This window comes from Scyliorhinus canicula, chromosome 13 (assembly GCF_902713615.1).
Source record: "Scyliorhinus canicula chromosome 13, sScyCan1.1, whole genome shotgun sequence".
In the NCBI taxonomy this organism is placed as follows: Eukaryota; Metazoa; Chordata; class Chondrichthyes; order Carcharhiniformes; family Scyliorhinidae; genus Scyliorhinus; species Scyliorhinus canicula.
In genome coordinates, this window is record NC_052158.1 from 81,359,972 (window position 1) to 81,504,150 (window position 144,179).

General features: G+C 48.6%; 2 protein-coding genes across 7 annotated transcripts in view; both read left to right on the forward strand.

The window, feature by feature from the left end:
• The first annotated feature begins 27,025 nt into the window (after window positions 1–27,025).
• LOC119975406 (G-protein coupled receptor 35-like) lies at window positions 27,026–95,759 on the forward strand. 3 transcript variants are annotated; one of them, XM_038815019.1, is made up of 2 exons: window positions 27,026–27,229; window positions 94,606–95,759. In XM_038815019.1, exon 2 carries the CDS (start codon window positions 94,614–94,616, stop codon window positions 95,586–95,588), a length of 975 nt encoding a protein of 324 aa, XP_038670947.1. In that variant the 5' UTR covers window positions 27,026–27,229; window positions 94,606–94,613; the 3' UTR covers window positions 95,589–95,759. The 3 variants fall into 3 exon arrangements, with proteins under 3 accessions (XP_038670947.1, XP_038670946.1, XP_038670948.1); XM_038815018.1 differs by lacking the exon at window positions 27,026–27,229 and adding an exon at window positions 73,058–73,165; XM_038815020.1 differs by lacking the exon at window positions 27,026–27,229 and adding an exon at window positions 75,446–75,486.
• Window positions 95,760–141,588: 45,829 nt separating this feature from the next.
• LOC119976713 (G-protein coupled receptor 35-like) overlaps window positions 141,589–144,179 on the forward strand; it is a 20,586-nt gene continuing 17,995 nt past the window's right edge. For 2 of the 4 annotated variants that reach the window (XM_038817427.1, XM_038817429.1), the window contains exon 1: window positions 141,589–141,768. The gene's annotated coding sequence lies outside the window, so the exon portion shown is untranslated. The remainder of the gene's footprint in view (window positions 141,769–144,179) is intronic. The other 2 variants (XM_038817431.1, XM_038817428.1) reach the window with 2 other exon arrangements.

Here is a 144,179-nt window from a genome sequence, read left to right on the forward strand (position 1 = left end):
TTCCATGCCCCCAGTACTCTCTGGGTAAAGAACCTACCTCTGACATCCCCCCTATATCTTCCACCATTCATCCTAAATTTATGTCCCCTTGTAATGGTTTGATCCACCTGAGGAAAAAGTCTCTGACTGTCTACTCTATCTATTCCCCTGATCATTTTATAAACCTCTATCAAGTCGCCCCTCATCCTTGTCCGTTCTAATGAGAAAAGGCCTAGCACCCTCAACCTTTCCTCGTAAGACCTATTCTCCATTCCAGGCAACATCCTGGTAAATCTCCTTTGCACCTTTTCCAAAGCTTCCACATCCTTCCTAAATTGAGGCGACCAGAACTGCACACAGTACTCCAAATGTGGCCTTACCAAGGTTTTGTACAGCTGCATCATCACCTCACAGCTCTTAAATTCAATCCCTCTGCTAATGAACACGAGCACACCATAGGCCTTCTTCACAGATCTATCCACTTAAGTGGCAACTTTCAAAGATCTATGAACATAGACCCCAAGATCTTTCTGCTCCTCACATTGCCAAGAACCCTACCATTAACCCTGTATTCCGCATTCATATTTGTCCTTCCATAATGGACAACCTCACACTTTTCAGGGTTAAACTCTATCTGCCACTTCTCAGCTCAGCTCTGCATCCTATCAATGTCTCTTTGCAGCCGACAACAGCCCTCCTCACTATCCACAACTCCACCAATCTTCGCATTGTCTGCAAATTTACTGACCCAACCTTTAACTCCCTCATCCAAGTCATTAGTGAAAATCACAAACAGCAGAGGACCCAGAACTGATCCCTGTGGTATGTCACTGGTAACTGGGTTCCAGGCTGAATATTTGCCATCCACCGGTACTCTCTGACTTCTATCGGTTAGCCAGTTCGTTATCCAACTGGCCAAATATCCCACTATCCCATGCCTCCTTACTTTCTGCATAAGCCTACCATGGGGAACCTTATCAAATGCCTTACTAAAATCCATGTACACTACATCCACTGCTTTACCTTCATCCATGTGTTTGGTCACCTCCTCAAACAATTCAATAAGACTTGCGAGGGAAGACCTACCCCTCACAAATCCGTGCTGACTATCCCTAATCAAGCCTTGTCTTTCCAGATGCTCAGAAATCCTATCCCTCAGTACCCTTTCCATTACTTTGCCTACCACCGAAGTAAGACTAACTGGCCTGTAATTCCCAGGGTTATCCCTATTCCCTTTTTTGAACAGGGGCACGACATTCGCCACTCTCCAATCCCCTGGTACCACCCCTGTTGACAGTGAGGACGAAAAGATCATTGCTAACGGCTCTGCAATTTCATCTCTTGCTTCCCATAGAATCCTTGGATATATCCCGTCAGGCCTAGGGGACTTGTCTATCCTCAAGTTTTTCAAAATGCCCAACACATCTTCCTTCCTAACAAGTATCTCCTCGAGTTTACCAGTCTGTTTCACACTGTCCTCTCCAACAATATGGTCCCTCTCATTCATAAATACTAAAGAAAAGTACTCGTTCAAGACCTTTCCTACCTCTTCAGACTCAATACACAATCTCTCGCTACTGTCCTTGATGTGTCCCTCGCTCTGGTCATTCTCATATTTCTCACAGAGAATTTCTGTAAAAAGACATATTTTCTCAGCCTTTTGTCTTGCATTCTTTAGGACAATTTGTAAGAATACCAAATGTAAAGGGAACAACAATTTATTCCATATAAGCACAGAATGCTGATTTATTGGCAAGTTTCACTTGAGCATAAGGTGCAACAGTGGTTAGCACTGCTGCCTCACAGTGCCAGGGGCCCGGGTTTGATTGCAGTCTTGAGTGACTGTCTGTGTGTGGTTTGCACATTCTCCCCGTGTCTGCATAGGTTTCCTCCGGGTGCTCCGGTATCCTCCCACAGTCCAAAAATGTGTAGGTTAGGTGGATTTGCCATGCTAAGTTGCCCCTTGATATCCAAAGTTTAGGTGGGTTACGGGGTTGCAGGCCTAAGTGGGGTACTCTTTCAGAGGGTAAGTGCAGATGGGCCGAATGACCTCCTTCTGCACCGTAAGGATTCTATGAAAAGCTTCAATACTATGTTTTCAACAATACTAATTAAGACTTGATTACAAATGTACATTTATGTTGGAGTTGACAAGCTCTATCTTTACATTTAATTTATTCTTGAGATGGGAGCATCACTGCAAAGGTCAACATTTGTTGCTCATCCTGAATTGAGCTTGAGAAGATGGTGGTGAGCTACTTTCTTGAATCAATGCAGGCCACATTGTGGAAGTAATCCAACAGTGCTGTTAGAAAGGGCAATCCCAGATTCTGATGCAGCAAAAGTGAAGAACAGCAATATAATTTCAAGTCAGAGTGGTGTATAACTTGGAGGGGAATTTGCAGCTGGTGGTGTTCCCATGTCCCAGTGTTCTTAATCCTTCTCGATAACAATCACAGGTTTACGCAAGCCAAAATGGACGCCACCTTTAAAAGGTGGAGACAGGAAGGGGGGGGACACTGACAGTTAATGACTTCTACACAAACAGCAGACTGACAACACCAGAAGAACTGACGAAGATGTTCCAACTGGCCAGGGGGAATGAGCTAAGACACATGCAAGTCAAAAACTTCCTCTGAAGGGCAGCACGGTGGCACAGTGGTAGCACTGATACCCCCTGCCTGGTGGCGGGTCCCCACGCCAAATGTGTGTCCACCCCAACTGCCCACACCCCAACCTCCATCACCCCAACCCCCCTCACCCCACACCCCAACCCCCCATCACCCCGCACCCCAACCCACCTCACCCCACACCCCAACCCACCTCACCCCACACCCCAACCCCCCATCACCCCACACCCCAACCCCCATCACCCCACACCCCAACACACCTCACCCCACACCCCAACCCCCCATCACCCCACACCCCAACCCCCCTCACCCCACACCCCAACCCCCCTCACCCCACACCCCAACCCCCCTCACCCCACACCCCAACCCCCCTCACCCCACACCCCAACCCCCCATCACCCCACACCCCAACCCCCCTCAACCCACACCCCAACCCACCTCACCCCACACCCCAACCCCCATCACCCCACACCCCAACCCCCATCACCCCACACCCCAACCCCCATCACCCCGCACCCCAACCCCCCTCACCCCCTCACCCCACACCCCAACCCCCATCACCCCACACCCCAACCTCCATCACCCCACACCCCAACCCCCCTCACCCCACACCCCAACCCCCCTCACCCCACACCCCAACCCCCCATCACCCCATACCCCAACCCCGGGGTGTGTAATGATAGAGGTTAATGATATACATTAATCTTGGGAATACAACAAAATTAGAATGTGGTAACTGCCCCACGGTCCACGGAGGCTCACGTGATCGCACGTATCAGAAAGAAGGTACCCAATGACGGAGATGCACCAGAAATATATCTGAATGCCAGAGATAAATTTCTTATCACCACCTTTTACACAATTGTTGACAAACTTGAAACTGAGATGAAAAGAAGAGGAGAAATATACAAAGAAATAGCAGAGAGATTTTCTTTTCTAAGTGATGTGCCACATAATGTCACTTCGTCATCTACTAACATTGAAAGGTATTCTCAGTGCTGTCAAAAGCTGATTGATGCTTACCCAGAGGACTTCAACAGTAATTTCTCAGCTGAGCTTCAGCAGTTTCATTCATATGTGCGCCATAAGTCCAGTGCAACAAAAAATGTAAAAACAAGATTCAGTCATGCTGAACTTTATAAAATAATTGTAGAAGACAATATTGAGTGTGCCTTTCCAAATGTAGACATTGGCTTTCGTATATTTTTAACATTAATGGTCACAAATTGCTCAGCTGAGCGTTCATTTTCTCAGTTGAAGTATATTAAAAAGCCCATCAGAACAACTATGCAACAAGGCAGGCTGGATGCCTTATCTCTATTAAGTATAGAAGCAGATGTGTTACATAAGATTAGTTTTGAGGATCTGATCAAAGACTTTGCAATTAAAAAAAGTAGGAGAAAACTTTTCAAATATAAATAAAGTGGAGGTATACAAAAATAAACATTATTTTGCATCTTACTGTAAGTTTTGTTTAATTTCGATAAATAAAATTTTATTTTATGGTTAATTATTGTTTATATTTTGAATTACATATATATGGGGGCACCAAAATCTTTTAAGTGCTTAGGACCTCTAAGGGTCTTAATCCGGCCCTGCAACCCCCCATCACCCCACACCCCAACCCCCCTCACGCCAGTCCTCACCACGTCATGCCTCACCCTCATCCTGCTGTCTAACCATACGTGCTGTCTTGTGTCTTACAGGACCAGCCGGGGATGGGCCCGGCCCATCCGGGGCCTCCTGCCCCCAGCCAGTGCCAGAGCCGGTGCCCCCCAGAAAGCCGAGCACCGACGGGGAGAGCAGCCGGAACATCAGCCCTCTGCCCGAGACCCAGGACACCACGGGGTTCACGTCAGAGGAGGACACTGACTTTCCATCATAGCTGTCTCCAACACTGTCCACCATCTCAGAGACTATCACCTTGGTTGGGGAAATTAGTGAAGAGACTCCTGGGACACTATCTGGTGCGCACCACACAGTCGGTCCGGTACAGCAGGTGGAGGTAGCAGCAGCCGAGGGGCCGGACGGTTGGAGGGCAGCCCAGCCCCGGCAACCAGCTGCCGCCCAGATGGGTCCCAAGCTCCTGGACCATCCAGTTGCACCCACAGTGCAGATGCAGGCATGGACCCAGGGACTAGAGGAGGAGATGACCAAGGGACCAGAGGACTCCATCCACGTGCAGGAGCAGGGAGTGGTGCCAGTCATGCATGCCACCAAGGCCTAAACCACACAGGTGACATCCGTAGTGGAGGCAATGGGTGCTACGGTGTCGGACATGGGTCAACAGTTGCAAGGCCTGGGGTATTCTGTGCAGGCGGGGGCCGAGCCCCAGGACAGGCGTTCCCTCTCATAGGCAACCATGTGCCGGAGCCAGCTGGACACTGCAGCAGTGTTCCTCAGCGTGGCCCAGTCACAGCAGTCCATTGCTGAAAGCATCGGCGGCATTGCCCAGTTAATGTGCCATCAATGAACACAAGACGAGTAGTGAACGTAACTGAGGCTTTAAAAAACTAAACAGAAAGCCTCCTAGCCTCTGATCCTGAATTGGGGGCGGAGGCGGAGACCAGCTACCTTTATACCGAGCCTGAGGAGAGGCGGAGACATCAGGCAGTGGTTTATCACATTACATAGAACATAGAACATAGAATGATACAGCGCAGTAAAGGCCCTTCGGCCCACGATGTTGCACCGACATGGGAAGTCAAAACCTAAAGGCCATCTAACCTACACTATGCCATTATCATCCATATGCTTATCCAATAAACTTTTAAATGCCCTCAATGTTGGCGAGTTCACTACTGTTGCAGGTAGGGCATTCCACGGTCTCACCACTCTTTGCGTAAAAAACCTACCTCTGACGTCTGTCCTATATCTATAATACATATAATACAGTGGCAGTTTACCACAATACATATATTATATACTACAGTGGTTCGGAGCCAGCAGGGACCAGCCCAGGCATGTAACAATACAACAGTACAATACAATACAGTGGTTTACCACACCAGTGCTGGCCGGAATTACACAGACACAGAGAGAGGTGGCCCACTCACTGGCTGATGTGGCACAGACCCTCAGGGTGGTGGCACAGTCACAGACAGAGATGGCCTACTCCCTGTGCTCCATGGCCGTGAATGTTCAGATCATTGCCGTTACCAGAGCGGGCCTCCAGGACTGGCAGCGCTAGGTAGCGGGGGGGGGGCCTCGGGGGATGGCTCCGTACACCCCTATCCCATGGAGAAACTCGGGGGCAATCGGGCACCCCGAGGGAGGAGGCGGTGCTGGGGCCGTGCCGGTGACACCTGCAGGGGAGGTCCCGGAACACCGCAGCACCCAGGACTCCCCCCTCCTGTCCCTGGTGCATCTGTTGGGCAGCGGGCACATCAGTGTGGCATCACACCACCCGAGATGCCCGAGGAGCATGCGGGGCGCCCCAGGAGGCGTGCGGCAACGGGGACCCTCGTCGCAGGGCAGGAGTCGAAGCAGGCTGCCTCCTCTCCTGTTGTACCATCTGGGGAACCACAGAGGCGTAATGGTAGGACCCGTAAGGCCAGAAAGTTAGACACCAATTAAGTTGACACGGGTGCAGGGCACAGCTTAGATATAGGGGCTAGGGCACAGACTGGAAAGAATTGTTCACAATAAACTCATGTTCACACCGTTAAAATCAGCCTTGGTGCTCTGTCTGATGGGTGTGGGGGTGGGGCGGGCAGTGCTGGCCACTGAGAGTGAGGCCCAGTGGGTGGACCCCCTCCCCCCCCGCCCCGACAGTACCCATCACTCCGTCCCCAGCGATTCGATAGGACCGTGTGATGGACTGGCCAGCTCGCATGCAGGGATCACCCAGGTGGAAGATGTTACTGTGAGCATGGGTCAGACATTGTCTAGTGATGTGGAGCATGGAGCTCATCACAGAGCGGGCTGTCATCATCCTCCATCCCATGGACCAGATCCGCTGTCACTGCCAACCCCGTGCCCCGGCTCGTAGTGCCACGGGTATATAAAATGGAGGGGCGGTGTGCATGGGGGTAGTTTGGTGGCGTGGGAGTTGAGGATGGTCGGTGGTGAAGGGGTGTGGTATTGTTGTGTCCGTGCCCCTGCCCAGCAACTCTCCTCCCCCCTAGTTGGTGAAACATGTCTCGATTAATGTGTCCCATGCGCACTGGCCCTAGCGGTACCTTTGTATGGCCTCCCATGCCTAGCCAGCCCCCATTGTCCCCCTCCCCCTTATCCTCCTCGTCTGATGAGGCAGCCCCTTACTCCACATCCTCCTCCAGCAGATCACCCCTCTGCTACGCTATATTGTGGAGGACGCAGCAGGCCACACTGTGCGGCCGACTCTCCTGGCCTCGTACTGGACGTACTGTCCAGAGCGGTCCAGGCACCTGAAGTGCATCTTCAGGACCCCGAAGCACCTCTCGACCACACCCCTGGTCGCAACAATGGCATCATTGTAGCGAGTCTCCGCATCAGTCTGTGGGCTCCGTGAAGGCGTCATTAGCCATGACCGCAACGGGTAACCCCTGTCACCCTGCAACCAGCTCTGAACATGTTGGGGATCACGGATTGTGCCAATTGGAATGAGTCATGTACACTGCCCGGATATTGGGTGCAGACGTGCAGGATCCGCATCTGGTGGTCACAGACCACCTGAACGTTCATCGAGTGGTACCCCTTCTTATTCGTGAACAGCGGCCTGTTATCCACCGATGGCCGTAGGCGACATGCATCCCATCTATTACCCCCTGAACCCGGGGCATCCCGGAGATTGCGGCGAAGCCCACTGCCCAGGCAGCCTGGTGGGTGCAGTCCACAGGGTACTGGATGTACTGGTCCACAAAAACATACAGGGTGTCGGTCACTACACAGATGCACATGTGCACCGTCTCCTCCTCCTCCCCAGCCGGCCCTCCAGCCTGAGCGACTGTCACCTCCCCTCTGCAGTCCGCTCCTCTGCTGCAGCCTCCGCCACCACTCTGAGCCTCCCCCGCTCACGCTGCCACAGTGCTGCATGCAGGGCAATGGCCGACGCCACGGCGGCCAACATCACTGATTGATGACCGAATGCTATATTTATCTGCAGGGGGTGAGATGAAAACATGTCATCATGGAGAATACACCCGTGCCCAACCCGGTACCATGGGCTGCACGGTGGCCCCGGTTGGCAATGCGTGCCCCAACCCCGCATGCCCTCCGCACACCGGCCCCGATGTTGCCCCCAGCCCTGGCGCCCATCCCTGCTGTCAGGGATACTGTTTGATGGCACTGCCCTCGCTGGGGGCTGCCGTTATGTGGCCCTGGGTGGTCACTCCGGTGGGTGTCGCCGGTTGAGTATGATGGCCGGGAGGTTGTGGGGGGGGGACACCCAACCATCCGACCGTTTTCTCTGCTTCTACCCAAGGGCCAGGTGGGTGGCCAGCAAAATGGCCACCGTAATGGCGCTCGGTGTGTGGGCACCGCCCCGTCCTGTCAGTGGCTCCCCGGCTGCTCGGACTGTTCCCCCCCTTTCCCCTCTTCCCCCCCCTCCCCCCCCCCTCGGCCCTGGCAGTGTTCCCCAACCCGCCCACAGGAAGCACGGCTGGTGTCCGATCCGGGAGCCCGCAGTCCCCCCACGCCACCTCCTACCTCCTCTCCAAGCCGCCTGAGCCAGCACGCCAGCTTCGCCATTTTTTATAGGACATACACGCCGTCGGGAAATCGGCCCATGCGAGGTGTAGAATCGCTGAGGCCCCGGTGAATCAGTCGTCAGGTCAGATAATGAGATACATACTGTACTTCCGGGCAGCGCGGCAGGCGCTGCGATCGCGACGATTTGGTGCAAAACCGGCATCAAGCCCGATTTCGGCATCAGCGACGATTCTCCAGCCGACCGCATTTCGCGATTTTGACGTAATGTCACGGAAAATCCAGCCCCATGTTTTAAATCAGTCAACAAACAAGGCTATCTCACGCAGGTGACCTGTTATACGTCCAAATCTCTTTTCCAAATGAGGTGGGTGGTCAACAGCCTGAGATGCCTCAGCCTCCGCCTGGTGTGGGGAATGTGACGTGTTCACCAGATTGTGAGTCCAAGATTACTCGAGAACTAAGTTCCACTGAGATGTATATCTCTGCGCTGGTGGAGGATGTGGGTGAGCACTATGAGGGTCCGTCTATTTTGGTATCCATGAGCTCCCCCACTGTGCTGCTGTCGGAGCTGGAGTTGAGGACCTGGCACATTGCATTTCTGTTCGTATACAACTGTCGATCATAGAGCTTACCATGCGCAAAGTAAGGATATGTAGATCGACATGTAACTAAAGGGTTAATCACAACACCTATCTGTAACACGACCACTAGAGGGCATTACTGGATCCACTATATAACTGAGCTGCCAGAGGCTCCAGCTCTCGTTTCCATGCAGGAGTTACCAGATAGCAGCAGTGTAGCAGAGTGAGGTCACAGCCAGACACCAGGTGTAGCTTAGATGCAGTTTGTACAGTTATTTATTCTTACTTTATTGCTAGAGTTAGTTCAGTGGAGTGTCAAACTCATTTATTAGTTTATCGTTACTTACTAAATTCTTTCCGTTTACTTCGAAGACTCGAGTGTTCTTCAACATCATCTACAGTTAGTAACGACATATATTACTTAAACCCAGTAATGTAACACAAAGTAAGTGAGTTCCACTAGATTAAAAATATATTAGGACATAATTTACTGTAGCAGGGCATCTGATAGCGATTGCAGATAATTAAACTTGCCCTTGCAAGTTTTGTTCCATAGATTTTGAAAGTGAGCTGAAATTTTTGTGTGGGGGAAACAATGATGCTGGACCTGGGTGAACAGAGCAAATAACTGTGCATCCATTTAACCAATAAGGTTAATTGATTGTGAAATTAACAACTGAAGGGCAGGAATTATACTGAGGGTGGATGAATTGAATTACAGGTCACGTATGGAAAGAGAAAGAAAGGTTGGATTAAGCAGGGCGGAGGGAAGAGACACAAAGGAGAAGTTTTTTTAAATTACAAAATCAATCTTATATCTTTAAAATCTGCAACAATTAAGACCTGAAGAAATTAGATTCCATGTTAGTAATAATTTATTGACTAATAATAATAATCTTTATTAGTAGGCTTACATTAACACTGCCTATTCGGGTACACTGAGGGAGAATCAGAATGACCCAATTACCTAACAGCACGTCTTTTGGGACTTGTGGGAGGAAAACAGAGCACATGGATGAAACCCACACAGGCACAGGGAGAACGTGCAGACTCCGCACATACCTTGATCCAAGCCGGGAATCAAACCTGAGACCCTGGTGCTGTGAAGCAACAGTGCTAGCCACTGTGCTACGACGCCGCCCTAATTAGTTGACTCGTAGTGATTGACACCTATTAAGTAATAAAAAATGTTCTTACAATGGAGTGAACTTACAGTGGCCAATATAATTAGTATATATAGTGCAAATAAAGCAAATATATCCAACTCAATGTCCGACAGGGCAAAGAGTAAAAATATAATTTTTGCAAAGCTAATGGTGAAATGATGAAACTCAGAGAGCAACATGTATTTGTAATTTCATGATTAAGCATACACCTTGCCATGCCTAATGTTGTTGCGGCATTTGTGTAGAAATAATGTTGGGTGTTGAGAAATAATGTTGAGAGCTTCGCCATTATTTTGGCAGCAAGTTTTTCACCATTACGTTTTACTGCAAAAGACATTACACTTTAAATGTACCAACAATGGAGCCAGTCAAAAACATTTGATCCACGCATGCAGCCACCTTTCTTTTAAGCTCATGTCCTCTGACCGTCAATAACACCATAAAAGTACGTCATTAACTGTGAATAATGCCATTGACTAGGTAATTGCCCGTGGAATGATTTCAAAAGATAATCAAAAATGTGCAGAAAAAATACAACTTGCACTCATGAATTCATTGTGTGCTATCCAGCCGAAAAATGTATACCTGTCTGAATTTTTCCTACCTAGAGGCAACACAGCAGCAAACGTGATCAGCACTGTGGCTGCACAGCGCCATGGTCCCAGATTCGATTCCCTGCTGGATCACTGTCTGTGCGGAGCCTGCACGATCTCCCCATGTCTGCGTGGGTTTCCTCCAGGTGCTCCGGTTTCTACCCACAGTCCAACGACGGGCAGGTTAGGTGGATTAACCATGATAAATTGCCCTTCATGACCAAAAAAGGTTAGGAGGGGTTATTGGGTAACGTGGGTTACGATGGGCCGAATAGCCTCCTTCTGCACTTGTTCTACGTTCTATGTACGTAGGGTCACTGCACTTCAAAGATCATTGGCTCTGTGAAGCTATTAAAACATTTATGATTCAATGCGAGTCCAACCAGATGAAGTCGGTCATGCAACCAGTCGTGGCGGGGAGGTTGGGGGGGGGGGGGGGGGGGGGGGGGGCGTTGGAGGTACCATGATGAAAGTGAACTTAATATGTCTAGCTGGTAAACATCAAAGTGAGATCGCAAAATGTTACTTCCTTGTTAGTATATCCACAATTGAAGACATTTTTTAAAAAATGCACTTTAACTTGAGAGGGGTGATAACTTTGAATGTTGGTGCAAGACATGGAAATTATTGCTCAATGCCTGAAATAAACTTCACATCAAGTAAAACAAGTGTAATTATGCATGCATGTGCGTAATTATATAATTAATCTTTACACGGGAAAAAACACCTGTGTTATAATTCTTCTTTTTCCCGTGTAAAGATTAATTATATAATTACACACATGCATGCATAATTACACTTGTTTTACTTGATGTGAAGTTATTTCTGGCATTGAGCAATAATTTCCATGTCTTGCACCAACATTCAAAGTTACCACCCCTCTCAAGTTAAAGTGCATTTTTTAAAAAATGTCTTCAATTGTGGATGTACTAACAAGGAAGTAACATTTTGCAATCTCACTTTGGTGTTTACCAGCTAGACATATTAAATTCACTTTCATCATGGTACCTCCAAACCCCCCACCCCCCCTGCCACGACTGGTTGCATGGCGACTTCATCTGGTTGGACTGCATTGAATCATAAATGTTTTAATAGCTTCACAGAGCCAATGATCTTTGAAGTGCAGTGATCCTATGTACATAGAACATCGAACTAGTGCAGAAGGAGGCTATTCGGCCCATCGAGCCTGCACCGACCCACTTCCACCCTATCCACATAACCCAATAACCCCTCCTAACCCTTTTTGGTCACTAAGGGCAATTTATCAGAATGTGAAGAAAGTGATACAGACTCAAAACAGTAACTCTGTTTCTTTCTCCACAGATGCTGCCAGATCTGTCACTTTTTCCCTCAGAATTTTCTGTTTTATTGAGGAAAATACATCCTTCTCCCAAGCCAAAGTGGAGAGGTGGAAGTCACATGACTGAGCTGGGGACCAAGTGCAATGTGTCCAGGTTTGCGGCGACACTAAGATGAGTGGTAAAGCAAAAGGTGCAGAGGATACTGGAAGTCCGCAGAGGAAATTGGATAGTTTAAGTGAATGGGCTAGGGCCTGGCAGATAGAATACAATGTTGATAAATTTGAGGTTATCCATTTTGGTAGGAATAACAGCAAAAGGAATTATTATTTAAATGATAAAATATTAAAACATGTTGCTATGCAGAGGGGTGGTCCTCGTGCATGAGTCGCAAAAAGTTGGTTTACAGGTGCAGCAGGCGATTGAGAAGGCGAATGGAGTTTTCCTTCATTGCTAGAGGGATGGAGTTGAAGACTATCGAGTTTATGTTGCAACTGTATAAAGTGTTAGTGAGGCCACACCTGGAGTATTGTGTTCAGATTTGGTCTCCTTACCTGAGAAAGGACGTACTTGTGCTGGAGAGTGTGGAGGAGATTCCTGAGGTTAATCCCAGAGTTGAGAGGGTTGGATTACGGGGAGAGGTTTAATAGACTGGGACTGTACTTGTTGGAATTTAGAAGGATGCGGGAGGGGTTTTTATGGAAACATATAAAATTATGAAGGGAATAGATAGGATAGATGCGGGCAGGTTGTTTCCACTTACGGGTGAAAGCCAAACTAGGCGGCATAGCCTCAAAATAAGGGGAAGTAGATTTAGGACTGATTTTAGGAGGAACTTCTTCACTCAAAGGGTTGTGAATCTATGGAATTCCTTGCCCAGTGAAGCAGTTGAGGCTCCTTCATTGAATGCTTTCAAGATAAAGATAGATAGTTTTTTGAAGAAGAAAAGAATCAAGGGTTATGGTGTTCGGGCGGGAAAGTGGAGCTGAGTCCACAGAAGAACAGCCAAGATCTCATTGAATGGTGGAGCAGGCTCGAGGGGCCAGATGGCCTATTCCTGCTCCTAGTTCTAAAGTTCTTATGTTCTTAAATTCAGATTGCCACCTTCCATCTAGCGAGCAACAGCTCTGGACCAGAACTCTGGGTTTAAATGCCTGGCCACGTCTACACTGTTTCTGCTGGACCTTCTGAACTTCTGCACCGGCACTTACAAGACTAATTCATCTCTCCGTGTCCATTACAATTGTGAAAGTCATTGCTGCTCGAAAAGTATCCAGCATCAGACTTCAACCTGCCAGCTCTGTGAAAGTATACAGCTTTGGACATTGATTCTGGACAATGACCTCACATGAAATAATTATTGTTTATTCTGTGTTTGTTGCCCCGTGAACCCCTTTCTATCTCTAGTCCCCCTTCTTTTATTGTATGAGTGAAAAAGGAGGCTAGAGTTTGACCCTTCCTCTTACTCTGGAGTGATGTGAATAAACCACCTCTCCAAATTTATCCGATCTTGAGATTGCTGTGGGGTTGTTAATAGAAATTGGATCACACCAAAACTGAGAAGTTGGGATATTTAATCCGTTAGGGGATCAAGGGTTAGTGGGATAGGGCGGGAAAGTGAAGTTGAGGATTGATCAGATCAGCCATGATCTCGTATAATGACAGCAGACTCGATGGGCTGAGTGGCCTACTTCTGCTCCTACATCTTATGGTCTTAAATACGCCACCACTTATAAAGGGGGAAATCAAAATGAAAGCACCGTTCTGTTTATGGATGGGCAGTGAGAGGAGGGATCAGTGCTGTTTAAATTAATCCCCTCCTGTCCAAACACCCCTAAGCTCTGGAGTCCCCTCTCTAAACCTCTCTGCCTCCTTTAAGACACTCCTTAAAACCTACCTTTTGACCAAGATCTGTCCTATTGTCACCTTATATTGCTCTGTGACAAGTTTTGTTTGATGATGTTCCTGTGAACTCCCTTCCAACATTTTCCTACATCAAAATTGTTATATAATGCACTTTATTGTTGTTTGAAATAGTTAAATTACCATAGCCCCAAATCTAACTGCTACGGAGTGCCGACTGGGCAGCACGGTAGCCCAGTGGTTAGCACAATCGCTTCACAGCTCCAGGGTCCCAAGTTCGATTCCCGGCTTGGGTCACAGTCTGTGTGGAGTCTGCACGTTCTCCCCGTGTGTGCGTGGGTTTCCTCCGGGTGCTCCGGTTTCCTCCCACAGTCCAAAGATGTGCAGGTTAGGTGGATTGGCCATGCTAAACTGCCCTCGGTGTCCAAAATTGCCCTTAGTGTTGGGTGGGGTTACTGGGTTATGGGGATAGGGTGGAGGTGTGGGCTTGGGTAGGGTGCTCTTTCCAAGAGCCAGTGCAGACTCGCTGGGCCGAATGGCCTTCTTCTACACTGTAAATTCTATGATAAGCCAGCTTCTTCTTTGTGTGCAAAATGGTCTAAAGCAGCTAGGTGTTACTGTAGGAATTTGCTGTAAAGAGTACCAGTACTGTACTGATGATGGGCCTATCTCATTTTGCTGACCTGCATATGTATCTTGAAGGAAGAATCACCAGTGAGATTATTATAGACTTAAAACAGTAATAAAACTAATAAAACAGGAAAGAATATGGCCAGGGCGTAGTTTACAAAAGTTCTCGATGTGCTGCTACAATTGTTGGAGTGTTTTGAAATAGCCAGTTGGACAAATTAATGACTTCATTTTCTGACTAACCCCATGCATATGTTTAAGCATGAAAAATGTAGGTTTCTTCATCAAAGGACTTTTTAATTTTACAGCCTCTTGAAGGTATAATTAAATAATAAGGATGTGTGCTGGTGTCATTCAGCCTTCGACAGTTTTCTGATAATTTACCGGCCCTGACGACAATGCTTAAATATTATATCCTATAGACAGCCACCGCCTACTGCAGAAATTATCTGAAATTAATACTATTAAAAACCTTGAAAGACTGGCTATTTTCTTTTGCATTAATTAAATTAAATTTGTATTTATGCCCTGGAGCTCTCCTGACATATTACAATTTATATTCTAAAGGACTAACCTATTTACATCAGATAACTCTCCAATGAGGATGTGGTTTCTGTGCTTATCATCAGTTCCCACATTATTTATAAAGATGAAATAAAGATTGGGCGATCTTTATTTGCGTCAAAAATATTAAAAGGATAATTTTTTTTTTCAATTTGTGAGTTGAAACTTGAAGCAGGTTGAAGCTACTTTGAAAATGAATTACTTTGAAGAAGTGCAATATCCGCCTCATTAAAACTTTCCTCACTTTATTTCACCTTGAATTTCTTCTCCTTTGTATGGCCAGTATTCCTAACTGTTTTGTTTTTAAGCAATGCATATGTGCAAACTGTATTTGTTCAAATCATTTTTGCGATCTTCCTGTCTTATTAAAATAACTTTCCTACACTGTGGGTGGAAATTTCCACTGCGGAGACGAAAGGCGTAATTCTCCTGTCCCGCCAGCAGTGGGTTTGCTGGTGGGCGGAAGCGGAGAATCTAGTGGGAGCCAAGATGTCAGAAAGCCGCTGGTGTAAAATCATTTTGCAATTCTCCCAATGGTGGGTCAATGGCGGGTCATCTGGGGCGGGATTCTCCGCTAACCGGCTGGGCAGGCCACTCCGGCGTGGAAGGGCTTGGCACAACGCCAATCGGCGCCTGCACGAGTTGGCGCATGCGTGGGAGTGCCAGTGTGTGCTGGTGTCATCCCAGCGCATGCGCAGGGGGTTCTTCTCCGCACCGGCCATGGTAAAGGTTGACAGCGGCCGGTGTGGAGGGAAAGAGTACCCCCACGGCACAGGCCCACCCACAGATCGGTGCCCTGATAGCGAGCCAGGCCACCGTGGGGGCCCCCCGCGCCCTCCCGAGGACTCTGCAGGCCGCTTGTGGGGCCAGGTCCAGCCGATAAGGACCTGTTGTGATTTATGCCAGCGGGACCCGCTGAAAACGGGCGGCCACCTTTTATAGAACAGTACAGCACAGAACAGGCCCTTCGGCCCTCGATGTTGTGCCGAGCAACGATCACCCTACTCAAACCCACGTATCCACCCTATACCCATAATCCAACAAACCCCTCCCCCTTAACCTTACCTGGCCCATCGCAGGCCGGAGAATCACCGGGGGGGGGGGCGCTGCCAGCGGTCGCCGAATGGCGTGGCACGATTCCTGCCCCGCCAAAACCCTGGCGCCAGAGAATACCGCAGCCGGCGGGGGCGGGATTCATCACGCCCCCCCCCCCCCCCCCCCCGACGATTCACCGTCCCGGCGGGGGGGTCGGAGAGTCAAAGAACAAAGAAAGTACAGCACAGGAACAGGCCCTTCAGCCCTCCAAAGCTGTGCCAATCATCGTGCCCAAACTAAAAAAAAACCTGCCTTCTACCCTTACTCAGTCCGCATCCCTCTATTTCCTCCCTGTTCATGTATCCATCCAGATGCCTCTTAAATGTTGCAAATGTGCCGTCCTCTACCACATCCTCTGGCTGCGCGTTCCAGGCACCCACCACTCTCCGAATGAAAAACTTACCCTCTACATCTGACTTCAACTTTCCCCCTCTCACCTTGAGCCTGAGCCTCCTTGTAATTGACACTTCCACCCTTGGAAAAAGCCTCTGACGATCCACCCGGTCGATGCCTCTCATAATTTTGCAGTCCTCTATCAGGTCTCCCCTCAGCATCCGTCTTTCCAGTGAAAACAATCCTAGTTTATTCAATCTCTCCTCATATCCAACACCCTCGAGACCAGGCAACATCCTGGTGAACCTTCTTTGTTTCTCTCTCCAAAGCTTCCACATCCTTCTGATAATGTGGTGACCAGAACTGCTGCCTAACCAAAGTTTTGTGTGGCTGCAACATGATTTCCCAACTCTTATACTCCATGCCCCGGCTGATGACGGCAAGCATGAGAAATGCCTTCTCAATCGCCTTGGCCACCTGTGTTGCCACTTTTATGGAAATGTGGACCTGCACGCCCAGATCCCTCTGTATGTTAATTTTCCTCAGGGTTCTGCCATTTATAATATAATTCATACCTCGATTTGATCCTCCAAAATGCATCACCTTTCATTTGTTCGGATTAAACTCCATTTGCCATTTCTGTGCCCAAGTCTCCGAACTATCTATATCCTTTTGTAGCCTCTGACAATCCTCAGCACTATCAGCAACTCTGATAATCTTCGTGTCATCTGCAAACTTACTAATCAGACCACCCACATTTTCCTCCAGATCATTTTTTTACACTACAAACAACAGAGGTCACAGCACTGATCCCTGCGGAACACCACTAGCTACAGATCGCCATTCAGAATAACACCCTTCCACCGCTACTCTCTGTCTTTTACAACCAAGCCAGTTCTGTATCCATCTCGCCAGTCCACCCCGAATCCCATGTGAATTTAACTTTTGTACCAGTCTTCCATGTGGGACCTTGTCAAATGCCTTACTAAAGTCCATATAAACTACATCCACAGCCCTTCCCTCATCAGTTTTCTTTGTCACCTCTTCAAAACATTCAATCAAGTTGCTGAGACATGACCTCCCCCATACAAAACCGTGCTGCCTGTCACTAACTAGTCCATTTTCTTCCAAATGTGCATATATCCTGTCCCTCAGTATCTTTTCCAAAAGCTTCCCCACCACTGATGTCAGGCTCACCGGCCTATAATCTCTGCTTCCTTTCTTAAATAAAGGAATAGCATTGGCTATTCTCCAGTCCTCTGGAAGCTCGCCTGAGGTCAAAGACCATGTAAAGATATCTGTTAATGCTTCAGCTATTTCTCCCCTTGCCTCCTGCAGTTACCTGGGAAAGACGCCATCCGACCCCGAGGACTTGTCTACCTCAATGCAATTTAGGATACTCAACACTTCTTCCTTTGATATATTGATGTTTTTAAGAGAGTTCACACACCTATCCCTGACCTCAACATCTGTCATGTCCTCCTTCCTGCTGATTACTGATAAAAAGTACTCATTAAGGATTTCATCCACTTCCTGTTGTTCCATGCATAACCACCCTCCATTGTCCTCAAGTGGGCCTACTCTTTCTCTTGCTACCCTCTTGCACCTAATATATGCATAAAAAGCCTTGGGATTCTCCTTGACCATATTTGCTAAAGACATTTCATGGCTCATTTAAGCCCTCCTAATTCCACGTTTAAGTTCCTTCCTACTTTCACTGTACTCCACAAAGGTTTCATCAGTTTTTAGATGCCTAGACCGATCGTATGCTTCCTTTTGACTAACTTACAATTTCCCTTGTCGTCCAAGGTGCCCGAATCCAGCCATTTCCATCCTTAATTTTTTGCGGGGACATGCCTGTCCTGCACTTCAACTGGCCTTTAAAAGCCTCCCACATGTCGGATTTGCCCTCAAATAGCCGCTCCCAATCCACATTCCCCAGTTCCTGTCTAATTTAGATGTAATTAGCCCTTGCCCAATTAAGCACCCTCACCCACGGGCCACTCTTGTCCTTATCCATGACTGCTCAAAATCTTATGGAATCGAGGTCGCAAAGACCAAAATGCTCCCCCACTGAAACATCAATCACCTGGCCTGGCTCATTCCCCAATACCAAGTCCAGTATGGCCCCCTCCCTGGTTAGATTGTCAACATACTGTATAAATAAGCTCTCTTGGACACATCTAACAAATTGCTCTCCTTCCGAGCCCCTAACTGTAAGGGATTCCCAGTCAATGTGGGGGAAGTTAAAATCACCCATCACAACCCCCTGCTTTTTTGACATCTTTTCAATATCTGACTACACAACTGCTCCTCTGTCTCCTGCGGGCTGTTGGGAGGTCTATAGTACACTCCCAACATTATGACTTTGCCCTACTTATTCCTGAGCTCCACCCATAATGCCTCACTACAAGATCCCTCCAATGTGTCCTCCCTCAACACAACTGTGATCTGTTCCCTAATCAGCAATGCAACTCCCCCCACCTCTTTTGTTTCCCCTTTTGTCCCATTGAAAACAACGATATCCCAGAATGTTAAGCTGCCAGTTCTGTCCCTCCTTTAACCATGTCTCCGTAATTGCAATGACATCATAGTTCTATGTAGTGATCCAGACTCTCAGTTCGTCTGGATATAGATAACTGTTTTACCTGTTATAATCGAGAAGTCGATATAATATTGAGATTGACATATGAGCTCATTTGTGGGACGAAGTGCGGTTGAATGCGGCCAACGTGAAACACCCTGCCAGACTCGCCAAAAATGACATTAGAAATTGTTCTGCTAAATCACAGCGTATAATTCAGGATAGTATGACAGATACCCTGGAAAATTGGAGGATATCAGAGAAAGCCACATTGGATTTGTAAAGGGCAAGTCATGTCTGACAAATCTAATTGAATTTCTTACATTAACTCATGAACATATGGCGCGGGATTCTCCGTTCTTGAGACTAAATGTTCATGCCGGAGAAGGATTTGTGGAGTTCCACGACAGCAAAACTGGCGCCGAACCTGGATTGATTCAGCGACTGTGCAGGGGCTAGTGTTGCCAATCGGCACCGGAGACACCAATAATGTTGCCAATTAATAATGATGCTCTTTAGAGTCGCCAGGTATCAAATGATACCACCACAAGGCTTTATCGATCAAAGGACCACACAACCAGTTAGTCAGTTCAAGTTCAAAGATGGTTCATTTACACACAAGGATTACTTCGACATGCACCACAAAACACTACAAGTTGAACTGCACCTAACAACTACAATAATCTATACTTAACTTCAGGGCAACTGGCTCTTTGCAGATGGACAAGGCCTTTGTCCGAATCTTGCGTGGCTGGGTGGAAGAAGTGGCTCTGTTTCTGCTGGGCTCATCCGTCTGGTAGCGATCGTTGGTCTTGAACTTGTCTGTCTGGTTGTTATGCTGCATGTGTGTTGGTATAGGCCGGATCAAAGAGAGACTGAGCACATGGCTGTGTCTCTTCTTATCCCTCTGGGATTTCGCGCTCTTTGGGGCGGTCCTTAACTTGGACCCAATAATTCGACAGGCTTCGATCACTGCCTTCGATTTTGGCCAATAAAGGGGCGGGTGCCTTGATGGCTGGGCGTGTCCTTAGTGGTCATTGACCTTGGCTGTTTGGGCTCCCTGAGTAAATGGAGTGGCTCCGCTTAGTCTGTATCTGTAGCGGTTACCTGAGCACAGTCCTTTTGTTCTGGGGAAATGGGCCATTAGAACGCAAACGAGCGGGGGTTTCGATAGCGTCCAGCTATCTGGGTTGCACTATAAAATATTTCACTGTTCCGCACAATTGAATATCTAACTAACACTATCTAAGCTACTCTCATGCTGCTGGCAAATGTCAAAAAGAACTTCTGTACAATACAAGATTTCAAAACAGCAGCATCACATTCCTACTTAATCCATCAAAGTTTGTGAGGTATAAGGCCTTTATTTTTATCACCGATTAGTGTCTGTTGAGTTGGGTGAATTCCAAAGAAGGGGGCTCGAAGTGTATATATCGGGGAGCGGGAGGCTCTTTTTTGCCATTTGCGGAGTCTAAGTGTCTGCACGACACTGCAGATTATTGCAATTACCAGAAGGGCCTCTACTGTGTATGAAAGGGGGTACCATTTGGCAATGTTCTGCACCAAGTGGGTGTTTCAGTGTCTATCTCTATGTGTGGTGTGGTGTCCGAACTAGGGGTATCATGTTGTGTGGTGGTGTTCGGGGCTGGTGGTTCCTGCAGCTGGTGACACTTCCTGCACACTGAGTTACATTACGGACACCCAGGGGTGTCTAAAATGAAGATGCTAGCTCAAAGCTACGTTTGGTGGCCAGGTTTGGACACAGACATAGCAGCCTTGGTACTTCGGTGCCAGGACTGCCAACAGGGGCAAAGAGTGCCACCAGCGGCGCCATTGCACCCGTGGGAATGGCCAGGCAGACCGTGGACCCGCCTGCATATTGACCACGCCGGCCCTTTCATGGGCTCAATGTTTTTGGTGATAGTGGACGCCCACTCCAAATGGTTGGACGTCCACCGGGTAAACACGGCAAGCACAGCATCGACAATTGAAAAGCTCAGGGCCTCGTTTGCAACACGTGGACTTCCGGAGGTATTGGTGTCGGACAACGGAATGGCATTCACAAGTGGGGAATTTGGAAAATTCCTGAAGGAAAACGGAGTCCGTCACATCAAAATGGCCCCTTACCATCCAGCGACCAACGGCCTGGCAGAGAGAGCGGTCCAGACACTTAAAGCGGGACTCAAGAAGCAGCCGGCAGCGTCAATAGACACAAAGCTCTCCCGCTGGCTGTTTGATTACAGGACCACACCGCATTCCACAACGGGCATACCGCCAGCTGAACTCTTAATGGGAAGGCGGCTGCGAACGAGGCTGAGTCTCCTTTTCCCAAATTTAACGGAGAAAGTGGAGAAACAACAGGAGGCCCAATGCAGGGAGCATGATACTAGTCGGCAGCAGAGACATTTCCAGGTGGGGGCACCGGTTTGGGTCAAGAATTATGGGAATGGACCAACGTGGGTCGAAGGCACGGTAGAGTCCCAAACAGGGCCCATATCCTATGAGGTTTCAATAGGGGGTAAGGTGCTGAAGAAACACCTAGACCAAATAAGGGCAGCGGAACCACACCTGGAGGCAGGCGAAGCAGGACCGCTTCAAGCATGGGATAGCCCAGACGGAAAGGATACCCATAACCCAGCCCCGAGCAATTTCTCCAGACCCCTTCATCCAGTCATCAGAGTCGGAGATGGACACACTCGACGAGGCCGCCGCGACACCTCTCCCCGAGGAGGAGGAAGAACAACTTCCAAGGAGGTCGTCAAGGAAAAGACGGGCACCTATAAGGTACACCCCGCCCACTTCGGAGAACGACCCGGCGGACGACACAGAGGTGACAGACCCAGACATGAGGAGCAGGAAGAAGCTCAGAGGAATGCCAGCTGGCAGGAATTCCTCGGACCTTGGGGGGGAGGGGTGTAATGAACTCCAATTGGCTTTATTGGTTGGCCAATTGAAGTATGAGCTCCCTCAATGATAGCTCATTGAGGGGGCCCATATAATCACCTGTGTAGGCTTTGTGAGCAGTCTTAAGTTGACTGGACTGCCAGCAGCACTGTTTGTAGCTGCTCCTGTAATATCGTTATTGTAAATAAATATTGGTGTGGTGACGGAACTCCTGCCTCCCGTGGATTACTACAGTCTCTGTTCAACTCAGACAGAGTCGACTGTAGACTGTATGCCTCTCACTCACTGTGCATTTAAAAAGCATGATGAGTCATGAGATAATTTAGGTTTCTGCTCCAGTAATGAACACTACTTGAAGCAACTACTTTCAGCTGAGTGACAGATCCCTGTTTAATAAGGTAGTCTAAACTGCTTGAAGGTTGTTAGTTCTGTGTCAGAGCTTAAATCTTAATCTATATTGAAACCTGAAAAAGATTTCCCAGAATTTACCACGTGAACATAATTCATTACTCACTCCGTCACCATCTCACTAAGGTATAATGTGCGCCCTATACTGACAGGGAAGACACGGACTGTAGCTGCTCTGAATGTGAGATTAGTCTCCTCCAATATCCCAATGTGGAAGCATCCATTAAACAGCAACAGCATTTGGACAATGAATGTGAGTTATATATAATGTTTGAGCCAGCCGAAGCAATCACTCATTCTCTCTTTCCTCCATTCCATGTACCAGCAAGAAGAGAGGTAAAACAGTTTCCTCCGCAAAATAAAGCCACAGCCTCCAGGCCACCTGGAGAAGCTGGTTCAGCACCTCCAGATCCATCACTGAATTCACTTGCAACTTCCACTGGTATCATCACACCCTTTGGTGGGTCATAGGTCTGTGCGGAGTCTGCACGTCCTCCCCGTGTGTGCGTGGGTTTCCTCCGGGTGCTCCGGTTTCCTCCCACAGTCCAAAGATGTGCGGGTTAGGTGGATTGGCCATGCTAAATTGCCCGTAGTGTCCTAATAGTAAGGTTAAGAGGGGGAGTTGTTGGGCTACGGGTATAGGGTGGATACGTGGGTTTGAGTAGGGTGATCATGGCTCGGCACAACATCAAGGGCCGAAGGGCTTGTTCTGTGCTGTACTGTTCTATGTTCTATGTTCTATGTTAGGCTTGGGTTCACACTCTGGTGATTCATGAGATGAAGTTGGATTCAAATATGATTTCTGACGCAGATCATTTGGGACAGTCAACCCTCCTTTATGCTGCCATGACATTTGGGAGAACAAAACTAATTTCCTGACAGCAGGAAACTGCTCAATTTTTGGGCGGGATTCTCTCAGCCCGGGGCCGGGCCAGAGAATCGCCACAACTGGTGTGAATCGCGCCACGCCGCGCCAATGCCGGGACGCGATTCGCTGCAGAGCAGAGAATCAGCACCATTGGCGCCAGTCAGAGCGTCCCCCCGGATCGCACAGACAACATTGCACAACTACATCCGTGCTGTTGTGGAGCCCCTTTATGCCCAGTGGCACAATATATCAGTTCAATGTGGACAGAGCCTACTAGGATGCCCAGGCAGCGGGATTCATTGCCATCACCAGGATGCCCCAGGTCCAGGGAGTGATCGATGGGATGGATGTCCCCCTACGAGTACGGCGCATGATGGGCAGGTCTTCACAAACCGAAAGGGGTTCCATTCGATGAATTTGCATCTGGTGTGTGACTTCGAGCTGCAGATCATGCACGTCTGCGCTGATACCTAGTCAGTGTGCAAGACGCCTTCATCCTGGCACACTGGATGTTCCCCGACACCTTTGAGGCACACGCCTTGGTGAGGGGTTGGTTCTTGGGCGACAGGGGTTATCTGCTGAAGTCATTGCTGATGATACCAATTGAAACACCAGAGCACCCGGAGGATATCCATGCAGACACGGGGAGAACGTGTATATTCCGCACAGACAGTGACCAATCCGGGAACCGATCTCGGGTCCCTGGCGCTGTGAAGCAACTGTGCTAAATTTTGTGAACAGATGTTTATTGTGAACATAACAAGTGAACATCTCTAAACTGCGACTGGAGCAAACTCCTGGGGCTCCCCCTCTATCTGACACTGCCAGTCCTGGAGGCATACTCCAGTCTCGACCATGGTCTCAATGCTCACGGCCATGGAACATAGGGATTGAGTCACCTCCCCCTGGGACTGTGCCACACCACTCAGGAAGTTTGTCACCTCCCTCTGCCACTGGGCCACCTCCCTCTAAGCTTGGCTCAGCTCAGCCTGTGCCCTGGCAATGCTGTCAACGACCTCAGCCTTTGTAACTGGGCCAAGCTCTGGAGCGCCGCTGCAATGTCCAGGTGGCTCTGGTACGTGGCTGCCTGTGACTTGGCCACCCTGTCATTTGCCTTGGCCACCACTCGCACAGTTTGCCCCAGGCCTTGGACATCCTGACCCATGGCCAACAACTTTGTCCCCATGGCCTCCACTGCGGATGCCAACTGTGCAGTGTTGGCCTGGGTGCTGGCACTGCCTCCTTCCCATGCAGGCGTTTGGACTCCTCCAACTGGACCTGCAGCCGCTGGATGATTGCTGGCACCCCCTCATGTAGTGTCTGGCTCTGTGTCTGCATCTTTATTATCAATGGGGCTACCCTTTCCAGAAACCCGAGACCACTCTGGACGGCAGCTGGGGTTGGTCCGCCATCCGATCTTGCGTCCCCTCGGGAGTTCCTGCCTCCATCTGATGGACCGCTGCAGGTGTGTGCTGCGCACCAGATAGTACTTCACTAAAGTGGCTAACCAAGGTGAGTGTCTCTGGGATGGTGGAGGGTGTTGGAGACAGCTGTGATGGAAATTCAGTATCTTGGGCTGGCGTTTGGGGCTTCTGCCGCTGTTCATTGCTGCCTAGTCGCTGGAATCTGCTTGGGGTTTGGGTCAGGGGCCGGGCTCACCAGAAGGACCCGCCTCATCGGCAGGTGATCCTGCAAGACAAATGACATGAAAATCGCTTATTGTCACAAGTAGGCTTCAAATAAAGTTACTGTGAAAAGCCCCTAGTCGTCACATTCCGGCGCCTGTTCGGAGAGGCTGGTACGGGGATTGAACCGTGCTGCTGGCCTGTCTTGGTCTACTTTAAAACCAGCTCTTTAGCCCTGTGCTAAACCAGCCCCATGACTGGTTGACACATGACGCATGATTGGATCGCGGGCTGGGATGGTGGGAGGAGTGGGAGAGGTGGTATGGTGTGGGGGTGGTGGGGTGGCATGGGAATGGTGTGGGGGCAACGGTATGTGGGGTCATACCACGTGTGCCATCGGGAAGCTGCAACACAGCGGAGGGCTCACTTGGTTGCTTGATGCCGACCTCTGCCTTGGCAACTGCCATCTCTTCGGGACCACCGATCAGGTCCAGTGCCTGCCGCTCTGCGATGGCAAAAGACCATAGGTTCGGCAAACCCCCTCCTGTCTTCTCGCTCCCTTGCGGTTATGCGCCGCCTTCTACTGGAGGGGGCGGGAGACACAAAGTGCGCAATGTTAGGCAGTCGGACACGTGCATCACAGAGGGTGGGCCGTTGATGGCTATTGTGTCCAGGGCTCTTGGCCATGGCAGGCAGTATGGCATGAGGGGCAGGGTGGAGTGCATGCACACTGCTGGCAGGCGGGGTTCGGTCACCCTCCGGGTGAGGGGGGTGGTGTTACAGGTGTGTGGAATGAAGGTTGGTACCAGGGGCTGCCTATTCACCATGGCCACCCTGAGGCGGTTGTGCAACTTTTTCTAACACTGTTAGCTCATCGTGGCATTGGGGCCCATGGTGCTCACAACGTCTGGCACCTGTGCCCAGGCCCGGTGTACAGTGGTGGGTGACAACCTCCTTCCCACCCCGGGGAACAGGGTGGCCTTCCTCTCCTCCATGGCGTCCAACAGGGTCTCAAGCTCTCCATTCGTGAACCGGGGTGCCGTTCTTCATGCTGCCATCTTCTTGGCTGGAAAGGGTGTGTGTAGGGAGTGTAGTATTGAAGGCATCCAGCAGCATGGTAAGCGCTGCTAGCACTCTAAATCCCCTGATAAACCTTGTCACACTGCTAGTGTGTTACCACACTAAATGGTGGGAGCACTGTTAAAATATGCCACTATATGCTCACCTTACATTTTGGCCAACTATACCTCTTTCAGCAGGCACATCAACGCCTCATAAATAGTACTTTCAGTAGCATCTGATTGGTCCCATTGAATACTAATGCAAAAACGTTAATATGCTAGTCAAAGTATGGAATAGTGGCACATCATAAAGTAAGCTTTGCTACATATGCTATTCTACATATCTGGAATCCACATGCTTGCACATCACTGAACAGTTAAAGAGAGAGCAAAAGATTGCTAAATAAATTAAGCTTAAGGAAGATAAACTGGTTTTGGGGAAGTAAAGATCAGCTTTGTAGTGTGTGAGTTCTGGTGCTTGGAGATTTCGCAAAGGCTCTAACATCAAAGAGACACAGCATGAAAATTATGCAGCCGGGCGAGGTACAATTGTACAATTTAGTTTGTGTTAACCATGCATGATTTTTGATTTGATTCCCATTTTGGATTATGGTAAAATGGAATGTTGATAATTCTTTGCTGTTTATTCATTGTATTCAGTTAATAAATGGAGGGAGAATATTGTGGCTATTACTTGCTGTACAAAGGAATAGCATCAATGACAAATGTGAACCTATCCTGCAGCTTGATTATTCTCATGTCCAAATTGAGGCTCAATGTTACAGATAAGGCATCAATCTGGAAGGAAAAAAGTTAAAGATGCTGCAAGAAAAAGCATAATCTCACAATAACTCGTAGTAGGTTATAAGAAGCTCGTAACAGCCTGGTGCATTTTCGGGAGTCAACCAAATAGGTGCGGTAGTATGTAATTAAATTTCAGCATTCATCTCTTAAGGCCCATAAAACCCCAAAATTTGTTGCACAAAGATTGAAAAGTTTATTATCTCTGAAACCAATTGTACCACTTCACGGACTTGAAATATTAACTCTATCTTGTCTCTCCACAGATGCTGCCAGACCTGATGAGTTTTTCTAAAATTTTCTGTTTTTGACGGGTGAAATTTCACTGCAAAATGATTGCCTCTTTCAAAATAAACGGAGCAATAAAGAAATTGGAACATGTGACAAATCATGATTCCTGAAATCTGGTAGACAAACCTTGAAACATCACATGGACTTTCTCACCATGAGTTCCAGGATGTATTCTTTTCAAACAAGCAAGAATTCATGCCATGTCTCGTTCTGGAAGTCAACTTGTATTTTTATTCAGTGGTATTTTACTTTTTGTCAAGTGGAAATCCATGATGATTACCATTTTCCAACCAAAGCTGCAAATGAAAGACGTTGAGCGGTATTGTAAGTTCTTTTACCAATATATTTAATCTTTTACCCCCCTTACTACAGGGCAGTACTACAGCATAGTGGGTAGCACTGTTGCTTCACAGCCCCAGGGACCCAGGTTCGATTTCTGGCTTGGGTCACTGTCTGTGCGGAGTCTGCACGTTCTCCCTGTGTTTGCGTGAGTTTCCTCCGGGTGCTCCGGTTTCCTCCCACAAGTCCCAAAAGACATGCAGTTAGGTAATTTGGACATTCTGAATTCTCCCTCAGTGTACCCGAACGGGCGCCGGAATGTGGTGACTAGGGGCTTTTCACAGTAACTTCATTGCAGTGTTAATGTAAGCCTACTTGTGACACTAATAAAGATTATTATTATTATTTTAAGCCTCAACTGCACAGCGAGTGGGTACAAAAGATATATCTGATTAGAAGTAGCTTCTGACTCATAGCAGCACGAGAGATTGGGAAACGCTTTGGGATTTAATCTTGGCTTTAAATAGCACTGGAAACTGGTCGTCCTGGGTTTTAAATTTATCAATATATACATCCAAATTGCTTTTAGCTTGCACACCATGAACCCTCATGATATCTTCTACTGTCTGAGCTGCCAGTACGCTCTAATGGGTGTAATGCAGTGAGCACCTGATTATGGTTCAAAATGAATGATTACAGCTGAGTTACACTAACCCAGAACGTGGCAGTGAATAAAGTGCGAGGTCAGGATCATGGAACTCCTTTCCTAACAGCACTGCAGGCAGGCCTATGTTAGATGAACTGCAACAATTCAAGACGGTAACTCACCACCACTATTACGATCCTGGACCAGATCCCGACTGTGGCTAGGATACTGAACAGAAAACCAATATCTTATTTTAATTTTTGTAAAACTGTGAGGAAAGAATACCTCGCTCCAGGAGTGATTTCACAAAGAAATAGGGTATGGTATATCGAAACAAACTTTATTACTAACACAGTATTAAAATATATTTCAAATCACACCAGAAAATATCTTACAATTACCCCTTAAACAATACTATATCAGTAAAATGAATACAATACCCTTAATTTCTATCTTTATTCCCACTCAAACAACAACAATCTCAGCTCAAAATCCACTATTAAACCATTGGCACACAGGAATATCTACTTTACAGAGATGTTCTTTGAGAGAGAGAGAGATCTCCTTTTTTTTAAAAATAATTTTTATTGAAAATTTTGTATCTATATAACAACAACAAAAAGCAATAAAATACCAACAATAACAATAACAGTCATAACCATTCACCCAACCTCAATGAACAACAAAACATAATAACAACAAATTAAATTAACACTATATTAAGTTAAATAACCATAGAAAAAATAGAAAAAATAAAGAACACCCTCCTTCCCCCTTCCCTCCCCTCCCGCCCCCTCCCCCTCCCTCCCCCCTCCTCACTCCCACCCCTCCCTCCCTCCTCCCCCCTACCTCCCCTTCCTCCCCCTCCCTCCCCCTCCCTCCTCCCTCCCCCTCCTCACATCCCTCCCCTACCTCCCCTTCCTCCCCCTCCCTCCCCCCTCCCTCCCCCTCCATCCCTCCCCCTCCTCACTCCCTCCCCTCCCTCCCTCCTCCCCCCCCCCCACCTCCCCTTCCTCCCTCCATCCTCCCCCTTACCTCCCCTTCCTCCCTCCCTCCTCCCCTCCCTCCCCCACCCGCCCTCCCTCCCCCCCACCTCCCCTTACTCCATCCCTCCCCTCCCCTCCACTCCCCTCCTCTCCCCCCCCCTCCCCTCCCTCCCCCTCCCCTCCCTCCCCCTCCCCCCTCTCCTCCCTGCCCTCCCCCCCCTTCCCCCCTCCCCCCTCCCCCCCCTCCCCTCCCCCCTCCCTCCCCTCCCCTCTCCCCCTCCCTCCTCCCCCCCCCTCCCCCTCCCTCCCCTCCCCCTCCCCCTCCCCCTCCCTCCCCTCCCCTCTCCCCCTCCCCTCCCTCCCCTCCCCTCCCCCCACCCTCCCTCCCCCCTCCCCCCTCCCCTCCCCCTTCCCTCCCCCCTCCCCCCTCCCTCCCCCCTCCCCTCCCCCCTCCCCTCCCCCCTCCCCCCTCCCCTCCCCCCCTCCCCCTCCCCTCCCCGCCTCCCCTCCCCCCTCCCTCCCATCCCCTCCCCCTCCCCCTCCCCCTCCCCCCTCCCCCTCCCCCTCCCCCCCTCCCCTCCCCCCCTCCCCTCCCCCCTCCCCCTCCCCCCTCCCCCCTCCCCCTCCCCTCCCCCTCCCCTCCTCCCCTCCCCTCCCCCCCCTCCCCCCCCTCCCCCCCCCTCCCCTCCCCCCCCTCCCCTCCCCCCCCTCCCCTCCCCCCCCCTCCCCTCCCCCCCCTCCCCCCTCCCCCCTCCCCTCCCCCTCCCCCCCCCCCTCCCCCCTCCCCTCCCCTCCCCCCCCTCCCCTCCCCCCCCCTCCCCTCCCCCCCCTCCCCTCCCCTCCCCCCTCCCCTCCCCTCCCCTCCCCTCCCCCCTCCCCTCCCCCCCCATCCCCTCCCCCCCCTCCCCCTCCCCTCCCCTCCCCCCCCTCCCCTCCCCTCCCCTCCCCCCCTCCCCTCCCCTCCCCTCCCCTCCACCCCCGGTTGCTGTTGCTATTGACCAAGATACCTAGCCTTGAGTCAGAAAGTCCAGAAAAGGCTGCCACCGTTTATAGAACCCTTGTACTGATCCTCTCAGGGCAAATTTGACCCTCTCCAATTTTATAAATCCCACCATGTCATTGACCCAGGTCTCCACACTTGGGGGCCTCGCATCCTTCCACTGCAGCAAGATCCTCCGCCGGGCTACTAGGGACACAAAGGCCAAAACACCGGCCTCTTTCGCCTCCTGCTCCCGGCTCCGCCGCAACTCCAAAGAGATCTCTTGACACTCCTTTAAGGAAAAGATCTGACTGCTGTCAGACCCATGCAGAAATTCTGGCTGTATTTCTTCAGAAACTGATTCTCAGCTTGTTTCATCTCCCCTTGTTCTCAGACAAGGTGGAACTGCTTTAAAGACAGTTAATCTCTGAACAAAACTGCCTTGAGAGCATGTTGTTTGACTTCTGGTCACAACTTCATTCAACTTACAACTGAATGTTTTATGCAAAATGCATTCATTCCGCCCAGCAATGACATCATCTCACCAAGAAATCTAATTAACTCCACAGGGAATCCCCTTATACAAAACAAGATTTCATTAGCCCCAGCCTTTTGCTTGAAACATTTGCTTGTAATTGTTTAATTGCCCCCCTCGCTCCCAAAATATATTTGCCTTTCAAACTAGGATTTATTTTAAAACGTGATTGTAACAGTCTCACACACACACACATTCAGCCAGGCTTTTAACCTTTACTGCACAAAGTAACTATAATACAATACATCTCAAATGCCTACATTCACCACACCACCTTCTGCAGGACACTTAGGGACGGGCAACAAATGCTGGCCTTGCCAATGAGGCTCATAGACAAAGGAATTGTTAAAAAAGATACAAAGGCAATTTTCAGCTCACGTCAGTCATCAACAAAAACAGCAGCGCGGGTGAAAACCCCATGAAAATCGGAAATCACGATTCTCCCTGGTGAGATTCCATATTCCATATTCTGATTTTTCACACCTCTCACTGGTGACGTAATTAGGTTCACACCCAAACATGGCGGGTACTTCATTTAAATACATTTTCATATATTTACCGAGTCCCCGCCACATTATCCCCCCCCCCCCCCACTCAATATTCAAACTACGCCGATGTGATCCATTGGTTGTAGAATTGCTTAACTCTGTCTATCACTTGCTGCTTATGCTGTTTGGCAAGCAAGTGGTCCTCCTTTGTATCTTCACCAGGTTGATACCTCATTGTTACGTCTGCCTGGTGTTGGTCCTGGCATGCCCTCCTGCACTTTCATTGAACCAGCTTATCCTCAATGTGAAGACAGGACTTGGTCTCCACAAGTACCACGCGGTGGTCATTCTTATTGATACTGTCATGAACAGAAGTATCTATGGCAGGCAGGTTTGGTGAGGATGCAGTCAACTATGTTTTCATTCTTACTGGTACCCTCACCAGCTGCCTCAGACCCAGCCTAACAGCTATGACCTTTAGGACCCAGCCAGCTCGGTCTGTGTATTACCAATACACCATTCTGAGTGATGGACATTGAGAATGTTCTGCACCCTTCCCACCCTCAGTGCATCTTCCAAGTGGTGTTCAACACAGAGAAGTACTGATTCATCAGCTGAAAGGGGGGGAGCACATGATATTCAGCAGGAAGTTTCCTTGCCCGTATTAGACTGAAGCCAAGATACTTTATGGGGTCGAGAGTCGATGTTGAGGACTCCCTCCTGATTGCATACTATTGTGCAGCCACCTCTGGGTCTGTCCTGACGGTGGGTATGCGAATGTGAGGCAGCTCTCCCAATTTTGACACAAACCCACAGATGTTAGTGAGAATGACTTTGCAGCGTTGACAAGGCTGGCTTTGTCATTGTTATTTCCGGTACCTTGGTCGATGTCGGGTGGTCCGTCCAGTTTCATCTCTTTTTGTTGTCTTCCTAGCAGTTGGATACAGCAGAGTGGCTTGTTGGAACTGTGGGTCTGGAGTCACATGTAGGCCAGACCTGGTACGGATGGCAGATTTCCTTCCCTGCAGGATATTAGTGAATCAGATGGGTTTTTTATGACAATTGACAATGGTATCATTGTCATAATTAGACATTTAATTCCAGATTTTTTAATTAAAACTTAAATATCACCACCTGTCTTGGTGGGACTTGAACCCAGGTCTCCAAAGTGTTATGTGGGACTCTGGATTACAAGTCAAGTGACAATGCTACTACTCCAACATCAGCTTCTCACATCAGGGGGCTTGTGCCAATATTGGGAGAGTTTTCCCAGGCTAGTCAAGCAACTTCCTGACAGAGTCATACTCACAAAATCAGACACAATTGGCACTATCCCTGGGTCTGTCCTGTCCCATCAGCAAGGCACACCCATCAGAGATGGAGGAATAGTGAGGAGGTATACAGAGGAGGGAGGTGCCCTGGGAGTCCTCAACATTGACAGTGAACCTCATGTAGTCTCATAGCATCAGGTCAAACGGCGTGCGGCCGTACTCCTAGAGTACGCAGGTTTGGAGGGCCAAAGCATCGCAAAAGCGGCGCCAACCCCCCCCCCCCCCCGCAATTTCGGCGGTAACGTGGATTCCCCGGCCAATCGCCGAACACGATTTTGGCGTTAGAGACCAGGGAATCCCACCCGAGGTGCCAATTTGGTGAACCTACAACACAAAACTACTTTCATGCCAAACAGTAGATGCAGCATGTGATTGATAGCTAAGCAATCACAAAACCAACAAATCAGATCTAAGCTCTACAGTCCTGCCACATCCAGCCAGGAATGGTGATGAGCAATTAAACAACCAACGGGAAGAGGAGATTCCACAAATAACCCCTTCCTTAATAATGGGAGAGTTCTACACACCTGCACGAGATCAAGCCCGAAGCATTTTCAACCATTTTCAGCCAATTGTATCAGGTGGATGATCCATCCCAGTCTTCTGAAGTTCAGATCATCACAGATGCCAGTCCTCATCCAATTCGATACACTCGACCTAATGTAAAACAGCTGAAGGCACTGATACCACAAAGACAATGGTCAGGATTCTCTCAGCCTGGGCCGGGACGGAGAATTGGTGGGACGGGCGCGAATCACGCGACGCTGCACTGACGCCGGTCCGCCGATTGTCGGGAGAATTGGCACCATTGGCACCGGCGAGGTCAGCGATTCTCTGCCCGGGATGGGCCGAGCGGGCGCGCAAAAAATCCGAGTCCCACCGGTGCCGTCCACATGTGCTCTTGCCTTTGCTGTGGCTTGGCCCGCAATTGGGGCCTACCGACCGGCGGGCCGGCCTTTAGGGCTGGGGGCCTCTTTTGCTCCACGCAGGCCCCTGAAGCCCTACAACACCATGTTGCGTCGGGGCTGGCGTGGAGAAGGAAGCCACTACGCATGCATGCATTGGCGCCGGTCCCACTGAGCATGCGCAGACCTGTGGCGCCCATCTGATGCCGGGATCGGCAGCAGGAGCGGCATGGGTCGCTCCTGTGCCGTGCTGGCCCCCTGTAGGGGTCAGAATCGCTGCTCCTGAGGGCATGTTGAAGCCATCGTGAAACGCGACGGCGTTTACGACGGCGTCAACACTTAGCCTCAGGATCTGAGAATCCCGCCCAGTGAGTCCAGACAATATTCTGGCAATAGCACTGAAGACCTGTGCTCCGAAGCTAGCTGTGCCCCTAACCAAGCCTTTTCAGTTAGATATAACACTGAAATCTACCCGGCAATATCAAAAATTGCCCAGGTATATTCTGTACAAAATAAGAAGGACAAATCATACCCAGCCAATCACCACCCCTTCGGTCTACTCTTGATCATCAAAAAAGTGATAGAAGATATTACCGACAGTGCTATCAAATGATACTTACTCAACAATAACCTGCTCATTGACGCTCTGTTTGGGTTCCATCAGCGCCACTCAGCTTCTGATTTTATTACAACCTTGGTCTAAACATAGACTAAAGAGCTGAACACTGCTGACTCACAGCGCCAGGGATCTGGGTTCAATTCCAACCTTGGGTCACAATCTGTGTCGGGTTTGCAGATTCCGTGTCTGCGTGGGTTTCCTCTGGGTGCTCCGGTTTCCTCCCACAGTGCAAAGACATGTGGTTTAAGTGGATTAGCCATGCTAAATTGCCCCTTAGTGTCCAAAGGCTGCCGAAGTTGTCCAAAGGTTAGGTGGAGGTACAGGGATCTAACGGGGGAGTGAGTCCAGGTACAGACTCAATTATCCAAATTGCCTCCTTCTGCACTGTGGAGATTCTATGAATTCAAGAGGTGCGGCTGGAGTGACTTCCCTCAACATCAAGGCAACATTTGACTGAGTCTGACATCAAGGAGCCCTAGCAAAACTGGTCAGTAAGATTCAGGGGGAAAACTATCCACTGGTTGGAGTCATACCTAGCACAATGGGAATGGTTGCGATTGTTGGAGGTCAATCATCTCAGTTCTGTGATATTATGCAGGCATTCCTCAGGGAACTAGGCTCAATCATCTACAGCTGCATCATCATTAACCTTCCCTCCATCATAATGTCAGAAGTGGGGATGTTTGCTGATGATTGCACAATGCTCAGCATCATTCGTGACTCCTCAAGTACTGAATCTGTCCCTGGCCACCTGCAGAAAGACATTGACAACATTCAGGCTTGGTCGAATAACTGGCAAGTAACATTTGCACCACAAAGGTGACAGTTTATTACCCTCTCCCATGAGAGAAAATCTAACCATCTCCCCTTGACATTCAATGGCATTACCATCAATGAATCCCCCTCTATCGATAGCCTGGGAGTTACCATTGCTCAGAAATTGAACTGGACCAGCCGTATGCGTACAATGGCTACAAAAACAGTAGTTACCCATGTCCTTATCACCTCAATGGCTCTTAATGAAGATTAAGTTTCCTGGTTAACGAAAAAAATAAAGCTAATTGAAGTTCCCATTTTTGCTTTCTATTCTTGTGTTGTCCATCAACCATGTAATATGCCAAATATTTTTTTAATTACCACCTTCTCTGGAAGACCAAATTTGATTCATTCTACACAACCATTGTACTTTGCCAACCTGGAGTATATTTTCAAGTTTACACGCACACAACAAGTTGAAAATCTACCCCATTCCTTGCCATGTTTTAATTGGAATTTGGAGGAGTGGGCACCGATACCCGCACACTCTTTGTCTTTCCGCCGCCCCTCTGTATCACTTCACGGGGCGGCTGAGGGGCATCCCGGCCCGTGCATGCGCGGGTTTCGCGCAAATGCGCGATGACGTCATCCGCGCATGCGCGGGTTGGAGTCTTCCAATCCGCGCATGCGCGGCTGACATCATATGACGCGTCAGCCGGCGCAAACTCTGGCAAGCGGGCTTAACGAAATTCGTTAAGCCCGCGCTGCCGGAGTTCACGGCCGCGGCATGCTAGCCCCGACCAGGGACCAGAATCGGTTCCCGGTCGGGGAGGGGGGGGCTGGCGTCAAACCCGCCCGGATTTGGCGCCAGCCTTACGATTTCTCCCAGAACCTACCCGGCAGGGCGGGGGGTCCTGGCGCCAAGGAGTGGCGTGAACCACTCCTGTGTCAGGCCGCCCCAAAGGTGCGGAATTCCCCACATTTCAGGGGCTAGGACGCCCTGGAGTTGTTTGCGCCCCACCGGCTGGCGGGAAAGGGGCATGGTGCCACGCCAACCGGCGCCGAAGGGCCTCTGCCGGCCAGCGCGAGTTGCGCATGAGTGAGAGTGCCAGCATGTGTTGGCGCATCCTCACGCATGCACAGAGGGCTCCATTTCCGCACCGGCAATGGCGGACTGCTGCAGCCGCCGGTGCAGAACAATAGAGTGCCCCCACGGCACAGGCCCGCCCACGGATCGGTGGGCCCCGATCACGGGCCAGGCCACCATGGGGGCACCTCCTGGGGCCAGATCCCCCCGTGGCCCCCCAAGAACCCCGGAGGCCGCCCGCGCCACCAGGTCCCGCCGGCGAGGGACCTACTCCAATTTACGCCAGCGGGACTGGCAAAAAATGGGCGGGACTTCGGCCCATCGTGGTCCGAAGAATTCGGGCAGTCCCGGGGCCCATTGAGTCACGCTGGTCCCCGCCATTCTCCGAGGCGGCCGGCGCAATTTACGCCGGGCTTATTTTTGGGGGGGCCGGAGAATTTGGAGGACGGTGGGGGCGGTATTCGGCCGACCCCCGGTGATTCTCCGACCCGGCGGGGGGTCGGAGAGTCCCACCCATGCTGTCTAGGTGGATTGACCATGATTACATTGCTACTTAGTGTCCAAAGATGTGCAGATTAGGTAGAGTTGTGGGTATAGGGCTGGTGAGTGGGCCCAGGTAGGGACTCCATCAGAAAGTTGACGGAAACTTGATGGGCTGAATAGTCCCTTTCTCCACTGTAGGGTTTCTATAATTCTAGTGATGGTGTGAGTTAAATGTATCAGATGATAGATGACGTCTGTGTTTACAATAAAGCTATTCTCTTTGTGATCTTAAATCATCTGAAAGTATATCACGTACAATATAGCAAGGCTTCTGAATTTATTACTTTGGCACTGGCAGATGTAGTTGGGGCAAATTCAGAAACAACAATAAAATGCTCTCCATCCTTATCAAAGATCCTCAGAGTATATAGATATCCTGACCTGAATTCTAATACTGATATCAACTTTCATTGAAGGTGGCATCACTGCCCACATACAAATCTTTTGAAGAAATCAAAATGTCATGGAAATATTTAGTCAATACCCAAAGTCAATATTCGGCATTTCTCATGACTCCACGTTGAGTTCGGCAACTTTAGAGGCTGACCTTTTTCCTCCCAACATAAACCCTCCTTTCTTCTTATTTTTTAATGTTCCACACATGTATTAACTCAGTACAAAACACCCCCTCCCCCTCTCACACCAGGCCATCTGTGATTTTTGTTCTTAAAGTTGCTACTTTTTGGTGCACCGTTCTCCCTTCCTTCAGTTCTGATGAGGAGTCTATGGGTGTTATTCAGCGGTCTCATCGCACCTGACTTGGTGTCGAGGGGAGGTCATTGAATCTCACGAGAGGCCACTCATGCTATTTACGACTCTCAAAACATCTCGTGAGATTCCTTTAAATTTTGCAAGACGGGCAGCATGGTGGCGCAGTGGGTTAGCCCTGCAGCCTCACGGCGCTGAGGTCCCAGGTTCGATCCCGGCTCTGGGTCACAGTCCGTGTGGAGTTTGCACATTCTCCCCGTGTTTGCGTGGGTTTCGCCCCCACAACCCAAAGATGTGCAAGGTAGGTGGATTGGCCGTGCTAAATTGTCCCTTAATTGGAAAACTTTAATTGGGTACTCTATATTTATTTTTTTTAAATAAAATAAAAAATTTGCAAGAATTAGACACCCTCTTGTCGCGGCGGAGCAGAGGAGGAGGTACCCTGGATCCGGCCGCAGGAAACCAGGTGCCATCGTCCAGCGTTCGTGGGCGGAGGTGGGCGAAGCCATCAGCACCGTCGGGCTGGTTGCCAGCACAGGTGACCAGTGCAGGAAGGAGCTTCATGACCTACTCAGGGAAGCCAGGGTGAGTACCCAGCTCTGTGCCCCTGGCACCAACTCCCCTACCCCCCACACATGTGATACCCCCCTCCCCCAGGGGGACAGTCCAAACCCGTTCTGACCCACATGGCTGCACCCACCCATGCCAACCGCAGTGGCCGTGTGCCATGTGCATCAATGCCATCATAGACCCAACCGCTGGGCTGCATGCACCCCCCCCACCACCCCCCCCCCCAACCCCACCCCCCCCCCCCCCCCCCAGGAGACGTCTGCCCTCAACCACAGGGAGCGGGAGAAAACTGGAGGGGAAGCACCTGAATTGCGTCCCCTCACCGTACACGAGCAGAGGACACTGGACATCGTTGGCGGGCCCAAGGAGTGGGATGGTGCCGCTGCCGAGATCGGAGGCGCGCCACCAAATGAGAACCCCCTGCCTGGCCGCGGCTCCTCACAACACATTCGTGCCAACATCCTCCACCATCGCAAAGAGTATCACCTTGGTTCAGCTCTTTAGTGATGAGGCTCCTGGAAGACTTGCTGGCGTGCATCACACAGTTGGAGAATGGGTCCTGGAGCTGCCAGCCACGTTGGGAGCGAAACCCGGGTGGTGGACTTTCTGGGGAAGGCAAGGATACATTCATGGGGGGTTTCGTTAGTCGCGGTGCACAGGAGCGACCGACTGGAGTGAATTGCGTCCGGGAGGACCTGCTGCCAGCGGGAGGCCGGGAGATTTCTGGACCGTAGGGCCAGCTGGACAGCCCTCCAGCCCGTCCCATTCTCCTGCTCCACCTACCCGTTTCCCCTGGGATTGTAGCTGGTCGTCCTGCTCGAGGCAATGCCCCTCTTGAGCAGGGACTGGCGCAGCTCATCGCTCATAAATGAGGATCCCCGGTCGCTGTGGATGTCGGCGGGGAAACCGAACAGAGCGAAGATGGTGTTGAAGGCTTTGATAGCGGTGGCAGACGTCATATCAGGGCATGGGGCGGCGAAGGGGAATTTGGGAATACTCGTCGACCACATTAAGAAAGTACATGTTGCGGTCGGTGGACGGGAGGGGTTCAAAGGGGCGGGAAAAGAATGCCACGGGCCTGCCTGCCTGCCTGGTTGAGGGTGGCGGCCAGTGCGACGTCTGATGCATCGCTCTCGACTTGGAAGGGGAGCGTCTCATCGACCACGTGCATCGCGGCCTTGGCGATGTTGGCCTTGATACGGTTGAAGGCCTGGTGAGCCTCGACCGTCAGTGGGAAAGCGGCAGATTGAATGAGTGGGTGGGCCTTGTCAGCATAGTTTGGGACCCACTGGGCATAGTACGAAAAGACCCCAGGCATCGTTTGAGGACCTTGGGGCAGTGGGGGAGGGGGAGTTCCATGAGGGGGCGCATGCGGTCGGGGTCGGGCCCTAGAACTCCGTTCTGAACCACATAACCAAGGATGGATAATCGGTTCATGCTAAACACACACTTCTCCTTGTTGTAATTTAGGTTGAGGAGAGTGGCGCTGTGGAGAAATTTGGAAAGGTTAGCGTTGTTGTCCTGCCGGCCGTGGCCGCAAATGTTGACGTTGTCCAGGTACGGGAAAGTGGCCCGCAGCCCGTGCCGGTCAACCATTCGGTCCATCTCCCGTCGGAAGACCGAGACCCCGTTGGTGACGCCGAAGAGAACCCTAAGGAAATGGTAAAAGCGGCCATCTGCTTCAAACACAGTGTATGGGCGGTCCGCCTTATGGATGGGGAGCTGGTGGTAGGCAGAATTCAGGTCCACTGTCGAGAAGACCCGGTACTGTGCAATCTGATTGACCATATCAGATATACGTGAGAAGGGGGTACGCGTCGAGCTGTGTGTACCGATTGATGGTCTGACTGTAGTCAACGAATATCCTGTTTTTCTACCCGGTTTTCACCACTACCACCTTGGGCTCTCCAGGGGCTATTGCTGGCCTCACTGCTGCCTTCCCGCAGCAGCCACTGGACCTCAGACCTGATGAAGGTCCTGTCCTGGGCACTGGACCGTCTGCTCCTGGTGGCGACGGGTTTGCAATCCAGGGTGAGGTTTGCAAACAGGGAAGGCGCGTCGTCCTTGAGGGTCGTGAGGCTGCAGACAGTAAGGGGTGGTAGGGGCCCGCCAAATTTCAGGGTGGAGCTAGCAGGCAGGGATCTACCCCCATACCTGTAGTACAGGGGCCTTACCGTAATACCAATATATACAATATAATACAACAGTGGTGTCTACCACACGGTGATAGATTGAACAAAATGAGTCAGGCTTAAAAATAACTGCACGTATGAGAAAGAGTCATAGTTCTGAGGTAAGCAAAGCCTGAAATTTCTGAACCAGTGTTAGAGCTGGCTGCTCCTTCATTAGGAATCGGAGCAATTCAAACGTGGATCAGGATTCCCAATGCATCCAGATGTATGGTTCCCTATCCTGCTTTGAAAGTCCGCCAACGGCTGATGCCATTTGTTCAAGTGGAGATTTTTAACAACTGATTCCCCTGCCCTCCTACCATTGTGATTCTACCATATCTCATTCAAGAATGAAAAACTAATCTAGAGGCCAAATGAAAAATAAAGAAGGGCTAAAAATGTCATGAGGCTCATTTGGCGGCCCAGAGATTGCCTAATTACCCCAGAAGTAATGGAATGGATGCAGGCGGCAGCTTAACTTCTTCTTTCCAGTTCATCTCCCCAATTGTCACAACCCAGCACTGCACAGGCTGTTGAATGGTTTCAGCATCAGCAAGGACCCAGTTTCATGCAAGGCTAGCACCTTTTTTAAAAATTGTGTTTGCTCACAGGATGTGGGTTGCGCTGGCTAGGCCATCAATTATTGCCCATCCCAATTGCCCTTGAGAAGGATGCCATGAGCTGTCTTGTTGGACCGATGCAGTCCATGTACTGTAGATACACCCATTGTGCTGTTAGGCAGGGAGTTCCAGCATTCTGACCCAGTGACAGTGAAGGAAAGACGACAAGTGTCAAGCCAGGGTGGTGTATGGCTTGGAGGGAAACCTGCAGGTGGTGTGTTACCATGCACCTTCTGCTCTTGCCCTACGTGGTTGAGGTCGCAGGCTTGGAAGGAGCTGTCAAAGGAGCCTTGGTGAGTTACTGCAGTGTATCTTGTAAAGCCAGAAATACATCTGTCAATGATGAGCTGCATTCTGGTTGTAGTAGATTCTGGAATTTGATGGGAGAAACTTTCTCAGCAGGAATAACGGGTGGCACGAGAAGGGTCTCCCTTGTTCTGAGATTCCAATGCCTGAATCTTTTGTGGAGGAGATGGATAAGAGAGAGGTCATCTTTTGTGTAGGAGGCCATCCAGAGAACTATTTAGAAAGCAACGGGAGTAGATTGCAGCAGCGAGCAATGCCCGAGGATCTTGCTAAAGTGCTGGTTGAGGTTCAATTACCTGACGTGGTCAAGTTTAGTGAACGCATATTCAAATGCCATCTCCTACCCACCATCAATGCAGCACATCCCCAACATTCATCTATCAGCAATCTCCAGCAGTTATGACTCATGCCTGATCTGCCTCACCACACCTTCACACACACACTACTGTTGCCACTGCCACTACCAGCCACATTTTGCAATTTTCATCAGCTTTCAGGCATTCAGCAATGACAGGCACATTGCAGCATATTCACTGACGCTCTTCCCATCTCACCTGCAGAATAAGGTGGCGCACAACAGGAGAGGGCAGTAAAAAAACTGGCAAGAGTCAGATAGGACTCCATGTTCTCATTCTCTTGGAGGAGACAGCTCTCAGCATTAATGGTGCGGCTGTCAATGCAGTGTGTTACAGAAACCTGTCCTGTAATGCATTTCTACGATTGGTGAGGCACTGCCTAGAGAGAGTGGCAATGGTGCTAGGAACATTTAACTCCTCTACTTACTTAGGAAAACAGCATTCATCATCCCATCACTGCCACTCCACCGGTACCGTTGTTGTTGCATCTTAGCCAGCCCTGGATGTTGCAACCCACGCTGACACAGTGCATTCCAATGCCAGAGACCCTTGAGGCTGTCTCACAAGGCCATCTGCAGCTTGCCACAGTGAAAATCGGCAGCTTTCCACTAGCCATGCTGCAGCCACTGGGGTAGGAGCACTGGGGCCGGTAACAGCATGAAGGCACACCCTAAGAAAATGCACAAGGATCATTCGATGACCTTATGGAATAATGGATTTATTGTTGAGTAAAGTTGTTTTGGAATGTTTGGTTTATGGTATCTTTTATCTCAGCATTGTGGCCAAGAGAATACTGGAATGTTGAGCGGCAGGGATGATTCAGGTTTGAACTTTCACCTTGGCAAGGAAACCGCGCTGTGGTTTCAGTCTTTAAAAACATTTCAGCTTGTCAATTTCACAGAATCATCAATCCACAGTGTGTGCTCTCGCCTTGTTGACGCTGGCAAGTTTCACACAGCTAAGAGCAGCCCGGTAGCACAGTTGTTAGCATGGTTGTTTCACAGCTCCAAGGTCCCAGGTTCAATTCCCGGCTTGGGTCACTGGCTGTGCGGAGTCTGCACCTTCTCCCCGTGTCTGTATGGGTTTCCTCTGGGTGCTCCGGGTTCCTCCCACAGTCCAATGATATCTCATAGAATTTACAGTGCAGAAGGAGGCCATTCAGCTCGCTGAATGTAAGAGCACCAGCTCTTGGAAAGAGCACCCTAGTGAAGCCCACACCTCCACCCTATCCCCGTAACCCTGGAACCCCTTCTAACCTAAGGGCAACTTAGCATGGCCTATCCACCTAACCTGCACATCTTTGGACTGTGGGAGGAAACGGGAGCACCAGGAGGAAACCCATGCAGACACGGGGAGAACATGCAGACTCCGCACAGACAGTGACCCATACAGGAATGGAACCTGGGACACTGGCGTTGTGAAGCCATTGTGCTAACCACTATGCTACAGTGCTGCCACAGATATGCAGGTGATGTGGATTGGCCATGCTAAATTTCCCTTAGTGTCCAAAAAAGGTTAGGTTGGCTTACTGGGTTATGGGATAGGATGGAGGTGTAGGGCTTAAGTGGGGTGCTCTTTCCAAGGATTGGTGCAGTCTCAATGGGCCGAATGGCCTCCTTCTGCACTGTAAATTCTATGATTCTATGATTGCATGCGCTGGCTGGTAAAGTCAGAATGCTGGGTTAATTCAGAATTAATTGGCTCTTTTCATATTCAAGTGAGAGACTCAACATCTCGATGGCAATTTCCCACATGTTTCCAAATGCAGGCCAGCTAAAAGAAGAAGTGGGTGGGATCATGTTGAGTTTCTGTTGGGGATTTAACTCAACCCGCCTACATTGGCGGCTGGTTAGAATTCTTACCTCAAAATCTGTTTCTCTCTCCACAGTTGATGCCTGAATTGTTGAGTGTTTGCCATGATTTCCCAATATCCACAGCCAGTAGGCAAGAGATTCCCCCCTCCCATATGCGAGAACTCAGTAAATCAATCCTAACCTGGCATTACAAATCCAATTGTAAAAGGGAATGATTCGCAATTTTAAGGGCTCCCATTTTATCTCAAAGCCATTGAGTTAGGATGAAAGCGAAAAACAACAGTAAGTACTAGAAAACGCCGAGTTCAAAGAAGAGTCATACGGGATTAGAAACATTAACTAGATTCCCCTTATTCCACAGCACATGTGACTCCTTCAAAGTACTGCAATAAATTGTTTAAAGCTGATTTTCCTTTCACAAGACCATGTGTGACTCTGCCTGACTGCCTTGAATTTTTCCCAAGTGCCCTGCTATAACATCTTCCCGATGACAGATGTCAGGCTAACTGGCCTACAGTTTCAAGCTTTCTCTCACCCTCCCATTTTGAATAAAGCAGGTGCATTAGCTATCTTCCATTTGAATGGAACGTTCCCCAAATCTAGAGAATTTTGGAAAATTAAAACTCTCATTGGCCACTTCTTTCAGGACCTTAGGGTGAAGACCGTCTGGACTAGGCTATTTGGCAGCCCGCAGACTCAACGATTTGCTCAGTACCACTTCCCTGGAGATCATAATTTTCCTGAGTTCCGCCCTCCCTTCCATTTTCTCATTTACAGCATTTTCAGGATTCTTTTAAATTCAATTTTACAGGGTGTGGATTCACTGGCGAGGCTACCATTGTTGCCCACCCCTAACTGCACTTGAGAAGGTGGTGGTGAGCTGCCGTCTTGAACCACAGTCCATGTGGTGTAGGTACAGCCATTGTGCTTTTAGGGAGGGAGCTCCTGGATTTTGACTTGGCGACAGAGACAGAACGATGATATATTTCCAAGTCAGGATGGTGAATGACTTGGAGGGGAACTTCCAAGTGGTGATGTTCCCAGGAATCTGCTGCCCTTGTCTTTCTTGATGGTAGTGGTTGTTGGTTTGGAAGGTGCTTCCTAAGGAGCCTTGGTGGGTTCCTGCAGTGCATCTTGTACTGCTGCTACTGTGCATCGGCGGTGCAGGAATATCTGTGCCAATCAAATGGGCTGCTTTGACCTGGATGATGTTGAGCTTCTTGAGTGTTGTTGGAGCTGCACTCATGCAGGCAAGTGGGGAGTATCCCATCACACTCCTGACTTCTGCCCTGTAGATGGTGGACAGACTTTGGGGAGGCAGGAGATGAGTTACTTACCGCTTGATTCCTAGTCTCTAACCTGCTCTAGTAGCCACAGTATTTATATGGCTACCCCAGTTCAGTTTCTGGTCAATGGTAACCCTGAGGATGTTGATTGTGGGGGATTCAGTGATCGTTAAGACAATGAATATCATGGGGCGATTGTTAGATTCTCTCTAATTGGAGATGGCCGTTGCCTGACGCTTGTGTGGCGCAAAAGTTACTTGTCATTTCTCAGCCCAGGCCTGGATATTGTCCCGGTCTTGCCTCATTTGCACGTGGACTTCAGTATCTGAGGAGTCGCGAATAGTGTTGATCATGCAAGCATCCCCACATCTGTCTATGTTGAAAGGAGCGTCATTGATGAAGCAGCTGAAGATGGATGGGCCAAGGATACTATCCTGAGAAACTCCTGCAGTGATGTCCTGGAGCTGAGATGATTGACCTCCAACAACCACAACCATCTTCCTTTGTGCTGGGTATGAATCCAAACAATGGAAAGTTTAGCTAGGGCTCGATGATGCCATACTTCGTTAAATGCTACCTTGATGTCAAGGGCAGTCACTCTCACCTCACCTCAGGCATTCAGCTCTTTTGTCCATGTTTGAACTAAGGCTGTAATGAGGTCAGGATATGAGTGACACGAACGGAACCCAAACTGAGCGTCAATGAGCCAGTTATTGCTAAGTAAATACTGATTGGTAATGCTATCCTTCCATCACTTTATTGATGATGGAGAGTCGACTGCGAGGGCGGTAATTGGCCAGGTTTGATTTGTCCTGCTTTTTGTGCACAGGACATACCTGGGCAATTTTCCACACTGGTTGGGAGATGCCAGTGTTGTAGCTGTACTGGAATAGCTTGGCCAAGGGCACGCCAAGTTCTGGAGCACAAGCGTTCAGTACTATTGCCGGAATATTGTCAGGGCCCGTAGCTTTTGCAGTATCCAGTGCCTTCAGCCTTCTCTTGGTATCATGTGGGGTGAATCAAATTGACTGAAGACTGGCATCTGTGATGCTGGGGATCTCCAGAGGAGACCGAGATGGATCATCCACTCGGCACTGCTGGCTAAAGGTATTGTAAATGCTTCAGCCTTGTCTTTTGCACAGATTCAGGATGAGATCAGTAATAGATCTCCTTGTGGGGTTTGGGGATTCCGTGTTTTCCTGGTAAGAGGCCCACCCAGCTGCGACTCATTAACTAACCCCTTTATATGACGGCCCAAATCTGGATTGGCTAATCTGGTTGCCCCAGGTTGGGGCTTGTTGTTGTACACCACAGTACTGTCATTATTTTTGAGTTACAAATAAACCTTTTAACCTTCAAGGCCGTGTTTCTTGGATTACTATAGGTTTCTTTACAAAGAGTACGTATCAGAAATATCTAACAATAGCTTTCAACATAGTATACAAATAACCTTTTCATTTTGTTTCAAAATTACGGGCGGGATTCTCCCATACCTGGCGAGGCAGAGGGCCCGGCGGGACGGAGTGGCGTGAACCACTCCAGCGCGGACCGCCCCAAAGGTGCGGAATCCTCCGCACATTCAGGGGCTATGCCGGCGCCTGAGTGGTTTGCGCCCCGCCGGCCAGCGTGGAAGGCCTTTGGCGCTGCGTCAGCTGGGGCCGAAGGGACTCCGCCGGCTGCCACGGTTCCGCGCACGCGCAGGAACGTCAGGGGCTGCTGTCACCATCCCCGCACATTCGCAGGGGGTGTTCACCTTTGCACCGGGCATCGCGTAGGCTTACACGGCCAGCGCGTAGGAAAAGAGTGCCCCCACGGCACAGGCCCGCCCGCGGATCGGTGGGCCTCGATCGCGGGCAAGGCCTCTGTGGGGGCACCCCTCCGGGCCAGATTGCCCCGCGCCCCCAGCCCCCAGGACCCTAGAGCCCGCCCGTGCTGCCAGGTCCCGCCAGTAAGGGACCAACTCTAATTTACGCCGGCTGGACCTGCATAGAACGAGCAGTGCCGGAGAATCCGGCGGCCGGCAGGGGCAGGATTCACGCCCCCCCCCCCCACCCAGCGATTCTCCGACCCGGCGGGGGGGTCGGAGAACCCCACCCTACATGTTTCATTTTATAAAGGCGCAAAGGCTTAATCAAAATCAAGGCCAGTACATATACCAAGTATGATGAGAAGAATTAAACATCTTAGAATTAGCACAGCTCAAAAAATGTTTATTTAAGTCTACAGCCCATTTTGTTTTCTTTTTATTAGCTGCTGGCCTTGATTTTAAAGCCCATTTTCCAAACTCAAACCTGATAAATTCTCGTTTTGATACATTAAGGCCAAAATTATCAAAATAGTTTCTTTGTGCATCAACAACCCATTTCTCCTCTGATCAATATCTCTCTCAGCCATTTCAAGGAGATGTTTTTAGTGTTCACACAAAAGGGCTTGGTGTTCCTGCCTGGCTTTGGACTCTGAATATCAACATCTCGTAGTTTCTCCTGATTCCATTCAAAATGGGTGATATTTAATTATCTTTGAGTACTGTCAGCCATTTGCTCACTTTGAAGTTTTTCTTTCTCTCAAATATTTTAAGTCTTCCATGTAATTCATGGACCACATAATTTCAATCTTCTATGAGTTTAAATGGTCTTGTGTGAATTATCTACTTGCCTGGATTCCTGCTGCTGCACTCTGTGCCTCAACACTGCAAGCACTTTGGTGTCTGCGGTCATTAACCTTTCCTTATCATTTTGTGACATCCGTCCTTTTCGATAGAAATGTTTACCTTGCAATTCTGTGTGCAACTCCATTGCTTCTGCATTGTCCATTACTGAAATGGAAACATCAGTACTCCTTCTCAGTGATCACTTCGCTAACCAGTATGATTGTCCACTGAAGAAATTCTCTGTTACTGGTCATGGCTTCTTGCATGGCTGATGAGCCTGGTCCTAGGGCTTTTCTGGGAGTTGGGATTAGTCCTTGGGCTTTACATCGCCGGTAATCCTTTCTCAGGTTCCTTTTCCTGGCCTCCTCTTGCTGTCGGGTGTCCCTGAAGAATTGTGCCCCGTCATTTAGGAGATTCCTCCAAGTAGGACTCTTCAGAGCAAGGATCCCCCAAGCATTGATATCGAAGTTGCATTTCTTGAGGTAAGCCATCAAAATATATTTGAAGCGCATCCTTTGTCCTCCTCTTATTCGGAACCTTCCTTGATCTGGGCAAAGAAGATTTGCTTAGTCAGTCGGGACTCTAACATCCTAAGGATGTTTCTTTACTCAGAGAGTAGTTCTTTACTCAGAGAGTAGTAGAGTAGTAGGGGTGTGGAACGCCCTGCCTGCAATAGTAGTAGACTCGCCAACTTTAAGGGTATTTAAGTGGTCACTGGATAGACATATGGATGAAAATGGAATAGTGTAGGTCAGATGGGCTTCAGATGGTTTCACAGGTCGGCGCAACATCGAGGGCCGAAGGGCCCGTACTGCGCTGTAGTGTTCTATGTTCTATGTTCTATGACATGGCCAGCCCAGCGGAGTTGGTTTTGAATGATCATTGTTATTTTGATCAGTTCTTTGATCAACTGAATCACAATTGGGCAAGGAGTTTTATTGATAGGAACAGTGGTGTCCCATCCCAGGTTGTAGAAAAACTATACTGCCTGCTTTAAAAGTGCCCAATATATAACATCTACATTGGTAATAGGTAATTTTGGAACAACTCCAACCACACAATCCCCGATCATTAGAGCACAGTTTAAATTGACTTTATGCATTGGGTAAGGCACGCCCTTCCCATGAACACCCTGGGCTGGATTCTACAATTTTGAGGCTTTGTCCCCATGCCGGCTTGGGAACGGTGGCGTTTTACGACAGAAAAAGTGGCATTAAATGGCCACTGATCCTCCGATTGGCTGGGGGCTAGCAGCAAAGCAGCATAGAGCACCCAGCTCTAGCTGCCGATACAGCCCGGAGAATTGCCGGGTCCGTGGCCACGCATGTGCATGGCAGCGTCCTGCAGAGGGCGTATTGTGCAACATGGCGCTGACCACTTGCGGACCCAGCCTGGAAAATAGTGCCCCTCCTTTGGCCGGCCTGCATGCCCCGGACAACCACCCCCACAGTGCCCCAAGCACCTGACAAAGTCCCCCCCTGCCTGCGGATCGGCGCTCCCCCGAATGTGGCGACACTGGACTCAGTCCGCAGCCGCCACGCCAAATTCCCGACGGCTGAGACCTCACCTGTACATAAGAACATAAGAACTAGGAGCAGGAATAGGCCATTAGGCCCCTCGAGCCTCCTCTGCCATTTAATTATATCATGGATCTTTTTGTGGACTGAGCTCCACTTACTCGCTCGCTCACCATAACCCTTAAATTCCTTCACTGTTCAAAAATAGACCATAAGACTATGAGACATAGGAGCAGAATTAGGCCACTCGGCCCATTGAGTCTGCTTCACCAATCAATCACAGCTGATATTTTCTCATCCCCATTCTCCTGCCATCTCCCCATAACCCCTGATCCCCTTATTAATCAAGAACCTATCTATCTCAATCTTAAAGACACAGTGATTTGGCCTCCACAGCCTTCTGCGGCAAAGAGTTCCACAGATTTAACACCTTCTGGCTGAAAGAATTCTTCCTCATCTCTTTTAAAGGATCGTCCCTTTAGTCTGAGATTGTGTCCTCTGGCTCTAGTTTTTCCTATAAGTGGGAACATCCTCTCCACGTCCACTCTATCCAGGCCTCACAGTATCCTGTCAAATTTCAATAAGATCCTCCCTCATCTTTCTAAACTCCAATGAGTACAGACCCAGAGTCTTCAACCGTTCCTCATACGACAAGTTCTTCATTCCAGGGATCATTCTTATTCACCTCCTCTGGACCTTTCCCAAAGCCAGCACATCCTTCCTTAGATACAGGGCCCAAAACTGCTCACAATACTCCAAATGGGGTCTGACCAGAAGTACATCCCTGGTCTTGTATTCTAGCCCTCTTGACATGAATACTAACATTGCACTTGCCTTCTTAACTGCCGACTGAACCTGCATATTAATCTTAAGAGAATCGTGAACAAGGACTCCCAAGTCCCTTTGTGCTTCTGATTTCCTAAGCATTTCCCCATTCAGAAAATAGTATGCCTAAATTCCTCCTTCCAAAGTGCATAACCTCACACTTTTTCACATTGTATTTCATTTGCCACTTCATTGCCCACTCTCATAGCTTGTCCAAATCCTTCTACAGCCCTCTTACTTCCTCAATACTACTTGTCCCTCTACAGATCTTTGTATCATCTGCAAACATAGCAACAGTGCCTTCAATTCCTTCTTCCAGGTCATTAATGTATATTGTGAAAAGTTGTGGTCCCAGCGCCGACCCCTGAGGCACACCACTAGTCACCAGCAGACATCCTGAAAAAGACCCCTTTTCCCCCACTCTCTGCCTTCTGCCAGTCAGCCAATCCTCTATCCATGCCAGGATCTCACCCTTAACACCATGGGCTTTTAACTTATTTAACAGTCTCCTATGTGACATCTTGTCAAAGATCTTCTGGAAATCTAAATAAATCATGTCCACTGGTTCTCCTTTGTCTAACTTCCTTGTTACCTCCTCAAAGAACTTCAACAGATTTGTCTGACACGACCTCCCTTTGACAAAGCCGTGCTGACTCAGTCCTATTTTACTATGCACTTCCAAGTGCTTCGCGATCTCATCTTTAATAACTGACTCTAAAATCTTACCAATGACCGAAGTCACACTAACCGGCCTATAATTTCCCGTCTTCTGCCTCCCTCTCTTCTTAAGGCAAAGATAGATACATTTGACGAGGGATGTCAAGGACAGCATAAAAGCTAAAGAAAAAGCATACAAAGTGGCGAGGATTAGTGGGAACCCAGAGGTTTGGGAACCCAGAGGTTGCCTTTGCATTAGCTACTTTCCAGTCCTCTGGGGCCCTTCCTGCCTCCAGTGATTCCTGAAAGATCATCACCAATGCCTCCACAATTTCCTCAGCTATCTCTTTTAGGACCCTGGAGTGTAGGCCATCCTGTCCAGGTGACTTATCCACCTTCACATCTTTCAGTTTCCCTGGAACCTTCTGCTTAATAATGGTCACTGCACTCACCTCTGCTTGCACTCATACTTCATCTTCTCTCCCCTTATTGCTTTTTTAGTTGACCTCTGCTTGCTTTTAAAGGCTTCCCAAACCTCTGGGTTCCCACTAATCCTCGCCACTTTGTATGCTTTTTCTTTAGCTTTTATGCTGTCCTTGACATCCCTCGTCAAATGTATCTATCTTTGCCTTAAAAACATCCAACGAGGTAGCCTCAATTGTTTCACTGGGCAGGGAATTCCACAGATTTACAATCCTTTCGGTGAAGAAGTTCCTCCTCAACTCAGACCTAAATATGCCCACCCTTATTTTGAGGCTATACCCCCGAGTTCTAGTTTCACCCGCTTCTATCTTAACTATTCCCTTTGTAATTTTATATGTTTCTGTCAGATCCCACCTCATTCTTCTAAATTTCCGTGAGTATAGTCCCAGTCTACTCAGTCTTTCCTCATAAGCCAATCCTCTCAACTCCGGAATCAACCTAGCCAGTGAGGTTACAAAGATTTCTGTCAAGGCCTCAGAAATTTCCTCCCTTGCCTCCCTCAGTATTCTGGGGTAGATCCCATCAGGCCCTGTGGACTTAGCTATCTTAATGTTTTTTAAGATGTTCAGCACCTCTCCTCTTTGATGTCAATGTGGCCCAGACTATCCACACACCCTTCCCCAGACTCATCATCCACCAAGTCCTTCTCTTTGGTGAATACTGATGCAAAGTACCTCGCCCATTTCCTCTGGCTCCACGCATAGATTCTCACCCCTATCCTTGAGTGGGCCTTCCCTTTCCCTGGCTATCTTCTTGCTCTTTATATACGTATAAAAAGCCATTGCACTTTCCTTAATCCTGTTTGCCAGTGACTTTTCGTGACCCTTTTTTGCCCTCCTGACTCCTTGCTTACCTTCCTATTCTCCTTATATTCCTCACGGGGTTTGTGTGTTCCTAGCCTTCCAGCCCTTTCAAATGCTTCCTTTTTCTTTTGGACTAGGCTCACGATATCTCTCGTTATCCAAAGTTCCCAAAATTGCCATACTTATCCTTCTTCCTCACAGAAACGTGCCGATCCTGAATTCCGACCAACTGACATTTGAAGCCTCGCCTATGCCAGATATTGATTTATCCTCAAACATCCGCCCCAAATCTAGATTCTTCAGTTCCTGCCTAATATTGTTATAATTCACTTTCCCCCATTTTAGCACCTTCATCCGAGGACTATTTTATCCAGCAGTACCTTCAAGCTTACTGAATTGTGATCACTGTTCCCAAAATGCTCCCCTACTGAAACTTCAATGAGCTGGCCAGGCTCATTCTCCAATACCAGGTCCAGTTGGTCCCTTTCCTAGTTGGACTATCTACATATTGTTTCAAGAAGTCCTCCTGGATGCTTCTTACAAACTCTGCCCTATCTAAGCTCTTAGAACTCAGTGAGTACCAGTCAATATAGGGGAAGGTAAAATCCCCCACCACAACAACCCTGTTGCTTTTACTACTTTCTAAAATCTGCTTACATATCTGCTCCTCTATTTACCATTGGCTGTTGGGAGGCCTGTAGTAAACTCCCAACATTGTGACTGTACCCTTCCTATTCCTGAACTCTACCCATATTGCCTCACTGCATGAGCCCTCAGAGGTGTCCTCCCACAGTACAGCTGTGATATTCTCCCTAACCGGTAATGCAACTCCCCACCCCTTTTACATCCCCCTCTATCCCACCTGAAACATCAAAATTCTGGAACGTTTAGGTGCCAATCCTATCCTTCCCTCAACCAAGTCTCTGTAATGGCAACAATATCAGAGTTCTAAGTACTAATCCAAGCCCTAAATTCATCTGTCTTACCTGTTATACGTTTCGCATTGAAACAAATGCACTTCAGACCACCAGCCCCACTGTGTTCAGAATCATCTCCCTGGCTGCTCTTCCTCTGAGTCTTATTGGCTCTATTCTCTCGTTCCCACCTTCTGATTTATTGCTCCAATTCCCAACCCACTGTGATCTGGTAATCCTCAGGTTAAATCACCACCAGTCAGCTCTCCCCCACAAAGGAAACTGATTATGGTGACTTTACTTTTACTTAGTTACCTTTAATGGCATCAGAAGGGTGACAATCTGATCCAAAGAGTAATGCAATAGATACGTAGCTTCGCATGGATCAGATAGTGAATGCTATTATTAAGGACTGTCATGTGGATCAATACAGACATCTCATCACATCTCTGACCTGGGACAATGTATGTAGATTGATGACGGTAGCCTATTTCAAAGGATTCAGAAGGGCAACTACCACCTCTTGGTTAAAATTGACAATTTTTCCGAATGGGGGTCAAGTAACAAAGATCAGGGGTGGGATTCTCCGAACCGCCTTGCCGAAATCGTGCTCTGCGCGGGGACGGAGAATGGGGTCCGCGATCGGGTCCGTACCAGGGACCGGAGAATCACCGCCAGTCGCGCGCGGTCGACGTGGTGCCAGTAGGGGGCCATTGAAAGAGGCCCCCGCAGCGACAACTGCTGATGTGGTTCACTCATGGTTCCACCTAGTGGGAGCTCGGAGTGGCGGCTGCGGACACGGTCCATGGCCGCCCTGGTGGGGGATGGGGGGATCCGTCACCGGGGAGGGGGGGGGGAGGGGGGGGCGGGGGAGGGCCTCCAGCCAGGCTCGCAATTGGGGGCTACCGATTGGCGGGCGCACGTGATCTAGGGGGGAGGGCTATATTTATGGGGCCAGGCCGCTGTGGGGGTCCGCCATGTTGCGTGGGGCCACCGCCACAGGCGGCCGCTGCGCGCATGCGCGGACCCATGGCTGGAAGTGCAGGGTCCCATATCGGCAGTCAGAGCGTCAAGGACTATTCCAAAGCCCTCCTAGCCCTCTTCAAAATGGAGAATCACTCTGGACTTTCTCCAAGAAAGTCCAGAGTGATTCGTGCCCGTTTACTCGTGGGCATGGGGACATAGCCCCATTTTCAGAGAATTACGCCCCAGAAATTGAAAATGGCCTTGACAGAAAAAGGATAAATTTGTTTATGTTAGAATAAAGAGGGAGAAAGAGGAAAATCATCTCCCTTTTCTACATTCACAAATTGCAGGCTGGGATCCAGCTGAGTCCTGCGATCCAGCAGACCTCCGACTGCTGTTTCGCCTGGGGGTTCCTGGCTCCACCAGATGTACATCTGCAGCAGTGTGGTGTTCACCAGATTGTGCCCCAGAAGCCTGTCCACTAACATTTCCCACAGAGGTGTGTGTATCTGCGCTGGTCGTTGGTGGAGGGTGGAGACAGCTGTGTTGTGAATGTTATGGTGGCATCCTCGGAGCTCTCCTCCAAGGTGGTCTCCTGGGAGGCTGAAGAGGGTGCCACCCTGGATGGACCGGCACCATCAGCTGGAGGACTTGCAGGAGAATGGGCATGTGGTCAGTGGAAGGGATGGGTTAGTCAGTAAAAACAACTCACATTTCACAGGTCCTTTGGGGGAGGCCCGGTGCATCTTCACCTCTGCAGCGTCCGTATTGGTGTTCGCCCTGACTTCAGCAACACGAGCAACCTCCAGTGCACGCTCCTCGAAGGTAGCGAGGATTCTTATGACCGGCATGCCACCACCAGTTTGGGCCCTCTCGCCACGTTTGTGGGAGAGCTTTTCCTGAGTAGACACAGAGCGGGCATCATTAGCCACACGCATGGTTCTGAGTGGTGGGATGGGGGTGTGTGATGGAAAGGTTGAAGGGTGAGGAAGTGGAGGAAGGGTTGAGGGGGTTGAAGGGAGAGGGTGGTAGACGATCCCATGGGGGCGCAAATGTTTCGGGGTGGGGGAGATGGTTGATGTCTACTCACTCATGCTGCCCAGTTTAGGTCTTTCACCTTCTTCTTGCACTGGAGGCCAGTCCTCCTGGTCACACTCCCTGAGCTCATTGCTGCCGCCACCTCGTCCCAGGCAGCACTGGGTGCTCTATAACTAACCTTCCTGGACCCTGAGGGAACAGGACATCCCTCCTGGCCTCCACTGTATCTAGCAGCATCCCCAGGTCAGAGTCCCTGAATCTTGGAGCTGGTCTCCTCAGCGCCATTGTTGAGAGCTGGCTGGGTTTGTGCTGCTGCAGCACTTAAGCTGCACTTGCCCTTTTTTCCCTTTTTGTGGGCAGTGGGGGGGTTGGCGAGCGCAGTGCCAGCAAATCAGCTGCCGAGCCTTCATTTGCGGCGAGGAGCCCATGAGGCCTTGTTTAGTGGACCAATTAACGTTGAATAGCTTTGCCGGCCACGCTGGGCCGAGCACTGGGCAGTTCACGGCAATTCCCCCTCATTACAACTCTTTCCGGAGAATCGCGCCCTTTGAATCATAAAATCCCCACATGCAGAAGGAGGCCATTCAGCCCATTGAGTCTTTGTCAACCCTCTTAAAGAGCACCCTACCCAGGCCCACTCCCTCACCCCAGCCCCGTAATCCCACAACTCCACCTAACCTGGTGGACGTTAAAAGGGGCTGGTTTAGCACAAGGCTAAATCGCTGGCTTTGAAAGCAGACTAAGGCAGACCAGCAGCAGGTTTCAATTCCCGTACCAGCCTGCCTGAACAGGCGGCGGAATGTGGCGACTAGGGGCTTTTCACAGTAACTTTGAAGCCTACTTGTGACAATAAGTGATTTTCATTTCATTCGTTTTCATTTTCAACCTGTTGGACACAAAGGGACAATTTAGCATGGCCAATCCACCTAACCTGCACATCATTCGACAGTGGGATGAAACCGGTGCACTCAGACGAAACCCACATAGACACGGGGAGAAAGTGGAAACAGCACACAGACTGTCACCCAAGATTGGAATTGAACACAGGTCCCTGGCGCTGTGTGTGCCACTGTGCCACCCAGGCCGCATGAATAATTCAGAGCCCACAAGTTGTGGAAAACCCCACAGTTAGAATTAGAATGTTCAAGGTTTTCTTAGCAATTTTCAGCTACATTACCAGCATTTGGAAAAGTATCCAAAGAAAGATCAAATTTTTAAAAAATATATAAATTTAGTTTACCCAATTCATTTTTTTTTTCATTTAAGGGGCAATTTAGCGTGGCCAATCAACTTAGCCTGCACATCTTTGGGTTGTGGGGGCAAAACCCATGCAAACACAGGGAGAAAATGCAAACTCTACACGGAAAGTGACCCAGAGCCGGGATCGAACCTGGGATCTCAGCACCGTGAGGCTGCAGGGCTAACCCACTGCGCCACCTTGCTGCCCTAAGAAAGATCAAAAATAATGTAATTTACTTGGCTTTCTGTGAGCATGTGCTATATTGATCATTTTATCTGTTTTGGATTGCGTTTAATTGAGGATAATCTGAACTAAATTCAGAGTTGGCTATCTTATTAACTTGTGAAAAACAGGCTTCTAGTGTGTTCACTGTGAAATTCTGAACATCGTAATTATGTGGAGTGTTGTACGTCCAGACAAGAGACAGTTACATACAAAAAAGTAAATGGAATATTTGACTGTTATTGAATAATGAATTAAAGTGGATAAGGAGTTAATATTGAGTGGAATTGATGTGTTTGCAGTTGTGTTGGATATTGAAGAGCACGAATGCCATTAAGTTTGAGGTAATTCTCCTTGTTTAATCATCTTGCTGTATTGGGAGTGCAATAACTATTAACAAATTGACAGAACCCTTTGATCTCGTAATGGCTGCAATTATGAGAAATTACCAAAAGAAAAGATTGATGCGTCAATAAAATTATAGTCAGCTCTGTACTGAATACGACATGCTTTAATAGTCATTAGTCTATTCGTGAAAAATGTCTTGCCTGAAAATATTTTGTTTTAATATCAATCAAATATTTATTGTATTGGGATCTTGGTTCACATTTCGATAACCCTTACTTCGGAGGACCAAAAATGGAGTTTAGCAAACAAATCTTGACTTTAAAATTCTCATTGATAGTTTCAAAATTCCTCCATGATCATGTCCCTCCCTATCTTTGTAATCTCATCCAGCCTTACAACACTTAAAATATCTCTGTGCTCCTCGAATTCTGGATTCTTGTGCATTCCCAGCTCTGAGCTGTAATGAAGGGGGTCAGGACATGGTGAAAGAAGGTTAAACTCACAGCAAGAGTTTAAAAATGATGTGGGGAATGACAAAGGAAATAGTAGGGTCTGCACAATTTCCAATTCTGCTGTTACTTTGAAAGGTAATTTTGTAGGGATTTCAGCCTGTGTGCAAGTGTTAATGAATGTGATGTTTTTGAGTGATGTGCATTTTGAAGTGCTTTGAACCGTGTGCATGTCCTTGGGCTTGCCAGCTGGGATTAGCACATAAGACTTGGCACCTTCTGAGTTTTTAAACCTATTATAGGCATCAATACTTTAATGGTGCATGAGAGCATGAATTATTGAGTATCTATATTTAAACTGGTTGTGCACTCAGAAATGTGAGATCCTTTGGAACAAGGCTCTGGGGAGTTACTTGAGTATCACAGAAAATAATATAAATCACAAACATGAAGACGAAAACATTCTTCTTCAGACCTTGAATGATTGATTTGAAATCAACTATTGTAGCTCCAGGTAGCCCACCAACCTTGCCAGCCTGGGAGGCAATTGCAGGGATGGTCAGTCCATCAAAACAGCCACTTGTGAAATGCTATCCAATGTGTGGAGAGGATGAATGATCACATCTGCTTCACCATTCAACCTTTAACTCACTCCAGTCTTGCACTTTCATGCACCCAATGGATTACACTGCTCAGGGGCCTCATTCAAAACCACCACTGATGATCTCATGGACACTTTACCATTACCAGCATCTCATCTATCATCGTGCACAAACTCCATCTTCAGCCTTTGTTAGAGATGTATGAGTCATGGGAACTCCCAGGGTACTGCCATTAACTGGCATGTCACTAAGAGACAGAAGGTATGTGGTGTGTCCCCTCGTCTGTGCCGTAATCCTCCTGAATTGTGTGGCTATCATTGTGACACACTATCTTCTCACTGTGCTTCTTTGATGGTATCTTCCCATGGAAACAGACCCTCATCCCTTTATTCAGGTTCTTGACCTTCCTATTCTTCATTAGCTGAGGAGCTCTCAGCCTCCTCCATGTCTTCCTCTAGCAAGATATACCCCCTTTGAAGCTGTGACATAGCTGTCATGAACCACATATGTACCTGAGTCACATGCTGAGCATGCAGTCAATCAATAGCATACTTAGTGCTCAGCTACACACCACAGTGATGATCATGCAGCACAAAGTTTGTGTACTGTCTGCATCATCGTAATCGGGTAATTGCACATTCGGGCAATTGATCACTCTGATGGGGACACCCTCTGTGGAGAGTACAGCATAACCCCTTTAAAGTAATCCGAAGTTTGGAAGCACATCTTCAAGATGCCAATGGTATGCTTAATGGCGGATCATGTTGCCTTATGCGCCATGTTGTATCCCTCCTCAGAGGACAACGCACAGGTGTCAATGGTTGAACCCCGATTTAGAATGGAGAATACCCGCCCACAATCTACCACCTCTTTTCAGAAGTACAGATGGGCACGTAATTGCCTTTCACTTATCCCAAATAGGAAAATCTTTTTCGATAGACGCTTGGTCAAGCGAGTCACCTCCATGGGATGGGTCTAACCTCCTCATCCTCTGGCATTGCTGGAGCTTCACCAGGCCATGGACCTGTGGCTGGACAGAATGCTCTCAAAGCTGCACTAGTTGCTGCCCAGCCCTCTTCTTTTACCTAAACACTGCCATCATGGCAGCATTGAGCACAGACTCCATTCTTTAATCCTTCTTTTCCCATATACAGAGGATTTTGATGATTGCCTCTCAATATAATTTGCTCTTGTGTTTTTAACGGAGGGTGATTTGAAACCCCTTCTGTTGCACCCCTAGAACCTCGAACTGCTCAAAGGGAATATCATTGCTCACGCCCACTCCACACGTTCTTTTTAATAACAAACTGCAGATTTTTAATAAAAGCAAACTTCTGCGGATACAGGGGGTTGGATTCTCCAATACTGGGGCTATGTCCCCACGCCAGCGTAATACGTAAAAACGCTGGCGTCTCACTCTTGACTTTTCTTTAAAAAGTCCTGAGCGATTCTCCTACCCTGCAGCTCTGGGTGTGGATACGGGGCCCGCATTTCCGGTCGGGAGTCCGCACATGCGCACGCCGGTGGCCTGCAGTGGCCGCGCCATGCGCGATGGCGGACTTGGACCGTCATCCAAAATGTAGACCCAACCGAGATCACGTGCTCCTGCAGATCCATGCCGGCCGATCGCTCCCACCCGCCCAGAGATTGATCCCCCCCCCCCCCCACCCCACCCCCCGCCTCCCCAAACAGCGCGCCCACGGACTGAGTCTGCAGCCACCATCCAAGGTTCCCGACGACCTATACGCGGTTAGAATTACGCCATCGGGACACGTCCAGTTTTGGAGAATTGCGGGGCGGAGGGGGGGGGGGGGGGGGGGCGATCTCTGTCAATGGTGTAGCCACCTGGGGTGACCACTGCCCAAACACAAAATGGAAGATTACAAGGAATGCAGGGGAAAATGGACAGGTTGTAAAAAGCAAGCAGCCTGCAGAGCGCTTGTATATTTGGACTGCTGCAGAAACCAGTTTTGGCTGTTGCCAAAACCAGACAACACTATGAAAAGAAACAGTTAGCATATTAATGAGGCGATACCGGGCGATCCCCAGGCACAAAAGAAACAAGTTAACACTAATCGATACATTCAATGGAAGGCCAGACTTTTTGGCGCCAAAGAAGCCCAAAACAATAAGTCCCAAGAACCGCCCCAGTGATCGAGACACTGCCCCGTTATTGGGGAATTCAAATCAATCGATTGGGAAGAGACCCAATCGATTGCGAGAGTATAGAAGGTCCGCCCAGGTGGGCGCAAGACCCTGAGAGGAGTATAAAACAGAGACCCAAACCCCAGCTCGCTCTCTCTGTCAGCCTCTCCTTGACCAGCCAGCCCTCCCAACAGAACACCGTTGCAGCAGAAGAACCTTGTGCAGGAGAGGTCTGGACAGAAGCCCCCAACAAGTAAGTCACAACACACGCTACGAGATAGACACTCCTGACCCCCTGTAGTCCATAACTACTGGAAGCCTGCGGACCCAGGACAAAGCTAGAAGCCGTTGTTCCCTGATCCGGCAGTCCCCTTATCCAGATAAGTATTTGGCCTATTAGTGGTAGGATTAGACTAGCCTTATTGTTTTATATGCATGATTAGTAGATTACTGTAATATAATAAACGTGTCTTGTTTGAACTTACTAATTGGTGTATGGATTTATTGCTTTGAACTTGTCCTTGAAACTTGTGGCGGTATCTTAACGATACCTGGTGACTCCAAAGCTAAGTAACGAAACAGAGCCAAATTGAGTGTTAAGCACACTCACCCAGAACGAGCAATAAAGGGCCCCTAGCTGTGCAGTGTAGATCGCGTGTGAGCGGTTCTCTGACCTTGTTTCCTCGAAAATGGCCATTCTCCGCCCCCGCGCCAAACGCGATTTTGGCGCAAGACAGCGGAGAATCCAGCCCAGGAAGTCTGAAATAAAAATTGAAAATGCTGGGTAAACTAAACAGGCCTGCTGGAATCTGTGAAGAGAATCAGATTCAACATTTCTGGTCGAAATGATCCTTCTACAGAACTGTAGATCTTTAAGCTCGCTCCAGTAAAATGTGCCATGGCATATGTTATCAGGAGAGATTTAATGTGTCTGCAGTATATTCAAGTTGGAAAAATGGGGCTGGCATCTGCGAACAGCTGGAGAATCACATCTCCCGACAGAATCAGGGGCGATGGCACTTTTATGGTGCTCCGCACCTCCGTATTGACGGCCTCTGGACATTGCCGGAGACCCACCCCCCAATGCTCCGCCTCCGACCGCTCGAGTTTCCGACGGCGTGGGACACGTGTGGTCTCATCCGTCGGGAACTCAGCGGTCTGGGGCGCGTCAGCCGGTCTTAGGGCGAGACTATTTTGCGATCCGTGAGCAGCCTCCGCCATGAAGCACGGCATCGCCACTGCAAGCCGCCGCCGTGCGCATGTGCCGCCACGGACCCGGCAATTCTCTGGGGTGTATCGGCAGCTATAGCCGGGTGCTCTACGCTGCTGTACTGCTAGCTCCCAGCAAAAACGGGGAATTGGTGGCAGTTTTGCACCAGTTTTCCTGGCACCGTTCCCACACCAGCATGGGGACATAGCCCCAGAATTGAAGAATCCAGCCCACGGTGTTCCGCTGCCAGGCTAAACGGCTAACATCTTGAACTGATTCACTCCAATTTTACTAATTTAATACATTTGGGTTAGATATGCCTATTTGAATTGTAAACGTATAATTTAACAATTGTAGTCTGCAAAGTTCTGGGGTAAGATTTCCTCTTTAGCATGATCCTCTGCCTTGACATTTCGCCCCTTTCCAAAACATTTACTTAAAATCCACCTTTTCAGGAATGCATGTTTAGAATGTGAAGGTGTGCACAATTCTCCTGCTCAAAATTTTCCAGATCTGAATTTTAACACCAGATACACAAAAAACAAATATCTTGCCCTCACAATTACCCGTCCAAAGTGAACGCAGTAATGTTGCAAATTAATGGTTAGTACCATAGGTAGACAATAACAACTTGGATCGATTTTAGTCATACAAGTCTACAAAAGATGTAACACCCAGATCATAAAAGCCAGGGTCTGCTCATCTAAGATGCCAGAGATAAAAGAGTCAGCGCAGTTGATATGATTTTATCAAAGATTAGTAACACCTGTTATCAGTTTGTCCAGTTAATCTATCTTAAGATAATGTGAATAACAAACCTGTAAATGTAGTACACTCTGAGCGGTAAAGAGATAAACATTTCATAAACACCTTTGACATTGCACGGCCTATGAGAATACTTTGAAGAGGAAGCGGTCAGCCTTGTTGGCAAACTGGTTAGCACATTTCGAACATTGCACTTCAAACGTACTTCATTGGCTGTACCGAACTTTGAAACATCCAGAGGTGGTATGAAATATAAATGCACGTTCTTTCTTCAAGCAGATCAATTTCCAGTCATGAAAAATGTGACATTTAATTTGTGATTATGGGGCAGATTTTTCTGAGGACTGATACCACTGTTATCAGCGTTGTTGAGCAGCGCAAATGAAAGAAACAATTCTGGGGTAAATTACATTTGCAATTGACTGAGCCATGCCGTATTTTCCTGAGGCTTTTGCACAGATGCGCCATTGGCCTCACTGAAAGCAGTTAGAAATTATTCATAGATCTCCATTATTTTAATTTTTTGGGGGTAAATTTAGAGTACCCAATTCATTTTTCCAATTAAGGGGCAATTTAACGTTGCTAATCCACCTAGCCTGCACATCTTTTGGGTTGTGGGTGCGAAACCCACGCAAACACGGGGAGAATGTGCAAACTCCACACCGACAGTGACCCAGAGCCGGGGTCGAACCTGGGACCTCGGCGCCGTGGGTTTGTAGTGCTACTAACTGCACCACCATGCTGCCCCATTAAAAGCGATAATGATCATTATTTTCTTGTCGAAGTTTGTTCTCGTGCTGCTGCTACTCAAGACTTTAATATCATGACACTGGTTATGCAGCTTTCAAAGAATTCTGCTTGAGGAAACTTTGAATGTCTCTGTGGAGTTTGGCTATGCGTCAACTCCTGGCCATGGATCCAAATTAGCAGGTAATTGGGAAACAAGCTCAAATATATGGATCTCCTTTTAAATCAATAAAAAACGTTGACTGGGGAAGTGAACTGAACACCCTGTGATTTGTGTTTATGTCTCCTGACTTCTGTGTGCAACACAATGTGCAATTACCCGATTACGGTGATGCAGAAAGTACACAACCTTTGTGCTACATGATCATCACTGTGGTGTGTAGCTGAGCACGAAGTATGCTATTGATTGACTGCATGCTCAGCAGGTGGCTCAGGTACATATGTGGTTCATCACAGCTAAAAGTCACAGCTCACTTGCACTTAAGGCAGCCAGTACATTTTTAAGGGTAGATGCGTACAGGCTGCAGTAGATAGCAAAGGTCTTACAGAGAAGGCTACTCATGGATCATCAGGCCACAGAGAGGACTCTCAATGTCTCTGACTAGGAAGCGGAGAAGATGATTCTCCGACCCCCCGCCGGGTTGGAGAATCCTTGGGGTGCGGTGCTGGTTTTCGGGTGGGGGCGGGGTTTATGCCACGCCGGACGGGGGCCGTTGCCAGCGCGCACCCCCCCCCCACCCCCCACCCCTACCCCCATTCTGCAATTTCCGGTTGGCCCGACTCCGGAGTGCTTTGTGTCGTTCTTGGCGCCGGCATCGGCCCATCCCGCCAATTGCGGGGGAATCCCACCCGGCATGTTTCCACAGGGGGAACCAGGAGGCGCGCAGTGTGAAGGGAAATCAGAGCAGGTAGCCATAGAGGCCAATGTAAGCAGACTAACCCAAAGAGGGGGTTGCAGTGCTGAAAAATGTTCAAAAACCTCACAAGGATAGTAAAGATTAGGGAGTGATTCTTCAAATATTATCTTCTACTCACCAAACGACCAACATCACACAACTCTTGATGCACATAACCCCATCCTACCAATCAAGACTTGTGCCTAACATTCACCTCATCCACACACCTATCAAAGGTGCCAGGCTCACACCCAAGTTGCACATGCTGTGCTATGACAGTCAGATTACCTACATTTATTATAACACGCTGCAGGGCACGGTTGCACATAACTGGGGGAAGCAGTAGACACCCAGGAAGAAGCAGGCACTGTTGTGTTTCCTCTACCCCACTGGAAGAGGCCATGCTTTGAATTATTGTCTGGCCGTGACTGAGGCCACCACAACAGATATTGCTGGAAATGTCCAAGAATAAGGTATGCTGCTGCCTTTTACACCAATTCACTACCTCACCCTAGATCTAGCATGGAGTGCAAGCTGCAGATGATGCAACCTCTTAAATTAAATCCCATCCTCTTCACAAACCCCAAGTCTCCCCTTCTGCACTTTGTACCTTCAGATACCCAAGCCCTCTGGGCTGATCGGCCCCTGCAGCCTCACCTTGAAAGCTGAGACTCCTAATGATGAAGCACTGTCATTTAATACACTCCCTGTAAGCATCTCAGATACTTGATCTGCACATTGTTTAAAGGGTAGAATGGAGATGGGATAAGTGTGTAGTGAGCTGGCATAATCGGGCTACAGCCAGTTAAGAAGGAAAGGATGGTGCATGTGTCAGTTCTCCAGTGGGTGAGATAAAAGATGAGTTCTGCTGCAGAGAACTCAGATGAGGATATCAATGTGAGGGGGTACAGGAAAAGACTGGTGCACATGCACACAGAGATGCCTGGTGCATCGGTAAACATGTCACAGAGCAAATTGTCACTTTCATGGAGAATGCAGGAGTCCATCTCAGGATAGAAGGCATTTGCCAACGTGATGCTCTGTGCTCACAGGCCAACTGCATATTACAGGAGTAGTTGCCCTTGTGACTTTAATACATCTCCCTGCTAATACGGGGTTCCCGCAGTCTCATGTGAGCAGGTGATGTCTCCCTGCACCGGTGGGAAGCCTGCTGCTCTGGCAAAGCGACCTACTTGCCCACTCCTCCACTTCCTCTGAGAGAAAACTATGAGATGCCTGGTGAAATGTGAGATGTTGACATCGTCACTGCTTCCAGCATGAAATAATCTGTTAGCCCTGAGGGCAACACTGGTCTTTACAGCCCCTGGCAACACTGTCCTCATCCTGCACTATGGTTGCACAGCTCAGAGACCTGGCCTCCTTAATGAATCATATTGCTTGAAACATTGCTCCTGGCTGAGGTGGGGATAGGGAACATGCTCCTTGAAGACAGTGGTTGGATCTGATGTTCTACTGAATATCTTTCTTCTTCTCCCTCAGCATCAGCTCCCCATCTCAGCTGCCTATGCTCCACCACCCCGTCATGCTGCAGCCCAAGATGGATTGCAACTATAGTGATAGACTTGGCTCCTCCAGCAATACAGCGCACAATACTTCCACTCACTGTTTGGCAGTGAAAGAAAGTCAAAAGCACCTCACCAAAAAGACCCACGCTGATGCCTTTGTGGTGAATGAAATTCACACGGTATTATAAGTTACCAATGTCACTCTGTTCCCATTGTATATATGTACCGATATTGTAAGTGCAGTTGCACTACCTGACCACCAGGGGGGAGTAGCTCTGGGAGTACTCGAGAGTTTGTACTGGGCTCCCCCCTAGGCTCCGCCCAGAACTCCTCCCTCTGGAGCTGCTGTATAAAGATCTGTGCCACAGGGCCAGCCAGCCAGTTCATCGAAAGTTCAACGGCTAACAGGCTGGCTCTGTTGTAAGTATATTAAAACCGCTATTCTCATCCTACAGGCACGTGTCCGTAGAATTAATGGTTCCATCAGCCTTAAATAGTGCTAATGACTGGCTGGTGAAAAGGAGTTGTTGGGGATAAGGGGGGGGGGGGGGGGGGCAGTATTTCCTCATTAGCTGAATTCATGTTCAGCTGGGAATGTTTACAACTGTGGGTCGACAGGACCTGCAAGGTGCAAAATGGCAGACCCAGTGGAAAATCATCATTGGACACTGAAGAGCATTTGATCTATTCACACTGCATTCTTCTGGTATATGCACGGTCTTCCCACGTTTGTATACATACAAGGGGACAAGCACTGGAAGTGGACAGAAGCTGATTATCTCAATTCTGACTTCTCCCAGGCTTCAGGAGAGCCAAGACCAGCAACGATATGAAGTCAAATTGTGCGGACAAACACTATTCTCCTAACCTATTCAAAAAAGGCGGCCCTCAAAGACACTGTAGCTATTTGTTCTGCAACCTTTTATGAATAAGGAGATGTGTGAAAATAAATGTTCACATAAATAAATAAAAGTTCCTGTTATAGATTTCAAAAACCTGTTAAGTAATTTCAATTTTGGTGCACATTCAATGTTAAAAACGCAATGCATGAACACATGTAATATATATCTATAGGAATCCAAATTAAACTCTTAAGAATAATATTGAATTATTTATCTCGTTCATATATTAGCCACATAAATTAATTGCATTTCGAATTATTTTTTCCTGAAGATGTGAGGCTGAAAATCAGAATTAGCAGTAATACTAATCTTTAAACTGTATGAATCTTTTAATCAGGGCTTAAATGTAATTTCCCTCTCACAGAGCTTGCATAGCAAGAAGCAATGAGTATGCTGAAAGAATCTCCCCTTAAAACCTTTTCTGCTGTTAAACACAGTTCCGCATATCATCCATAGCTTAACCTTTAATTTCCAAAATTCCCCCAAAAGACCATTGTCGCCAAAAGCAATCTTCTTCAATACAAGGATCTCTTAACATTCAGAGTCAAAAACTGAAATTCTTTCTCAACCAAATTCAGATGAGTTTGAAACTTGACAACAGAACAAGTAATAATGAAGGCCTAATTTTTAAAATTAGTCTCTCCTATTTTGAGTCAATCGGGTTCGATTTAATTAGATGTGCCTCACCTGCTATAGGGGGAAGCCAGTTGCCTGGTCAACTCCCTGACCCTCACTTGATGAGTCAAATGTGCCAATATGGTCAGTCCTGAATAGGGCTCACATAGGGGGATGTGCATGCGTGGATATCCCTGATTCTGAGAGGGCTGAGGGTCAGTGCATTGTCAGGACTCCTCATCGCAGGGCGGCACGGTGACGCAATGGTTAGCACTGTTGTCCTTCATAGCGAGAGGGTTTTAATATATGAATAGGGATGTTTTACTGCAATTCTGTAGGGCATTGGTGGGGCCACACCTGGAGACTGTGTGCAGTTTTGGTGAGGCCATACCTGGAGCAGTGTGTGTAGTTTTGATGTCCTTATCTGAGGTAGGATGCTCTTGTTATGGAAGAAGTGCAGGGAAGGTTTATCAGGCTGATTCCTGGGATGGCAGAACTTTCATATGAGGTGAGTTGGTTATGATTATATTCATTGGAGTTTGGAAGAATAGGAAGGGATCTCATAGAAACTTAGAAAACAGAAACAGGATTAGACAGGGTAGATTCAGACAGAATGTTCCCGATGGTGGGGGAATTCAGGACTAAGAGCCATAATTTGAGGATAAGTGGTAAAACTTTTAGGACTGAGATGAGGAGATATTTCCTGTGGAATTCACCAGCACAGAAAGTAGTTGAGGTCAAAATATTGTGTAATTTCAAGAAGGAATTAGATAGAGCTCTTGGGGCTAAAGGGATCAAGAGATGGGAATCAGGGTATTGAACTTGATCAGCCATGATCATAATGAATGGTGGAGCAGGCTCGAAGGGCTGAATGGCTTCCTCCTGTTTCTATTTTCTATGTATGCTTCTATGTATGAACCACCTGTGCCAGGTGATACCACTGCGGGCGCCACTCTCACAGTGTTGACATTGTTGCGTTGGAGTGACGGTACTATTTATTCGGTCAGAAGGCGATGGGGCTCCTTCAGTCAGCCTTGTTGCCTGAGGAAGGGTGTTGTCATCCCTTCCTGATGCTCACGACCCTGCCTTTGTAACTCCAACAGCTCTGTAATGACCGTACCCAGGAACACAGCATAGGCATGGGGCTCAGCAAAGTCCTGGGCCCTGGCATCCCTCCGAGTGCTGGATCCGTGGGGTGCCCATGACTCCGCCTGCTGTGGGCTATCAGGTGTGATGTTCTCACCAGTGAGCGACCCAGAAGCCTGACGACTACTTATTCCCAGCAAGGTGTGAGTATCTGCTGGTGGAGGGTGCGGGTATCAACTGTGACTCCTCTTCAATGCTAGTCTCCAAGATGTCTGCCTTGGAGTTGGTCAGGTCTATGCTATCTGTGGGGCATGAGAATGGTCGGCTGATTGACCTTCAATGTAAGGGAGATGAGATTAATGCAGGACACAGGAACAATTATTGGAGAACGACCACTGACGTGAAGCTTAAGCTACTTGGGACAAGTTCTGAGGAGGCATTTAAATGGTAACCCCCCCCCCCCCCCCCCCCCCCCCGATTACAGCCATTAGGTTATTGCGTGCTGAGCGGATCAGAGGCAGGCCGTCACAGACGTGGCATGAAACTCATGGAAAAAGAATTTGGTTGAAGGTATTGAATATATGGTGACTTTTCCCATCGATGGTGCCGGCGGGATTCTCTCAGCTGTCCTCGGCGGGACCGATACTTTGAAAATATATCGGAAGGTTCTGCCCACTGTGTTATTTTATCCTCGTTGCACTGTACCGACAAAAACATGACCATTTCTGATGATCTTCATCAAAAGATGTCTCCAGATTGTATCTCATTTGCAGCTTGTACATTTGCTGATCAAACTCAGAATGGCATTAACAGTCGCCGAGATAACAAAGTGTGAGATTGCCTATAAATAGTTGTTGGCACTATCAAATTGAAAGAGTTCAGCAACTTTTAACAACCACTGAACCACCAACCAAGTCACTTCAAGTCGTAGCCCAGCAGCTGTTTGATCTTCGGAACAGGCTTACATCTGTGCAATAGCCAGCACATTTTTAAAATGACTCAATAAACAAATTGTCTTGTTTACTTTGTCTCCATTTTATATCATGTTTTGGGGAAAACAACATTAATTTGTAACATTACTATTGAATTCAAAGATATTTTGCACCATCAGCAACAGGATTAGCACACGTTATCAATATCACTTGTGATTGATCATTATGTTCGCTGTGCTATATTCTAATCAGAAAAGAAGCAACACATTGGTCTGGATTTTGCTGTCTTGTGTGTGGCAAAGTGATAATGCTCGCAACTGACCTTGAAGAAGCTGCCCAGAAATATGAGTAATCTCTATGGGGTGGATTTTATTTTTCACAACAGTAATTTGATTTGGATCCAGCGACAGGATCCAGAAACAGGAATGTCATCAAGAAAGCTAAGCAGCCAGTCACACTGAAGAATTCTCACAGACAGAAAGCAGTAAGATTATCCTACCCGCATCCTAGTCATTCACAACGCACTAAATAAAGATTAAGACATTTAAAGTCCTAGGCGACTGTAGGTTGCTCTTCCCTTTGAGAGCTGACTGGTGGTGATTTAACATGAGGGTCGCCACACCTCAGCAAAGGGCAAGATCGAGAAGGTAGGGCCTTCATGAATAACCTCAGCCAGTACAGGAATTGAACGCGCACTGTTGGCAGTGCTCTGCATCATAAACCAGCTGCCCAGCCAAGTGAGCTTACTGATGCAATGATCAATTCCATAAAAGAGAGTCTAACCATCTGCACTTGACGTTCAATGGCATTGCCGTCACAGAATGCCAAACCATCAGCATCCTGGCGGCTTACCATTGAAGATAAACTTACCTGGACCAGCCATATAAATACTATGGTACAAGAACAGGTCAGATCTAGGAACTTTGTAGCAAGTAACTCAACTCCTAGCACGCCAAAGTCTATCCACCTTCTACAAGGCATGTCAGGAGTGTGATGGAATACAGTCCACTTGCCAAGATAAGTGCAGCTCCAACAGCATGCTTGGGGTGGGGAGCTGCCATGTGGGGGATTGGGGGGAGGCGGTGGGAGGGGAGGAGGCTGGGGCTGATTTGTGGTGTGGGGAGTTGCTGGCCGCGGGACTCCGTTATCAGGTCCCCTCTCAGGATGGCAGCGCGATAGCGGGATTCCCTTGGAATCCTTCGTATTCCATGCAATGCATAAATTTGCATGGTGTGGAACACTGAAATGCATCCAGCTTTACGACCGCAATGGGATTGTAAAGCTAATGCAATTCAGCTCCGGCAGGAGAACCTGCAGCTGGATTCTCGGTGGCGTGATCCTCCGTTTCGCCGGCAGTGCACTCACGCCTGCTGATTTCCCGATGTTGTTTAGGCCTTGCCGCAACCGCTAATCTGTGACTCTAGCTTGGTCTGATATTCTCTCTTGGCATCCCCGATGGCTTTGCGGAGGTTGTACCTGCATTTCTTGTGTAGGTCAGGGTGGCCTGACTTCAACGCCTCAGACCTGTCCTTCAGTAGGTCAATCTCGCGATTGAGCCATGATTTCCGATTGGGGAATGTACGTACTACTTTCTTTGGCACGCAGTCATCCACACATTTGCTGATGAAGCCTGCGACAGTGGTGGCATACTCATTTAACGTGGTCACTGAGTTCTTAAATATGAACCAGTCCACTGTCTCCAAGCAGTCATGTAAGAGCTCTTCTGCTTCCTCGGACCAGCATTGCACAACCTTCTTAGCTGGATTCTCCCGCTTGAGTTTCTGTTTGTATGCCGGGAGAAGGAGCTCCGTCTTATGGTATGATTTCCCAAAGTGCGGTCGGGGGATGGAACGGTAGGTGCTCTTGATTTTTGAGTAGCAGTGGCAAGAGTGCTGTCACCACTGGTGGGACTGGAGATGTGCTGGTGGAATTTTGGCAGTACACTCTTGAGGCTTGCCTTGTTGAAGTCCTTGGCCACGATGAACGGGTTGTTCTGTTTCATTGTTGTTTATAACTGTGTACAGTTCGTCCTTCTTCACTTCTGCCTATGGTGTGATGTAGGCTGCTGTGATAATGGCTGACATGAAATCACGTGGAAGATAATATTGGTGGCACTTCACGGTCAGGTATTCCAGGTGCGGGTAGCAGTAGGTCGCCAGGGTCGCCACATCCAAGCACCAGGAGAGGTTGATGAGGAGGCTAACCCCTCCACCCTTTGCTTTGCCTGATGATGTTGTGCGATCTGCCCAATGAATTGAGAAGCCTTCAGGTTGTATGGCACAGTCCGGTGAGACAGGGGTGAGCCGTGTCTCTGTGAAACAGAGCACACAGCAGTCTCTTACTTCCCTCTCAGAGGTAAGTCTGAGAAGGACATCCCGTACCCGACAAGTCTGGGACTGGTTGTCTGGTTGTCCTCTGACACAGCCATGCTGGGGGTGGTGGGAGAGGGTGGGGAGGGGGGGGGGGGGGGGGGGGGGTGGCTGCTGCATCCTCTGGGTATGCTCTTCCTTTTGTTTTCCTTTGTCCCTTGCAGTTCTCCCTTTTCCAACTGACCCTGCATTTTCCCTTGGTGCTTTTATCCTCCTTCCTGTCCTACCCCTCCCCTGCTCTCCCCCCACCCTTTCTCTTCCCCATTTCATGACCCGTCCTGTGCCCCCCCCCCCCCATCCCCTCCCCCCCCCCCCCCCACCCCCGTCCCCCACCCACCCCCCCCCCTTCCTTTACAGGCCTTGATGACGGTCTTGGATGTGAAGTCCGAGAACTTCACGACTTCTGGGTAGTTAGAGAAGTAATCGATGATGAGCACATAGTCACGACCATTGGCTTGAAAGAGGTCAATGCCCACCTTAGACTACGGGGAGGTCACAATCTTGTGCTGCTGAAGCATCTCCTTACCCTGTGCTGGCTGGAAGCGTTGACAGGTCGGACAGTTGAGGACCATGTTTGAGATGTCCTGATGGATCCCAGGCCAGTAAACAGCTTGTCTGGCTCTGCGCCGGCACTTCTCGACACCCAGATGCCCCTTGTGTATCTGCCTGAGCACCAAGCTCTGGAGACTGCGTGGAATGACGCTGCGATCCAGCTTTAGGAGGATGCCATCAACCACCGTGAGGTCGTCCTTCACATTAAAGAATTGGGGGCACTGCCCTTTCTGCCAGCCATCGGTGAGGTGGCGCATGACACGCTGCAGAAGCGGATTCTTGGCTGTCTCGTCGTGAATGCTTCTCATCCGACGCCGGAAGGTTGCTGGCCCACAACTGCACCAGTGCTTCGATCTGCTGAACGAATACCGGGGGGTCAGCAGGCAAGGTAATGGAGAGGGACAAGGCATCCGCAATGATGAGCACACAAGCTTCGAAGTCTGAGGTGTAGGAGAATGCGCTGCAGCCGGGGTGTCATTTCATTCAGACCCTTGTGATTGATGTGGACCAGAGGCCTGTGGTCCATTTCGACGGTGAACATCGGCAGACCGTACACATAATTGTGGAACTTGAGGATTCCAGTAAGCAGGCCCAGGCATTCCTTTTTGATCTGGGCATACCGCTGTACGGTGGGTGTCATCACCCATGATGCGTAGGCAACCGGAACCCAGGGGGAGGTGGCATCACGCTGGAGCAACACCGCGCCGATGCCGTCCTGGTTCGCATCTGTTGATATCTTGGTCTCTCTGTCAGGATCAAAGAAAGCCAACACAGGTGCACTGGTGAGCTTGGCTTTCTGCTCCAACCACTCTGCTTGATGAGCTGCCTGCCACTCAAAGGCAGTGGATTTCTTTACCAGGTGTCCGAGGGCAGTGGTGTTTGATGCTAGATTCAGAATAAGCGTGCATAGGAAGTTCACCATCCTTAGGAAGCGCAGCACCGCCTTCTTGTCTTCATGGGTCTTCATAGCTTCGATGGCCTTGACCTTGTCTGTGTCTGGGTGCACACCCTGCTGAGAGAGGTGTTCTTCAGGGTTAGTGGACCAAATGATAACGTCGTCCACATACACACGAACCCCTTCAATGTTCTCCATCACCTGCTCCATGATTCTATGGAATATCTCCGAGGCTGAAACAATGCCGAACGGCATACGATTGTAGCAGTACCTGCCAAACGGTGTGTTGAAGGTGCAGAGCCTTCTGCTGGACTCATCCAGCTGGATTTGCCAGAACCCGTGTGATGCATCTAACTTTGTGAAAAACCGGGCGTGCGCCATCTCACTTGTCAGTTCCTCCCGCTTCGGGATGGGGTAGTGCTCCCGCATGATATTCTGGTTTAGATCCTTGGGATCAATACAGATCCTTGGGATCAATGCGCAGCTCCCTGATGATTTATTTACACAGACCATCGAGCTGACCCAGTCAGTCGGTTCTGTGAGTTTGGAGATAATGCCCTGGTCCTGAAGATGCTTCAACTGTGCCTTCAGGTGCTCCTTCAGTGGAGCTGGAACCCGGCGTGGAGCATGGACCACAGGCGTGACATCAGGCCGCAGCAGGATCTTGTACCGATATGGCAGAGTGCCCATCCCGTCAAAGACATCCGGATATTGCGCGAGGATGTCATCAATACCGGCGTGAAGATCGACGTTGGGAGAGGTCATTGTGTAGACCCGTTGCACAAGGTTCAGGTGCTTGCATGCCTGTGCACCGAGCAGGGAGGCCCTGTCAGGCTTAACGATTTCAAACCTGAGCCTCGCATGACCACTTCTGTTAGAGACAAGCAGATGGCAAGATCTCGATGCTGTGATGGCGTTGCCATTACAGTCCAGGAGCTGGCAGGCTGCTGGAAGGAGCTTGGGTAGCTTTTTGACACGGTGGAAATCTGCCTGTGAAAGAAGATTGGCAGAAGCACCTGCGTCCAGCTTGAACTGGATAGAGCAGTGGTTCTGCCTGCTGATTGGTTATGTCCTGTTCCCTGTGCCCATTAGCTCCCTGTCTGTATCTCATTAAGTGCCTGTCAGCATATCATGACACCAGCTAGAAGGAAAAGGGCAGCTGATGCATGGGAACACCACCGATTGCAAGTTCCTGTCCAAGTCACACATCTTCCTGATTAGGAAATATATTGCCATTCCTTCACTGTCACTGGAATTTGCTTCCTGGTAGCACTGTTGCTATGCCTACTCCAGATGGAGCACAGTGGTTCAAGAAGGGAACTCACCACCATCTTCTCAAAAGGGCAATTAATGACATTGCCCACATGCCAAGAATGTTTTTCCTATTGGTAATGCAACCTTCCATGCCTAAATAGTTTTGTAAATACTTTTGACACTGCCTGTGGGTCTTTTCAAACAAGCATTCAGCCCGAAAGAGCCTAATGCATGTTTTAAGACCCAACCAAGAAACCCAACCAAGAAACCAAGATTGCCCTGAAGTTGCAGGCCTGCTGTATTTGTGGTTACCAGGTCCGAATGTGGCTAATCAGTTGTTTTCAAAGTGAAGGCTGTGCATGTGAAACCAGGATGAACATGACTGCTCCCATCAGCTCTACAAATCAAACCACACCCTGCTCCCACTTAACTTACTCCAACTCTCTCACTGAGAACAGGAAGTTCGTAAACATGCATGTTCAATGATTTCATAATAGATAAGGACTAACGGATGTGATTGTGATATTTATAAAAGCCAAACCAATTTTGGAGACATGTTACTATACATTTAGAATTCACTTCAGATGCATAACTCTGATATCTTGGAGAACAGAGAATCCTGAGCGTGTCGGTACAACGACCTTTTACGAGGTTCTTCAATCAACTGGTAAGAATTATAATACTGCTCATTGCTGTCATTTGTATGATTTGTTCTGTTGAAGGTAGCTGCTTGAATAACCATAATAACACAATAGCCCGGCGACGAATACTATTGGCATGGAGGGACTCAAAGCCCCCGATGACTGGGCTATGCCTTTCGGACATGTCGAGTTTTCTGGGTATGGAAAAAATTAAGATCGCCTTGAGGGGATCTGTACAGGGGTTCTCCCGAAGGTGGCAACCATTCATTGACTAAATCGGCCACTTTCTCACCCTGGACTCCCGGGTCCTCCGAAACCCCAAAAATTTCTACCCCTGGACCCATCACCACCCTTGTTTTTAGCACCCAGGATATGATCCCCACAAATCCCTCCCAGTACCCCCTAAGCATCGGACATGCCCAAAACATGTGTACGTGGTTCGCTGGTCCTCCTGTGCACCTAGCGCACTTGTCCTCTACCCCAAAGAGTTTGCTCATCCGAGCCACCGTCATGTGGGCCCGGTGAACGACCTTAAATTGAATCAGGCCGAGCCTGGCACATGTTGCGGTCGAGTTTACCCTACTCAGGGCTTCTGCCCACAGCCAGCGGCGTGCAGAGGTCTGGTGATGCCCGGGGCAAATCTTGATTGTATGCCCCAAAGACTCAAGTATAAGGCATAATATACTGAGAAATATTATGAGAAAGGAAAACATTTTGAATATATAAACACAGATGAAACATGAAATAAACACTTTATTCGATTTTAATATTAATCAATCAAATTTATTAAGTTCTTTTCCCCAAATGATACCTCCTGTCACAAAACACCTGAACTACTTCACTTTTTACATCAGCTGTGAGAAAATTTTTTTCAATGCTTATTAAAGCCAGGTTGGTCAGTCGCTCCTGTGACATAGAAGACCTCAGATATGTTTTTATTAATTTCAGTTTTGAAAATGACCTTTCACAGCTTGCGACTGAAAATGCAATTGTAAGCAGTAATCTGTATGAAACACACAGCATCGGAAAGACATCCCTCCCATACTGCAGTAAAGACTCCAGAGCATCTTTAGGGTCAGGGGGAACTCTATTCCCTCCAGCTCGAAGGAGCATCACAAAATCAATAATTTTGTCATATAACTGAATTGCAACCACATCATTGTCATAATAATTTGCAAAGTCTGAACATTCCTTTTTAATTTCTCTCTTTCTTGTTCATCTTCAATCACTACTGAATTCAAGTTCAGAAGAAAAGAAAATCGGTCACTGAGTCTTTGAAGACGGACACTGCGGTCTTCAATTTCAGTTTTTAATCTGTTCACAATCTCTACCATTACTCTATTCATTTCTTCTTGTGCCGTCAGTCCACTATCTCTTGCTGACTCTCCAGGCATTCTTCTTCTTCTCCTTGTTCGTGCAATTGGTATTCCCCAATTTTCACAATATTCATTGGCTAAATCTATTGCATTGTGGATAATTTCGTCATTCTTCAAATTCAAGATATGAATAAGTTCTCTCAGATCACAAGAAGCTTCATGGAACCCCATTTTCGGATCCTGCAACGTTTTGAGACTTTCTCCACTGATGATAAAACTGAGTACCAAAAATTTAATAAAGCTATAAACGGGAACTGTTGAATAGAGTTAAGTAGCGATCCTGCATCAGATTTAGTTTCCCTTGAAAATTCTCCTTCCAGCAGGTGTTGAAGGCTTGCAATAACGTTGTCACACTCTTCGTGGATTACTTGCACAGCATCATGGCTAGAACTCCATCTTGTGTCACACTGTCTTTTCACAGTCCGAGTGACAAATGATTTTAACACTTCCCAACGAGAAGTAGATGAAGAAAAAAAAGTAAAGAGTTTTTCTAGAATTCCAAAAAATGTAACAACAACAGGTTGCACCTCACTTGCATGGACACAGGCCAAATTGAGGCTGTGGTTCTCGCAGTTCACAAACACAGCTTTTGGGTTAACTTCAAGAATTTTTTGTTGAACACCTCCTCTCACTCCAACCATAACTGCTGCGTTATCATATGCTTGACCACGACAGTCATTCATGGAAATTTTGTCTTCTTACAATTTTTCCTGAATTTTATTTACCAGGCTGACTGCATCTTTCTTGTTGACTTGAAAAAATCCCAGAAATGTCTCCTTTATTTCTACTTTTCTGTTTTCATCAATATAAACGTAACGCAGAATTTCAGAAACCTGATCTTCATGGGCAATATCTGGAGTTGAATCTAGCATTATGCTAAAATATTTTGCGTCCTTAATTTCGGAAATTATATTTTTCTTGACAGTTTCACCAAGAAGATTGATTATTTCGTTTTGAATTCTGTTGGACAAGTAGGTGACACTTTTTGGTTTCTCTTTCCCTCTCTGCAAGTGTTTTGCTAAGATGTCATCATATTTGGCCAAAAGTCTGATTGTTGCTAGAAAGTTTCCTGTATTTTCACTGACTGTCTCCCCTGGCTCTGATAACCCAGGTATTCCTTCTCCTCGATGTCCACGATAGACCAGATTCTGTTTTGCCAGAAAGGATATAACCTCGACAATCCGTTCAGTTATAGCTTTCCATCTTTTCTTTTCAGCAGCCATTTGCTGTTGAAGTTCAGCATCTATCGTAGTTGAATGATGGAGTCGAACTACAAGGTTCAGGTATTCCCTCATGTGAGCTCTATGAGAAGGGCTTTTCTCATGGTCAGGTATTGTTGGATTTAATTTTCTCCAAGTGGAGAAACCGTCTTCCTTTCCAAAGTTTGACACAGATGACAAATGCTCCTTTGAAAACAAAAAGCAAACAAAACAGTAGCATGCTTTCCGATATGGAGAGTATAACAACCATTTTCTCTCCACAATTTCTTCATTTGTGGAAACTTTATCAAACCACTGTTTGGAAAATGATCTCCCATCCTTCTGAGCAAATGGACCACTTTTATTCTGATATCTTTCAGGGCCATGTTGTAATATTGTCATCTTCAAATGATCTGGAATCGGTTTCTTCAAACAGCCAAAATCGCTTCTTTGCAAAAATATGCAAATATCTTCTTTATTTTCTTCACATGGATCATCATCCTGACAACGAGACTGAGGAGAGAGAGTATTATGTTCTGACCGAGCTGAATCTGTATCAGAAAAATCCTTCTCTGCACCCACATCATCTTTTACTTCTCCAGGTTCTCCTACTTCTTCTTTACTTCTTTTTATCCATGCATCTAATGCCCCTCTTTGATGGGACTCTTCTTCGACTCTGGCTCTCTTTTTTTTCCTGTTCTGTGCTCCACTCGGTTGTACACGAAATACTCATAGAACATAGAACATAGAACAGTACAGCACAGAACAGGCCCTTCGGCCCTCAATGTTGTGCCGAGCCATGATCACCCTACTCAAACCCATGAATCCACCTTATATCCGTAACCCAACAACCCCCCCTTATACTTACTTTTATTAGGACACTACGGGCAATTTAGCATGGCCAATCCACCTAACCCGCACATCTTTGGACTGTGGGAGGAAACCGGAGCACCCGGAGGAAACCCACGCACACAGGGGGAGGACGTGCAGACTCCACACAGACAGTGACCCAGCCGGGAATCGAACCTGGGACCCTGGAGCTGTGAAGCATTTATGCTAACCACCATGCTACCCTGCTGCCCACTCCACGTACTCGTAACATTTCATTTTCTATCTCAAAAACCGTAAGACGCATGAGAAAATGGGAAGAAAATGGTAAACAATCGGTCAGTTGCAGACGGATAAACCATATTTCATTTCTTTGTTCCTTCGTATCAAATTATTTCACACTGATTCTCCACTGATAATTTTGTGCAATTTATATCATAGATTTGCAAATTAGTGGTATCTGTATTCGAATATTAGCATGTTAAGGAATAAATGTCTCCTATTCCGAGATTAAATGCCATAGCAGTCCTCTGATCATCCAGGCTTCACTCTTACTACATCCCACATAAATATTTCATTAAATATCGCCAAAAAACCTATAACAACCGTAGTTGCACCTGTTCTAGAGCTATTCACTGACCTGAGTAGGTAAAAGAACTAATCTAGATGCACAAAAAGCTGAAGAAAAGACGAGTTATGACTCGAGGAAACGCAGGAACGAACAGCCACGTCTGCTTGTTGCTTTTGATGGTTGCACCACGTACATCATCTGCATGCGTGTGGGGGGATGGGGAGAAGGACCATTTTCTCTAGACAGAAAGGGTACACCATGTTAAAGGAATAAAGGGCTAACAACTGCCTCTGCAGTGTGGTGAGCCTCCAAAAATTGATTTATCACCGCTGAAATTTTAAAATTACTATCTTATTTCCTTCTCTGGGGCAGCACGGTGGCCTAGTGGTTAGCACAACCGCCTCACGGAACTGAGGTCCCAGGTTCAATCCCGGCTCTGGGTCAATGTCCGTGTGGAGTTTGCACATTCTCCCCGTGTCTGCGTTGGTTTCGCCCCCACAACCCAAAAAATGTGCAGAGTAGGTGGATTGGCCACGCTAAATTGCCCCTTAATTGAAAAAAATAATTGGGTAATCTAAATTTTAAAAATAAAATATATATATTTTTTCCTTCTCTGATTGGATGCCCCCATCCAATGGATGCCCGGGGCCAATGCACCGTCGGCCCCCCCTCTGCACGCCACTGCCCACAAGCCGTCCTCCATTTCCCCGCCTAGCTCCTCCTCCCATTTGAGTTTCAGTTCCTCCGTCTGGGACTCTTCCCCCTTCATGAGCACCTTATAAATCATTGAGACTCTACACTCTCTTCCTTCCCCTCTAGAGACTATTCTGTCTTGGATCCTGTGGTGAATGTAATATATAGATATATATATGTTAATTCACACTGTCTTTGTAAGCACAGTAGCGCCATGCTACCACTAGGGGGGGGTAGCGCTGGGAGCCCTCAGGAACTTGTACTGGGCTCCACCCTTTGCTCCGCCCATGACTCCTCCCCCTAGTGCAGCTGTATAAATGCCCTTGTCCAGAGTCAGCCTGAGTTCACTACGAGTTCATCAACGGGTAACAGGCTGGCTCTGAAGTAAGTAGATTAAAGCCTAGATTCATATCGGAAACACGTGTCTGGTGAATTGATGGTTCCATCAATTTAATCGACTTGAGAACAGTAAAGATCAATTATGGAATTGGCCCTCAAGCCTGGACGCCTGGAACTCGACCCGCTGGATGCAGAGGCTAAAGAAATCTTCTCCCACTGGATCCGGTGCTTCAAGGCCTACCTGGCTGAAGCGAGCACAGCCAAAACGATGGAGGATCAGAAGCTAAGTCTACTGCACGCGAGGGTGAGCCACAGAATCTCTATGCAACTAAACTCGGCCAGTTCATATACTGCGGCGCTAGCAGTTCTCGATAAAATTTATGTAAGGCCCATTAATGAAGTTTACGCTCGCCTTGTGTTCATGACTCGCCGCCAGCGGCCTACAGAATCACTCGCCGAATTCCTAAGGGAACTCAATCATTTGTCCAATGACTGTAATTACCAAACGGTTACTGCGGCTCAACACAGGGAATTGGCGGTACGCGATGTTTTTGTAGCGGGCCTCAGGTCTAACTATGTGCGCCAACGACTGCTGGAAAAGGGGGCCCAGGACTTAGAAAAGACTGTGGAAGCTGCTACCACGATGGAGGTCTCCTTCCGCAGCCTTAACTCGTTCCCCGCGGACCCCGTGACCCAATCATGGGCCCCCGACCAGCGAATCCCCCAAGCCTGTGCTACGCGGCCGCCCAGCCACCATGCTGCCCCAGCCAGCCACTATGTTGTCCCAGCCAGCCACTATGCTGCTCCAGCCTGCCATTTCTGCGGCCAGAATCAGCACCCGCGGCAGCACTGCCCGGCCCGCAACGCGACCTGCAGCAGCTGTGGGCGAAAAGGCCATTACGCAGCGCCTCGAAAAAGGTGCCCCAGCTTCCAACTCCCCAGCGACTCGCAGTAATCGCTCCCCTCATTCACAGGCCCACGGGGCCCGAAATGCTGCGGCCTATGCCCCGACTCCTCCTCCTCCAGCCACGTGCGAGCCATGGGGGCCGCCATCCTGGAAAACCTCCACCACGCGGCCGGCCACGTGCAACTCATGGGGGCCACCATCTTGGACGCTATCTTCCTCGCCGCCCGCCACGTGCGACGGCCCACGGGCCCGATCGGCATCTCCGCGTTCAGACAACTTTGCGTAAGAATTCGAATTCGACTATGAACTCAGAGGGCAGTCATCACAGGGCCACTCCAGCACAGCTGATCGAGCCGCCGACTACCCGCAACTCACCCTGGACCAATCACGACCAAAGAATCTACGAAACTCGATGGCAGAGGTCCATATCAACGTGTACAAAACGCCATGCCTCTTCGACTCCGGGAGCACGGAGAGCTTCATAGATCCAGACCTGGTAAGACGCTGTTCGCTCCCCGTTTTCCCTGTGCAGCAAACTATCTCACTCGCTTCAGGCTCCCATTCGATCCAGATCCAAGGGCGCACCGTCGCGACACACAATCCGAGGCGCTAGCTACTCGAAATTTAAACTCTACGTGTTGCCCGAACTCTGCGCGCCACTCTTATTAGGCCTAGACTTCCAATGCAACCTCAAGAGCCTCACCCTCAGCTTCGGAGGGCCCCTGCCCCCACTCACGATCTGCAGCCTCGGTACGCTGCGAATCCCCCCCCTCCTCTCTTTGCCAATCTCACTAAGGACTGTAAGCCACTCGTAGCAGGCAGTATAGCCTGCAGGATAGGGTATTTGTCAGAGCAGAAGTCCGAAGGCTACTCAGTGAGGGGTTATAGAGGCCAGCAATAGTCCCTGGATAGCCCAGGTGGTGGTCGTTAAGACCGTGGAAAAATTCCGTATGGTGGTCGACTACAGTCAGACCATAAATAGATTTACGCTCCTCGACGTATCCCCTCCCCAGGATTGCAGACATGGTAAACCAGATCGCCCAGCTCTTTTCCACGGTGGATCTGAAGTCTGCATACCACCAGCTCCCAATCCGCATCAAGGAGGACATCGCCAAAGCCGCCATGCGGGCGGTGGATGAATCCACCCCATTCCAGGTAGAGAGCGACGCCTCAGAGGTAGCTCTTGCAGCCACGTTAAATCAGGCAGGTAGACCAGTTGCATTTTTCTCCCGTACCTTCTCCGCTTCAGAACTCCGACACTCTTCAGTCGAGAAAGAAGCACAAGCCATTGTGGAGGCTATCCGTCACTGGAGGCACTACCTCGCAGGTAGGCGGTTCACCCTCGTCACCGACCAAAGATAGGTTGCCTTCATGTTCGACAACTCGCAAAGGGGCAAAATAAAAAACGACAAAATTCTGAGGTGGAGGATCGAACTCTCCACCTACAATTACGATATCAAATATCGACCCGGGAAACTCAATGAGCCTCCGGATGCCCTATCCCGCGGGACATGCGCCAGCGCGCAGATCGACCGATTAAAAGTCATCCACAATGACCTCTGCCACCCGGGGGTCACCCGGCTCGCCCACTACATCAGGGCCCGAAACCTGCCTTTCTCCAACGAGGAGATAAAAGCTCCCGAATGTGCGGCTCACTCAGTCATTGCTGCTACCGGAAGTAAGAAAGGATCCTTTAAAAAGAACAACATGCTCGTTGATATATTACAGCTATTAAATTATACGTCAAGCTTTTGAAAGCCCCACCTATTTTTGTTTCATGTTTTCTCCCTTATTCTTTGACTCTCCTCATATCAGTGGCATACTATGAAAGAAAGGTAATGGGTGACTTGAGGGTTGGTCTCTGCAAGTGGCAGCCTTTGAGATGAAGGGTACAAGTCTTGAATCTAGGTCCAATACTATCATCTATTTTTCCAAAGCAATCTGAGAGACTCCAGTTGTATTCAATGGAAATAACTTTGGGCGAGATGTAAAATGATTGCTGGCCCATGAGCACAAAGAGGCAAAATAACCTCCTGTCTAACCTTGGAAATGGATGTCAATAGTTGTTCTAAATGAAGTATAATTTTTAAATTATTCTTATCACAGCCGTTGTTCTGCAATAAGAACATTTATGTAATCTGTAAGATTTTGGATTCTGGAGCCACAGATACACAAGATAGATGATGAGAAACTCAAAATAAAGCATAGAATAGACAGGAAGAGTATACAAGACGGTTTAAGTATAGTTCACTAATCCCGGAGGACAAGTGGCAGAGCAGCAATTTAGATATAACACATCAGCTGGGCAAACAGAGAAAGTACAACTCATGACAGCCGATGGCTGTTGCTTCTCAGGTTCCAAGCGAATAACAGCTTGATTAGTGTGAATCCCACTTCAGACACCAATTTGTAAGGTGGCTTCACTTAATTAATATCTATTCTACATGTCTTCAACTACAAACGAAGACTCATGCTCCTCCAATTTCAAGCCACTGATATGAAGCCCACCGTGACTTCAAGATGTCCCAATGCATGTCACAGCTAATGAAATACTTGTGAAATCTAGTCACTGTCATAATGTTATTGATGGCACTGTAGAGAGTTTAGATTTCCATTATGTTCAGTTAAAAAAAACATAAGATAAATTTCTAAAGGACCCCTTTTATGACTTTGTAATGTGCATTGCACTGCAAATTATTTCCTGTGATTTGCAATCTAGAGGGGGCCTCATAATGTTTACATTTTCTTCATTTTTAAACAATCCCAGTTGCTATCTTTGCATACCATGTGATAGTTAGTGATGAACCTAACTATGGTGGTGGGGGTGTCTGCCTCTTCTCTGACAAATTGATTCCCGGTCCATAATATTGACTCTTAAGTCTTTTTATAGTTTGTGTGGAGTTTGCACATTCTCCCCGTGTCTGCGTGGGTCTCAACCCAAAGATGTGCAGGGTAGGTGGATTGGCCATGCTAAATTGCTCAAAATGTTAGATGGGGGGGGGGGCACTGGATTTCTCGAATTAGGGTGTGGCATGGGCCTAGGTTGCATGCTCTTCAGTGTAGACTCGATGGGCTAAATGGCCCCCTTCAACACTGTAGGGATTCTATAATTCTTTGATTCTAATGACTGTGTTCAATGCATTCGGTTGATATTTCAGATTGTTCCAGTACTTAAGTCAGCTGCTATATTTCAGCCCACCTATCAATTAATGTAATGTATTACTCACTGAATATTAACGCTAACACCATGGGGTTCGCTCCCCATTCTGGCTGAGATAGACTTGGGGCCTGGCTCCTCACCCGACATATACTAAAAATTATACGTGCATGTTACCAGGTTCACTGACTAATTGCCAAGGACCTGCAATTGGCTGGGGAAATCAAGAAGAGGATACACCGAATATTTCCATTCATGAGTGCTCATTACATTTCACTGTAACTCATAATTCTCCCTCAACCTTCATTGCAAAAATAGACATTCTGGGCGGGATTCCCCCAATGGGCGGCTAAGTGCCGACGCCAGAATAAAAACGGGAGTGTTTTACTCCGGCGTCAGCGCCCATTCCGGGACCCCATTCTGCGGCCCACAGGGGGCTAGGACGGCGCTGGAATGGCCCACACCGCTCCAGCTGCCGATCCCGGCTTGAACCCGGCGCCGTGGGGACCGCGCATGCGCAGTTGGGCTGCCGCCAACTAGCGCATGCGCAGTGGCCACCTTCCCCGCGCCGGCCCCGACGCCAAATGATGCAGGACTACAGGAGCCGGCGCGGAGGAAAGGGGGCCGGGGGGCCGAGAGGCCGGCCCACTGATCGGGGTTGGACACCCCCACCCACCCTCCGACCCCACAGGCTCAGAGAATGTTAGAATGGCGCTGGCGGGTCTCAGCTTTTTGTTGACGGCCGCACGGCCCATCTGGCCCGGAGAATTGGCGCGCCGGCCCATGCCGGTCCTGACGCATGCACCGACCACGCCGGCCCCTATGGCGCCAATTCTCCGCACTGTTGAGAATCACGTCCCGACATAGAATTTACAGTGCAGAAGGAGGCCACTCGGCCCATCGAGTCTGCACCGGCTCTTGGAAAGAGCACCCTACCCAAGGTCAATACCCTATCCCCATAACCCAGTTACCCCAACCAACACTAAGGGCAATTTTGGACACTAAGGGCAATTTATCATGGCCAATCCACCTAACCTGCACATCTTTGGACTGTGGGAGGAAACCGGGGCACCCGGAAGAAACCCACGCACACACGGGGAGGATGTGCAGACTCTGCACAGACAGTGGCAGCAATTGTGCTATCCACAGTGCTACCGTACTGCCCCAACATCGGTGCGGCGTGGCTCTTTTCGCACGGCGCTGCACCGGTTCTCCGACCCGGTGAGGGGTCAGAGAATTCCGCCCTCTATGTCTGTCCTGAAGTCCATTCAGTGACTGGCATTCCTTTCTCACACTTTCTCACAGAAAAGTCTGCCTGTTTCATTTGTCAAACTGCCTAAAGCGCATTTTAACCTAATGATCCCGCAGTATTTTAATTCAACTACTTATATAATTCAATATAATATTAATTATTTAATCTATTAAATAATCAAAATATGTTTATGCTCATTAACAAGTGAAGAAACACTGGGTGATAAGAAAATGTCAGCTTTAACCGGAGTTGATTTTTTTTTTCTTCTCAGCTCTTGGGCACCGCTATCTAGTTAGAAAGGATTGACTTTGCATTCATGGGCAAAACAATGATTTCTCCCTGTGAATGAACTAATATCCCTGAGTACCACTCACACCAGAAGTATGCATCCTGCCACTGCAGATGGTGAAATTTTAATTCAATAAAAACAAATCTTGAATTAAAAGTCGATGATGACCATGAAACCATTATTGAACGTTATTGAACCCATCTTTAGGGAAGGATTCTGCCATCCTTACCTGGCCTGGACTTTATGTGACTCCAGATCCACAGCAATGCGGTTGACTCTTCACTGCTCTCAGGAATGGGCAATAAATGCTGACCCAGCCTGCAATGCCCACATCCCGAGAATGAATTAAAAAAAAACTAATTTTTAGCAGACCTGTCCTCCACTCCACCACTGCCTTTGTGGAGCCCTGGCAGCGATTGAACCTCACCTCAGTCTCTGCCCTTGAGTACCTGTGGTGTCATCAGCCACTTTTCCAATACCCCTTATCACCCGTCGAGGTGAGATGGAGCCGTGAACACTTTTGAGTTTCCCATAACGTAGGCTGTCGTGGGAGCTGCCCAGGTACATTGTACAAACTTGCCTTAGAGGTACAAACTCTTTTAATTCCAGATTTGTTTTTATTGAATTAAAATTTCACCATCTGCCGTGGCAGGATTGGAACTTGGACCCCCTCTGGGTCTCTGGCACACTAATCCAGTGGCAATAGCACTATGCCACCACCTCCCCCAGGTTCTGATGCCTGGATTATTCTGGGGATGCCCTGCAATATCCCTCAAACTGAGTGTTGCCCATCATCGTTGTCTGCTGTGCTCTGTCTCTATGGGGGACCCACCGGACAAGGTGGACACTGAGGCAGGTGCAGCAGCCTCAGTGGAGGAATCCAATAAAGACTCAGATGCAGAGCCCGGGCAGGCAAATGGTGTGGACGAAGAGGCTTAAATGAAGAATCTTCAGGGAGCAGGGGCACCAGGGAGACCTTGGGCGCAATTCTCCGCTCCCCACGCCGGGTGGGAGAATCACGGGAGGGCCCCCCTACTAATTTCACGACCCCCTGGTGCCCCCTGCGATTCTCCCACCCCCTGCTCGGAAGAATCACTGCTCACCGTTTTTCACGGCGACCGGCGATTCTCCGACCCGGATGGGTCGAGCAGCCTGCCGTTCGCGACCGTTTCACGACGGCGGCAACCACAAATGGTCGCTGCCATCGTGGAATCGCCGTGAGATGCCCGTTTTGGAGCTTGTAGGGGGCCTGGTGGGGAATGAACACCACGACTGTGCTCGGGAGGGGACAGGCCCGCGATTGGTGCCCACCGATCGTGGGGCCGGCGTCTCAATCGGATGCACTATTTCCCCTCTGCTGCCCTGCAAGATAAAGCCGCCACGTCTTCCGGGCGGCTGAGGGGAACGACGGCTACCGTGCACGCGTGGGTTCGAGCTGTCAGCCGTCGTGACGTCAGCCGCGCATGCGCGGGTTGGAGCCGGCCAACCTGCGCATGCGCAGCTGACGTCACATAGGCGCCGCCGTCGCGTCATTCTTGGCGCACCGCCTTGACGCAAGCGTCAAGGCCCGGTGACCGAGAATAACGGAGTGCCGCTCCTAGCCCCCCGGGTGGGGATGAATTCGGTGAGAGCAGCGGGCTCCGAGGCCGTGCTGTGGGCGCTGGCATCTTGCTTGCCTCAGAACCAATGGGCGCCACCATCTTGCCTGCCCCAGGACACATGCAGCCCGAGGGTGCCTGCCCCAGGACACGTGCGGCCCATGGGCGCCGCCATCCTAGCCGCCTCAGGACCCCTGCCTATCGGGCACCTCATTGGGCCGCTCATCGCCTGCAACCGCCGACGACCAGCCACGTCTCACCTCGCTTACGATCGACCAGTCTCGACCGCACAATCCCGTGACCGCTTCGACAAAGGTGAAGATCGGCGGGCCGAGATATCCTGCCTTCTGGACTCCGTGAGCACTGAGAGCTTCATCCACCCCGAAAAGGGAAGGTGCTGCTCCCTCGCGGTACACCCCGCGAAACAAAGAATCTCCCTGGCCTCCGGATCCCACTCCGTGGCGATCTGGGGGTACTGCATCGCCACCCTCACCGTCCAGGGCATAGAGTTCTGTGGCTTCCGGCTCTACATCCTCCCCAACCTCTGCGCTGCCTTGCTACTCGCCCTGGTCTTCTAGTGCAACCTCCAGAGCCTAACAATGAAACAATGCGGGCTCCTAGCACCCCTTACTGTTTGCGGCTTCACAACCCTTAAGGTCGAACCGCCTTCCCTTTTTTACAAACTTCACCTGGATTGAAAACCCGTCGCCACCAGGTGCAGATGGTACAATGCTCAGGACAGGACCTTCATCAGGTCTGAGGTCCAGCGGCTGCTGCGGGAAGGTATCACCGAGACCAGCAACGGCACCTGGAGACCCCAAGTGGTGAAAACCAGGGAGAAAAATAGGATGGTCATTGATTACAGTCAGACCATCAATTGGTACACACAGCTTTAAACGTACCGCCTCCCACGCATATCTGATATGGTCAATCAGATTGCACAGAACCGAGTCTTCTCGACAGTGGACCTGAAATCTGCCTACCACCAGCTCCCCATCCGTAAGGCGGATCGCCCATACACTGCGTTTGAAGCAGACGGCCGCCTTTACCATTTCCTTAGGGTTCCCTTCGGCATCACCAACGGGGTCTCGGTCTTCCAATGGGAGATGGACCGAATGGTTGACCGGTACGGACTGCGGGCCACCTACCCGTACCTGGACAATGTCACCATCTGCGGCCACGACCAGCAGGACCATGATGCTAACCTTTCCAAATTTCTCCACACCGCCACACTCCTCAACCTAACTTACAACAAGGAGAAGTGTGTGCTCAGCTCCCCCTCCCCCACTGCCCCAAGGCCCTCAAACGATGCCTGGGGTTCTTTTCGTATTATGCCCAGTGGGTCCCAAACTATGCGGATGAGACCCACCCACTCATTCAATCCACCGCTTTCCCACTGACGGCCGAGGCTCACCAGGCCTTCAACCGTGTCAAGGCCGACATCGCCAAGGCCGCGATGCACGTGGTCGACGAGACGCTCCCCTTCCAAACCGAGAGCGATGCATCAGACGTCGCTCTGGCCGCCATCCTCAACCAGGCAGGCAGGCCCGTGACATTCTTTTCCCGCACCCTCCATGCCTCCGAAATTTGGCACTCCTCCGTCGAAAAGGAGGCCCAAGCGATCATTGAAGCTGTGCGACATTGAAGGCACTACCTGGCCAGCAGGAGATTCACTCTCCTCACTGACCAACGGTCGGTTGTCTTCATGTTTAACAACACACAGCGGGGTAAGATCAAAACTGATAAAATCTTGAGGTGGAGGATCGAGCTCTCCACCTACAATTATGAGATTTTGTATCGCCTCGGTAAGCTCAACGAGCCCCCCGATGCCCTGTCCCGAGGTACATGTACCAGCGCACAAGTGGATCGACTCCGCCCCTGCACGTCGATCTCTGTCACCCAGGAGTCACCTGCTTTTACCACTTCATTAAGGCCCGCAATCTGCCCTACTCCATCGAGGAAGTCACGGGTATCACCAGAGAATGCCAGGTCTGTGCGGAGTGTAAACCGCACTTCTCCCGGCAAGACCGTGTGCGCCTGGTGAAGGCCTCCCGCCCCTTTGAACGGCTCAGCGTGGTCCTCAAAGGGCCCCTCCCCACCACCGACCGCAACACGCACTTTCTCAATGTGGTCGACGAGTATTCCCGATTCTCCTTTGCCGTCCCATGCCACAATATTATGTCTGCCACCGTCATCAAAGCCCTCAACACCATCTTCGCTCTGTTTGGTTTCCCCGCCTACGTCCACAGTGACCGGGGATGCTCATTTATGAGCGATGAGCTGCGTCAGTATCTGCTCAGCAAGGGCATCGCCTCCAGCAGGACGACCAGCTACAGCCCCAGGGGAAACGGGTAGGTGGAGCGGGAGAATGGGACTGTCTTGAGGGCCGTCCAGCTGGCCCAATGGCCCAGAAGTCTCTCGGCCTCCCGCTGGCAGGAGGTCCTCCCCAACGCACTTCATTCCATTCGGTCGCTTCTGTGCACTGTGACTAACGAAACCCCCCATTAACGTCTCTTTGCCTTCCCCAGGAAGCCCACCTTCCGGGTTTTTGCTCTCAACGTGGCTGGCAGCTCCAGGACCCATTATCCTCCGCAAGCACATGCGGCTCTGCAAGGCGGACCCGTTGGTTGAGAAGGTACAGCTACTCCAAGCAAACCCGCAGTACGCCTACGTAGCATACCCCGATGGCCGCCAAGGCACAGTCTCCCTCAGGGATCTGTCACCAGCTGGGTCCCCACACACACACACCCCCTCTAACCAGGCGCCACCCTCCCTTCCCCCGGCGCACCCCACCCCAGCCCCCGCTCCAGGAAATCCATCCTCCGCTTGCTCCCACCCGGGGATGAAGAGGATTTCGACACGCTCCCAGAGTCACCGAAGACCAAGGCGACACCTGAGTCGCCACCAACACTGCGGCGAGCTCAAGGACAGATTAAGGTGCCTGATCGTCTAAATTTGTAACCTTCTCTGTAATTTTTAAACCAATCTGTATGTATATAGTTTTCCACCACCCCACTGGACTCATTTTTAACAGGGGGTGAAGGTGATAATCTCCACTGTTGTATTGTATTTTGTCTATGGGTATTACGGTAAGGCCCCTGTACTACAGGTACGGGGGTAGATCCCTGCCTGCTGGCTCCACCCAGTAGGCGGAGTATAAATGTGTGTGCTCTCCGAACAACAGCCATTTCATCAGCTGCTGTAGGAGGCCACGCATCTCTGTGTAATAAAGCCTCGATTACATTCTACTCTCATCTCGTCGTAATTGATAGTGCCCCCTATCCAGCCCCATCGCTCCACTCCCCCCCCTCCCCCACCTTACCCCCCCCCCCCCCACAATACGGTATAAATCTGACCCATTTCCAGTTGTCTCTGGCTTTGACAAAGAGTCATACGGATTCAAAACATTAGTTCTCTTCTTTCTCCACAGATGCTGTCAGACCTGCTGAGATTGTCCAGTATTTTCAGGGTTTCTTTCAGATCCCAGCATGCGCAATTATTTGCTTATATCCAGATTCATGGTCTCCCATTCCTTGACTGTTATTGCACCACGAATCCCTTCAATATCCAGGAATTTTGATGCATTCATCTCTCAGTTTAGATGAGGGAATCAGGAGCTGAGGTATACAACTTAAATTAGTGAGAATTAAATTTAAAGCAATGTCAACAAGAACTTCATTAGATGAAGGTTCATGCTTCTAATGTTGAGAATTCTTTTGAATACAATAATGGAAGAGCAAAAATACTAAGCGAGAAAGACCAATGGAACAGTTCACATACTTAACTTTCCTTACGCCGTTAAAGGCAGTAGGGGCAGTAAGGACAGCACAGTGGCACAGTGGGTTAGCCTCACGGCGCCGAGGTCCCAGGTTCGATCCCGGCTCTGGGTCACTGTCTGTGTGGAGTTTGCGCATTCTCCCCGTGTTTGCGTAGGTTTCGCCCCCACAACCCAAAAGATGTGCAGGGTAGGTGGATTGGCCTTGCAAAATTGCCTCTTAATTGGAAAAAATAGAATTGGGTACTGTAAATTTATTTTTTTAAAGCCATAGGGGATTCAATCATAAGGGGAGTAGACAGGCATTTCTGTGGTCGAAAATGATACTCCCGAATGGTATGTTGCCTCCCGGATGCACGGGTCAGGGATGTCTCAGATCGGCTGCAGGACATACTGAAGGGGAAAAGTGAACAACCAGTTGTCGTGGTGCATATAGGCACCAACGATATAGGTAAAAAACGGGATGAGGTCCTACAATCAGAATTTAGAGAGTTAGGAGAGGGAAGTTAAAAAGTAGGACCTCAAAGGTAGTAACCTCAGGATTGCTACCAGTGCCACGAGACAGTCAGAGAAGAAATTCAAGAATAGTCAGAATGAATACGTGGCTTGAGAGATGGTGCAGGAGGGGGGGGTCAGATTTCTGGGACATTGGAACTGGTTCTGGGGGCGGTGGGACCATTACAAATCAGATGGTCTATACCTGGGCGGGACTGGAACCAATGTTCTAGGGGGTGCCTTTGCTAACACTGTTGGGGAGTTTATTAAACTAATGTGGCAGGGGGATGGGAGCCAGATTAGGAAGTTAGAGGTCAGTAAAGAGGCAAGCAACTAAAGCCAGTAAGGGACTAGATAATAAACTCAATGTGACTAAGGGGAAGAGTAGACAGGGAAGAGATGATGAATGCAAAGGGACAGTTGTTCTGAGGTGCATTTGTTTTAATGTGAGAAGTGCAGGTAAGGCAGATGAATTTAGGGCTTGGATTAGTACCTGGGAATATGATTGTTATATTGACTGGGAATATTGTTGATATTACTGAGACTTGGTTGAGGGAAGGGCAAGACTGGCAACTAAATATCTCAGGGTATAGATGCTTCAGGAGGGATAGAAAGGGAGGTAAAAGAGGTGGAGGAGCTGTGATTAAGGAGGGTATGATGGAGGTTTTGAGCACTGAGGCAATATGGGTCGAGCTAAGAAATGGGAAGGGTGCAGTAACATTGTTGGGACTCTACTACAGGCCTCCCAAAAGCGAGCGTGAAGTAGAGGTACAAATATGTAGACAGATTATAGAAAAATGTAGGAGCAATAGGGTGGTTGTGATGGGAGATTTTAACTTCCCCAACATTGAATGGGACTCATGTAGTGTTGGAGGCGTAGATGGAGCAGGGTTTGTAAGGAGCATCCAGGAGAGTTTTTTAGAGCAGTATGTAAATAGTCCAACTCGGGAAGGGGCTATACTGGACCTGGTATTGGGGAATGATCCCGGCCAGGTGGTTGATGTTTCAGTCGGTGATTACTTTGGGAATAACGATCACAATTCCGTAGGTTTTAGAATACTCATGGACAAAGACGAGAGTGGTCCTAAAGGAAGAGTGCTAAATTGGGGAAAGGCCAAGTATAACAAAATTCGGCAGGAGCTAGGGAATGTGGATTGGGAGCAGCTGTTTAAGGGTAAATCCACATTTGAAATGTGGGAGTCTTTTAAGGAAAGGTTGATTAGAGTGCAAGACAGACATGTTCCTGTGAAAATGAAAGATAGAAATGGCAAGATTAGGGAACCATGGATGACGGGTGGAATTGTGAGACTAGCTAAAATGAAAAAGGAAGCATACATAAGATCGAGGCGACTCAAAACTGATGAAGCTTTGGAGGAATATCGGGAAAGTAGGACAAATCTCAAACGCGCAATAAAGAGGTCATGAAATATCTTTGGCTAACAGGGTTAAAGAAAATCCCAAAGCCTTTTATTCGTATATAAGGAGCAAGAGGGTAACTAGAGAAAGGATTGGCCCACTCAAAGACAAAAGAGGAAATTTATGCGTGGAGTCAGAGGAAATGGGTGAGATTCTTAATGAGTACTTTGCATCGGTATTCACCAAGGAGAGGGACATGACGGATGTTGAGGCTAGGGATGGATGTTTAAATACTCTAGGTCAAGCCATCATAAGGAAGGGGACAGTCAGGGCCGGCTCAAGGTACCGGCAACTCGGGCAGTCGCCCGGGGCGCCATGTGCTAGGGGGCGCCATCAAGGAGTGCGGGTCCCGCGCGTGCGCAGTTGGGCCGGTGCCAACCAGTGCATGCACGGTGGCCGCCCTCCCTCAGGCCGCCCCGCACAAACATGGCGGATGGATCCAGGCTCGCCGGTGGTCACTCCAGCCCCCCCCCCTCGGGCCCCCTCCGCCCCCTCCGCACCCCCCCCGGCCTCGCCCCCCCTGGCCCCCCCCCCCCCCCGCCCCCCCCCGGCCCCGCCCCCCCAAGGTCGTCGAAGTTCAGCTTGCCTGGGGCGCCAGCAACCCTAGGGCCGGCGCTGGGGACACTTTTGGGTATTCTAAAAGGCAAGTCCCCAGGCCCAGATGGGATCTATCCCAGGTTACTGAGGGAAGTGAGGGACGAAATAGCTGGGGCCTTAACAGATATCTTTGCAGCATCCTTGAGCACGGGTGGGGTCCCGGAGGACTGGAGAATTGCTAATGTTGTCCCTTTGTTTAAGAAGGGCAGCACGGATAATCCAGGGAATTATAGACCTGTGAGCTTGACATCAGAGGTAGGCAAACGTTTGGAGAAGATACTGAGGGATAGGATCTATTCACATTTTGAAGAAAATAGACTTATCAGTGATAGGCAGCATGGTTTTGTGCAGGGAAGGTCATGTCTTACAAACCTAATAGAATTCTTTGAGAAAGTGACAAAGTTAATATGACATTGAATGGGATGTCATACACATGGACTTCAGTAAGGCGTTTGATAAAGTTTCCCATGGCAGGTTGATGGAAAAAGTGAAGTTGTATGGGGTTCAGGGTGTACTAGCTAGATGGATAAAGAACTGGCTGGGAAACAGGAGACAGAGAGTAGTGGTGGAAGGCAATGTCTCAAAATGGAGAAAGGTGACTTGTGGTGTTCTACAGGGATCCGTGCCCGGACCACTGTTGTTTGTGATATACATAAATGATCTGGAGGAAGGTATAGGTGGTCTGATTAGCAAGTTTGCAGATGATACTAAGATTGGTGGAGTTGCAGATAGCGAGGGGGACTGTCAGAGAATACAGCAAAATATAGATAGATTGGAGAGTTGGGCAGAGAAATGGCAGATGGAGTTCAATCCAGGCAAATGCGAGGTGATGCATTTTGGAAGATCTAATTCAAGAGTGGACTATACAGTCAATGGAAGAGTCCTGGGGAAAATTGATGTACAGAGAGATCTGGGAGTTCAGGTCCATTGTACCCTGAAGGTGGCAACGCAGGTCGATAGAGTGGTCAAGAAGGCATGCAGCATGCTTGCCTTCATCGGACAGGGTATTGAGTATAAGAGTCGGCAGGTCATGTTACAGTTGTATAGGACTTTGGTTAGGCCACATTTGGAATACTGCGTGCAGTTCTGGTCGCCACATTACCAGAAGGATGTAGATGCTTTAGAGAGGGTGCAGAGGAGGTTCACCAGGATGTTGCCTGGTATGGAGGGTGCTAGCTATGAAGAAAGGTTGAGTAGATTAGGATTGTTTTCGTTGGAAAGACGGAGGTTGAGGGGGGACCTGATTGAGGTCTACAAAGTTATGAGAGGTATGGACAGGGTGGACAGCAACAAACTTTTCCCAAGAGTGGGTGTGTCAATTACAAGGGGTCACGATTTCAAGGTGAGAGGGGGAAAGTTTAAGGGAGATGTGCGTGGAAAGTTTTTTACACAGAGGGTGGTGGGTGTCTGGAACGCTTTGCCAGCGGAGGTGGTAGAGGCGGGCACGATAGCATCATTTAAGAAGCATCTAGACCAGTGGTTCTCAACCGGGGTCCACATGGACCCTGGGGGTCCATGTAACATTACCGGGGGTCCACACAACAAAAATACCGAATTGGGGGTCCACGGTGATATTTTAGTGGTCCATAGAGCACTAGAGAGATTATAATCTATCTAATTTACCTTGAGGGCTGAAGGTGCATTTGCTGTGGCCCTAATTGTCCCACTAATCTCCCTTGGGATTCATAAACTTATGAGTGAAGAGAATATGCCTTGCTTTGCCTGGAACGCAGTTTTCATATGTTTAATAAAGTTCATAGTTCGATTCAAACTATTTTTCTTTCAGATTTTTCATCCTAAATCAAGTTATGAATAACATTTCTTTACAGGAGACCCTCATTGAATTACAAAGTGATGAAATATTGCGCGCAAAATTCAAAGATGGGAAGCATAATATATGGAAAACAAATGACACTGCTAAAAAGTACCCACTACTCTAGGATAAAGCACAGCTCTACATTATAGCTTTTCCATCATCTTACCTTGTTGAATCAGGATTTAGTCGTGTTTTTCACTTATTATCAAAAGCTCGTAATAGACTCGACATTGTGAAGATAGATCTTCGACTATCATTGACCTCGATGGAGCCGAATATAAAAAAACTCGCTGAGCAGCATCAACCACAGGGATCTCATTGAATAAATCTGCATTTTTTTCTTAATTACTCACTATGGGGGTCCACAAAAAAAAATTAAGAGGAAAAGGGGTCCATGGGTTAAAAAAGGTTGAGAACCACTGATCTAGACAGATATATGAACAGGCGGGGAACAGAGGGAAGTAGATCCTTGGAAAATAGGCGACAGGTTTAGAAAAAGGATCTGGATTGGCGCAGGCTGGGAGGGCCGATGGGCCTGGTCCTGTGCTGTAATTTTCTTTGTTCTTTGTTCTTTTGTTCTTTGCTCCAGTGGTGCAGCACGGTAGCACAAGTGGATAGCACTGTTGCTTCACAGCGCCAGGGTCCCCGGTTCGATTCCCCGCTGGGTCACTGTCTGGGCGGAGTTTGCACGTTCTCCCCGTGTGAGCGTGAGTTTCCTCTGGGTGCTCTGGTTTCCTCCCCCAGTCCAAAGACATGCAGGTTAGGTGGATTGGCCATGATATACTGCCCTCAGTGACCAAAAAATGTTAGGAGGGATTATTGGGCTAAGGGGATAGGGTGGAAGTGAGGGGTTAAATGGGTCGGTGCAGACTCGATGGGCCGAATGGCCTCCTTCTACACTGTATGTTCTAAGTTCTAGTGGAATCGACAGATGCAATGGAAGTAATATGAAACATGCAGTCAGTTCCTGATACAATGGAACTCCAGACATCCAAACTTGTTGCAGAGATAAGCTTTTATGATTGAAGAATCCGACTGTAGAATAATTATTGGGGAAAAATACCCCCGGTTGAAGAATTCTAGGTAAGCAGTTAGCCCTTTGACTGGAGATTCATGCTCACAATATATGCTAATTTATATGGTATTGATGTTTTACAGCTTAGCTGATGGGAGAGATGAGGTGCAATATTTCAAAGACTGGCGCAATGCTGTCCATAGTGATCGGGATGTCCACCCCAATCTTTCTACTGGGATTAACATTCAATGCAATGACTTTATGGATGTTCTGCTGGAAATTCAGGAAATGGACAGAAACCGTCATTTATGTGATAAATTTGGCTGTTTCAGACACCATGCTGCTTCTGTCTTTACCCTTCAAGATGTACAGCTACAAGCCTCGCGAAGAGCTTGCATCAAGCTTCTGTGCATTTATCGAGTGCCTGTATTTTGTGAACATGTACGTGAGCATCTACATCATTGTCTGCATCAGTATGGATCGATGCATTGCAATCAAGTACCCACTTAAAGCAAAAAGCTTCCGGTCACCAATGAAGGCTGCGATTGCATGTGGTGCAATTTGGACTTTCGTATGTCTAGTCGCAATTTCTCTGCAAATACAATTTGCCGCTGACAGTGTCAACGCTAAATCTTGCTTTCTGAAGCAGACTGATGAGCCCACTGACACCTGGATCATTATTATCATTGAACTATTTGGATTTATCATTCCTTTTATAATTTTGAGCTTTTGCTCTTTACAGATCATCATGACTCTCTGCAAAAAAAGCACAGAATCCCAGGGGAACTTTATTTTCAGCCGCAGCATCACAATTATCGCTACAAATCTAATCATCTTCATTCTTTGCTTCTTTCCTTTTCACGCAGCATTATTAATGCAGTTTCTGATGGACACGTTTCAGGTGAACTGTGCAATGCTGATGAATTCGCGCATGTTTGTTACTGTATCCACGTGTTTGGCTAATGTGAACTGTTGCCTGGATGGAATTATTTATTATTTTGCTTCCAAAGAGGTCCGTGCTTCTTTAACACAACATATTAGGAGGATATCTGGTAGAAAGAAACTAAGCCTTGGTGTCATAGAGGTTCAGAACACCCAAGATACACAGCAGTCAGACTACTTGTAGCTTATGTTAACAAAAATATTCATGGGAACGGAGGGACAGGAGTTAGCCATTTCGCCCCTCAACCTAGTTCTATCATTCAATTACATCATGGCAGTTTGGTATATTAAGCCGACTGACTGACCTCGGTTCCATCACCCTAATACGCTTGTCCAATAAATATTTCAATCGTTCTTTTTGCTTTATCTCAAATTACATTTTTTTTAAATAACTCTGGAGCTTATTGCAATAACAGCAAATGTAGTAGCCAATTCCATATCGTTATAAAATACATTGCAGCATATTTGCACCATCACAACAAGATCATGTGGCATAATGGATTATTTTCCTGAGAGCTGTGAACGAAAGGAATGTGCTGAGTGGCAGCACGGTAGCATGGTGGTTAGCATAAATGCTTCACAGCTCCAGGGCCCCAGGTTCGATTCCCGCCTGGGTCACTGTCTGTACGGAGTCTGCACGTCCTCCCCGTGTGTGCGTGGGTTTCCTCCGGGTGCTCCGGTTTCCTCCCACAGTCCAAAGATGTGCGGGTTAGGTGGATTGGCCATGCTAAATTGCCCGTAGTGTCCTAAAAAGTAAGGTTGGGGGGGTGGGGGGGTTGTTGGGTTACTGGTATAGGGTGGGTTTGAGTAGGGTGATTATTGCTCGGCACAACATCGAGGGCCGAAGGGCCTGTTCTGTGCTGTACTGTTCTATGTTCTATGTTCTATGTTGACTACGATCCCATTTAAACAGATTCTTTTTAAGAATGCTATATGCCAAAACATAATGGCCGAGATCTTGGGGCTGTTCACGCTGGCAGGATCTTGCTGTCCTGTCGAGGGCACGCCCCCGCCGTGGGTTTTCAGGCGGCATGGGATGAATCCATTGAGAAATCCCATTGCCAGCGGTGAGACCGGAAGAGCCTGCCACCGGCCAATGGTGGGCCACCTCGAAACATACCGCGAGGAGGCCAGAGTATTTTGCCCCATGTTTTGGAAATTGAAATTAATTGACAGCTCAGTTTGAAAGTGCCCTAATTGATTTAGTACGTGAAGAGAACAAAAAAGACAGTGATGGTGCCATTCATTCAATATGCATTTCCGCTTAATATAACATCTGATCTTTCCGAGATTTTGATGTAGCTCCTAATATTCTTGGTGCTCATTCAATCACAATTTGAGTGCCCCCTTTCAGTGCAGGCATTGATCATTTTCCGTGTCTAAGCTCGATATTCCTCCGGTCACCATTTCTGATTGCATTGCCAACGACGGTGGGCTAATGTCACAAGAATAACAATGGACACTTAGCTGTTGAAATCTCCCGGCAGAACATTGATAGAATGCATGAATATCATCAAAATTAAAGCACAGCAAAAACAGGTGAAACCATTTTCAATATTTCATACATTCTCCTGTGAGTAATTTGTCATAAGAGATGATATAAGTCAGCAAGTGACAGAGGTCATAATCTGATTGCAATAGTTTAAATTCATTCCTTTAAGAGGATAAGGGAGGGGGGGGGGGGCGGTCAAAAGTCCATTAACTTGCCCTCTAAATCTATTTCTGGTAGACAATGTTTATGGCCAGAAAATCTGGCAGAAGCCATTCCTGTTGATAACCAATTCCCCACTCCCGGCCTCCAGTTTTCTCATGCCTCTTGGCTCTTCCCATGGCTCCGACCACCGAGTCAATGCGGAGGTCCCTTCATTTACATATAGTATAATGAGGGCAGTGACTTTGCAGCTTACATCCTGTTTTATTACTCATAATAATTGATAGTAGATTACATCAAGACTTATAAACATCAGTTATTAACAGGATCAAGAAGGGGTTTTATAGACTGAAGAGCTCGATAGTTTCATCTACAGTTTATACAGTTGATTTTACAGTTTTTAAAAAATGTCTCATTTTGTGTATGAAGACCTGGACTGATTTTTCACTGCTTCTGGCAGGGTCAGATCACCAACAATTTTTAAACCTCCTCCCCATCCCCCCTCACCCTGCTTCACCCATTATCCAGAGTTCAGGCTTTTCAGGAACCAATATATGTGGGTTATTGTAGTTATGTGCAATGTCTCTTTAAGAATGGCAGCACGGTGGCACAGTGGTTGGCACTGCTGCGTCACAACTTCAGGGACCTGAGCTCGATTCCAGCCTTGGATCACCATCTGTGCGGAGTTTGAACTTTCTCCAGCAGCTGCATGGGTTTCCTCCGGGTGCTCCGGTTTCCTCCCACAGTCCAAAGATGTGCCGGTTAGGTGGATAGGCCATGCTAAGTTGCCCCTTAGTGGTCCAAAGATGTGTAGGTTAAGTGGGCTGCAGGGATGGGGAGGGTGGGCGGTAGGTAGGGTCCTCTCTCAGAGAGTCGCTGCAGACTCGATGGGCCAAATGGCCTCCTTCTGCACTTACGGAATTCTATGGATTTTATGGACATGCATAGTCATTGGCTACTTTGCAGCCTTTGGCCCTCAGTCTAGTACCAGCCTTTGCACAGTGAAGACCTATCTAATAAACCTCTATTGATATTGCATTATACTGTGAGGACAAAGATACAACAGATATGACATTCCCTGTGGACATGAGGAGGAGTAACAGCACAGAATGCAGCATAACAGTCAGGCAGTGCTAAGGAGATTGCACCTTCTCAGATACTATACTCCCCATAGGAACAGGAATAGGCTATCCAGTCTGCAAGCTTCCTCAACCAATTAATTAAATCATGGCTGGGCAACTATCTCAATTCCACTTTTCCACACTATCTACATATCCCTCCAAGTAATCCCTGCAAATCTGTTGATTTCTATCTTGAAAATGCTCAATGAATGAACTTCCACAGCCTCTGGGGTAGAAAATTCTAAAGATCTACCAGGCTTAGTAAAGAAATTCCTCCACATCTCAGTCTTAAATGACCTCACCCTTATTCTGAGTTTCCGCCCTGTGGTTTTAGTCTCACCAACCAGGGGAAACTTCTAATCCACTTCCACACTGTCACATGGTAAGAATTTATAAGTTTCAATGAGGTCACCCCTTATTTTTCGATACTCAAGGAAACACACTAAATTGCCCCTCAATTGGAAAAATAAATTAAAAACAAAATTTTTCTTTGAAGTCAAGGAAGAAGCTGGTGCCAGAGGAAAGGAAGGAAAAGTCTTGCGGGAAAAATCGCGAACTTGAAAATATCGAAACAGGGGTTGGGCAATTAGAATTTATTAGCTGACTCCCTAAAACTGGCAAATCTCCCCGCCACAAACAAGTCGCCAAACCATTCCCGGCCCTTCACTTCCCAAGCTTCAAATGTTAGGTCCAACCCAGACGGCAGGACAAGGTAATTGTTGCAAATAGGGGGCTAGTAAAGAAAGGGAATGGAGCTTAAAATGCTGTCCAAACTGTTTCAAAATCCTAAGAGAAGAGACGACAACTGTGTTTGAGGAAAATATAGGGGGAGAAAAAGGCAATGGTGCAGTAATGATGGCAAGAAAAGTAGAAGTAGAGCAGGACCGAGCCTCCATCTGTCCCTAAATAGATTCAGGATCATAAATCCACAGTAGCATTTTTTGAATGTTAGCAGCACAGTATTAGAACAAAAAATTGGGGAGGAACCTTTGTAGTAGAATGCTGCGGATTCTCGGATTCTTACCGGCCCAAATAAAAGAGGATATCAATTTATTGACCTTAATGAACAAGGACTTGGGGAGAAAAAGGGGAAGACACTGAAAGAAAAATAGAAACCTCAGAAGCACATTCATTTTAATAGTCTGAACCCTAACTGCCAAGGAGAGAGGAAGACTATTTGACCTCCTCAAATCTGCTTTTGATACCATTAACCAGAACTATGTAGTTCAATTTATGAAGTAAGGCCCAGTTGTGGACCACTCAGACCCCCAGATAGCGAAAATGTGTCATAGAAAGGATAACGTACCCAATTGGGCTCGCCTCCCAGGAGGGTTAACTAGGGAAAGATGCTGTCATCCGCATCGAGAGGCACCCGATGTTCCACCCGATCGCGACAAATACCCTTCCACTGACTTGAGGACCTCTGCGCTGTAGAGGGCTATTTTATTGCCAGAGCCAAGATAATTGGAGAAAGTGGGCAGCCCTGTTTAGTGCCCCTGTTCAAGGGAAAATAGAGTTCAGACCATTTCCACGATCACTGGCAGTAGGGGCATTATATAACAGGGGAATCCATGAAGCAAATTTATGACCAAAATTTTGAATCTCAAATAAATACTCCCACTCCACTCTGTTCAGATTCCTTTTCAGTATCCAGAGAAACTTTCAACCCCGGCTTGGACACTGGGGAGGGGGAAAGGGTAACATTTAACAGGCGACGTCATCCCTTTATAAAGCCTGTTTGATCCTCCAAAATTATACTTAGGAAGCACAGTTCCAACCACAGCGCCAACGTAGCGAGTAGCTTGACATCTGCATTCAAGAGCAGTATAATGTGGTACGAAACACACTATGTTGGGTCTTTGTCTTTCTTAAGAAGCAGGGAAATGGAGGCATGAATGAGAATTGGAGGCAGCTACCCCGGGGATAGCGAATCATTAAACATGTCCAATAACAATGGCACAAGCTGTCCTGAGAACTTCTTGTAAAATTCAATCGGAAAGCCATGCAAACCCGGGACCTTGCCAGCCTGCATCAACCCAATATATTTTAAAATCTCGACTGGGCATAGCAGGGAATCCAACCCATTGCTCAGAATCCACCTCAACCGTTGGGATGGACAGACCATCCAGAAAGTCGGACATGACCAATTTATCTGTGGGGGGGGGGTCCAATCTCTAAAGATCATGATAAAAGGATTTTAAAACCACATTGATCTAGGGAGGGGCAGAAATGAGGTTGCCGCCCAAATTAAGTATCTGAGTAATCTCCTGGGAGGCCACCTACCGATTGAGTTGGTGAGCCAGAAGACGACTGGCCTTCTCCCCATCCTTATAGAACGTGCCCCTGGAGGATTAGAACAGATGTACCGCCCTGACAATAGACAATGGGCAGGATTCTCCGGTCCACTAGCCGCATGTTCTCGGCCGCACGCCGTTCACTGGCGGCGAGATTGTCAATGGGATTTCCCATTGTAACCCCTCCACGCCGCTGCCGAGATCGCTGGTGGAGGTGCGCTGCCGGCGGAAAAATTGAATCGCAACGACTGGAGAATTCCGACCATAGCTCAAACTATGTAATTGTTTTCCTATTGGCAGTAGCTCCGGAGTTGGATCAAGCAGGTATTGGTGATTCACCTCTAGAATGGAATCCATCAGCCTCCGCTGCTCCAACATAGTGCCTTCAACACACATGCCCTGTTACAGATTTCTTCCCTCCCTTAAGAGCCTCCCACAACATGGAAGGTGAAATTGAATCAGGCCTATTAGATTTTACATAATCGTCCATGGCCGTGGACATAAGTTCACAAAATCTTTTACCAGCTAAGCGTGCAGTGTCTAAGCTCCAGGGTGGACGCTGCGTGGGGCCAGACTCTAGCAATAAATCAGTAAAGAGAAGAGCATGGTCAGAAATAGCAATTGCTGAGTACTCAGCCACCATCATCAAAAGGAGGAACCTGATCCAAAACAAAGAAGTCAATCCGAGAATATACGTGGCGGACGTGTGAAAAAAATGAGAAGTCCCTATCGTTCGGGTACAGAGAGCGTCATGGTGCCTGAACTGAGTCCATCCCGGATGGAACCAGGGATTTAGGCTTGGAACAATCTAATCTAGATCCGAAACACAATTCAGGTCCCCACCTAAAATGAACTGATGAGTCAAGATTAGGGAAGGAGGCCTGCAGTGAGTTAATAAAATTCACATCATGCCAGCTGGGGACGTAAATGGTGGCCATAACAACCGGGTTGCTCAACAGAGAATAACACAGAATAACGTATCGACCATTGGGTTCGGCTATAACCTTAGAGGAGGAAAACTGAACTCTCTTGTTAATTAAAATCGCTGTACCACTGGCCCTGCCATCAAAACAAGAATGGAAAGCTTTCCCCACCCACCCCTTGCGCAGCTGGTTTGGTCCCTGACCCAGAGGTGGAACTCCTGCAAAAAAAAACTTCTTGGGCAAATGCCCTCAACCTTTTCCCTGTTACCCATTTACCCTTTAATCCGGAGTCAGCCATTTTCGCCAAGCGAGATTAACCAACGGACATTGAAAGATTCACCCAAGGTGGTCACCAAACCAAGTCAAAAGACTGGACAAAGGCAAACCAACAGGCACCGTGGAAAAACTACCACCCCCCCCCCCCCCCCCCACCCCCGCCACGCCCCGCCAACACCATTGCCATTGAATGTGACCATGACCAAAAGCAAACAAGAGCAAGGCAAACAATCACCCTCCCTGAAACTAAAGCCGGCATTTCCAAAACAAATATCTCGGCTCATTTTCTGAAAAAACACTACAATGAGGTGCAGCAGACCCTCTGACACCAGTCCCATTAACTACCTAATCCCCGAGACTTCCGGTGGTGCCCATGGAGTGAGTGGTCGCACATTTGGTGGCTCCAGCTTAAAGTGGATTTTGTTTTCCTTTCCCACCCATATGCGGGTCCTTTTGAGGGTGAAAGGTGCGTGAGTGCTCGGGGAAGGTAGTGCTCCTCTGGTGAGTCTGGTGCATGGATCAGAACATGAGGTACTGCGAGAAAGAGAGAGCAGCTGGAGCAGGGCAGTTTTCGTGGTGTGCCACAGGTCAAGATGGCGAAGGGCAAGGGGCAGCACTGCCCGTCCAGTGGCCGAAGGAGCAGCTGGTGGAGTTTTTAAATCATAATTTCCAATGACAGAGGAAGGAGGCTTCGGAGGATCTAGCTAAGGTGGTGGAGCTACTTGGGGTGGCGATTGAGAAAGTGGGGCAGAGGCTGGAGGCTCAGGGCCTGGTGATTCAGAAGGTAGAGGTGGGGGAATATGGGGAGAAGATGGCTTCGCTGAAGGTGGCAGAGGCGGTCAGCGCCACCAACAACTCCATCCGGACTGCCCAGTGCCGTATAAACTGCACAACCTCCTCGGGGGGGGGGGGGGGGGGGGGGGGGGCAGAGTGAGTAGGCAACACTGTGCCCCCACCACACACCGTAGCCTTACCCACCTCCCCAAGGAGGGTGGCTGAAGCCCCACCCTGCAGCGCATGTCAGCACCCACACCGGCTGCCATGGTCATTTGCCCTGGCCACTGAGGCCACCAGCTACTCATCCCCTGGGCTGCATGCGTTGGACTGTCTGTCACTGTCGTTTTCTGCTTCCCCCACTCCCCTCACCCCGCGAGAAAGCCGCCCACAATGGCAGGAGCGGGGGAAAACTGGAGGGGAATCGCCAGACCTGCAGCCCTCACCTTGGCTGAGCAGAGGTCCCTGGACATGGTCAGTGGCCCAGGGAAAAGGGAAGTTGACGGGGTGGAGATCAGTCAAGGGCGAGGAAGTAAGACCCCGCTGAGTTGCGATTCCCCGTGACACGTGTTAACGACCCCTCAACATCACCCCTCCACCACCCTCACCCCCACACTACCCTCACCATCACCCCCATCCTCACCCACACACCAACCACACCCTCACACCCACCCTCACACCCACCCTCACACCCACGCTCACCGTCACGCTCACCTCCACGACCCCCACTCCCATCAGCCCACAGTCTACATATGCGTCTTGTCTTGTGTCTTGCAGGACCTGCTGGTGATGGGGCGGATCCTTCTGGTGTCCCCACCCACAGCCAGTGCACAGCCAGAGACCACCCCCCCCCCCCCCCCCCATGTGCCAAGCAGTGATGAGAAGAGCAGCATGGACGGCAGCCATATTCCTCTAACCCAAGTCACCCTGCAGCTCGGGTCCGAGGATGACGCAGGTTTTCCGTCACAGTTGTCTCCAACACCCTCCACCCGCTCGGCGCCATCGCGTAAAGGTTCAGGGTGACCGTCACCTTGACAGCCACTGGGAGTGGGTGTCCTCCCCTATTCCCCTGCAGTGCCATGTGCACCATGATCTGGCAGTTTTGTCGCACTGTCTCCCTGCTCAGCTGGAGTCTTCATGTCCTCAAATGACAGGGGCTGCCGGTACACACGAGGCTTCATGCAATGCCTCCTTTGAAGCACCTCATACTCAGCCTGTTGGGCAGCCTGCTCTCCATCCTTGTTCCACTTGGGGCAGGCTCCGCAACTGCAGCTTCCTCCTCCTCGAGCAGCGCCAGCTTGTATAGTCGCAGGGCATCCCCCAGGATTGCGGCATATAACAGAAAGGCCACCATGAATTCCAATATTCATTGTCTGCAGTGGATGAAAGGCTGACATTTTAGTATGGTGCATACTCCCGTGCTCCCCCATCTCCGCATCCCTGGCCCCGATGATGCCCGACACCATAGGGGCCACTGGCCCTGGCGCCTGTCCCTGCTGTCCTGGGGTATCATCAACTAGCTCTGCCCTTGCCAGCCGTATGCTCCACATCCCCTGTCCATCACCCCCGTAGGGTCTACACTGGCCATTGAAAAGCCCTCGAGAGCTGTAAAGGCAATGAAAAGTTGGTGACTCCATGCGGCAAGCCAATGACGCAAACGTAACCCTCTGTAGCGGGGTTATTCTGCTTGGTGTGGCTGAATAATTGGGGTTGTGTCCATGATTTGATGCTGGAGTGGAGATTCAGGAATCCAGGGGATTGTTTCATGGGATGAGAGTGAAACACTGGGGAGTGAGCAGTCATTGAAGCAGTCTAAGTTTGAGCGACTTATGGAAGGAATCGGGGGCTTGATCTGTGAAGATTATAAATGGAAATACTTCATTAGAGACAGAGATTGTGCAACTCTCAGTGAACACTTACATCAAGTACCTTGCCGGGAAACCCATGGGTCTTGTCTGCACCTGCCAATTATCGTGCAGTAGGTTGTGTTCAAAAATAATTGAACTGTTAATTCACACATACCGAATCTTGGAATGCAAGTTAGAAATTGTAAATTGTTTTACTTTTCTGACTTTGTCGAGCAATGTTTATTTCGTTTGTCAAAATCCATGGAAACACTTGGCTTTATTCTCTCTTGGCCAACAGCCGGGATTTCAAACATTGTCGACTTTAAGACAAAAAGTTACTGTTCCTTAGCCAGATTATAGCTTAAATTTGCCACACAGTGCAATTACCCAACACACCCCATTCACTTCAATACCTCTAATGTTCCTCATTTCCTAAGAACCAAGTCTGATCTGACAAAGTGTGGGTGGAGCAGTCTTTGCTAGGCTCCAAAACCCAAAGGGCATTGATTAAGAGCCTCTCAGTAATCAGAGTAGGTATCTGAGCATGTCTGTCTCCATCTCTGCTCAAACCACAGTGGGTGTGTTGCGTAAAAGTAGCAGCGGGAGGAAGAGTGTGGCTTTGCGGTTGCACAATGGCACATGTGGATTTCTGAGAACTTGCTGCTTTGATATGTTCCTATTTTTCATTTAGCTCATCCACATAACCCAAAGACATGCATGGTAGGTGGATTGGCCATGCCAAATTGCCCCTTCATTTAAACAAAAGTCTGCTTCCAACTCTGAAAACGTAAAGGAATTTGGACTGCCATACGGCAATAGTATCACGGCAACTCCCAAAAATCTTGCATATATCTGTATAAAGATCTCCTTGTGGTCACACAGCATAAGAGGCTGCTTATTGATTGATTGGAAGATTTTGCAGTTGACAACAGTGCGTGTTTGATCTGGAAGTACCCAATATTGTCACGTATATCTGTAGTCAATTGTGACCTGAGCCCACGGAAAGTTCAGCCAGGGCTAGAAAGCTGAGCAAATGTCCATTCAGCCTTCCATTATCAGAGGCAAAGTTGACACAACTGGCAGCCATGGCAAACATTCCATCACTCACCTGTATGAGGCAATTATGGGCAACTGACTGGAAGAGCTCGGGTATGACTGAAGTAGAGCTATGGAACGCTGAGGTGAGTGTTTGCTTTCATAACCACTAGTAAAAGGGAGCACCACAACCCACCACCTCTCTTGTGAAGCTACAGGTCTGTGACCAGCATGGTGCTGTTGCTGGTCATCTTGGTTCTTATTTGTGCTCCAAACTAACGAGCAATGAACGCCACCCAGCCTGACTTGATTCAGAGAAAGTCTGAAATTTAAGAAAAAACCTCACGAGAAAGTACTGTGACCAAACCTTTTAATAATGACAGGTAAGATAGCAGTTGTGAGTCCTGAATATTCCTTGACATATTTCTCCAAAATTGAAATGGTCCCTCAAATGCTACCATGTGCTTATACTGCTTTCACCGACAGGGTGTCCAGGAAACCCATGGAATCCACATTAACTCAAAAAGTGCACCAAGAAGTCACTAGTATAACATCAAGGCGCTCTAGCAAAACAGGAGCCATTGGGAGAAAAACCTCAGATGATTGGAGTCATACCTGGCACAAGGAAAGTTGCTTGTGGCGGTTGGAGGTCAGTCATCTCAGCTCCAGGACATCACTGCAGGAGTCCCTCAGAGTAATGTACTCAACCCAACCATCTTCAGCTAATTCATCAATGACCTTCCTTCCACCATAATTTCAGATGTGAAGGTCTTCACTATTGACTGCACAATGTTCACTACCATTTGTGACTCAGATACTGAAGCAGCCCATGTCCAAATGCAGCAAGGCCTGGACAATATCGAGGCTTGGGCTGACAACTGGCAAGTAACATTCATGCCACACAAGCGCCAGCAATGATCATCTCTGACAAGAGACAATCTAACCATCTCCCAGTCAATGGCATTGTCATAATATTCACTCATGTATATCATGAGATGCAGACAGGCAGTGATTGACACACAGGATAACCAATGAACACACACGTCACAGAACAACCAATCACCAGACAGGACACCACCACTATAAAGCCTTTAGGGCATTAAGACTCTCCCTCCCTCACAGGACACGGCTAAGGAGATAGTCACAGTGCACAAGCCAGTGAACATCATCACCATGTGGTAGAGAGCTAGCCTGGTCAAGCCAGGAGGAGGTTATAAGTTAGGTTAATAGAGTGTCAACCCACAACAGATTATATTCAGCAATCAATAAAACAGTGTTGGACCATCTCCTGTGTCGTAAGCCTGTTTCTCGTTTCACTGCATCCAGTTGCAGTCGATGTTAGACCAGCACAGATAACACATCATGGTACCAGGGAGCTATTAACTCTAATGAACCTACCTAGAGTGAGTCTGCAACGACCAGCACGCAGCCATCCAGCGGCATGGAAAAAATCCAACCTTCTCCACAACTCTGGATTTCCGGCAACCTCGGCGCCAACTGGAAAGTCTTCAAACAGAAGGTCCTCTTGTATATCGAGGCCTCCGACCTCGTGGCAGCATTGGATGTCCGAAAGATTGCGCTGTTCCTGTCGACTGCAGGGGATCACGCTATCCACATCCATAAGTTACTCACGTTTGCCGATGGCGAAGACAAGACGAAGTTCAAGACGGTTCTGCTGAAATTCGACAACCACTGCGACATTGAGGTGAATGAGAGCTTTGAACAGTTGATCTTCCAATAGAGGCTTCAGGGTAAGGATGAACTTTTTCAGTCTTTCTTGACCCAGCTCCGCATCCTAGCGCAGTCATATAATTATGACTCGGCAGCTGATTCCATGATCCGGGATCAGATCGTTTTCAGGGTCCAGTCCGACTCCCTGCGGGAGCAGCTCCTCAAAATCAAACAGTTGACCCTCTCCGTCGCCATTGAAACGTGCGTTGTCCATGAATCGTTACTCCCGCATCAGGGCGGCAGAAAATGCAAAACTAGCCTCCCACAAGGCAGAAAGAGTGCAGGCCATAGCAAAAATGCAAGGCCTCAGCATCAAGGAGAGTGGTCGTTTTGCACGCTTTTCCAGGCTCCCTACCCATGCGCGCCACGATTGGGTGGACGACAAGGCCGAAGACCCCGATGCACATGTGCGAACGTCAGCCGACCACACTGCGCATGCGCGATGGCGCATAGAACGCGCTGACGTTAGCGTCATGACATGTCCAAATTGTGGCTCCGCCCATTTAAAGCAGCAATGTCCAGCCAAAGGAAGGTGGTGTCTACATTGTGGAAAGCCTGGGCATTACGTGGCCTTATGCAGGTCTGCTCCACCGACCAACAGCCAGCGATCCCAGCTGCAGCACAGACGTGTCCGCTGCATACAACAAGGCATGCAGGATCCGGATCCCGACCGCCCAACGGACCCTGGTGCTGACTGCCTCGAGTCTCCATATCAGGTGGGCATAATCATCACGCACGAGCTGGCTTCCACCATGCCTGCAAACCGCCTTTCAATCCTCAGTGTGGATCCTGACGACGAGTGGTGTGCTGTCATCATGGTTAACCAGTCTCGCGTCCGATTTAAATTCGACACTGCCGCATCTGCAAACCTCATATCACAGTCGGACCTCAACAGCATCCGAGACCAACCTAGCATTCTTCCTCCAGCCTGCCAGCTCCTTGACTACAATGGCAATGCCATAGCTGCCAATGGATCGTGTCAGCTAGGTGTATCTCACAAGGCAATCAAAGCGACCTTACGATTCGAGATCGTCCGGCCTGACAAGGCATCCCTGCTCGGTGCTCGTGCATGGTAACTCCGAAATCTGGTCCAGCGTGTCCATGCCATGTCCTCGACACCGGAGACTGCCTCACCCAATGTAAATCTCCAGGCTGAGATAGACGACATTCTCACGCAATACCACAACGTGTTTGATGGAATGGGCACGCTCCCATATCGTTACAAGATATTGCTCAAACCGAATGCCATCCCAGTCATCCATGCACCATGCCGGGTGCCGGCTCCTCTCAAGGATCGTACAAAAACGCAGCTACGGAACTCCAAGACCAGGGTATCATCTCAAAGGTCAGGGAACCAACAGACTGGGTCAGCTCCATGGTCTGTGTCAAGAAGCCCTCTGGTGAACTCCGCATTTGCATTGATCCCAAAGACCTGAATCGCAACATAATGCGAGAGCACTACCCGATCCCAAAGCATGAAGAGTTAACCTGTGAGATGGCTCATGCCAAATTCTTTACCAAGCTGGACGCCTCCCGTGGGTTCTGGCAGATACAACTGGATGAGTCCAGTCGGAAGCTGTGCACGTTTAACACTCCGTTCAGCAGGTATTGCTACAACCGCATACCTTTTGGTTTCATATCAACTTCCGTAGTATTTCATCGCATAATGGAGCAAATGATGGAGGGCATCGAGGGGGTGCGAGTCTATGTGGACGACGTGATCATCTGGTCCACGATGCCCGAGGATCACATCGCTTGCCTCAAACAAGTTTTCCAGAGGATTCATGAAAATGGCCTCGAGCTCAACAGGGCCAAATGCTCATTTGGTAGGTCCGCTATCAAGTTTCTGGGTGACCACATTTCACAGCAGGGTGTGCAACCTGACGCTGACAAGGTGCTGACAATCAATGCCATGTAGACCCCAGAGGACAAAAACATGATCCTCCGCTTCCTCGGGATGGTGAATTTTCTCAGAAAATTCATTCCCAACATGGCATCCCACACCACAGCCCTCCGGCATCTCGTAAAAAAGTTGACAGTGTTCCAGTGGCTTTCCACACATCAAGCGGAGTGGCTTGAGCTGAAGGCGAAGCTCACCACAGCCGCAGTCCTGGCATTCTTTGACCCAACCAAGGATACCAAGATATCCACAGACGCAAGCCAGGACGGCATTGGGGCGGTGCTCCTCCAGCGAGACGACTCCTTGTCCTAGGCTCTGTGATATGCATCTCTGTAAATACACGTAGACTAAATAGACACAAGAGGGAGCACCAGAGACATGATACACAGACATTCAACCAATAGGTCAGTAAGACAGGACACGACCAATGGGCATTCATGATACACACAGAGGTGACACCACCACAGGAGGGCATTACACCAACCCATATATAAAGGACACAGCACACATGATCTTCCTCTTTCCAGTGGAGACACTCAGTGAGTAAACAGAATTGATTCAACACATCACACCCACCAAGTGGATTGTAGCAGACTGGTTCGTCAGTCTGAGTAGCTACAGCAGGATTAACAGGAGAGTCGAATCCAAGTAGGAGAATTGTTAACAGCTTAAATAAACGTGTTGAAGCTATCTCCAAGTCTGAACCTTCCTTTGTCAGAGTGCACATCAAGGAAGCAGCTTATGCTATGTCAAAAGCATAACAAAACAAGCTCCAGTGGCATACGCCTCCAGGGCCATGACTCCAACCGAACAACGGTATGCCTAGATCGAAAAGGAGTGCTTGGGTCTCTCGACGGGAATAGTCAAGTTTCATGACTATGTATACGGCCTGCCAAAGTTCATGGTGGAAACAGACCACAGGACTTTAGTCAACATAATCCAGAAGGATTTAAATGACATGACACCTCGACTGCAGCGAATTCTTCTTCGTCCCTGCCGATATGACTTTGAACTCGTCTACACACTGGGTAAGGAGCTGATCGTCGTGGATACCCAATCCCGTTCCATCACTTTAGTCATATCACATCCAGTCCCCATTACCCGCAATCAAACGGGGAGGCCGAGAAAGGGGTCCATATTGTCAAGCGGTTGCTGTGCAAGGCTGCAGACTCAGCCTCGGATTTCAACCTGACGCTATTGGCATATAGGGCAACCCCTCTGTCAACTGGTTTGTCTCCGGTGCAGTTGCTCATGAACCGCAACCTGAGGATGACTATACCAGCCATCCATGTTCCAGACCTTGACCACCTCACGGTGCTGCAGAAAGTGCAGCGATCCAGGGACCAACAAAAGATCACGTATGATGCTCATGCCACGGATCTGCCTGCGCTGGCTCCAGACGATGTTGTTCGCGTTCAGCAGCCTGAGGGAGGTTGGTCAGCCCCAGCTGTTGTCATCAGACAGGCTTCTCCCAGGTCTTTCGTTGTCCAAATGGCTGATGGCTCCATTTTACGGTGAAACAGGAGGGCGCTGCATAAAGTTCCCTGCCCATCATCCGACCGCACTTCTCCCTATGTCATTATGCCTGCTCCGGACGTCTTGCACCACGAGGCCACCGATCTGGCAGCGATCCCACCTGTCCACAAGGCCACCAAGATGGCAGCCATCCCGCCTGTCCAGGTGCCGGTGTCCCCCCCGCCACCTCTGAGGCGATCGACAAGAATTCGTCGCCCACCACAAAGACTGAATCTATAGAGGGGGCAGCAGGGTAGCATGGTGGTTAGCATAAATGCTTCACAGCTCCAGGGTCCCAGGTTCGATTCCCGGCTGGGTCACTGTCTGTGTGGAGTCTGCACGTCCTCCCCCTGTGTGCGTGGGTTTCCTCCGGGTGCTCCGGTTTCCTCCCACAGTCCAAAGATGTGCGGGTTAGGTGGATTGGCCATGCTAAATTGCCCGTAGTGTCCTAATAAAAGTAAGGTTAAGGGGGGGGTTGTTGGGTTACGGGTATAGGGTGGATATGTGGGTTTGAGTAGGGTGATCATGGCTCGGCACAACATTGAGGGCCGAAGGGCCTGTTCTGTGCTGTACTGTTCTATGTTCTATGTTCTATAGACTTAAATCTTGTAAATTTTGTTCAGTTTGCTCTGCACGATAGACACCTTCCCATGTACATATGTTCATTCATTCCCCACTTGTATATAGTTATGCATGTGTATACAGCCATGTTCCAAAATGTATTTTAAAAAGGGGGAGATGTCATAATATCCACTCATGTATATCATGAGATGCAGACACGCAGTGATTGACACACAGGATAACCAATGAACACACACGACACAGAACAACCAATCACCAAACAGGACACCACCACTGTAAAACGCACAGGTATAAAGACTCTCTCTCTCACAGGACACGGCTAGGGAGATAGTCACAGTGCATAGGCCAGTGAACATCATCACCATGTGGTAGAGAGCTAGTCTGGTGAAGCCAGTAGGAGGTTATCAGTTAGGTTAATATGAAAAATGAAAAATAAAAATTGCTTATTGTCACGGGTAGGCTTCAATGAAGTTACTGTGAAAAGCCCCTAGTCGCCACATTCCGGCACCTGTCCGGGTAGGCTGGTACAGGAATTTAACCGTGCTGCTGGCCTGCTTGGTCTGCTTTAAAAGCAAGCGATTTAGCTCAGTGAGCTAAACCAGCCCACAGTCAACCCACAGCAGATTATGTACTGCAATCAGCAGGTTCAATAAAACAGTGTTGGACCATCTCCTGTGTTGGAAGCCTCTTTCTCGTTTCACTGCATCCAGTTGCATTCAATGTTAGACCAACACAGATAACTCATCAGGCATTACCATTGATGAATCCCCCACTATCAACATCCTGGGGCTTACTTTTGGTCAGAAACTGAACTAGACGAGCCATATAAATACTGTGGCTACCAAGGCAGGTCACACGCTAGGAATCCTGTGGCAAGTAACTCACCTCCTGAATCCTCAAAGCCTGTCCACCATCTACAAGGCACAAGTCAGGAGTGTAATGGAATACCATGGATGTGTCTTCACCTCCTGCACTGCATCGGTTCAAGAAGACAGCTCACCACCAGCTTCTGAAGGACAATTAGGGATGGACAATTAATGTTTGCCCAGTCAGCGAAGCCCACATTCGGTAACTGAAGTTTAAAAATATGATAATTAACATATTGAAATTGACCGGCCTCCCTCTCCTGAGGGAGTTGCCTGCAAACCAACAAACACATGGATTGAAATATGGAAGTCAGCAAGTTGGAGCCAATTTTGTTGGTTTTAAACTCCAAACCCCCAACTTGATTCCTAACTGTATATGCTCCTGCAGATTAAAATTCAGCTTGTACAGGGTTCATGGAGCAGATGGGGGGGGGGGGGGGGGGGGGGGGGTTGGGGTGGATCCATGGAAATTTAGGCAGCCGAGGGCCAAGGAATTTTCTTTTTTTCTCCCACGTAAACAAGGTGTACTCTCGGATAGATTTCTTTGTTGTGGCAAGGGCCTGTTGGTGGGGGTGGTGGACACGGCGTATTCGGCGATTACGATCTCGGACCATGCTCCGCACTGGGTGGACCTGCAGGTCAGTATGGATAGCAAGCAGCTCCCGCAATGGAGGTTGGATGTAGGGCTGTTGGCTGACGAAGCGGTGTGTGAGAGGCTGAGGGAGTGCATGCTAAACTACCTGCAGGTAAACGATAGGGGGGAGGTCTCAGCACCGGTGGTCTGGGAAGCGCTGAAGGCAGTGGTGAGAGGAGAGCTGATCTCGATCCGGGCTCACAGGAACAGGACGGATAGGGTAGAAACGGACCGACTGGTGAAAGAGATTTTACGAGTTGATATGTGGAGGCTCCAGAGGCAGGGCTTTTAAGGGAACGCCGGAGGCTGCAGCAGAATTTGGTTTGTTAACGACCGGGAGGGCAATGGAACAGCTCAGAAAGGTGAAGGGGGTGATTTATGAGCACGGTGAGAAGGCCAGCAGGATGCTTACACAGCAGCTCTGAAAGCGCCGGGAGGAGGCTCTTTTTGGATGAGCTGACTTTCCCGAAGGTGGATGGGGAGCTGGTAGAAGGGCTGGGGGCCCCGATCGGGCTGGAGGAGGTAGTGGAGGGTTTGAAGGCCATGCAGCCGGGTAAGGCCCTGGGACCGGATGGGTGCCCAGTCGAGTTCTATAAAAAGTTCTCCGAAATATTGGGGCCGGTGCTGATGAAGGTCTTTAACGAGGCCAAGGAAAGAGGGATTCTGCCCCAGACAATGTCACAGGCCATGATCTCGCTCATTCTGAAAAGGGTCAAGGACCCGGAGCTGTGTGGGTATCACAGGCCGATTTCCTTGCTGAATGTAGATGCCAAACGTCTGGCCAAAATTCTGTCCTCTAGGATTGAGGACTGTGTACCGGAGTTATAGGGGAGGACCAGACAGGGGTCGTTAAGGGTAGACAGCTAGTGGCCAATGTAAGGAGGCTGCTAAACGTGATCATGATGCCCCCGGAAGGTAGGGAAGTTGAAGTGGTGGTTGCAATGGACGGGGAAAAAGCCTTTGACTGGGTCGAGTGGAATTACATGTGGGAGGTTCTGGAGCAGTTTGGGTTTGGAAGGAGCTTTGTTGACTGGGTTAGGTTGCTGTACCGGGCTCTGGTTGCTAGTGTACGAACGATCAGGACGACGTTGGACTATTTCAGGCTACACCAGGGGACGAGACAGGGATGCCTCCTCTCCCCACTGCTGTTTGCGCTGGCTATAGAGCCGCTGGCAATTGCTCTGAGGGCCTCAAGGGGCTGGAAGGGGTTAGTCCAGGGTGGGATGGAGCACAGAGTCTCGCTGTATGCGGATGACTTACTGTTGTATGTCTCAGACACAATGGAGGGGATGGAGGTGTTCTTGAAAATACAGAAAAATATGTCATTTGAAACATGGAAGTCTGGCAATATCTGGTTTGAGAGGATACAGGGAAAGATCCCACAAAAGTTTCATAGCAGCTTCAAAGAGCAGGGTTGTAAAATGCAGATTCTTGCTCACAAGCAGGTTTAGCAAACACAGGTTTCATGTGGTAAGCTAAAACAATGGCTCACACCTTCATGGAATGTAACTATCTCAGGAAGCATCTGGAAAAGCATGGATGAGAGTTTCAATTGCATTAAGTGACGAATGTTTAAAACAGGCAAGTCTTTCAAGTCGTAACCAAGTTAAATTTTAGCATACAGCTAAAAGCAAAGTTTCACACCTTAATTGAAATAAACTCTCTTAGTAAACAGCTGGAAAGGATGGAAGATGCTCAGTCGAATTTGGTGTCAATTTTAAAGTGTAAAATTCTACGAACATCAAGTCAATTAAAAGAAAATTGGAGACGACCTGTCTACGAGAAACATCATTTAAGTCAAAATCAAAGGCAAAGTTATGAGCTGGGGACAATTGAAAAATTAAGCGATTCGAAAGCACAGAAGTGGAGGTAACACCTATTGAAACCGGGGCATTTTGTAATCAGATCTGAGAGGTGACGTTGTGCGCAAAGTGAATAGTTGGTTGTATTTGGATGTTTACATCAAAGATACTTTTAACAATCAAAGGGAAATAAGTTAACTTACAATAAGGCTCTAAAAACTTAATAATTATTAGAAAGAGAATATAAACCCAGGGAGCAGAAGCAGAAGAGCAACAGCAACAGCAACAGCAACAGGAGAGAAGGGGAGGAGAACTCAGAGAGAGAGAGAGAGAGAGCTCGGTCATGGGAAAGACAAGGCAAGCAGCCGAGTTTAAACAGTTATACATCTAAGGAAGACTAGAATTTAAACAGCAGAGCCAGAGCCAGCTCTCACAGCTCGGTACATGGGAAGGACAGGACACAGCAACCGAGTTCACCAGTGAATACAACTCCAGAAGACCAGATTTAAAGAAGATTGAGTGTCGTGGGCCTGAAGGTCTGTACAACCAACCAGCAGCAGCCAGAAGCAAGATCTTTTTTCCTTTCTGTAAAGAAAGTGTTTGCAGCTTTTAAAAGAAAAAATATAATAATAAAAATAACTTAACCTGAAAAAGTGGTTATTAGCTTACTTCACTTCCTTAATAACGCAGGACCCAGGACATCGATGCTATTAAGGGGTAAGTAGGTAAAATTCTTCGGTGAAGGTATGGGTTATACCAGGGGATAACTTGAAAAGATAGTTTGACCTGAATAGCACCCACAGAAGCCTGCATCGGAGTCAGGGAGTGAGAATCCCTGTTCACCATTTAGAATATCAACCTTTTTTTTGGTATAGGGGGAATTCTAAGAATAGTGGTGAGTTTTAACTTCAGAGGAAATTATGGGAATCTTAGGGCAATTCGGCCGGTTTTCGGGGTATAAGCTTAATATGGGGAAGAGCGAGTTGTTTGTTGTTCAGGCGAGAGGTCAGGAGAGGCGACTGGAGGAACTGTCATTCAAAGTGGTGGGGGACAGTTTCAGGTACCTGGGTATCCAAGTGGCGAGGGATTGGGACAGGCTGCATCAATTGAACTTTGCCCGGTTGGTGGACCAGATGAAGGAGGATTTCCGGAGATGGGATGCATTCCCGTTGTCTCTGACGGATAGGGTGCAATCGGTAAAAATTATGGTCCTCCCGAGGTTCCTATTCGTCTTCCAATGCCTCCCGATTGTCATCCCGTGGTCCTTTTTTAAGCGGATCAATAAGATTATCATGGGCTTTGTGTTGGGGGGGCATGGCCCCACGGGTGAAGAGGGCAATGCTCAAGAGGAGTCGGGGGGATGGAGGGCTGGCGCTGCCAAATTTCAGCAATTATTACTGGGCGGCTAATATAGCCATGGTGAGGAGGTGGCTGATGGGGGGTGAACCTGCGTGGGTGCGCATGGAGGCGGCTTCTTGTAAGGGCACAAGTTTGGAGGCATTGGTAACAGCGCCCCTGCCGTTCCCGCCAGCACGGTACTCCACCAGTCTAGTGGTGGTGGCGGCCCTGGGAGTCTGGTGGCAGTGGAGGAGACATGTGGGAGCAGAGGGAGCATCGGTGTGGTCCCCAATCTGTGATAACCATCGGTTTGTCCCAGGGAGGATGGACAGGGGGTTTCGAATTTGGCGGAGAGCGGGGATTGAGAGGATGGGGGACTTGTTCTTGGAAGGCAGCTTCCCGAGTATGAGGGCGCTGGAGGAGAAGTTTGCATTGGCTGGGGGAAATGAATTCCGATATTTACAGGTACGGGACTTTCTGCGGAAGCAGGTACCAACCTTCCCACTCCTGCCGCTAAGGGGGATTCAGGATAAGGTGGTCTCTAGAGGATGGATAGGAGAGGGGAATGTCTTGGACATATATAAAGAGCTTATGGGTTCGGAGGAGACGCAGACCGAGGAGCTGAAGCGAAAGTGGGAGGAGGCGCTGGGGGAGAGATAGAAGAGGGCCTCTGGATGCGTTAGGAAGGGTCAATGCTACCACAACATGTGCCAGGCTCAGACTGATCCAATTTAAGGTTGTTCACCGGTGTTGCACGTTTTACTTGAGTGTATTACGCGTTTATTGGAGTGTATTAACACGCCTCCATTTAAAGGCCGTGTGCTTAACACTGCTACAGCTCTGTGTGTGTAATTTCAGCTCGGAGTCGCCAGGTGTCGTATATAAACACCTCACAAGTATCTCAAGGTCAGGTTCAAAGTAATAAAACTATACACCGATTAGTAAGTTCCAACGATCAATATTTATTATACAAATATAATAAATACACATGCACACGCTAAAGACTAGTACCTATTTCTACTACTAAACGACTAAATACTTATCTAAGTGGGAACCAGCAAGGTCAGGGGACAAGGCCTTTGTTCCTTTCTGGGCTGCACCTTCTGTTCGTTACTAGTCGAGTACTGTATAAGTTCACGTAGCGAGCGTCGTTTTGGGACTTACTGAACGATGGCTGGTGCTCAACGGCTGGTGATAGAAGACAGGATCTGGAGGCTGGAGTCGGAGTCAGGATACAACAGCAACGGAGTCAACAGCGGAGCCGGAGCAGAGCAGAGCAGGCCGGAGCAAGAACAGCAATGGAGCCGGAGCACAACACAGACAGAACCATGTGCGGGGTCTATCTTTATAGGGCCCCCAATGTCCGTGCCTTTTCGGGGCGGGCTTTACCTGCCATGTATCGATTGGATCATTTCCCAATCGATGTCTTACAAATCCCCCAATCTGAGGGTCTCTTCTCGATGGGTGGGGCGGTCTCTAGGGTCTTTTGTGATGGATACTTCTGGTGCCGTTTCGTCTGGGCGTCCACTTAAAGTATCCATTCAAAACCAAATGTTGCTATTGTGTGTGCCCAGATCTGGATTTCCTCATTACTATGCAAAGCGTTTTGCTATTTACACCTTTGGTTGAGATCTTCCACCTGGCCATAAACTAGTTTCGCTACGTGCAGAATGCTAATTAGCCTTTGCAGACTGCTTGTCCTGGCTAAACTGTTTTCTCCCTACAGTCTTAGCAGTTCTCCATTTTGTTAGCCCAGTGTCCATCTTAGGTGGCTACACCGGGCTCACATGACAGTAGCCCGGATGAGCAGATTCTTTGAAGTGGAAGATAGGTGCACGAAGTGTGTAGGGGGCCAGCGAACCATGTTCATATGTTCTGGGCATGTTCAACGCTGAGGAGATTTTGGCAGAGGTTTGCTGATGCCATGTCCACAGTATTAAATATGAAGGTGGCAATGAGTCTGGAGGTGGCGATTTTTGGGGTATCGCAGGACCTGGGAATCCAGGAGGAGAAAGAGGCGGACGTTCTGGCCTTTGCTTCCCTGATAGCCCGAAGGCACATATTGCTGGCATGGAGGGACTCAAAGCCCCCGAAATCGGAGACCTGGCTTTCAGACATGGCAGGCTTCCACTGCCTGAAGAAAATTAAGTTTGCCATGAGAGAGTCTCTGCAGGGGTTCACCCGGAGGTGGCAACCATTCGTTGACTTCCTCGCAGAGAACTAATCGTCAGCAGAAAGCGGGGGGATGGTCAGGTTAGCATAGGTCAGGGGGTAAGCAATGGCAAGACCTGTGGGAGAGGGAGGTGGAATTTTCACTATGTTTATATTTTTCTTGTTATCTATATTGTTGATTTTGTTGCTGTTAAAATGCTCAAGAAATACCTCAATAAACTGTTTATTAAAAAAAGATCAGCTTGTATTTTCCAAGGAATAAGTATCCTCTTCATTCTTCCTACCAAAATGACCAACCTCATGCTTAGCTATGCTGATGTGCGAATTACGCACCCATTCAAAAAGTTTATTATGTCTTTATCACAGTCCTCCTCCAAGTTTACCATGCCCCCAATTTGTTGAAAAGTTATTATCCTTGAAATGAGGTGGTAAGAGACGTGGCCTCCATCCACCTGTTCAGCTTTTGCTATTTAAGGAAAAGAAGGGAGTTTTACAGGAAATCTAAGCAGCAGTGAAAAAATACCACCAGAAACAGGTGAACTGGTGATAAATTCCATCGTTGTTCATGAGATTTTGCCACACCCAATAACTGTCCATTGAATTTCATAATAGTTTATTGGGATGCTCACATGTGTCGGGCCAGAGGCAGTGTCAGGATAATTCATTATTGTCGCTGAGATAATGATGCACTTTCAGAGACTTCATTCGTGAACAACAAAGGATTTATTTACAAGGATCTACAACAGCAGCATCATGTCTGCAGCTAGCTCAGGAACGCTTCTGCCTAAGAGAACTCCTCCCCCTGTGGTGATTCCCCATTCTGAGTCTGACTTGGTCACCCAGGCCAGGTGACGCTTACTCTGCTGTGTTGCACTTAAAAGGGCACTCACCACCTTATGCCACACAGATATAAACTGTTTTAGTTCTGCAATAATATGGAAATGAAATCTGGCCGTGTGCTTCCACGTGGATACTTTGGCATCATGATGTTTTATTTCCTGCCTTTGCTCATGGCAGTGGACACATTGGACATCTCCTGTCATCGCCAAGTTTTTAGCAGCTTGAGATTAACTTTGAAATCCTTTACACAGCAGTGAATAAGACTGCAAGGTTTGTTTCAAAAGGTCTCAGTCTCTTTATAGCAACTGCCCTCTGGCCATGAACTGAAAGGAAGGGCTGGGAAAAAATCTCCACATTAAAAGACACTTTATTTGTATTGACTGGAATGTCACTACTCACCTGGAATGTCACTATAATTTATGCATTAAAGCCCTAACGCGAGGCTCTATACACAGAAACCTCGACTCAGGGACGAGGGAGCGACAAATTAGGTCAAGCTGTTGCAATGAATGCAGCGAAGAATTCTATCACATTGATATATAACCTTGCAAATGTGAAAGCTGATAAGGTTTAGCTGATCATTTTTCAGTGTTTGAGCTGTAAATGCATGCAGCACAGAAGTAGGCTATTCAGCCCAAAATTCAGGTGCTTGCTCTTTGAGAGTTATAATCGATCAGTATCACTCACATGTTCTTTCCTCAGGGTCCAGTAAATGTCATTAACTCGGTGACTCACAGCAAGCTTCTTCCATTCTGCCTGGCCAGTATCTCAGAAATCTCCCTCCTACACACTACATATCTCTGAAATTGCTCTGATTCATTTGAGCGTTCTTATTCACCTTCCTGCCGTCTTCCACGTCATTCAAATCTGAAGGCACTCAAATGATTTTCACCCACTTAAAGGCCACTCACATGAGAGGAATAAAATCAGGATAATTGCCAAAGTCCTTCAGTTTAAAGGCCACCTGCCCAATTATTCTGAAATTATTTTTATATTAATTTAATTATTTTATTAATTTAGGGGATGTGGCCATCATATAGGGCGTCATAAAAAACATTTTAGAAAATGAGAAAGACTACACTCAAAAGAATTACATTCATGAGCACAAGAACTCCCACCAGATCAATTTTACTAAACAACCTTTTTTGAAAGAGAACTTTAAGCCACAAACAAGAAAAACATATTTGTTGTTTCTTTTGAATTTGGAGTAATGACGTTTGCTCCCATCTGGGCACATACATTAGATCAATGGGAGTATCTGGTATCTATAGCGACTGCACTCCAGTAACAGAATTGATTTAACATGGTTCTGCTCTTATTCTGATCAGCAGCAACAAGACATGACTTTCTGCAGTCGTTATTTTCCGCAAAGAATTCCCCATCTCGAGGGCTGAATAATACGCTGTGGTGCTACAGGCAGGTTCAACACCCAGAAGCCAGCAGCCTTCCAACATCTGGAGTCGCCGTCGGAACATATCCAATAACATTGATTGGGGCATATTAATTACCAGGGCGGATTTGAGGCCTTCATCCCACCCAATCACTGGTGAAGGGCAGGATGTCTGGCCTCCAAGGTATTTGGCCATGACCTGGAACAAGGTCACGGCCAGTAATTTAAAGGACCCCCTGGCACGAGGCAGTGTCAGAGGACCCAGCAAATTTCAACTGGGTCATTGCAGGATCATTTGGACTTCAGCTCTATTTCTAGGCTTCTAAGGTGAGTGCTTATTATTATCAGCTCTGCTGTCTTCAAACACTGACACTGGCCTGATGTGGCATGCCTTTTTTAACCTGAGCAAGTTTTCCGAAGCTTTGCACAGAGGAACTGTCTCGTTGTCCAGAGATGTCTGAGACATTGGAGCAAGGGGAGGGGCAGAGGTCGACAGCCAAATCAGCCCCCCCCCCCCCCCCCCCCCCACCCCACCTCGATTTAATGAGAACTCCCTCAGAGCCATCCCATATTCATCATCCAACCAAGATGAGCAGATGATGCCTACTGGGGAGGAAGGTGGGCCGGACAGGTGCTGCTGAGGAGGGGGTCACCAAGGAGGTCATTGGTGTTGGGCTTGTCAGGATCTCAATGCCAGAATGGTTTTCATGAGGGTGGTCAGGGTGAATGAGTGAATATGTGCAATCTTGTCACCCGTATAGGACAGAGGTGTAGTCATAGAATCCCTACAGTGCAGATTCGGGCCATCGGGTCTGCACCAACTCTCCAAACATTTACCGAGGCCCAACCCCCATCCCCGTAAACCCATGCACAAATCATAGCCAATCTACCAAACCTACGCATCTTTGGACTCTGGGAGGAAACCGGAGCACCCGGAGGAAACCCACACAGACACAGGGAGAAAGTGCAAACTCCACACAGTCACCCAAGGTCAGAATTGAACCCGGGTCCCTGGCGCTGTGAAGCAGCAGTGCTAACCACTGTGCCAACATGCCGCCTTCATCATCGTCTTCTTCTCCACAGTGCAGGTAGTCTGTCCCACACAGGCCACATTTCCCCTTTCTCTCAGATACTTGATAGCCCTGGGTGATGTCCAAGACCTAAATAGTGCACTCAGCAGAGAACTCAGCTACCGAGAAAAGGTTTCTAACTCGCATGATTTTGAAATGGAAGCTCTGCTCAATTAATCAAGCACTCTGATTAGGAATTCCTTCCCTAAACCTCTACACATCTAATCCTCCTTCATGACACTCCATGAAACCCATCTCATTGATTAAGCTTTTGGGCATGTGCTCTCATATAATTAACCAATTAATGGCCACTTCAGGACGCTAGAGTTTAACCTACTGCAGATGTTATCTGGCGAGACTGTCAATTTTAATCAATTTGTGGGATGAGGTGAGGCTTTCCTGCTGTTCAAGTACCTCAGTATTCAAGGTAGTCTTCCACTTCCCGCATTACCCCACTCATCCCATCACAGCGATAGACTCAGCCCTCAACCCCCTCAACGGGGCCTGCCAACCAAGCCCTGGCAAAACGCCTGACTTGCCAGTAAATATAGGTCCATGCCATCTCTTCTTCAGGAAGCACCTGTAATTCCAGCAGTTCCCACTGTTTCTGGTGATGATAACAGGACTACGGAGCTGCAGGTCTTCCGAGGTTAGCAGCTCTTGAAGATGGGCATCCTCACAGATGGCGGGGGTTGGAAGTCTCACCCTGAGCAAATGAAGGGCCTTCATAGGCCTTCATTGGCCTTCATTTTGCCCTTGCCAAGCAGGAGCAAAACCCATACACTTATTCAGTCAAATTCAGGGGCCCGTGCACTTATTTGGTCGAGCAATCTCCCAGGTGAAGGCCTGTCTTAGTTCCCCCCCTTAATGTATTTCTTGAGACTCCCTTCATAATTTGTCAATCTAAAATCAACTACAGCATTGTTTTCTGACCCCTTCCCCCTGTTTCTCCTATCTATAAGTATCTCTCTCCCTCAATCTTTCTGCGCACTGTGACTATCGACTCTAACTGTAGCTAATCATTCCTGGAACAGGTCGCTAGTCTGTCACCAGGGGCTCATAGCTGGAAGGGCATTGCACCACATCAAGCTTGGCACGCTCACACTCACACAGACAGACTATGGGGCAATTTATCACATCCAATCCACTTAACGTGTGGGCTGTGGGAGGAAACAAGAGCACGTGGCGAAATCCCACGCAGTTAGGGGAGAATGTGAAAATTCTGCACAGACAAGACTCCAGGCCGGAATCGAACCTATGTCCTTGGAGCTGTGAGGCTGCAGTGATAATCACTGCAGAACCATACCACCCATTTCTGAAAGTATAATGACTGGCATTCCATATTTATGATTAAGTTGATAGCAAGTGAGCAACCATTTAGAATGGATGTAACCGCTCTACAGTTGTAAGTGAGCAAACATTTTGTTATCTGCAAGGTGGGAACCCTGGTTAAGGAACACATCGGCCAGACTAGCCACGTATACTAAGAAAGCTTTAAGAATCTTAGAATCAACCACAATGTCCATAAGCTACCGGAAACAGTCAGCTCAAAAGCCCCGACTAGTAGTGGGTGGTGGGGTGCAAGGATCAAGTCTGATGGGCCGGGATTGGCTTCACCAAATTAAATTAAATTGGCTAGATATTTTCCAAATTAATGGAGGAGGTCTTCATGCTGTCTTAGAAAAGATGTGTTCGGCAAGGTATAGGGCCTTAAAACCAAGGATCTGGAAGCCACACCCAAGCAGGTTTCAGCGCTCGACCCATCCCCTATGCCTTAAATGAAAGGGTTGAATATGAACTAGGTATCATCAAACTTGCACAGTTTTCAGAGTGGTCGGCTCCAATCGTGCCAGTGGTGAAGCCAGATGGGGCCATTTGAATATGCGGAGACTACAAATTAACTGTGAATCAGGCAGCCAAATTGGACCTGTAACCAATAACAAGAATTGAAAATTTATACACTGAACTAGTATACACCAAACTTGATATGAGTCATGCGTACCAACTTAAAGTTGGACGAAACTTCCATGGAATTGTTTTGCCATAAACACCAACAATGGCACCAGTTACCCTTCGGTGACTCGTCTGCCTGTGCGATATTCCAGCGCACAATGGAATGTTTACTACTGGACCCACCCAAAGTGATTGTCTATCTCAGTGTTTTTCAAACTTTTTGCCCGGGTCCCATTTTTACTAACCGGTCAACCTTTGTGACCCATGCCGCCCGAACTTCATGACCCTCCATTTTCACTTACCTTTAATGTGACAGGTGAGCCTGCTTGGTCCTCATGATCTCACTTGCTTTGTCATCAATGTTACATTTCTGCTGAGAACTTCAGCTAATGATTTAAGATCTCACTGCATTGGCCGAAAGAAGTCAAGAAGTTTGTCCTCAAACTCACCATGCTTAGTCTTCAATTCCTTTGAAGTTTTGAGGGTTTTAATCGTTCATTTGCCAGTACTTTCCTGCATATAACACATATGACCTTTGCATCCTGATTTGCAGTGACACAATTAATAAACCCATACCTCAATAAATCATATTAATGCTGCTTTGTTCCTGTTTTCAACTTCTTCATCATGGGTTGCTCACCAGAGGCCCTGGAGCTCACAGCTGGCAGATGCAAAATGGAGGAATGTCCCTTGAGCCCAAAGGGTCAGTGTACCTGCTCCCTGCCGTGACCTCTGGAGAGAAGACTCCATCGATATTCAAATAGAATCTCCTCCTGTGCCAGTGGGCTGACATCAGGAGGAGGCGGCCTGCTTCGTTGGGCTCCAGGCCTGCACACTGCTGAGGGGAGACGATGCGCAGGTCAGCCAGCAGTATAAAAGCCGGTTGCGGCCATCAATTTTAAAAGCTGGTCGTGGCATTTGGCCACTTCATCCCGCGATTGGAAACTGATGGCCCCGCATCCCTCCTGACACCCGTCTGCAACCCGACCCTGAGTTTGAAAATGACTGATCTATCTAGATGATGTACTGATTAGAATCATAGAATTTACAGTGCAGAAGGAGGCCATTCAGCCCATCCAGTCTGCACGGCACTTTGAAAGAGCACCCTACTTAAGCCCACACCTCCATCCAATCCCTATAACCCAGTGACCCCACCTAACTTTTTGGACACTAAGGGGCAAATAAGCATGGCCAATCCACCTAACCTGCTCATTTTTGGACTGCAGAAGGAAACCAGAGCACCCGGAGGAAACCCACGCAGACACGGGGAGAACGTGCTAACACCACAAAGTCACCCGAGGTCGGAATTGAACCTGGGTCCCTGGAGCTGTGAGGCAGCACTGCAAGTCACTGTGGCACCGTGCCATTTTCAGGAGCATCCAAAGAGGAGCGCCTAGTGAATCTCGAAAGAGTCTTAAAAATGTTAAAGGTGGCTGAAAAGAAAAGAATGAATGTTCCAAACTCATGGAGTGATACACTTCGAATTCAAGGTGGATGCCAAAGAGATGCACCCTGGAGGTGCAGTTGGAGGAGTCCAATGCGTGCAGGAGCAGGAGATGGTGCCGACCATACGCACCACCCAGGCCAACACCTCACAGGTGGCATCTGCGGTGGAGGCCTTGAGGATGAAGGTTTTGGACATGGGTCAGGATGTCCAAGGCCTAGGGCACTCTGTTCGGACAGTGGCCTATCACAGGTAGCCATGTAACAGGGCCACTTCGAGATTACAGCGGCACTCCAGTCAATGGCCTAGTCACAGCAGGTCATGGCTGAGGGCATCAGCTGCGATGCCCGGGTGCTGGCCGACCTGGACAGACCCAGAGTCACTTACTGATGTGGCACAGACCCAGAAGGTGGTGGCACAGTTGCAGTGTGATGCGGCACAGTCCCAGAGGAACATGGTCCACTCCCTGTGCTCCATGGCCACAAGCATTGAGACCCTGCTCGGGGCGGACGGGGGTCTCCAGGACTGGCAGCATCAGGTGGCAAGGGAGCCTCAGGGCTAACTCCGCTCATACCCTCATCCAGCAGCCCGAGGGCCATCAGGCACCCCAAAGTGAGGAGGAGGTGATGGGACCCGTGCCAGTGACCCCCGCAGGGAATGTACCGGAAAAGCATAGTGCCTTGGACTCTGCATCTGAGTGCACCTGGTGGGGAGCGGGAAGAACAGGGCAGCACTATGCCATATGGGACACCCAAGCAGCAGCCAGGCCCATCAAGCTCCAGGAGCCCCAGAAGACGGCTGCAAAAGAGGACCCCGATCACAGGGTTGGAATGGCAGCAGGCCATCTCCACTCCTGATGTACAGTCTGGAGATGCACCTAGGTGTAGCGTTAAGGCCCGTAACACTAGTTAAGCCAGCATGGGTGCTGGGCACAGTATAACAATGTTGTAGTTTTCTGTGCTATGGCACAGCATTAATGGGGTCAGCCACGTTTCCCGATTTTGTGCCTTTTTCATTTGCCCTGGCCTCCTCATAGTCAAAGGATGCTTGTTCACTGGCTTTGCAAATCTTAATCGCGTCTTCCAGCGGTAAAATCAGTCAACTTAGCATTTTTTCACGCAAACGTTTGTCACATATCCCAAATACAACTTGATCACGAAGCATTGAATCGGCAGCGGAGGAAAATTACACAACTGCGCTTTTAACTTTAAAGCTGTAATTGAAAGTATCTACCGATTCCCCTTTTAGCTGCACATTTTCTGCCGCCTTTTTCTGAACATGTAGCGCTCATAGGTCCCATTCACCTGCTTCCTGCAGTGTGCATCAAACTTCTGTAGCACTGTTATATTTTGTTTTATCCTCATCAGCAGTAAATCCAAAGAAGTTATAAAGCTCTAATGCTTGCGTTGCCAAATTTAGAAGAAGTGTTATTTACCTCTGATCAGAAGCATTTTCGGAAGGCAGATAGGAAAACTTTAAACTACTGTTTAAAGAATAACATAGTTACCATTTGTCCTGAAGCAGTCAGGCTTCTTTTAACTCTCCACCTTACGATTTGTCTTCTGTGTAGATTTTCTGATCTGTGCAGCGGTGTGATTGTTTTCTTCAATCTTCTTAAAACTAACTTGCCTAATCTAATTGCTTATTAATTGTAGAATTAAACACCTGGTACCATGTGGTATTCTTAGTGTTGCTAAATTCAGGATGGTTGGCATAATGTTCACAAAGGCGACAAATAGCTTTAACTTGAACAAAGCTATAAATGTATTAACACTACTAATTTGGATTCGACATATCCTCCTAAATAATACACAGTTGATAATTAACATATAATCTACACTCATCTACAACTAATCTCTACATTATTATAAACTATGATCTGCTCTCACTCACACGATCTTTCCTTCAGTCTGCACTCTGGGTAACTCCTTCACTTCTCTCCCCACAAGGCTTAGCACCAATGTTTTATATACTTGTAACTCGAGCTCTCTCTAATGGCTGATCTAGATATTTCATTAACCCTTGCAGTTCTTACATTTATGGTAATACCACAGCTGCTGGGTGTTCGCCAACAACCCTTGGTTCTATGACTGCAATCAATGGGACTGTCCATTCCAGAAGCCCAAAACCTGACTGGATGGCAGTTAGTCTCTAGGTTGGCATGCCCGCCGATCATCAACCTCCTCGGGAGCTCCTAGCTCCACCTGCTGTACCGCTACATGTGTGTGCCTGAGGAGCATCTTCACTAAAGTGCCCAACCGAGGTGAGTGTCTCTGGGATGGTGGAGGGTTTTGCAGACAGAAGTGATATGAAGTCAGTGTGAGCGCCGGCACGAGGTCATCCACCTTTCCTCTACGGCATCCAGCAGCATCTTCGGTTCAGCGTCGGCAAATCTTGCTACCGCTCTCCTTGCTGCCATCTTATTGGCTGGGATGGTGTGTGTGGGGAGTGAAGTATGAATATGCAGCTGCAGCTTGTCAGTCTCCTGAGTGTCAATCCCGGACCCGGCCAATCTGGACATTTGTGGTTCTCGTGGCGCCTGTGCTAGCCCCTTAACGGTCCAGGTGTGGCGCCGGTTTTGCTGTCGTAGAAGTCCGCTAATCCTGCCCCGACGTCAACACTTAGTCTCAGGAACGGTGAATCCAGCTGCTGTACTGCAAACCGTTGCAATAAAAGCCAGCATGCAGTGTGCCTCCCTAACTCTACAGTGCACTAACCTTCTGTTTTCCTTGTACCCTCACCCCCCTGAACATCAACATTTAGAAGATTAATTACTTTAAAAATATTCCACTTTTTCTATTCATATGATCACAGTTGCCCACATAATACTCCAGCTGCCATCTTCTTTACCATTCACTTACTATATCACTTTGCAGCCTCCCTGCATCCTGATTGTTTCCATTCCCACCCAGCCTTGTAGAAAACTAGCTACGTTTAAGTCTCAGGTCAGACAAACAACTTTCTTTCTTTTGGGTATGGTGTGAAGAGCTTTAATCTTATTTGTGCATATTTGGGAATGAATTGAATTAACAGACAAACATAACTACTGCACTTGGAATGATTAATGTTGTCTCTCCTTGTGATGAGCATGACGTTACTTTGTGAACCTATCATTTTCCACTAAAAGTAAATTCCTGGAATATGGAAAGAATTTTCTAATTGGCTTGACCAGAAACGTAGGTTATATTTGTTGCATGTTGCGTATTGTTCAAATGTTCTATTGTCTCCCACATTCTAGCTTCTATAAACCCCACGGCATCCAAAACTCTGCTGCTCATGTTATTACTCACATAGGGGGCTGGACTCTCCGTCGGCGGAACCCACCATTTCACCGGCAGCGCACTCACGCCCACGGATTTCGCGACGGTATGACGGTGCTCACAATGGGAAACCCCATTGGCCGGCTGCCAGGATGAAATCCATGGGCATGAGTGCGCTGCCGGCGAAATGGAGAGTTGGAATCGGCGACTCTATTGGGTGTTGCGACCCCTGCCCAGTGACTTGATTGGCTGAAGGCCAGAGAATCTTCTGGAAGGGCACGAAGACGGGGATAAAAAGGGGCACCTAGTACCATCCCCAGCAAAGACTGGACACAGAGACTTGAGGACCAGACTCGGTGGCAAACCAGAGACGGATGGAAAAGGCATGCGAGAGCCACCTCTACAGATGAGAACCCTGAGATAGCAGAGACTCAGAGAATTGGACCCGGGGCTCAATTGAATTCATCGGTACGGGTAGGATCAGAATCTTGGGCAAATAATATTGAGATGTTTTGGGATAGTTACTGGTTCACTGCAATTGTGAATAAATTTGGGTTGAATTATGAACCTGTGTTTGTCCTTTGTTCATCTCGCAAATAAGGGCACGTGGGCAAAATGTTTTTTTTAATAAACATTTTATTGAGGTATTTTTGGTTTTACAACAAAGACAAAATAAACAATATACATAAGTCTATAAACAGTGCAAAAAGCCTGCTTCCTCCCTTACAGGTCCCACCTTTATTAACCCCCTACTCTAAACTAAACTAACCCCCCCCCCTCCCCTTCTGCTGACGTTTAATTTTCTGCAAGAAGTCGACGAACGGTTGCTACATCCGGGTGAACCCTAACAGTGACCCTCTCAAAGCAAACTTGATTTTCTCCAAACAGAGAAAGCTAGCAATGTCAGATAGCCAGGTCTCCGACTTAGAATCCCTCCAAGTTAATAAAATCCATCTCCAGGATACCAGGGAAGCAAAGTCCAGAACGTCTGCCTCTTTCTTCTCCTGGCTTCCCGGATCTTCCGACACCCCGAAAATCGCCACCTCCGGACTCGGTGCCACCCTTGTTTCTAACACCGTGGTCATGACGTGACCTTGAGCTTTGGGCATGTCCAAAACATGTGGACATGGTTCGCTGGCCTCCCCGCACACCTATAATCTACACCAGGGGTGGGCAAACTTTTCCTTGCAAGGGCCACATTCAGAAATTCACAATTTTAAAGGGCCGCATAGTATATTAAGTAAAATAATTAATATTTTAAATAGCCAAAATAAAAGGTCTTTAAAGAAAAAAAAGCACATTTATTTGAAAAACAAAGTAACTCAGTAAGTAACAGAACAATGTCAATGGGAATGATGCATCTGACTGCAGTCATTTACCAGTTTGTTGAAATCAGGTGTCAAGTTGCTTGTGCTGATCCTTAACACTGACAGAAGCACAGCCTAGCCGAGTCAACGATAAAAACGCGCGTAGTGGGGTGGATGAGTGGGCCTGTCTCATTGGTCGGTTTAGTTGGGTGTGCGACCAATAGGAGTCCAGCTTACAAACAATAATAAGGCTTATTGTTTGTAACCTGGACTCCTATTGGTCGCACACCCAACTAAACCGACCAATGAGACAGCCCCACTCATCCACCCCACTACGCGCGTTTTTATGCGGCCCGCCAATGAGGTGCCCGGAATCATAACCGGCATTTTTGAAAAGCCGCCGGGGAAAAGCCGCTAAAGTAAATGCGCTTATTGAATAAGCGCATTTACTTCAGTGGCTTATCCCCGGCGGCTTTTCAAAAATGCCGGTTATGATTCCGGGCACCTCATTGGCGGGCCGCATAAAAACCTTTGTGGGGCCGCATGCGGCCCGCGGGCCGTAGTTTGCCCACCCCTGATCTACACCAAAGAAACTGCTCATCCGGCCTACTATCATGTGAGCCCGGTGAACAACCTTGAACTGTATCAGGCTGAGCCTGGCACATGTTGTGGACGCGTTGACTCCACTCAACGCCTCCACCCAGAGACCATCCTCTATCTCTCCTCCTAACTCCTCCTCCTACTTGCACTTCAGCTCCTCAGTCTGCGTGTCATCTGACCCCATGAGCTCTTTATAGATGTCGGAGACCTTCCCTTCTCCCACCCACACTCTGTAAACTACCCCATCCTGAGTCTCCTTTGGTGGTAGGAGCGGGAAGGTTGAAACCTGCCTATGTAGGAAGTCCCACACCTGCAGGTACCTAAACTTGTTTCTCCTCGCCAATCCAAATTTCTCCTCCAGCTCCCTCAAGCTAGGAAAGCTCCCCTCTATAAACATATCCCCCATCCCCTCAATTCCTGCCTTCTGCCATCTCCGAAACCTTCCGACAATCCTTCCCGGGGCAAACCGTTGGTTATTGCAGATTGGAGACCAGACCGATGCTCCCTCCGCTCCCACATGCTTCCTCCATTGCCCCCAGACTCTCAGGGCCGCCACCACCACGGGGCTGGTGGAGTACCATGCCAGCGGGAATGGCAAAGGTGCCGTTATCAATGCCCCCAAATGCCCTTACATGAGGCCGCCTCCATATCCTCCCATGCCGACCCTCCCCCCCACCACCCACTTCCTGATCATGCTTATATTCGCCGTCCAATAATAGTTACTGATGTTTGGCAGCGCCAGCCCGCCCTCTCCCCGGTTCCGCTCAATCATCCCCTTTTTTACTCGCGGGGTCTTGCCCGCCCATACAAAGCCCGTGATAATTTTGTTAATCCGCTTAAAAAAGGTCTGCGGAATAAAGGTAGGGAGACACTGGAACACAAACAGGAATCTCGGGAGGACTGTCATCTTCAACATCTGCATCCTCCCAGCTAATGACAGCGGGAGCGCATCCCATCTCCGAAAATTGTCCTTCATTTGGTCCACCAGACGGGCCAGATTTATTTTGTGCTGCCATTCCCATTCCCACGCCACTTGGATGCCTAGATACCTAAAACTTCCCCCACCACTCTAAACGGCAGTTCCCCCAGTCGTCTCTCCTATCCTCTTGCCTGGATCGCAAACAACTCACTTTTCCCCATATTTAGTTTGTACCCCGAAAACAGGCCAAATTCCCCCAGAATCCTCATGATTTCTTCCATCCCCTCCACTGGGTCCGATACATACAGGAGCAGGTCGTCTGCGTAAAGTGAGACTCGGTGTTCCACTCCACCCCCGAACCAACCCCCCTCCAGCCCCTTGAGGCTCTCAGCACAATTGTCAGCGGCTCTATAGCTAGCGCGAACAACAGTGGGGAGAGGGGGCACCCCTGTTCTGTCCCCCGATGTAGCCTAAAATATTCCGATGTCGACTATTGGTCCATACGCTCGTCACAGGAGCCTGATACAGCAACCTGACCCAGTCAATAAAGCCCCGCCCAAATCCGAACCGTCCCAATACCTCCCACAGATATTCCCATTCTACTCGATCAAAAGCCTTCTCTGCGTCCATTGCGATCACTACCTCCACCTCCCTACCTTCTGGGGGCATCATGATTGCATTTAACAACCTTCTTACATTGGCCACCAATTGCCTTCCCTTAACAAACCCGTATGGTCCCCCCCAATCACGTCCGGGACACAGTCTTCAATCCTAGAGGACAAAATTTTGGCCAACAGTTTGGCATCCACATTCAATAGAGATATTGGCCTGTAGGACCCACACAGCTCCGGATCCTTATCCGGCTTCAGAATCAGCGAGATCGTGGCCTGTGACATCGTCAGAGGAAGCACCCCTCTCTCCCGTGCCTCATTGAATGTCCTCATCAACAGTGACCCCAATGTCCCAGTGAACTTTTTATAGAACTCCACTGGGTACCCATCCGGCCTCAGGTCTTTACCCGACAGCATGGCCTTCAGCCCCTCCGCTATCTCTTCGATCCCAATCGGGACCCCCAGTTCTTCTACCAGCCCCCATCTACCTTCGGGAATTTCAGCTTCCCAGGAAGTGCCTCACCCCCTCTGGCCCCGGTGGGGGTTCCGACCCGTACAGCCTACTATAAAACTCCTTAAATGCCTGATTAACCGCTGCTGAGTCTCCCACCAGGTTCCCGTCTGCATCATTTACTTTCCCTATCTCCCTGGCTGCCTCCCTCCTTCTAAGCTGCAAGCATTCTGCTGGCCTTCTCTCCGTGCTTATAAATCACCCCTCTCGCCTTTTTCAGCTGCTCCACCGCCCTCCCTATGATTAACAAGCTGAACGCCGACTGTAGCCTCCGCCGTTCCCTTAAAATCTCTGCCTCTGGAGTCTCCGTATACCTTCTGTCGACCTGTAGTATTACCTTTACCAGTCGGTCCATCTCTGTCCTGTCTACCTTCTCCATGTGGGCCCGTATTGCGATCAGCTCCCCTCTAACCACCGCCTTCAATGCCTCCCAGACCACCTCTGCCGAAATTTCCACCGTGTCATTGACCTCCAGGTAATTCTGAACACATTTCCTCATCCACCCACACACCTCCTCGTCCACTAAAAGCCCCACGTCTAACCTCCAGTGCGGCCGCTAATTACTGTCTTTACTAACCTGTAGGTCAACCCAGTGCGGGGCATGGTCTGAGGTCGCCGAGTAACCCGTGTCCACCACCCCTATCAGTAGAGCCCTGCTCAGAATAAAGAAATCAATCCGGGAGTATACTTCATGCGCGTGTGAGTAGAAGGAGAGCTCCTTTACTCTTGGCTGCCCAAATCTCCATGGGTCCACCCCCCCCCCCCCCCCCCCCCCCCCCCACCCCCCACCCACCCATTGAACCCTCTTACATTCCAGGTGATCAGTCTAGTTGGGGGTTCATCCCCCCCCCCGTTCGCCGATCAGCCACCCCCTCTCTTGGGCCAGTCGCCAGCCCGTGCTCCACGCCTCCCCCGGCCTGCCCCCAGGCAGCCTGCGTCCCTGACATCCTCACTGTCCCTCAGAAAATGTCCCTTCCTCGTCATTTTTCCCCCCTCCACCCCTAGTAACAACACAAAATAAATCAACCCCTTTGATAAGCCTAACATCTGCTCACCCCCCACTACGCTTCCATAAGCTAGCCCACCCAGCTAGCTTGGTGGCCCTCACCCCTGGTGCCAATCTCCCACCTATTCTCCTCCCCCCCACGCTCATGCATACATATTCAAATGAAAAACAATCCCAACACAACTGTCCGACAGAGACAAAAAAAAACAGGCTGAACACAAAAATAAAATCAAGTAAAAGATCCAGCATCTGAACAAACACACCTCCATACCCCAACAGTACAAATGCAGACTTTACCTCACTCAGCTCTGCAGCTGGTCCCCAGATCCATGCAGCAGGCATAACAAATAATGTCCGAAAAAGCAAGAAACAAGAAACCTTCTTTTGAAAAACATAAACACTACAGCAAAATTCAAAGTTCAAAGTTCTCAGTCCGACACCAGTCCTCTTCGCGAAGTTCAGCACTTCCTACTCGAAATAGAAATGTTGCTCCTCGTGTGTGACCCAGAGGCGGGCCAGATCCAACAGCCCGAACTTCACCTTTTCCTTGAAAAGGGTTGACCTGATCTGGTTAAACCCCGCTCTTCTCCTGGCCACCTCCTCACTCAGGTCTTGATAGATCCGCAGGACACCATTGTCTCACCACCATTGCCCTCGGGGGGGAGGGGGGGGGGTCTCCCATTCGCGACTTCCTCGCAAGCGCTCTGTGAGCCCTGTCCACCTCCAAGGGTCGGGGGAATGCCCAATCCCCCAGCAGCTTCTTGAACATGGCCACTATGTGTGCCCCAGCGTCCGCTCCTTTGGAACCCTCCGGGAGACCAACGATCTTCAAGCTCTGCTGACGGGACCTGTTCTGTAGGCCCTCCACCTTCTCCAGAATCCTTTTCTGCTGGTCTCTTTGCATCCCCACCTCCAACTCCACCGCTGTTTGATGTTTCTCCTGGTCAGGCAGCGCCTTCTCTACTTTCTGCTCGCCCGATCTTGGGCATCCAATCTAATTTCCAGCTGCGAAATTGCTTCTTTAATCAGGTCCAAGCAGTCCCGCTTCTGCTTGACAAAGCCCTCTTGGATAACTTGCATCAACTGCTCTGTTGACCGCTCGGTCGACAAGCCAGAGGTCCGGTCCGCCTCCATGCTTCCTCCCCGTGCTTCTTCAGCCCAAGCCTTCTCTTCTGTTTCTGCCTTCTGTTTCTGCCTTTACGAGCACTTCTAGTCCTCCTCTCCATGCACCCGATGTGGGAATTCAGTTCACAATGACGTCTGTCATCAATTTCTCAAATCAAGTCCGGTAAAAAAATCTGGGGGAAAGATCCAAAAGTCTGACCCGAGCGGGAGCCACCAAATGTGCGACTTACTCCTGCATAGCCGCCACCGGAAGTCAGAAAATGTTTTAATAATAAACTGGTCAAAGTGTCTGATAATTTCCAGACAACATGAGTTCTTGGAGTTGCAAGACACCACTATTCAGCGGCACCTTGCCATTTTTTTTGTCCTTGGGGGGTTTCTCCCCGCTGAGGATATACTCAGAGGGATTTCCTGCTGGTGAGCTAATCTCTCCAACAGGTAAGGCTGTTTGCAGGTTGGGGCACCATTCTAATGGGCAGCCCTAATCTTTCCCCCAACTACTTCAGGCCCCGCCCCCACCCCGGGCTTTATCAACTCCCCCTCCCATACCCCTCCAACCAGGTTGAGGCCCCTGGGAACCCACCTCACTCCCCCCCCTCTAATTGGCAAGCCCCCCACACCCCCCCCCCCCCCCCCCCCACAGGCCTGACACCTGGCAGTGCCAGCCTAGCACCCTGGAAATGCTGCCTGGGCACCCTGATAGTGCCAGGGGGAGTGCCAGCGTACCACACTCAGTCAAATGCTGCCTTGATGTCAAGGGCAGTCATTCCCGCCTCACCTCTTAGGTTAGCTCTTTCACCCAAGTTTGGACCAAGACTGTAAAGGGGAAAGGAGCTAAATGGCCCTGGCGGAATCGCAAACTGAGCGTCAGTGAGCAGATTATTGGTGTGCAAGTGCCAGGTGTAGTGACCTCAGTATGTGCATGTACATAAAGGGTTAATGTGTAATGAGTAGCACCACATGATCACGAGAGGGCCGGACCAAACGGGGTATAAAAAGCAACCACATTGTGTCTCTCTCTTTCTCTTCAGTGCATTGTGACCAGGACAGTATCAGATTAGTTCAGATGACTAGTGGAGTTACGTATAGTTACCATAGTTAGATCTTGTTAACCTTATCACTAGTATCAAAGTTAAAGTAAATAACTCATGCAATTATTGTTACAGTTACTCAATAAACCTTTTGTTGCTACTGGATGAGTTTTTTTCATCGAGATTCAGAAGACCTCATCAGTAACCAAGGATTGAGTAGCACATGTTACTGACCACACAGGTAACAAAACACCGGGTTGAATTTATTCTGTTTTTTGTGGACAGGATACACCTGGCCAATTTTTCACATTGCTGTGAAAATGTCAGTGTTGTAGCTCTACTAGAACAGCTCCACTAGGGGCATGACTAATTCTTTATGTGTGCAATCACTTTGATTTCTTCCGGCCCCCGTACAATTTTGATTCTTTTGAGCTTCAACTGCCAATGTCTTAAATTCAAGTCATATTCAAGAAACAGCAATACCAACAGTTCATTCTCTCATTACTGTGGTAAAATACCTTAGATTTTGTCATGTTATGTACTCTGGGATAACACAGGATGCAACTGGATGCTGCTTTAACCAAAAGATGCTCCAGACCTTGAAGTTAGTTCAATCTGATTTATTGAACCAGTAGCTCAGTTGGCACAGTTCTCTATGAGTTCGATTCTCTGCTAACCTAGGTGTGGTTACTTTGTCTGACTGAACCAGACTAGCTCTTAGCCACGTGCTGGAGGTGTGATACTGTACATACAACCTGACTCACTCTGTAGATGTTCGTCAGTGGAAAGAGGTGGAGTGTGAGTCCCTCGTGCCTTTTATAGTGAGATACCACCCCTGAGTGTCCTGCCTGCTCATTGGTCATGTCCTGTTCTCTGTGTTCATTAGCTGCCTGTCTGTGCCTGTCTGTATATCATTATCTGCATGTCTGCATATCATGACAGCTCCCCTTTTTTTACATGGGAACATACTTACATATGGTGGCATATATTAACATATTTACAAGCGGTGGCATATGTGAACGTATTTACATGTGAAGACAGCTGTCTAATGTGAGAAAACAGAACATAGAAAACAAAACAAATGTTCATAAATCCAATCTCTGGGGCTTGCGTCTGATCGTAGTCGGCCGCCGGAGAAGTGGTGGTGGGGATGATGGCGCCTTGACAGGCTGGATGGAAGCCTGACTGGTGGCCCCGTAGTTCGAGGTATCAGGAGGTGGCAAAACAACGGATGGAAACGGAGAAGAAAGTGGTTGCGGGCAGGCAACTTTGCGCAGTGCCCGTCTGTTTCGATGCACAACAGAACCATCAGCCATACGTACAACATACGAGCTGTCGAACAACGACAGCTGGAGCAGACCAGCCACCGTCGGGTATCCTGATCCTGACGGTGTCTGCCGGGGATTACACAGGCAAATCGGTAGCATGAGCATCATAGCCTTGCTTTTGCTGGTTTCGGAGCTGCTGCACCTTCTGCAGCACCGTGACAGCCAGTATACAGCCTGCCTGGCTCTGCGTCTGCACTTCTCGACGCCCAGGTGTCCCTCATGGATTTGGCGGAGCACCAAGCTCTGGAGACTGAGTGGAATGATAATCCAGTCCAGCTTGAGGAGGATACCATCAATCACCATCAGGTCGTCCTTTACATTGTAAAATTGAGGGCACTGCCCTTTTTGCCAGCCATTGATGAGGTGGTGCATGACATGCTGCAAGAGCGGGTCTTTGGCTGTTTCCTCGCGGATAAGAACCACCTTCTCATCAGACGCCGGGAGGGTGCTAGCACACAGCTGCACCTGTGATTCAATCTGCCGGATGATTTCCAGCAGTTCTCTAGGCAATGTTATCAGCAATGTTATGGAGCGATGATGAGCTCCTTGGTAGGCTGTACACAAAGTCAAAGTTGTACCTTATGAGTTTGAGGAGGATGCACTGCACCCAAGGTATCATGTTGTTCAAGTCCCTGAGGATAATGTGGACCAGAGGCCTATGATCCGTCTTGACAGTGAATATCGGCAGGCCGTAGACATAGTCCTGAAACTTGAGAATGCCAGTGAGAAGACCCAGGCATTCCTTCTCTATTTGCGTATACCTTCTTTCGGTGGGTGTCATTGCCCTCGATGCGTAGGCTACTGGTGCCCAGGATGAAGTGTCATCGCATTGAAGCAGCACCGCACCGATGCCATCCTGGCTCGCATCTGTTGAGATCTTCATTTCCCTGTCTGGGTCAAAAAATGCTAAGATGGGTGCAATGGTGAGGTTGGCTTTCAGCTCCAACCGCCCTGTCTGATGTGCTGCCTTCCACTCGAAGGCAGTGGACTTTTTTACCAGGTTTCGTAGGGCCGTGGTGTGTGAGGCCAGGTTTGGGATGAACTTGCCCAGGAAGCGCAGCACCGCCTTCTTGTCTTCGGGGACCGGGCGTACGACCTGCTGAGAGATCTGGTTAGCTAGGAACTTGAGTGTCGACATGTCAAAGCAACATTTGGACCTGTTCAGCTTCAGGCCATTGGCATGGACACGGCGGAATACATGCTCTTCAGGGGTCATGGACCATATGATGATGCCATCCACGTACACACCAACCCCTTCAATGCCCTCCATCATCTGCTCCATGATGCGATGGAAGATCTCTGATGCCGAGACAATGCCAAACGGCATGCGATTATAGCAGTATCTGCCGAAATGGTGTGTTGAAGGTGCAGAGCCTTCTGCTGGACTCATCCAGCTGGATTTGCAAAAATCCATGTGACGCATCTAACTTGGTGAAAATATGTGCGTGTGCCATCTCACTGGTGAGTTCCTCCCGCTTCGGGATGGGGTAGTGTTCACGCATTATATTCTTATTGAGATCCTTGGGATCAATGCGGATGCGCAGGTCTCCCGAAGGCTTTCTAACACATACCATCAAGTTGACTCAGTCAGTCGGTTCGGTTACCTTGGAAATTATGCCCTGTTGCTGAAGATCCTTGACCTGTGCCTTCAGGCGCTCCCTCAGCAGAGGCGGGACCTGGCGCGGTGCGTGGACCACTGGCTTGGCATCAGGTCATAGTAGAATCTTGTATCAATATGTTAGCGTGCCCATCCCGTCAAACACATCCCGATACTGAGCTAGGATGTTGTCAATGCCGGCCTGAAGATCCACATTGGAGGATGTCGTTGTGTAAACCCACTGCACGAGATTCAGCTGCTTGCAGGCCTGTGCACCAAGTAGGGATGCCCTGTCCGGCTTTACAATTTCGAAAAGTGCATGGGTGCTCCGGTTGGAGGCGAGTAGATGGCAAGATCCCAGTGCCGTGATGGCATTTCCGTTATAGTCCAGAAGCCTGCAGGCTGCTGGAAGGACCTTGGGGGGCTTCTTGATGCATTTGACATCTGCCTGCGAGAGGAGGTTGGTAGAAGCACCTGTGTCCAGCTTAAACTGGATGGAGCAGTGGTTGACCTGCATCACCGCACACCATCCGTCCGCAGAATCCACAGCGAGGATGGATTGAATTTGTGATGAGTTGGATGGGACATATTCACATTTGGTAATGATGCCCACACCATCGGCGGGGTCCAGGCAGTCTTCCTCTGGATCCGTTATGCTGCCAGGATCAGAATCCTGTAATCGTTGTTGCAAACTCCGAACGCGCCGTTGTCAGCATTGGATGCGCTAGCCCCTGACTGGTGGTGCAGACCTGCACAAGGCTTTAATGTGTCCAGGCTTCCCACAATTTAAACATCGCCTGCCTCTTGCAGGGCAGTGTTTCTTTGAGTGGGCGTTGCCGCAGTTCGAGCACGTTATGATGTCGGCGTCCTGACGCTTCGCGCGTCGTCGCACATGCGCAGCACGGGTGTCAGCCGCTTCGTTATCCCGTTCGCATCGCACATGCGTGGGGCCCTGGGAAAAGCACGCGAAATGGCTGCTTTCATCAATGTTGAAGCGGTGCGTCCGGGAGATGGCCTGCACACTCTCTGCCTCGTGGGAGGCAAGTTTCTCATTTTCAGCCGATGTGTACTGGGCATAGCGATTTTTGGCGTGCTCATGCACTGTGCATATTTCAATCACGACTGCCAGGGTCATATGCTTGATTTTCAGTAGCTGCTCTCTCAGAGGATCAGAGTGAACTCCAAAAACGATTTGGTCTCTGATCATGGAGTCAGCAATATCACCAAAGTTGCAGGACAGCGTTAATAGGCGGAGGTTAGTTAAGAAGGAGGTGAAAGATTCATCTTTACCTTGTAGATGCTGTTTGAATATGTAGCACTCGAAGATTTCATTGGTGTCCACTTCACAGTGACTGTCAAACTTGTCCAGGATGGTCAGAAATTTTGTCTTGTCCTGGCCTTCGGTGAAGTGAAAAGAGTTGAAGAGAACGATGGCTTGATCACCCGTCGTTGAGAGGAAAAGCGCGATGTTCCTTGCATCAGACGCACCTACAAGGTCTGAAGCTTTGATGTGCAGCAGAAACTTTTGCTTGAATGTCCGCCAGTTGGCACTTGAATCTTCTCCATGGTGCCGGGATACATTCGCTGGTCGTCACGGAACGGACTGAGGTAAACCATCTAGATTAAGCAGTCTCCTGGTAGCATGTCGTGTTATGTACTCTGGGATAACACAGGCTGCAACTGAATGCAGCTTTAACCAAAAGATACTCCAGACCTTGAAGTTAGTTCAATCTGATTTATTGAACCAGTAGCACAGTGTGGTGAATCCATACTGTATTGTAATTCACACTGTATTACATTGCATTGTATGATGTCCTTGTGGGCTCTGCATGTGAGCCGTTGCGCGGCTCTGCCCATAGGGGGAGATGAGGAGCTTGTACAGGGCTCCACCCTTGGCTCTGCCCATGGCTCCGCCCATGGCCCCTCCCACTACCTGAAGTATAAAGTGCTGCAGCCGTAAGCCTGCTCTCAGTTCTTCTAGTCGCAGGCAGGCTCAGTTGTAAGACTATTAAAACCACAGTTTACTTCCAATTGTGTCTCTAGTGAATTGATGGTCACATCACACAGTTAGCACAGTTCTCTATGAGTTCGACTCTCTGCTAACCTAGTGTGGTTACTGTGTCTGACTGAACCAGACTAGCTCTTAGCCACGTGCTGGAGGTGTGATACTGTACCTGATGTTCATCAGTGGAAAGAGGTGGAGTGTGAGTGCCTCGTGCCTTTTATAGTGAGATACCACCCCGTGTCCTGCCTGCTCATTGGTCATATCCTGTTCTCTGTGTCCATTAGCTGCCTGTCTGTGCCTGTCTGTATATCATTATCTGCATTTCTGCATATCATGACAGATTTTATCTGCAGTTCCTGGTGTGAATCTTAAACTGGCAGCCCTTTGACAAAAGGTCAAGAGGGTGGGTGTGATTTAACAGCCGCGACGCACCCGGCAAGGATCCATGCGAGCCTGTTAGATCTCAGGAACCGTGCCTGGTCCCAAGCGCTTTGTGATCTAACTGGCTCGCTCCCGTTGGTGGGTTTCGGATCCTGCCTAGACGCAGCGAGAAACCAATGATCACCAATTAAGGCCAATCTCCATCTCATTGTTTCTTTTTTTTTAAATTTAGTGTGCCCAATTCATTTCTTTCCAATTAAGGGGCAATTTAGCGTGGCGCCAATCCACCTACTCTGCACATCTTTAGGCTGTAGGGATGAGGCCCGCACAGACACGGGGAGAACATGCAAACTCCACATGGACAGTGACCCAGGACTGGGACTGAACCTGGATCCTCGGCGCCGTGAGGCAGCAGTGCTACCCACTGCACCACTGCGCCACCCTAATCTGCATCTCATTAATGAGATGGATGACCTATCTAAGGGCCTCCCAGGATCTAACAGGCTCCCCAGTGAGAGGTCATGTGGGCACCGACGTGGACCAGGTGGCACGGTACCTTGAGGGTCTCCCAGGCCATCGGAAGCTCCAGAGTGGTCAGGGACAGGGCAATGTGGCACTCTGGCTCCCCCCCCCCCCCGAGCACCAGGGCACCTTAGCACTGTCAGGCTGGCACCTTGATACTGCAACTTTGTCACTGCCAGGTTTCCAGGTGGCACTGCCAGGCTGGAAGAAACACTGCCAGTGTGCCAAGGCCACAGTACTAGGGTGCCAGGGTGACTTTGCCGTGAGCCATGGCCGAAGGGGGAAAGGCCCATGAAAAGAGGGATGGGGCTATGAAGGATTGGGAGGGGTTAAGTGCGGGTATGAAGAGGCTTCTGGAAGGTTGGGGGTTGTCCTGAAAAGGGGGGCCTTAAAGTGGGCATGGGAAGGCCTGAAAAGGGGTGAGGGCCCTTAGCGACTCCATAGCGGGGTGTCTTCACTTGGGGGGGGGGCATGGTTTGGGATAATGCCCACGTGTGCGGGGCGTGACATTGCCCAAGGTCGGAGGATATGGGAGGATCCTCCAACTCACTTAGTAATCAGAGCATCCTTTCAAAATGGCGGCCCAATTTCTGAGGAGCCAGCCTGGCCAGCGAGTTCAACTCCCCAGTGAATAGAAAAATTCGAAGTGTGTGCTAAACCGAGGAAAAACACCCCAGGACCCAAAAAAGTGACTAATGGCTGATAGAGATGGGGTGCCCCCGACACAGCCAGAGGGAAACTGCCAGCCGAACCCAGCTGAAATAACACTTAGAAACTGATCTGTTAGATCGCACACTACCATTATTAATTCAGAATTCTTGGTATTTCAGCATAGACAGGATATGTGGGTTGTATTTCCTGTTTTGAAATACACTTCTACTGATATTGAGTCACGCCATGATGGTGCATCAACATTTCCAAGTTCGTGAACAATTAATAATTAAAGAATGATTCTCATTTGTACAGTTACGCCTTGCTGCTGAAAGAATTTCCTTGCTGTCTGGTAAGCAATTTCTGAATATATTTCAACAAAATATGTTTTCTGGAGTTGAGAAGCTGGAAACTCTTTAATTTTGTTTGAAAGGTCAGGTAATTGAAGACTAATTTTTTTGTTGATAAAATACCAATTCAAAATTAAATCTGCACAGTTATCTAGTCAAGACTTTAATTTGCAGCACCGTATCCCCATCCTTATGATGTCCCATAGGGCTTAACAGTAGGGGGCCCATAGGGGCTGTTTAGCACAGGGCTAAATTGCTGGCTGAAAGCAGACCAAGCAGGCCAGCAGCACGGTTCGATTCCCGTAACAGCCTCCCCGAACAGGCACCGGAATGTGGCGACTAGGGGCTTTTCACAGTAACTTCATTGACGCCTACTCGTGACAATAAGCGATTTTCATTTTCATTTCATTTTCAATTATTTTATAAATGGAATCATTATTATTGTTAAGGTGTGGCAGTCAGTTTGCAAACAGCAATGTCTGCCAGTCAGTAAATAAATCTTCAAAAATAGCTTTTGTATTGCTGATTGAGAGGGAGATAGGGATTAGCACATTGGAAGTGCTCTCTAATTTGAATAATACCATGAGACTCTACACAGTATCCTGAACATGTGGATAAGGTTTCAGTTAAAGAGTATAAAACTCCCTCACCGTGTACTGAAATGTTATCTTTGATTTTATATTGCATTTCATCATGGAGCTTAGAACCACAAGTTCCTGACTCACAGATCGAAGAAGTATAATTTTTTAAAAGTGTGTTGAATATTCTCATTTAAGTGACCTTAGTGCTGGACAGTTAAACATTTTCAATTGTAGGATCACAGTGCCAGTCCAAGCACTCTCAGATTCAACACTCAAGATACAGACTTATCTGCCCTCTCAGTTACAAACCGAGGAGCTTTTCTACCCCCACTGGGGAAGAGGGCCAAGGCAAGGGTGAATTTAGGGGGATTCAGGGATTCAATCAGAAGCTGACTCTTTGCCATTTTGGGGGAAAATTCCATGCATTTGGAGAAAGCAAAGGAAATACGCAATAAGTGAAAAGTGATGGGAATACTAAAGTACATCCAGTGACTCATTAATTTGGCAGAACATTAATAAATTGGTTAAAAGGATATAAACAATTTCTTCTTTTATTGTTGATGCATAGAATATAAGAGGAGGGACGCCAGATGGGTCAAAGCCATGAAGAATGTGATTTTACTGGAGAGGTTGCATAGGTGATTTATGAGGTTAGAGCAGATGGTAAGAGCCAAGAAGCCCAAATTCCAAGGGAAACTTTAAACCGCTGCCAGCAAGGTTTTCAATTTGTGAATTATGAGGAGGATTTCGAAGTCAGGAAGTAACTGTCATGTAACTTCACTGTAATGATTTTGTATTCACGTAAACATTTATTAAAATAAAGGAAAACTTACACTTAAACACAAAGACACCTTTGCACAGTTAACAGATCTTGGCTTAAAATAAATTCAAAGCTAAACTCCCCTTTGATGGCAACAGTCCTCCTAGATTTCCTAATCTGTAAAATTACTGTAACTTTACCATGCAATGCCCAGTTATTCACGGGTGTTCTCTGAGAGTGATAGCAATCTGATTCTTACAGGCCTGGCTTCATCCATACTCTGTCTTCTTTGCAATCTCACCAGCTTCCCACACATAGTCTTCCTTCCATCTGTTTTCCATTTTGATCTTACCCTTTATTGTTTCCTACAATCCTTCAGAAATTCGCTTGTCCCAAAATTGATCAGACCCCCCCCCCCCCTTTTGTTATCATAGGGCTATTTTTTAAAAGTAAATTTGCACTGTTTTGCCTCATCTATTTACAATCTGCCAATTGTATATGTTCCCTTTTGAAATGCAACAGCCAACTTCAAAACATTTCTTTTCTTTACCTTATGTGAATTTTATTTAAGTTCTCCTGGTTTCCATAAGACCATAAGACATAGGAGTGGAAGTAAGGCCATTCGGCCCATCGAGTCCACTCCACCATTCAATCATGGTTGATTTCAACTCCATTTACCCGCTCTCTCCCCATAGCCCTTAATTCCTCGAGAAATCAAGAATTTATCAATTTCTGTCTTAAAGACACTCAATGTCCCGGCCTCCACCGCCCTCTGTGGCAATGAATTCCACAGACCTACCACTCTCTGCCTGAAGAAATTTCTCCTCATCTCAGTTCTAGAGTGACTCCCTTTTATTCTAAGGCTGTGCCCCCGCGTCCTAGTCTCCCCTGCTAATGGAAACAACTTCCCTACGTCCATCCTATCCAAGCCATTCATTATCTTGTACGTTTCTATTAGATCTCCCCTCAACCTCCTAAACTCCAATGAATATAATCCCACGATCCTCAGACGTTCATCGTATGTTAGGCCTACCATTCCTGGGATCATCCGTGTGAATCTCCGCTGGACCCG

Bases quoted from the DNA above. Each gene is read 5' to 3' on its own strand.
- LOC119975406 (XM_038815019.1), top strand. From the start codon at position 94,614: ATGGGAGAGATGAGGTGCAATATTTCAAAGACTGGCGCAATGCTGTCC.